The 116784-nt window shown below is 66.2% G+C and overlaps 10 protein-coding genes and 1 long non-coding RNA gene across 20 annotated transcripts; 4 read left to right on the top strand and 7 right to left on the bottom strand.

Moving 5' to 3' along the window:
- Positions 1-2839: 2839 nt before the first annotated feature.
- IRF9 (interferon regulatory factor 9) lies at positions 2840-12629 on the bottom strand. Its single transcript, XM_039497348.1, has 9 exons — positions 12538-12629; positions 11228-11411; positions 10642-10828; positions 9822-9952; positions 9271-9370; positions 8875-8943; positions 6329-6694; positions 4018-4133; positions 2840-3762 (listed from the first exon to the last, which is right to left on the bottom strand). Exons 2-9 carry the CDS (start codon positions 11408-11410, stop codon positions 3661-3663), a joined length of 1254 nt encoding a protein of 417 aa, XP_039353282.1. The 5' UTR covers position 11411; positions 12538-12629; the 3' UTR covers positions 2840-3660.
- Positions 12630-13973: 1344 nt separating this feature from the next.
- RNF31 (ring finger protein 31) lies at positions 13974-38896 on the bottom strand. The gene is made up of 22 exons (XM_039498768.1): positions 38869-38896; positions 37391-37596; positions 36818-36964; positions 31547-31702; positions 30453-30506; positions 30272-30338; positions 29873-30056; positions 27268-27591; positions 26328-26589; positions 25074-25328; positions 24410-24592; positions 24086-24310; positions 22910-23083; positions 22263-22361; positions 21910-21999; positions 21584-21698; positions 20735-20853; positions 19318-19431; positions 16165-16222; positions 15063-15159; positions 14454-14622; positions 13974-14317 (listed from the first exon to the last, which is right to left on the bottom strand). Exons 1-22 carry the CDS (start codon positions 38879-38881, stop codon positions 14264-14266), a joined length of 3165 nt encoding a protein of 1054 aa, XP_039354702.1. The 5' UTR covers positions 38882-38896; the 3' UTR covers positions 13974-14263.
- A 1150-nt stretch (positions 38897-40046) lies between these two features.
- On the top strand, positions 40047-44436 carry PSME2 (proteasome activator subunit 2). 2 transcript variants are annotated; one of them, XM_039498304.1, is made up of 11 exons: positions 40047-40154; positions 41052-41084; positions 41173-41235; positions 41454-41543; positions 41635-41677; positions 41778-41875; positions 42201-42269; positions 42352-42419; positions 42709-42763; positions 43163-43249; positions 44282-44436. In XM_039498304.1, exons 1-11 carry the CDS (start codon positions 40107-40109, stop codon positions 44360-44362), a joined length of 735 nt encoding a protein of 244 aa, XP_039354238.1. In that variant the 5' UTR covers positions 40047-40106; the 3' UTR covers positions 44363-44436. The 2 variants fall into 2 exon arrangements, with proteins under 2 accessions (XP_039354238.1, XP_039354239.1); XM_039498305.1 differs by having other exon boundaries at positions 40083-40130.
- A 1147-nt stretch (positions 44437-45583) lies between these two features.
- EMC9 (ER membrane protein complex subunit 9) lies at positions 45584-47486 on the top strand. The gene is given in 6 exon segments (XM_039498311.1): positions 45584-45686; positions 45688-45777; positions 46154-46230; positions 46306-46375; positions 46569-46663; positions 47196-47486. Coding segments are annotated over 6 exon segments (615 nt in total). The 5' UTR covers position 45584; the 3' UTR covers positions 47377-47486.
- Positions 47487-47850: 364 nt separating this feature from the next.
- PSME1 (proteasome activator subunit 1) lies at positions 47851-58395 on the bottom strand. 3 transcript variants are annotated; one of them, XM_039498298.1, is made up of 12 exons: positions 58150-58395; positions 57431-57463; positions 57248-57310; positions 56886-56987; positions 55636-55690; positions 55367-55464; positions 52565-52633; positions 52417-52484; positions 49501-49555; positions 49054-49140; positions 48522-48641; positions 47851-48166 (listed from the first exon to the last, which is right to left on the bottom strand). In XM_039498298.1, exons 1-11 carry the CDS (start codon positions 58186-58188, stop codon positions 48561-48563), a joined length of 750 nt encoding a protein of 249 aa, XP_039354232.1. In that variant the 5' UTR covers positions 58189-58395; the 3' UTR covers positions 47851-48166; positions 48522-48560. The 3 variants fall into 3 exon arrangements, with proteins under 3 accessions (XP_039354232.1, XP_039354231.1, XP_039354233.1); XM_039498297.1 differs by lacking the exon at positions 47851-48166 and having other exon boundaries at positions 48343-48641; positions 58150-58393; XM_039498299.1 differs by lacking the exon at positions 47851-48166 and having other exon boundaries at positions 48343-48641; positions 55636-55681; positions 58150-58392.
- Positions 58396-60083: 1688 nt separating this feature from the next.
- Positions 60084-62871, bottom strand: FITM1 (fat storage inducing transmembrane protein 1). The gene is given in 3 exon segments (XM_039498767.1): positions 60084-60657; positions 62391-62409; positions 62412-62871. Coding segments are annotated over 3 exon segments (1053 nt in total).
- An 830-nt stretch (positions 62872-63701) lies between these two features.
- On the bottom strand, positions 63702-76094 carry DCAF11 (DDB1 and CUL4 associated factor 11). Of its 4 annotated transcripts, none has more exons than XM_039498288.1 (15): positions 75974-76094; positions 74887-75131; positions 73371-73498; positions 72959-73080; positions 72785-72849; positions 72602-72702; positions 71885-72031; positions 71743-71797; positions 71029-71097; positions 70562-70619; positions 66351-66536; positions 66108-66261; positions 65497-65649; positions 64736-64842; positions 63702-64199 (listed from the first exon to the last, which is right to left on the bottom strand). In XM_039498288.1, the coding sequence occupies exons 2-15, from the start codon at positions 75039-75041 to the stop codon at positions 64071-64073; spliced, it is 1629 nt and encodes a 542-aa protein (XP_039354222.1). In that variant the 5' UTR covers positions 75042-75131; positions 75974-76094; the 3' UTR covers positions 63702-64070. The 4 variants fall into 4 exon arrangements, with proteins under 4 accessions (XP_039354222.1, XP_039354223.1, XP_039354225.1 ...); XM_039498289.1 differs by having other exon boundaries at positions 74887-75144; positions 75974-76053; XM_039498291.1 differs by lacking the exon at positions 75974-76094 and adding an exon at positions 75612-75724.
- Positions 64753-69355, top strand: LOC120380540. The gene is made up of 2 exons (XR_005587795.1): positions 64753-64894; positions 68037-69355. It is a non-coding gene; the product is annotated as an uncharacterized LOC120380540 (long non-coding RNA).
- On the top strand, positions 75959-100075 carry NRL (neural retina leucine zipper). Of its 3 annotated transcripts, XM_039498308.1 has the most exons (4): positions 75959-76096; positions 76468-76595; positions 97802-98196; positions 99612-100075. In XM_039498308.1, the coding sequence occupies exons 3-4, from the start codon at positions 97807-97809 to the stop codon at positions 99942-99944; spliced, it is 723 nt and encodes a 240-aa protein (XP_039354242.1). In that variant the 5' UTR covers positions 75959-76096; positions 76468-76595; positions 97802-97806; the 3' UTR covers positions 99945-100075. The 3 variants fall into 3 exon arrangements, with proteins under 3 accessions (XP_039354242.1, XP_039354240.1, XP_039354241.1); XM_039498306.1 differs by lacking the exon at positions 75959-76096 and having other exon boundaries at positions 76192-76595; XM_039498307.1 differs by lacking the exons at positions 75959-76096; positions 76468-76595 and adding an exon at positions 95405-95466.
- Positions 78688-89236, bottom strand: PCK2 (phosphoenolpyruvate carboxykinase 2, mitochondrial). 2 transcript variants are annotated; one of them, XM_039498282.1, is made up of 10 exons: positions 89182-89236; positions 84679-84924; positions 83920-84104; positions 83628-83831; positions 83061-83248; positions 81840-82002; positions 81444-81662; positions 81205-81342; positions 81025-81120; positions 78688-80580 (listed from the first exon to the last, which is right to left on the bottom strand). In XM_039498282.1, exons 1-10 carry the CDS (start codon positions 89229-89231, stop codon positions 80126-80128), a joined length of 1944 nt encoding a protein of 647 aa, XP_039354216.1. In that variant the 5' UTR covers positions 89232-89236; the 3' UTR covers positions 78688-80125. The 2 variants fall into 2 exon arrangements, with proteins under 2 accessions (XP_039354216.1, XP_039354217.1); XM_039498283.1 differs by lacking the exon at positions 89182-89236 and adding an exon at positions 87153-87292.
- A 4722-nt stretch (positions 100076-104797) lies between the features above and the next one.
- CPNE6 (copine 6) lies at positions 104798-115094 on the bottom strand. The gene is made up of 16 exons (XM_039498314.1): positions 114937-115094; positions 114402-114584; positions 112900-112974; positions 112391-112465; positions 112072-112155; positions 111797-111886; positions 111546-111644; positions 111140-111226; positions 109785-109844; positions 109551-109684; positions 109050-109104; positions 108909-108960; positions 108426-108559; positions 108111-108345; positions 105316-105480; positions 104798-105199 (listed from the first exon to the last, which is right to left on the bottom strand). Exons 1-15 carry the CDS (start codon positions 115087-115089, stop codon positions 105347-105349), a joined length of 1650 nt encoding a protein of 549 aa, XP_039354248.1. The 5' UTR covers positions 115090-115094; the 3' UTR covers positions 104798-105199; positions 105316-105346.
- Between the last annotated feature and the right edge of the window lie 1690 nt (positions 115095-116784).

Genomic DNA, 116784 nt, shown 5'->3' with positions numbered 1-116784 from the left:
CCAATGGCCACCCCGTGTCAATCACTGGTACCAACGCCCCATGTCAGGCGCCTGTCAATGCCCGTGCCAATGGCCCCACGTCCATCCCCGCTGCCAACGCCGCCCATCAATCACCGTTGCCAATGGCCACCCGTGGCAATCACTGTACCAACGCCGTGTCAATCGTGGCCCCCGTGTCCATCCCCGCTGCCAACGCCACCCCCCATCAATCACCGGTGCCAATGGCCACCCCGTGTCAATCACTGGTACCAACGCCCCCATGTCAGACGCCTGTCAATGCCCGGTGCCAATGGCCCCCCGCGTCCATCCCCGCTGCCAACGCCACCCCCGCGTCCATCCCCGCTGCCAACGCCACCCCCCATCAATCCCCGTTGCCAATGGCCACCCCGTGTCAATCACTGGTACCAACGCCCCCGTGTCAGTCGTCTGTCAATGCCCGTGCCAATGGCCCCCGTCCATCCCGCTGCCAACGCCACCCCCCCATCAATCACCGGTGCCAATGGCCACCCCGTGTCAATCACTGGTACCAACGCCCCCATGTCAGTCGCCTGTCAATGCCCGGTGCCAATGGCCCCCCCGGGTCCATCCCCGCTGCCAACGCCACCCCGTGTCCATCCCCGCTGCCAACGCCGCCCCATCAATCACCGTGCCAATGGCCACCCGGGTCAATCACTGGTACCAACGCCCCCATGTCAGTCGCCTGTCAATGCCCGGTACCAATGGCCCCCCCGCGTCCATCCCCGCTGCCAACGCCACCCCCCCATCAATCACCGGTGCCAATGGCCACCCCGTGTCAATCACTGGTACCAACGCCCCCATGTCAGACGCCTGTCAATGCCCGGTGCCAATGGCCCCCCCGTGTCCATCCCCGCTGCCAACGCCACCCCCCCATCAATCACCGGTGCCAATGGCCACCCCGTGTCAATCGCCTGTCAATGCCCGGTGCCCATGCCCCCACGCCCATCCCCGCTGCAACGCCCCATCAATCACCGTGCCAATGGCCACCCGTGTCAATCACTGGTACCAACGCCCCATCCCGCTGCCAATGCCGCCCCACGCCCATCCCCGCTGCCAACGCCACCCCGCGTCCATCCCCGCTGCCAACGCCACCCCCCCATCAATCACCGGTGCCAATGGCCACCCCGTGTCAATCACTGGTACCAACGCCCCCATGTCAGTCGCCTGTCAATGCCCGGTGCCAATGGCCCCCCCGCGCCGCATCCATCCCTGCTGCCAATGCCGCCCCCGCGTCCATCCCCGTTGCCAACGCCCCGCTGTGTCCATCCCCAGTACCAACACCCCTGAGTCCGCCCCTGCTACAGTACCATCACCCTCCCATGTCCATCCCCGCTGCCAACGCCCCCCCGTCTCCATCCCCAGTACCAATGGCTCCCGCCCGTCTCCATCCCCGCTGCCAATGGCTCCCCCCCGTCTCCATCCCCGCTGCCAATGGCTCCCCCCCGTCTGCATCCCCAGTACCAATGGCTCCCCCCCGTCTCCATCCCCGCTGCCAATGGCTCCCCCATGTCCATCCCCAGTACCAATGGCTCCCCCCCGTCTCCATCCCCGCTGCCAATGGCTCCCCCCCGTCTGCATCCCCAGTACCAATGGCTCCCCCCCGTCTCCATCCCCGCTGCCAATGGCTCCCCATGTCCATCCCCAGTACCAATGGCTCCCCGTCTCCATCCCCGCTGCCAATGGCTCTCCCGTGTCCATCCCCAGTACCAATGGCTCCCCCCCGTCTCCATCCCCGCTGCCAATGGCTCCCCCATGTCCATCCCCAGTACCAATGGCTCCCTCGTGTCAATCACTGGTACCAACGCTCCATGTCAATCCCCGGTGCCAACACCCGGTGCCAACAGACCCACCATCAATCCCTGATGCCAATGCCCCCGCCCCCCCATCAATTCCCAGTGCCAATGGCCACACACACCCGAGTGCTGATACCCGGTGACATATTCCCCGTGTGAATATCTCTGGCTGTAATCCCCCGTCATGGGACCTCTTCCTCTTCCTGGCCATAAGCCTCTGAGCCCTGACAGCTGCCCCTCATCGGGCCCTGAGATCACTTTCGGGGGGCTTTTCCGCACCCCTCGCCACTGTCTCCCTGGCCTCTACAAAGAGGATTATGTTAATGAGCATTTAAAAGTATGACGACTTATTGCATAGCTATGTAAACCACTGACACTAATAACGGTTAATTACTTACAAATTATTAACGTATAACCATGGCTATAAACCACACTGATTACTAACCCTGATAATAAAGAGGAGTGAAGGTTAGTGGCTGATACTTACACCACAGTAATCATTAATAATGGATATAAAAGAGATTGATAACTGAGACTGATGATAGAAAATATATTAACCACTAATGCCGATAGTCATTAATCAAGATTAATGACTAAATATACAAAAAATTAAAATATATTAGCCTCTAATATCACTGAGAACTAATATTGGCTAATGGCAAAATATACACACAATTAATATATATTAGCCTATAATATTTTTATATTTAATATTGAATGAATAAATCTACAGTAGATTAATATATATTAACACCTAATATTGTTGATAATTAATATTGACTCAAGACCAAATCTACACTAGATTAATCCATATTAAAAACTGATATTGCTGACAATTAATAATTGCTAATAGAAGCTAGTGACTAAACATACAATAAATCAATATGTATTAACCACTAATATTGTTGATAATAACAGGTAAGAAATATTAATGAGTAATGTTCACAAGAAATGAAGTAATACATCACAATAATGTATAATAACAAGGCACGTAATTAGTATATAAACGAGACAGAGTTTCTGGCGGCTAGGTCAAATAAAACTTTATTTAAAAACACAAGACACGGTTCATAAAGTTTCTTGCAGTTAGGGATAAAGTGCAAAGGGACCTGAGCTTAAGGTCCTAGCTGTGGCTGCAAGGGGCGGGGGGCGTTGCCGGAGGTCAGGAGGGCCTTTGGCATATAAAAAAGTTTCTACAAACTGGAGAAGAAGCTTCCTTCTACCCTGGAGAGAGGGACGTAAAACTAGAAGGTGTTGCCTCTACAACGTTCACTACAGGACGTTCCGGCACTACCAGGGCCAAGACAGGAAGTCCTACCGCTACACATTCAAATGCCAGGAGCTCCCTCCCAAACAATGTGCAAAACAGGATATCCCACCCCCTACGCACTGGTCAAGCCAGGAAGTCCCACCCTTACACAATCCAAATCCCTGGTGGTCCCTCCCAGCTCTACATGAGGCAAGCCAGGACGTCCCACCCTGACACCATGGACATACAGGAAGGCCAGCCTCCAACAGGTTCCAGTCTTCCAGGAACTGCTTCCCTGAGAATGCACCAAGTCAGGAAGTGTGTCTGACTGTGGTGTCCAACCCCAGGAAGTCCCTCCCCCAGACAGTGAGCAAAAGAGGAAGTCCCCCCTCAATGAAACAGGTGAGACGCGCGATCCTGCCCCATCATGTTCCACAAGGCAGGAAATCTCTCCCATATAACGGACAAAACAGGAAGCATGTTGGGGGGCATGACTTCTAAGTACAGAAAGCACCTGTCCCGAATGGGACAAGACAGGAAGTCCCACCCCTGGCCCCCTAAGTTGAGGCAATGGCAGGGTCTGGAGCATCTTGGGTCCCCTCAGATTGGGCTGAAGAGACAGGGCTCCAGGGAGAGGAGGCAGACGGACGCCATCTCCACCTCGGGCATGTCCAGTAGCTTCCGGGCGAAGGCTTGCTCCATCTGTAGGGGGCAGGGAGAGCGTCAGGGCATGGCTGCCCCCCACCATCCCACAATGCACCTCAGCTCCCCCTGCACCCTCCCACAATAGACCACTGCTCCCACCCATCATCCCACAATGCACCACTGCCACCTCGTACCTCACCATCCCATAATTCACCACCCCCATCCCACAATGGACTTTGCCCCCTCACTGCCACCCACAGTGCACCTCTACCCCACCATCCCAAAATGCATCACTGCCCCCTGGCTGCCCACCTGGATGATGATGAGCTTGTCCGCGGGGCCGTCCTGCTGGCCTAACTCCTCGCCCAGGCATAGGGTGACGTGGGGCTCTGGCTGGGTGCCCAGGCCCTGCCGGTACAGCTGCAGCGCTGTGGGGAGAGCGCCGGGGGGCAAGGTTAGCGCGGGCCCGGCTCTGGGTGAGTCAGAGGGGGCTCAGGGGCACCGCAGAGGAGATCTGGGGGCACCGAGGGCTAATGGGGGTCACAGCAAGGGAAGGGGGGCACTCGGGGGGGTTTGGGGAGCACAAGGGGGCGATTCAGAGGTTGCAGCAGGGGAACGTGGGGCCTGCAGTATGGGGACTAGGGTTCGCTATACGGGGACGGGGAGTTAGGGGTCCCAATGAGGGAGATTCAGGGGTCAGACCAAAGGTGGATCAGGACTGGGGGTCATAGCAGGGGGCTTGGGAGTCACTATGGGGGCATGTGGTGCCAACGTGGGCCATGGGGGTCACAGCAGGGAGGCTTGGGGGTCATTATGTGGGGATGAGGGATCAGAGTTGGCCATGGGGGTCACAGCAGGCAGGCTTGGGGGTCACTATGTGGGGATAAGGGGTCAGAGTTGGCCATGGAGGTCACAGCAGGGAGGCTTGGGGGTCATTATGGGGGGCTGTGGGGTCAGAGTGGGCCATGGGGGTCACAGCAGGGAGGCTTGAGGGTCATTATGTGGGGTCAGAGTTGGCCATGGGGGTCTTTCCCTTGTTAAGTTGTACGTGAGTCTTAGGGCTTGGCTACACTTACAAATTTGCAGCGCTGCAGCAGGGTGTGAAAACACACCCTCTCCAGCGCTGCAAAGCGCCAGTGTGGTCAAAGCCCCAGCGCTGTCCGTTATTCCCCACAGGGAGGTGGAGTACGGACAGCGCTGGCAGAGCTCTCTCCCAGCGCTGGCGCTTTGACTACACTTAGCGCTTCAAGCGCTTTGAAGTGCTAAGTGTAGCCACAGCCTTACTGTTGAGCCTATGTGAGTTTCACTGTTGTGCATGAATACAGTGTGTGCCTCAGTTTCCCTGTGTGCTGCACCAATATCTCGGTGGGGGGGAATAGGGGTGTGTGACTTTGGCTGAGACCTCTGGGGCTGGTGCCATTATGGGGGTAGCTCAGTGGTTTGAGCATTGGCCTGCTAGACCCAGGGGTGTGAGCTCAATCCTCGAGGGGGCCACTTAGGGATCTGGGGCAAAATCAGTCCTTGGTCCTGCTAGTGAAGGCAGGGGGCTGGAGTCGGGGTCCCCTCCAGCTCCAGGAGACAGGTTAATATATGGCGCTAGACCTGAGACCCACGAGGAGGGTGCAACCAGGTGACTCTTGGCCGGGAAGGGAGACGAGGAGGAGCAACGGGGGTGTCTGAGGGCAGGTCGCTGGAAGCTGGCAGTCTGCTTGGGGGGACTGAGAGAGGGGGAGTCCAGGCCCCCTAGTCCAGGACTCCCCAAGATGGACTTGGCTGAAAGTCACTGATTTCTGTGCTAACAAGCTCTGCTCTACGCCGTGTTCCTGTCGACTGATAAACCTTCTGTTTTACTGCTCCCCAGACACTGCAGGATGCTCTGTCCCTGGGGTGCAGGGTATCCCACTGCTGACACCAGTTGTCATGGAGTCCCCGGGGGATGCTCGGAAGCTGCTCCCCACCCAGCAGCCGGGACTCGGGGGAGCCTTCTCTCGGAGCAGCCTGGCTCCAGGGCAAGAAGCTTCCACGGCTTCCACCTTCCTGGGTCTGACCCCGGAGCATCCAGCCCCCCATGCGCTTCCCGCAGCGAGTCCGCCCAGGGGGGCCCTGCCCCCCGACTCCGCAGCCAGACGTGACTCTCAGCCAGCGTAAAACAAGGTTTATCGGTCAACAGGAACCCGGCGTAGAAATCAGTGACTTTCAGCCGAGTCCATCTCGGGGAGTCCTGGACCAGGGGGCCTGGACTCCCCCTCCTCCAGTCCCCCCAAGCAGACTGCCAGCTTCCAGCCACCTGCCCTCAGACACCCCCGGGGCTCCTCCTCCTCCTCTTTGTCTTGGGCTCCAAGCGGGGATATGGGGGTCAGGGGTCCGAGTGGGGCTTGGGGGGGTCTGAACAGGGATATGGAGGTCAGGGCTGAGTGGGAACATTTGGGGTCTGAGCGGGGATATGGGGGTCGGGAGTCCGAGTGGGAACATTTGGGGTCTGAGCGGGGAAAGGGGGGTTGGGGGTCTGAACGGGGGATACGGAGGGTCGGGGGTCCGAAAAGGGAAAGTCGGAGTCTGAGCAGGGATATGGAGTTTGGGGGCCGGGTGGTGGATACAGGGGGTCAGGGGCCGCCCCACTCACCTTGGCGGAAGGCTGCCCCACTGAAGACCTGCATGACTTCATCTCTCTCCAGCTTGCTGGGGGTGGCGGGCGGCGCCCCGGAGCCCCTCCAGTACACCCGGCCTCGACAGCGGCGCCGGACAAAGAGCCCCTGCGGGTAACTGGCCACCATCACCCCCTTGGCCAGCGCCCCCAGCAGCTCTTGCGTGGCCTGGCGCTTGTGGGGGTCCCGCACCCCCTCGGCGGGGGGCAGCAGCACCCGCTGCATAAAGCTGGGGGCGTGGGGCACAGACGCGGGTGTGGGGGTCACCAGGAAATCACCATGGGGCAGCTGCTGCTGCCACACCAGCTCCCCACTGTACCACAGGGACAGCAACACCGAGTAGTCTGGGGAGAGAGAGATGGGGGTTATGGGGGCTGTGGGTCAGAGGAAGGGAGTTATCGGGGGCGTGGGGCAGAGGAAGTGGGGTATGGTATGGGGTGAGTGGCACAAGGGGAATGGGAGGTGTGGGGCAGAGGAGGGAATTATGGGGTGGATGGGGCAGAGGGCATGTGGGTTTGGGGCAGAGGAAGGAGGTTATGGGAGATATGGGGCAGAGAGGCTCGGGGGGCTGTGGGGTGGTGGAAGGAGTATGGTGGTGTGGGGGAGGGAGGAGGTGGGGAGGACAAGTTGTGGGGGAGGTATGGGGTATGAGGTGGGGGACGGGGTTATGGGGTGGCAGGCTGGAGGGCTGTAGGCTATATGGGGCAGGGAGGAGGTGAGGAGGGTGGGTTGTGGGGATGTATGAGGTATGAGATGGGGACGGGGTTATGGGGTGGCAGGGTGGGGCTGTGGGGTGTGGGGCAGGGAGGAGGTGGGAGGATGGGTTGTGGGAGAGGTATGAGGTGGGGATGGGGTTATGGGGTGGCAGGGGGGATTGTGGGGAGGTATGGGGTATGAGTTGGGGACAGGGTTATGGGGTGGCAGGGTGAGGGGCTGTGGGGGTGTGTGGGGCAGGGAGGAGGTGGGGAGGACGGGTTGTGGGGATGTATGAGGTATGAGATGGGGGACGGGGTTATGGGGTGGCAGGGTGGGGCGGTGGGGTGTGTGGGGCAGGAGGAGGTGGGAGGATGGGTTGTGGGAGAGGTATGAGGTGGGGACGGGGTTATGGGGTGGCAGGGGGGATTGTGGGGGAGGTATGGGGTATGAGTTGGGGGACGGGGTTATGGAGTGGCAGGGGGGGGGGCTGTGGGGTGTGTAGGGCAGGGAGGAAGTGGGGAGGATGGGTTATGCAGGAGGTATGAGGTGGGGACGGGGTTATGGGGTGGCAGGGTGGGGGCTGTGGGGTGTGTGGGCAGGGAGAAGGTGGGGAGGATGGGTTGTGGGAGAGGTATGAGGTGGGGGACGGGGTTATGGGGTGGCAGGGTGGGGGCTGTGGGGGCAGGGAGGAGATCGGGAGGACAGATTGTGGGGAGGTAGGAGGTGGGGAGGGGGTTATGGGGTGGCAGGGTGGGGGCTGTGGGGTGTGTAGGGCAGGAGGAAGTGGGGAGGATGGGTTTTGGGAGAGGTATGAGGTGGGGAGGGGTTATGGGGTGGCAGGGTGGGGGCTGTGGGGTGTGTGGGGCAGGAGGAGGTGGGCAGGATGGGTAGTGGGGAGGTATGAGGTGGGGGATGGGGTTATGGGGTGGCAGGGTGGGGGCTGTGGGGTGTGTGAGGCAGGGAGGAGGTGGGGAGGACGGCTTGTGGGGGAGGTAGGAGGTGGGGGAGGGGGTTATGGGGTGGCAGGGGGGGGGCTGTGGGGTGTGTGGGGCAGGGAGGAGGTGGGTAGGATGGGTTGTGGGGAGGTTTGAGGTGGGGACGGGGTTATGGGATGGCACGGTGGGGAGCTGTGGGGAGTGTGGGGCGGGAGGAGGTGGGGAGGACGGGTTGTGGGGAGGTAGGGACGGGGTTATGGGGTGGCAGGGGGGCTGTGGGGTGTGTGGGGCAGGAGGAGGTGGGCAGGACGGGTTATGGGGAGGTAGGGACGGGGTTATGGGGTGGCAGGGGGCTGTGGGGTGTGTGGGTCAGGGAGGAGGTGGGCAGGACGGGTTATGGGGGAGGTAGGGGACGGGGTTATGGGGTGGCGGGGGGGGCTGTGGGGTGTGTGGGTCGGGGAGGAGGTGGGCAGGACGGGTTATGGGGGCTGTAGGGGACGGGGTTATGGGGTGGTAGGGTGGGGGCTGTGGGGTGTGGGTCGGGGAGGAGGTGGGTAGGATGGGTTATGGGGGAGGTAGGGGACGGGGTTATGGGGTGGCAGGGGGGGCTGTGGGGTGTGTGGGGCGGGGAGGAGGTGGGCAGGACGGGTTATGGGGGAGGTAGGGGACGGGGTTATGGGGTGGCAGGATGGGGGGCTGTGGGGTGTGTGGGGCAGGGAAGAGGTGGGCAGGATGGGTTATGGGGAGGTAGGGAGGGGTTATGGGGTGGCAGGATGGGGGTCTGGGGGGTGTGTGGGGCAGGGAAGAGGTGGGCAGGATGGGTTATGGGGCAGGTAGGGGACGGGGTTATGGGGTGGCAGGGTGGGGGGCGGTGGAGTGGGGGGGTGTCTCACCGTCCGTGGGGGGCAGGAGGGCCCCCGACTCCAGCGTGACGTTAATGACGATCTCGTTCAGATCTGGGGCTGTGGGAGGAACAGGGCCTGAGTCACGGACTGACGCCCCCGTCCTGACCCCCAACTCCCCACTGACCCCCCGCTCTGCCCCCAACGCCCCACTGATCCCCCATCCTGACCCCCAACTGCCCACTGACCCCCCGCTCTGCCCCCAACACCCCACTGATCCCCCCCATCCTGACCCCTAACTGCCCACCGACCCCCCGCTCTGCCCCCAACACCTCCAATTGACCTCCCCGCTCTGCCCCCAACACCCCACTGATCCCCCACCCTAACTGCAACCCTCCGCCTTGCCCCCCGGTGCCGACTGACCCCCTGCCCCCCCCCAACTCTTACATGGGACCCCAGCGTCAGGGCTGCGCTCGCTCGTCTCGATGCCAGAATCGTCCGAACTCTGGGAGGCGCTGGCTGTGGGCTCCGACCCCGACGTCACCTCCTGGGGTGGGCAGAGCATGAGATGGGGGGCCAGCCCCCTGGGGACACATCCCGCCCCCCAGCCCCCGACGTCACCTCCTGGGGGGGGGCAGAGCATGAGATGGGGGCCAGCCCCCTGGGGACACATCCCCCCCCAGCCCCTGCAGACACCTCCTGGGGGGGGCAGAGCAGGAGATGGGGGGCCAGCCCCCTGGGGACACATCCCGCCCCCCAGCCCCCGACGTCACCTCCTGGGGGGGGCAGAGCAGATGGGGGGCCAGCCCCCTGGAGACACCTCCTATCCCCCCCAGCCCCCGACGTCACCTCCTGGGGGGGCAGAGCAGGAGATGGGGGGCCAGCCCCCTGGGGACACATCCCCCCCCCAGCCCCCGACGTCACCTCCTGGGGGGGCAGAGCAGGAGATGGGGGGCCAGCCCCCTGGGGACACATCCCCCCCCAGCCCCCGCACTCACCATGCTGACCATATCCAGGGTGAGGGGGGCCTGGGCAGCCCCCCCGCTGCTCTGCAGCTCGTCCCCCTCCGAGGAGGAGTCGGGGGGCTCCTTCCTCCCCTGCCGGGGGCCCCTCCGAGCTGGCAGCTTGGCTGGGGGGGGACAAGACGGGGCCTTAAGCAGGGAAAACGGATTCCACGGTCCCTGGGGGGCTGTGACACGGGACGAGGGGGGGCCTGGATGGGGCAGGGTGGGGGGGCCGCCCGGCCGCCGGGATCCCATGGCGGGGGATGGGGTGACGGGGGGGGCTGGGGCAGCGGGTGGGGGCAGCCCGGAAGCCGGGTCCCGTGGCGGGGACGGGTGCCCGGGGCTGGGGCAGCGTGTGGGGCCGCCCGGACGCCGGGTCCCGTGGTGGGGACGGGTGCCCGGGGCTGGGGCAGCGTGTGGGGCTGCCCGGATGCCGTGTCCCGTGGCGAGGAACGGGTGCCCGGAGGGCTGGGGCAGTGTGTGGGGCCGCCCGGACGCCGGGGTCCCGTGGCGGGGGACGGGGTGCCCGGGGCTGGGGCCGCGCGTGGGGGCCGCCCGGACGCCGGGGTCCCGTGGCGGGGGACGGGGTGCCCGGGGGGGCTGGGGCAGCGTGTGGGGGCTGCCCGGACGCCGGGGTCCCGTGGCGGGGGACGGGGTGCCCGGGGGGGCTGGGGCAGTGTCTGGGGGCCGCCCGGACGCCGGGGTCCCGTGGCGGGGGACGGGGTGCCCGGGGGGGCTGGGGCAGTGTCTGGGGGCCGCCCGGACGCCGGGGTCCCGTGGCGGGGGACGGGGTGCCCGGGGGGTCCCCGCTCACCGGGCCGCTGCTCGGCGGGTGGCACCAGGCGATACACCTTGTAGGGCTCGGCGATGTCGAGCTGGGAGCGCGCGGGCACCTCCTCGAACTCGGGGCTCTTGTTGAGGGCGCAGCGCAGGCGGGTCTTCCAGCCCGCCGGGTCCAGCCGCTCGCCCGGCCGGTACTTGCCCTTGTACTCTGCCCAGGCCTGGGGAGGAGCGGGGGTTAGCGGGGCCTGGCCCCCTGGGGTGTGCCACGCCGTGCCCTTAGCATGTCCCATCCCGTGTCCTTAGCATGTTCCATACCTCTTGTGCCCTTGGCATGTCCCCATCCCACATGTGTCCTTAGCACGATCCCACCTGTGGCCTTAGCAGGCACATACTGTCTCCTCAGTGTATGGTTAGCATGTGCTGAGCATGTACTTTGCATGTTATTAGCATGTGCTTCCAGGGGCCTTGCTGTGTTTTAGCAGAACCTGAGTTGGTATTTGCTGTGTCTTTGGCATGGGTGTTGCATGTTGCTAGTGTATCTTTCGTGTGTGTGTCCTGTTGCTAGTACAGCGTCAGCGTGTGCTTGGCATGTTGCTCAGCGTGTCCGTGGCGTGTACCTTGAAGAAGGCCGCGTCCTCGTCGTGGCGGAAGTCCTGCTTGCCGGCGTGTTTCCAGGGGATGCGGAACATGGTCTTGGCGGGGGGGTCGTCCCAGACCAGCCCCGGGAACCGCCCGCTCTCCACCTGCTCCACGGTCCATTGGCGCAGCTTCCGCGTGGAGCGGGCCCGGCCCGACGCCATCCTGGGGGGCGGGACGGGGGGGAGTGAGGTACCCCCGTACCGGCCACGGGCCCCACCACCACCATCGGGGCCGGGCCGGGCCACCGCCTGGGCCCCACCACCGCCATCGGGGCCGGGCCGGGTCACCGCCTGCCCCCCCCCACCATCGGGGCCGGGCCGGGTCACCGTCTGCCCCCGCCATCGGGCCGGGCCGGGTCACCGCCAGGGCCGCTCCCCCCCCGCCATCGGGGCCGGGCCGGGCCACCGCCTGGGCCCCACCACCGCCATCGGGGCCGGGCCACCGCCTGGGCCCCACCACCGCCATCGGGGCCGGGCCGGGTCACCGCCTGCCCCCACCATCGGGGCCGGGCCGGGTCACCGCCTGCCCCCACCATCGGGGCCGGGCTGGGTCACCGCCTGGCCCCACCATCGGGGCCGGGCTGGGTCACTGCCTGCCCCGACCATCGGGGCCGGGCCGGGTCACGCCTGGGCCCCATCATCGGGGCCGGGCCGGGTCACCGCCTGGGCCCCACCATCAGGGCCCGGGTCACTGCCTGCCCCCACCCACCATCGGGGCCGGGTCACCGCCTGCCCCCAGACCAGGCTGGGCTGCCCTGTGTGGGGCAGGGCCCCATCACCCCAGGGATCAGCGCCCTGCCCCCAACGTCCCCATCAGCCCCCAACTTCAACCCCACTGGGGCCTGTCCCCTGGGCTTCCTCCCGATGCACCCACGGGCACCCCAGGCCCCCAAGACTTTTCACCCCCACTGCGACCCCTTCGCCGCCAAAGCGCCGACCGCAGAGCGTGCGCCCCACTGCGCCCCCTGCTCCCAGCTCCCCTGCTCCCAGCGCCCCCTGCTCCCAGTGCGCCCCCTGCTCCCCTCTGCGCCCAGGGCCCCCCCGCGCCCTGCTCCCAGCGCCCCCCCTTGCTCCTAGCTCCCCGGGCCCCCCCTTGCTCCTAGGGCCCCCCCTTGCTCCCAGCGCGCCCCCCCGCTCCCATGGCCCCCCCGCTCCCTGCTCCCAGGGCCCCCTGCTCCCAGGGCCCCCTTGCTCCCAGCGCGCCCCCATTTCCGTTTTCAATTCACCCCAATTTACTCTAATTATCCCCCAGTTCCCCCCGATCTCCCCCCGCCCCGGCCCGAGCTCACCTCCCGGCTGCGCAGCGCCTCTGTCCGGGGCCGCCCGGTCACACCCTCCCCCCGCCCCCCCGCCGCGATTCTCCGCCGCTCGCTCCTTTTCCCAGAAATCACGTGGGCCCGAAGCCTCGGCAGCCGCCAGGGGGCGCCCCGGACACACCGAGCCGGGCTGCGGGGCGGGAGTGAGGGGCACCGGGGCGGGGCTGCAGGTCGGGAGTGAGGGGCACCGGCAGGGCTGGGGGCAGGGGCTGCGGGTCGGGAGTGAGGGGCACCGGGGGGGGCTGCGGGTCGGGAGTGAGGGGCACCGGCAGGGCTGGGGGGGCTGCGGGTCGGGAGTGGGGGGCACCGGCAGGGCTGGGGGCAGGGGCTGCGGGTCAGGAGTGAGGGCACCGGCAGGGCTGGGGGCAGGGGCTGCGGGTCGGGACTGAGGGGCACCGGCAGGGCTGGGGGCAGGGGCTGCGGGTCGGGAGTGAGGGGCACCGGCAGGGCTGGGGGCGGGGCTGCGGGTCGGGAGTGAGGGCGCGGCAGGGCTGGGGGCGGGGCTGCGGGTCGGGAGTGAGGGGCACCGGCAGGGCTGGGGCAGGGGCTGCGGGTCGGGAGTGAGGGGCACCGGCAGGGCTGGGGCAGGGGCTGCGGGTCGGGAGTGAGGGGCACCGGCAGGGCTGGAGGGGCAGGGGCTGCGGGTCGAGAGTGAGGGGCACCGGCAGGGCTGGGGGCGGCAGGGGCTGCGGGACGGGAGTGAGGGGCACCGGCAGAGCTGCGGGGGGTAGGGGCTGCGGGTCGGGAGTGAGGGGCACCGGCAGGGCTGGGGCAGGGCTGCGGGTCGGGAGTGAGGGGCACCGGCAGGCTGGGGGCAGGGGCTGCGGGTCGGGAGTGAGGGGCACCGGCAGGGCTGGGGGCAGGGGCTGCGGGTCGGGAGTGAGGGGCACCGGCAGGGCTGGAGGGGCAGAGGCTGCGGGTCGGGAGTGAGGGCACCGGCAGGGCTGGGGCAGGGGGCAGGGGCTGCGGGTCGGGAGTGAGGGCACCGGCAGGGCTGGGGGCAGGGGCTGCGGGTCGGGAGTGAGGGGCACCGGCAGGGCGGGGGCAGGGGCTGCGGGTCGGGAGTGAGGGGCACCGGCAGGGCTGGGGGCAGGGGCTGCGGGTCGGGAGTGAGGGGCACCGGCAGGGCTGGGGCAGGGGCTGCGGGTCGGGAGTGAGGGGCACCGGCAGGGCTGGGGGGGGCAGGGGCTGCGGGTCGGGACTGAGGGGCACCGGCAGGGCTGGCGTTGCAGTGCGTGGGGGCCAGTCTAGTTTTGGGGGGCTGTTGGTGAGACGCTAGGCAGAGCTTGGGGGGCGCCGGCTGGGACTGCGGACAGGGCTGGTTCCAGGGGGCTGAGTCGGGGGGGGGGGCTGTGGGTCAGGGCACTTTTGGGGATACCTGCTGCTGCATTAAGAAGCTGAGATTCACGCTCGGATCAGCCTGTTTTATTGGGTCTCACAATGTCCTGTCCCTTGATTCGTGTTACCCCAAGGGGCTTGAACCCCACTATTCTGAGCCCCCCAGAGTCCCCTCAGTCCAGTGGCAGATGAGCCCCCCTGGTTGCTACTTTGGGGTCCCTTCTGCTGCGGATGGGGAATTGGGGTTCGGGACAGAGGGGTTCTCACACAACCCCCAAATCAGCTAAAATCAAAGCCTCCCCCCACTGCTCCCCTCCCCCCACAGCAGCAGCTCGAATCTTCCAGGCCGGCCGGGGGGGGGTCACTGCCGCTGCCGCAAGATCTTGGGGCCCAGGGGCACCTCGTCCATCAGCTTCTGTGGGGGGCAGAGAGGGGAGTGAGGGGGTGGCCCCTGAGCCCCCCAAGATTCCCAGCCACCCAGCCTGTCCCCCCGACTCCTCCCCCCAGGGTCCCCTGGGAGCCCCGAGCCCCCCGTCCCGTGGGGCTGGTACCTGCAGCAGGCGCCCGCGGTAGGTGTCCTCGGGCTCGCCGGGGGGCCGGGGGGGCAGCGCCCCCTGGTGGCGCTGGTAGACGGTCTCCAGCTCGGGCAGCGAGTAGAGCCGGGCGGGGTCCAGCGCCCGGGCGTTGATCAGGCTCACCAGATACGCCTTGTAGTGCGCCCTGGGGGCGGGGGTCAGCGTCCGCCCCAGATCCCCAGCACCCCGCCCAGCGTCCCCAGGGGTCAGCCGGCGTCTCCCAACATCCCCAACTCATGTGCCCCCAGCGCCCCCGCCCCACAGGTCCCCCAGCTCTCCGCAATGACGCCCACCCCATGTGTCCCCAACACCCTCCGCCCCATGCCTCCCCTCAGCACCCCAGATCCCCACCTACCCCTGCCCCATGTGTCCCCAACACCCTCCGCCCCATGCCTCCCCTCAGCACCCCAGATCCCCACCTACCCCTGCCCCATGTTTCCAAATCCCCAACGACCCTGCCCCATGCATCCCTAGTCCTTCTATATCTCCCAACCCCAGCCTGCCTGAGCCCCCCAATCTCCTACATAACCCCTCTCCACTCCAGCCCTCCCGCCCAACCCAATGCCCCCCACCCCCCCCACTTACTGGCAGAGGCCGGCGTAGCCGGGGGACGTCTCCTTCCCGCAGGCCTCGTCCCGCAGCCCGGCCAGCGTCTCCTTCTGCTCCATCACGCGGCAGCCACCTGGCAGGCACGGCATGATGGGTAACGCCAGCGCCCCGGCTACCCACAATCCCCTGCCCGGGGAGGGGCCAATCTCACCTGGTCACCCCAATCCCCTGCTCAGGGGCCGATCTCTGCCCTGCTACCCACAATCCCCTGCTGGGGGGGCATTGCCAGGTTACCCACAATCCCCTGCCCGGGGAGGGGCCAATCTCACCTGGTCACCCCAATCCCCTGCTCAGGGGCCGATCTCTGCCCGGTTACCCACAATCCCTTGCTGTGGGAGGATTGTCAGGTTACCCACAATCCCCTGCCCAGGGAGGGGCCAATCTCACCTGGTCACCCCTAATCCCCTACTCAGGGGCCGATCTCTGCCCCGTTACCCACAATCCCTTGCCTGGGGGGGGGGCGATTGCCTGGTGTGACGAAGTGGGAATGTTTTCTGGGAATCCTGTGTGGGTGCCTCAGTTTCCCCTGTGCAGCTGATAAGTCTCGGGGGGGGGGCAGGGTCTGTGATTGGTGCAGAGCCCCAGGGGGCGGGTGTGAGGGGCTCTGCCCGGGCTCCTGGCAGCTGAGGGCCTGGGCCCCTCCCCGGCACGGTGCCCAGTGACGGGGCTGGAGCACAAGGGCTCAGGTGGCTCCTGGCCCGGGGGGGGCTGGAGAGTGTCAGTCTGGAGCAGGCTGGGGAAATGGGGGGGCCCAGAACCGGGGTCCGGCCTCCCTGGCCCCACGGTGGAGCTGACTGGGGGCTCCGGTGTCGGTACCTACGCCGGGGTCCTGGCTGGCTGCGGCGTCGGGGGGACGGGGACGCTGGATGCTCCGGGGTCGGGCCCAGGAAGGGGGGAGCCCGGGAGCCAGGCTGCTCCGAGAGGAGAATCCCCCGAGTCCCGGCTGCTGCGTGGGGAGCAGCTCCCGAGCATCCCCCGGGGACGCCGGGACACCCCGTTACCCACAATCCCCTGCCCAGTTACCCATAATGCCCTGCCCCGGGGTGGGGGGGGGCTACCCACAATCCCCTGCTCTCACCTCCAGGCGCTGGGCGGGTCCCAGTGGGGGGTTCCGTGTTGAAGACAACTCCGTTATCCTGGGGGGGTCAAGAGTGAGACCCACGGTTGCGCCCCCTGCTCCCCCTGCTCCCCAGCTTCCCCCCACAATCACCCCGGCACCCGGACCCCCCCAGCCACCCCCGGCCCTGTCTCCCCACCGCCCCTCAGGGCCCATCCCGCCCCCCGGCCCTGTCTCCCCAACGCCCCTCCGGGCCCATCCCCTGGCCCCGGATCCCCGGCCCTGTCTCCCAACGCCTCAGAGCCCATCCCGCCCCGGCCCTGTCTCCCCAACGCCTCAGGGCCCATCCCGCCCCGGCCCTGTCTCCCAACACCCCTCAGAGCCCATCCCCTGGATCCCCAGTCACCCCGGCCCTGTCTCCCCAACACCCTCAGGCCCATCCCCAGATCCCCAGTCACCCCGGCCCTGTCTCCCAACGCCCCTCAGGGCCCATCCCCTGGCCCCGGATCCCCGGCCCTGTCTCCCAACGCCTCAGAGCCCATCCCGCCCCGGCCCTGTCTCCCAACGCCTCAGGGCCCATCCCGCCCCGGCCCTGTCTCCCCAACACCCCTCAGAGCCCATCCCCCTGGATCCCCCCAGTCACCCCTGGCCCTGTCTCCCCAACGCCCCTCAGAGCCCATCCCCGGATCCCCAGTCACCCCGGCCCTGTCTCCCCAACACCCTCAGGGCCCATCCCCGGACTCCCCAGTCACCCCGGCCCTGTCTCCCCAACACCCTCAGGGCCCATCCCCGGACTCCCCAGTCACCCCGGCCCTGTCTCCCCACCGCCCCTCAGGGCCCATCCCGCCCCCCGGCCCTGTCTCCCCAACGCCTCTCAGGGTCCATCCCCCGGACCCCAGCCACCCCGGCCCTGTCTCCCCAAAGCCTCTCAGGCCCATCCCCGGGCCCCCAGCCACCCCGGCCCTGTCTCCCCAAAGCCTCTCAGGGCCCATCCCCGGACCCCAGCCACCCCCAGCCCTGTCTCCCAAAGCCTCTCAGGGCCCATCCCCAGACCCCGCCCCAGCCCTGTCTCCCCAAAGCCTCTCAGGGCCCATCCCCGGACCCCAGCCACCCCCAGCCCTGTCTCCCCAAAGCCTCTCAGGTCCATCCCCGGACTCCCCAGCCACCCCGACCCTGTCTCCCCAAAGCCTCTCAGGGCCCATCCCCGACCTCCCAGCCACCCCGGCCCTGTCTCCCAAAGCCTCTCAGGCCCATCCCCGACCCCCAGCCACCCCGACCCTGTCTCGCCAACACCCTCAGGGCCCATCCCCAGATCCCCAGTCACCCCGGCCCTGTCTCCCCAACCCTCAGGCCCATCCCCAGATCCCCAGTCACCCCGGCCCTGTCTCCCCAACGCCTCAGGGCCCATCCCCTGGCCCCGGATCCCCGGCCCTGTCTCCCAACGCCCCTCAGAGCCCATCCCGCCCCGGCCCTGTCTCCCCAACGCCTCAGGGCCCATCCCGCCCCGGCCCTGTCTCCCAACACCCCTCAGAGCCCATCCCCTGGATCCCCAGTCACCCCCGGCCCTGTCTCCCCAACACCCCTCAGGGCCCATCCCCAGATCCCCAGTCACCCCGGCCCTGTCTCCCCAACGCCCCTCAGGGCCCATCCCCTGGCCCCGGATCCCCGGCCCTGTCTCCCAACGCCCTCAGAGCCCATCCCGCCCCGGCCCTGTCTCCCCAACGCCTCAGGGCCCATCCCGCCCCGGCCCTGTCTCCCAACACCCTCAGAGCCCATCCCCTGGATCCCCAGTCACCCCTGGCCCTGTCTCCCAACGCCTCAGAGCCCATCCCCGGATCCCCAGTCACCCCGGCCCTGTCTCCCCAACACCCCTCAGGGCCCATCCCCCGGACTCCCCAGTCACCCCGGCCCTGTCTCCCCAACACCCTCAGGGCCCATCCCCGGACTCCCAGTCACCCCGGCCCTGTCTCCCCAACGCCTCAGGCCCATCCCCAGTCACCCCGGCCCTGTCTCCCCAAAGCCTCTCAGGGTCCATCCCCGGACCCCCAGCCACCCCGGCCCTGTCTCCCCAAAGCCTCTCAGGGCCCATCCCCGGCCCCCAGCCACCCCGGCCCTGTCTCCCCAAAGCCTCTCAGGCCCATCCCCGACCCCCAGCCACCCCCAGCCCTGTCTCCCAAAGCCTCTCAGGGCCCATCCCCAGACCCCCGCCCCAGCCCTGTCTCCCCAAAGCCTCTCAGGCCCATCCCCGACCCCAGCCACCCCAGCCCTGTCTCCCAAAGCCTCTCAGGGTCCATCCCCGACTCCCCAGCCACCCCGACCCTGTCTCCCCAAAGCCTCTCAGGGCCCATCCCCGACCTCCCAGCCACCCCGGCCCTGTCTCCCCAAAGCCTCTCAGGCCCATCCCCGGACCCCAGCCACCCCGACCCTGTCTCGCCAACACCCTCAGGGCCCATCCCCAGATCCCCCAGTCACCCCGGCCCTGTCTCCCCAACGCCCCTCAGGGCCCATCCCCGGACCCCGGCCCTGTCTCCCAACGCCTCAGGGCCCATCCCCGGACCCCGGCCCTGTCTCCCAACGCCTCAGGGCCCATCCCCCCAGATCCCCCCAGGCACCCCCGGCCCTGTCTCCCCAACGCCCCTCAGGGCCCATCCCCCTGGCCCCGGATCCCCCCGGCCCTGTCTCCCCAACGCCCCTCAGAGCCCATCCCCGGATCCCCAGTCACCCCGGCCCTGTCTCCCAACGCCCCTCAGGGTCCATCCCCGCCTCCCAGCCCTGTCTCCCCAACACCCTCAGAGCCCATCCCCGGACTCCCCAGTCACCCCGGCCCTGTCTCCCCAACGCCTCAGAGCCCATCCCCAGTCACCCCGGCCCTGTCTCCCAACGCCTCAGGGCCCATCCCCAGTCACCCCGGCCCTGTCTCCCCAAAGCCTCTCAGGGCCCATCCCCGACCCCAGCCACCCCGACCCTGTCTCCCCAAAGCCTCTCAGGCCCATCCCCCCCATTCACCCCGGCCCTGTCTCCCAACGCCCTCAGGGCCCATCCCCTGGCCCCGACCCCGCCCCGGCCCTGTCTCCCAACGCCTCAGGGCCCATCCCCTGGCCCCGACCCCGCCCCGGCCCTGTCTCCCAACGCCCCTCAGGGCCCATCCCCGGCCCTGGATCCCCGCCCCCCGACCTGCAGGAGGTGCTGCAGCCGCCCCACGTCCCAGTCACGCAGGTAGAAGAGGCAGTCGCGGGGGTGGTGCCCGTGCAGGGACTGGCGAACCGGGCACGAGGGCACTGGGCATTTCTGGGGGGGAGAGGAGAGACACTGCTACACACCAGCACCACCCCCTCATCCCCCCACACCCAACAACCAACCCAACCCCACAACCCCCATCCCCAGCCAACACCCAGCAACAAACCCAACACCCTCGCAACACCCCACCCAACAATCCTACAACACAAACCCATCCCCCCACAACCCGACAGCCCCACACCCAACCCAACCCCCACATCTGACAACCCCGCACCACACCACAACCCCCATCCCCACCCAACACCCCCTAACAACCCTATCCCCATTCCCCACCCAATAACCTACAACACAAACCCCAACCCCTGCACAGCCCCCAACAGCCCCATACCCAACGTCCAAACCAATACCCACAACCGACAACCCCACACAGTCCCCACCCCACCCAACAACCCTATCCCCATTCCCCACCCAATAACCTACAACACAAACCCCAACCCCTGCACAGCCCCCAACAACCCCACCCCCAACAACCAAACCAATACCCACAACCGACAACCCCGCACACAACCCCCACCCCACCCAACAGCCAGCCACCAACCCAACACCTGTGTCTGACAACACCACACCACACCCCATCCCCACCCAACACCCCCTAACAACCCTATCCCCATTCCCCATCCAATACCTACCAATAAACCCAATACCCCACCCAACAACCTACAACACAAACTCCAACCCCTGCACAAACCCCAACAGCCCCACACCCAACAACCAAACCAATACCCACAACCGACAACCCCACACACAACCCGCACCCCACCCAACACCCAGCAACCAACCCAACACCTGTGTCTGACAACACCACACCCCATCCCCACCCAACAACCAACCCAACACCCCCACCCAACAACCCTACAACACAAACCCCACCCCCCAACCTATGACAGCCCCACACCCAACAACCGCAAACCCACACCCAACAACCCTGCACCATACCACAACCCCACCCAACACCCAGCAACAAACCCAACACCTCCACAACACCTCACCCAACCAGGGCCGCCCAGAGGATTCAGGGGGCCTGGGGTCTTCGGCGGCGGGTCCCGCTTCGGCAGTAATTCGGCGGCGGGGGGTCCTTCCGCCCTGGAGCAGAAGGACCCCTCGCCGCCGAAGACCCGGAGCGGAAGAAGGACCCTGCTCCAGGGGCCCCGAAAGACTCTTGTGGGGGCCCCTGCGGGGCCCGAGACAAATTGCCCCACTTGCCCCCCCCGGGCGGCCCTGGTCCCACCACACCACACAACCAACCCAACACCCCACCAACAATCCCACAACACAGCCCCCCCGGCCCCCTTACGTTCTTGGTGTAGAAGGCCCCATAGCAGCCGCTGCAGAAGTGGTGCCTGCACTGGGAGCACTGGAAGTGCATGCAGCCCCCTCGGGCCAGCGCGTACGGGAACTTGCACTTGGGGCAGGCTGGCGAGAGAGAGAGACGTGGGGGAGAGTCAACGGGGGGGGGGGCAGGAGCTGCCCCCCAATCCAGCAGCCCCCAGGGGGGACACTGGGAGCGGGGGCCAAGGACAGGGGGGCTTGGAGCGTGTGCGGCACGACAGGGGGGCTCACCGATTCTGTTCTCCTGCAGATACACCGCCAGCCCCTGTGCCCGGTACTGGGGGGCAGGGGGCGGGCTGGGGGAACAGGGGAACAGGGGCTCACCGAGTCCGTTCTCCTGCAGGTACACGGCCAGCCCCTGTGCCCAGTACTGGGGGGCAGGGGGCGGGTTGGGGGGCTGTGTGGCGCTACAGTGGGGCTCACCAATTCTGTTCTCCTGCAAGTACACCGCCAGCCCCTGAGCCTGGTACTGGGGGCAGGGGTGGGTTGGGGCTGCGGGGGAACGGGGAACGGGGGCTCACCTATTCCGTTCTCCTGCAGATACACCGCCAGCCCCTGTGCCCGGTACTGGGGGGCTGAGGGGGGAACAGGGGGGCTGTGGGGGGGGAACGGGGGGCTCACCGATTCCGTTCTCCTGCAGATACACCGCCAGCCCCTGCGCCCGGTACTGGGGGGCTGAGGGGGGAACAGGGGCTGTGAGGGGGAACGGGGGCTCACCGATTCCGCTCTCCTGCAGATACACCGCCAGCCCCTGTGCCCGGTACTGGGGGCTGAGGGGAACAGGGGGGCTGTGAGGGGGGAACGGGGGGCTCACCGATTCCATTCTCCTGCAGATACACCGCCAGCCCCTGTGCCTGGTACTGGGGGTCGTTGGTTCTCTTCCACTCCTGGAACTCCTGGCACGACAGGCCCTGGTGCTGCGGCTCCCACTGGGGGGTGAGACGTGGGAGTCAGCGCAGCCTCGGCCCCCCCCGCCACCCACACAGCCCCCCGGTCCGCCATGCCCAGCCCCCCCCCCCCCAGCCTGACCCTGCCAGCGCCTGTGGAACTACCCGACACTGGAGCTTCTGTCTCTTGTCGTCGCCGCCCCCGCCCAGCTCCTGCCTACAGCCCCCTCCCTGCAGCGCCCCAGCCCCTCACCGCGCGCTTGCAGTGGACACAGAAGCTCTGGTTGCACTGGGGACACTGGGCGGCCGCCTGCTCCGACTCGTAGATGAACCCGAACGAGCACTGGAGGGGGAAGGGGGGTGAGAGAGAGAGGAGACCCCCATGAGAGACCCCCCACAACCCCCGAGAAACCACCAGTCCTCCCCCCAGAGTCCCCCTAAGAGACCCCTCCCGAACCTGGCCAAGGACCCCTCCCCTGTCACACACCTCCTCTTCCCCCCGCACCAAGCCCAATCATTGGCCCCGCCCCCAGTGTTCTGGCCCCGCCCTGGCACCCAGCATTCTGGCTTGGCCCCGCCCCGGGCCCTGGGGCCCCGCCCACTCACGTGGGTGCACCACTGGAACTTGGGGTCCCGCATGAGCTCCCGCTCTGTCAGCTTCTTGCTGAACAGTTCGTAGGTCTCGGGGTCCAGGCACTCGCGGAGCTGGGGGAGGAAGGGGAGGGGTGAGCAGGGGCTTCTGGAGCTCCCCTGCCTTTTTGGGGTGCCCCACCCCCAGGCTGGGTGCAGGAGGGCTCCCAGGCATGGAATGGGGTGCTCACCCCTGGGGGTGTGTGGAGATGGGGTGCAGGGTCACCCCAATACCTGGGCATCAGGGCCACAGCTGTGGAGGTTCAGGGGGCCTGGGGGTGGGAGTGGGTTTTGGGGTCCCCTGGATTTGGGGGGTTCAGGGGGTTGGGGGCTCCGGGGAGCCGGTACCTGGATGTCCAGCGTGGAGAAGTACCCAGCAGGTCACGTTGGAGGCTTGGAGGAGTTTCAGGGAGGTCTGGGGAGGGCCCAGGGGATTGGGGGGACTCAGAGGGGGTACAGGGGCCCCTGGGAGGCTGGGGGCCCCCAGGGCCCCATACCTGGATGTCCAGCGTGGAGAAGTACCCAGCAGGTCGGGTTGGAGGCTTGGAGGGCCCAGGGGATTGGGGGGACTCAGAGGGGGTACAGGGGCCCCTGGGAGGCTGGGGGCCCCCAGGGCCCCATACCTGGATGTCCAGCGTGGAGAAGTAGCCCAGCAGCTCGGCCTCGTCGCTCAGGTCGGGCGCGTCGCAGGCCGGACACACCAGGTCCGTGATGTGTTTCTCCTTCACGGCGATGGTGAAGTGCTGGGCGAAGCACTCGGGGCAGATGGTGCATTCGCAGGACGTCAGCGACTGCATCTGAGGGGGACGCGGCTCAGACGGGGCCGGGAATTGGCCGGCTGGGGGGGGGGGGTGCATCTGGGGATCTGTCCGGGGGGGACACGGCTCAAATGGAGCCGGGAATCTGCCCGTCGGGGGAGATGCATTGGGGGAACGTGTCGGGGAGACACACATCTGGGGATCTGTCTGGGCAGGTGCGTCTGGGGATCCGTCTGGGGGGGACACGGCTCAGATGCGGCTGGGAATCGGCCAGTCAGGGCAGCCGTGTCTGGGGGGGACACGGGAAGGATGTCTGGTGGGTGGCTGTATCTTGGGGAATCATAGGGTTGGGGACCCACCAGGCTCATGAAAGGGGACGCTCCCGCCCGGCGGAGAGGAGGGGAGGGGGCTGTGGCTGGTTGGCAGAGGAAGGATGGGACAAGCCTGGCTGGGGGTCCCGCACAGGCACAGCTGGCAGGGGGAGGTTGTGCCTGGCTGGTGGTCGGGGGGGGGGGAGGAGGGAGACAGGCCAGCCAGCACAGGGGGGTGTTGTGCCCGGTGGAGGTGGGGTGGGGTGTCATTTTTGGCTAGCAGGGGCGTGCAGTGCCCGGCAGGGGGGTCGTGCCCGGCCGGGGGGTGGCAGTGCCCGGCTGACAGGGGTTGGCAGTGCCCGACCGACAGGGGTTGGCAGTGCCCAGCAGGGAGTGGCAGTGCCCGCCTGGGGGCAGTGCCCGGCGGGGCAGTGCCCGGCGGGGCAGTGCCCGGCCAGGGGGTGGCAGTGCCCGGCCGACAGGGGGTGGCAGTGCCCGGCCGACAGGGGGTAGCCATGCCCGGCCGACAGGGGGTAGCAATGCCCGGCCGGGGGGTTGTGCCCGGCCAGCAGGGGGTGGCAGTGCCCGGCCGACAGGGGTTGGCAGTGCCCGGCTGGGGGGGTAGCAATGCCCGGCGGGGGGGTTGTGCCCGGCCAGCAGGGGGTGGCAGTGCCCGGCCGGGAGGGGGGCAGTGCCCGGCGGGGGGTGGCAGTGCCCGGCGGGGGGGTACCTGGTTGCGGGGCAGCACCCAGCCGCACACGGCGCACTCCCAGTTGAGCAGGCGTTTGATGAAGTCGCGGTCGGGGGAGGCCCGCACGGCGTCCACGATGTCGGCCAAGGCCGCCCGCCTCCCCCGGTTCTCCACCGCCTCCTGCTCCCGCACCAGCGACAGCACCAGCTCCGCCCGCCCCCAGCTGGGCAGCGCCAGCGAGGCCAGCAGCCGCCGCAGCAGCGCCTGCGGGGAGAGGGAGTCAGCACCGCCCGCATCCCCCAGGGCCCCCCCTTGCTCCCACCCCCGGACGTTCCCCACATCCCCCCCGCCCCCGGCTCTGACCTGCCGGTCGGGTGCGTGGAAGTCGATCTCGGGCTCGGCCAGCTCCCACATGCGCCGGTGGAAGGGCTCCAGCTGGAGGCGCTGCAGCTCCGTCAGGGCCCCCCACAGGTCGCCCCCGTTCTGGTAGAGCGCCTGCAGCACCGGCCCCCGCTCTGCGAACCCCAGCGCCGCCAGCTCCCGCACCTGCCGGGGGGAGAGATGGGACCCCCGACACGGCCCCGGGCCCCGCCCCTCCCCTACAGACCCCGCCCCTCCCCACAAGCCACGCCCCTCCCAGGACCCATCCCTCCCAATGAGCCCCTCCTGTCCCCCATAAGCCCCTTCCAGGCCTTACCCCTCCCCACAAGCCGCACCGTTCCCAGGCCCCGACCCTCAAGCCCTCCCCTTCCCCTGCCTCAGAACCCTTTACCCCTCCTAGGCCCCACCCTTCACCTCCTCAGGTCCTGCCCCTCCCCTATGAGCCCTTCCCTGCCCCACAAGCCCTGCCTCGCCTCTCCCCTCCCATCCAAGCTCCTCCGCAAGCCACCCCACCCCAGGCCCCTCCCCTCCCATCCAAGCTCCTCCCCATGCCACCCCACCCCAGGCCCCTCCCATCCCATCCAAGCCCCTCCCCACCCCAGGCCCCTCCCTGCCCCACAAGCTCTGCCCCTGGCCCTGCCCCGACCTTGGTGCGCCGAGTGCTCAGGCAGCGGCTCACGGCCTCATCCAGGTCGCCCTGGCTCTGGGTCCAGGCGGCGCGAGCCTCCTGCTGTGTGATGGCACCCAGCTCAGCGCCGGCCCCCCGCTCCGTGGCCTGTTCCACCACCGCGTCCAGCACCGCGGGCAGCTCCGAGCGCAGCCAGGGCAGGGGCAGCTCCGTCCCCGAGTACCGCAGAGCCGCCCCCACTTCCTCTGGGGGCACGCCCACCAGCTCCGCCTCCTGGGGAGAGGGCGGGGTTAGAGAGAGCTCCGCCTCCTCCTCTGGGTGAGGGTGGGGCTAGAGAGAGCTCCGCCTCCTCCTCTGGGAGAGGGCGGGGTTAGAGAGAGCTCCGCCTCCTCCCCTGGGAGAGGGTGGGGTTAGAGAGAGCCCAGCTTCCCAGGGAGAGGGCGGGGTTAGAGAGAGCCCCACCTCCTCTTCCAGGAGAGGGCGGGGTTAGAGAGAGCTCCGCCTCCTCCTCTGGGAGAGGGTGGGGTTAGAGGGAGCTCCGCCTCCTCCTCTGGGAGAGGGTGGGGTTAGAGGGAGCTCCGCCTCCACTTCTGGGAGAGGGTGGGGTTAGAGAGAGCCCCGCTTCCTCTTCCAGGAGAGGGCGGGGCTAGAGAGAGCCCCACCTCCTAGTCTGGGAGAGGGCGGGGTTAGAGAGAGCCCCACTTCCTGGGGGAGGGTGGGGTTAGAGGGAGCTCCGCCTCCTCTTCCGGGAGAGGGCGGGGTTAGAGAGAGCCCCACCTCCTCCTCCAGGAGAGGGCGGGGTTAGAGAGAGCCCCGCTTCCCAGGGAGAGGGCGGGGTTAGAGAGAGCCCCACCTCCTCTTCCAGGAGAGGGCGGGGTTAGAGAGAGCCCCACCTCCTCTTCCGGGAGAGGGCGGGGTTAGAGAGAGCCCCACCTCCTCTTCCAGGAGAGGGCGGGGTTAGAGAGAGCCCCACCTCCTCTTCCAGGAGAGGGCGGGGTTAGAGAGAGCCCCACCTCCTCTTCCGGGAGAGGGCGGGGTTAGGGAGAGCCCCGCTTCCCAGGGAGAGGGCGGGGTTAGAGAGAGCCCCACCTCCTCTTCCAGGAGAGGGCGGGGTTAGAGAGAGCCCCACCTCCTCTTCCAGGAGAGGGCGGGGTTAGAGAGAGCCCCGCTTCCCAGGGAGAGGGCGGGGTTAGGAGTTATCCTGCTGTAGGATCTACAGATGTTTGTCGAGCATGGGGGAGGGGCCTCTGGAAAGGGGGAGGGGCCTCTCACCCGGATCATGGCCACCAGCTTCATCCCGTCCTCTCGCAGCTTCTCCTGCCGCCGACGCTCCACCTCCTCTGGTGAGAGGGGGTGGGGCTTGCCCGGACGCCGGGGTCCCTTCTCCTCCTGGGGGGGCCCCCCAAGCTGGCTGGTCCTGTTGCAAACCTCACACACGCGCCCAGGCAGCTGGTTCCAGAAGGTGCAGTGTTCACACTGCCAGCCCGGGGCCCCCTTGGCCTGTGGGGAGCGAGGGGTTAACGGAGGGCGGGGGCTGCGGGTCAGGAGTGAGGGGCACCGGGGGGAGGCCGGGCCCAGCAGGGGCTGTGGGTCAGGAGTGAGGGGCACCGGGAGGCCGGGGCTGCGGGTCAGGAGCGAGGGGCACCGGGAGGCCGGGCCAGGCAGGGGCTGCGGGTCAGGAGTGAGGGGCACCAGGGGAGGCCCAGCAGGGCTGCGGGTCAGGAGCGAGGGGCACCGGGGGGAGGCCGGGCCAGGCAGGGGCTGTGGGTCAGGAGTGAGGGGCACCGGGAGGCCGGGCCCAGCGGGGGCTGCGGGTCAGGAGCGGCGCCAGGGGAGGCTGGCACGGGGCTGCGGGTCAGGAGCGAGGGGCGCCAGGGGGGGAGGCCGGGCCCGGCGGGGGCTGCGGGTCAGGAGCGAGGGCACCTGGGAGGCCGGGGCTGCGGGTCAGGAGCGAGGGGCACCTGGGAGGCCTGGGGCTGCGGGTCAGGAGCGAGGCGCTGGGAGGCCTGGGGCTGCGGGTCAGGAGCGAGGCGCTGGGAGGCCTGGGGCTGCGGGTCAGGAGCGAGGGGCGCTGGGAGGCCGGGCGCCGGCGGGGCTGCGGGTCAGGAGCGAGGGCACTGGGAGGCCGGGGGCTGCGGGTCAGGAGCGAGGGGCGCCGGGGGGGGAGGCCAGGGGCTGCGGGTCAGGAGCGGGTCAGGAGCGAGGCGCGCGCCGCTGCGCAGGCAGCGGGGCCGTCCGGGAGGCTGGGGCTCGGGGCGCCGGGCGGCCGGCCAGCGGGCGCTCGCACACGGCACACAGCACGGTGGGGCCGGCGTTGAGGAAGGTGCACGTCTGGCAGGCCCAGGCCCCCCGGAGGGGGTCCCCTTCGGGCGGAGGGTTGGGGGGCGTGGGGCAGCCCCGGGGCCGGTCGCACCCCACGCACAGCACGGCCCGCGCCTCGTTGGGGGCATGGCAGGCGGCACAGCGCCAGGGCAGGCGTGGCTTGGGGGGCAGGGCCGGGCGGGCGGCCGGGAGCTCCGATGGCACCATGGACAGGCTGGGGGAGAGCGACGGGGGGGAGAGAGATGGGCGGGACCCCCCAAATCCCCACTGACCTCCCCACGCCCCACCCTGCACCCCAGATCCCCACAGCCCCATTCCTGCACCCCAATCCTCACAGCCCCACACCCCCACCCTGCACCCCTAATCCCCACTGATCTCCCCACACCCCCACCATGCACCCCAGATCCCCACAGACCCCCCGTTCCTGCACCCGAATCCTCACAGCCCCCCCGTTCCTGCACCCCAATCCTCACAGCCCCCCACACTCCCACCCTGCACACCAGATCCCCACTGACCTCCCCACGCCCGCACCCTGCACCCCAGATCCCCACAGCCCCCATTCCTGTACCCCAATCCTCACAGCCCCCACTGCCCCATTCTGCCCCCAAATCCCCACTGACCTCCCCACGCCCCACCCTGCACCCCAGATCCCCACAGCCCCCGTTCCTGCACCCCAATCCTCACAGCCCCCACTGCCCCCATTCTGCCCCCAAATCCCCACTTCTACCCCACCCTGCACCCCCATCCGACCCCCCATATTCCCACAGAACCCCACACCCCAATACATCCCTGCACCCCAAATTCCCTCTCAGGCCCCTACATCCCCTGTGACCCCCCCGCCCCCATGTGAGCCCCCCTCCCCCACCTCTGCTCCCCCCTGGCCCGGCCCAAACAGGGACCCATAATGCTCTGGGGCAACTGTCGCCCTCTCCTGGCAACCGAATGGAACGTCCCGGAATCCTCAGGCGTTTTAAAGGGCCAGGAGCCCTGGAAATGGGATTGGGGGGTTGGGGGTCACAACAGTCTGGGGGTCCCCAAACCTGGGGTGGGGGACCAGGCAGGGGCTTTCCAAAACCTGGGGAAGGGGCGATTGAGAGGCCAGGCAGGGGGACCCCAATACCTAGAGGTGGGGGGTCAGGCAGGGGGTCCCCAACACCTAGAGGTGGGGGGTCAGGCAGGGGGTCCCCAACACCTGGGGAAGGGGGGAATTGGGGTCAGGCAGGGGGTCCCCAATACTTGGAGGAAGGGGGGGTTGGTGCCAGGCAGGGGGTCCCCCAAACCAGGGGCCCTGTTGTCCGAATGGAGCCGTACTCCACGAGCAAGTGGGTTCCCCTCACTGACTTGCCGTGTTGGGGTGCGGGCAGCTGGGTGGTGCCCCCGAGAGCCAGGTCCCCCCTGTGCCGCACATGTCGGCCCCCCTGAATTTGGACTTTTAATTAAAAAACCCAGCCCAGAAAACTGGTGCCCGGGTTCGAGCCCGGGGGGGGGCATTGGGGGCATTTCTTCGTTTTAGTCATTAATATTAAAGCCTGGGGTTTAAATGTACATTTTTCATTTTTATTTTCAACTGAATCTTTTCTGGTATTGAATTTTGAACCAAAATCGTTCACTTGGCGTTTTATTTGCCAGTAAATTTGTGTTTTGTTTTTTATTTCACCTGCTGTTGTTTTTTTCACGGTCATTCACGTATTTGATAATCGTCTCTCTTCACAAGAGAGAAAAGAAGGAAAATCAGCGAACGTGTTGTAAATGGAAAACTTCCCTTCGATTAACTGTTGGGATCTCTTCCGCATCGGACGCACGTCGCTTTATGGCAAAGCTCTTATGAAACAGTCGTCAAAAGTTGACAGCTTTTATTTTGATTTTAATTTTAATTTTTAATTTCACTTGATTTCTTTTTGAATTGTCATTCACCTGATCCTGTGGGGGTCTGTTACTAAACAAAGGAGAAAACACATCGAAAGCGTCTGAAATGTCCTGGTTTAGGTCCAGCTTTCACTGAAATAACATTTGGGGGCATTTTCCTTAGTATCACGGCAAAGACGTGATTTTTATTTTTAGTTTCCATTTTTTTTTAATTTCTTCGGATTTCGGTTTAACTGTAATTTGTTTATTTTGCAGGCTGGGTGTTCAAGAGAAAAGAAATCGCATTTGAAATGTAAAGTTTAACGAACAGTTTATTTGAATCACCGTTTCGGCTCGGGAATCACCAGAATTACGCCAGTTCAGTAGGAAACTTTTTTTTTTTTTACATTTATTTTTATTTCAAATGTGATTTTCAGTGTTTCAATTCATTTGTAATCATACTTAATGTACTGCCTGGGGTAGACTAGGGTTCAGGAGGTACCCAAGTCAGGGGGTCCCCATTATCGGGGGCTAAGGGGGTCACAGAGGGGGCCCATTCTATGGGGGCAGAACAGGGTTGTATCCTGGGGGGCTCAGGGTGGGGGTCTCCAATACCTGGGGGCGGGGTGGCTCAGGGGGATCCCCCTTACCTCTGTGCAGGGGGCCCAGCCCCCAAGCCCGGCTCCCCCATGGACAGGCGCTGGTGCTGGGCCCGGGCCGGGTGCTTGTGGAAGAGACGGTCGCATTCGGGGCAGAGACTCTGGTTGCATTCGGGGCAGCGCAGGGACGCTGGCTCCAGCCCACACAGCAGGCAGGTGGCCGGGGGGGGCGGCCCTGGGGGGTGGGAGAGAGGGATCACCCCACAGCCTGGCCCCCCATGTCCTCTGGCCAGTGCTCCCCCACTCCCAGTCCCCACCGCCCTGCCCCACAGCCGGAACCCCCTCAGTGCCCCACAGCGCCCCCACTCCCCAACCCCACAATGCCCCTGCACTCTCCCCACAGCCAGAGCTCCCTGTGCCCCACTCCCCATGGTGCCCCATGGCACCTACCCGTCTGGGGCAAGGCTCCGGGGGGCACCGTGTCGTGGACGGACACCGAGTCCGGGATGAGGGTCACCTGGAAGAGATGAAGGGGTGACAGGCCCAGCCGAACCCCTTGATCCACCCGACCCCCAGCCCTGCCCCCACCCTGCAGCCTCCCCCAGACCCCCTCCCACTTGCCCCTCCTCACCTCCTGCCCCCCCTGCAGCATTCTCTGCAGGGTATCGGGGTTCGGGTGATTGTTCTGAAATGGAAAAGACACAATGAGACTCAGCCCCTGCCCTGCTCCCAGCCCCACAGCGCCCCCTGCTCAGCCCCCACAGCGCTCCCACCCCACTCCCTGCCCCACAGCGCCCTGCTCAGCCCCACCCCGCTCCCTGCCCCATAGCGCCCCTGCTCAGCCCCACCCCGCTCCCTGCCCCACAGGGCCCCTGCTCAGCCCCCACCCCGCTCCCTGCCCCACAGTGCCCCTGCTCAGCCCCACCCCGCTCCCTGCCCCACAGCGCCCCCTGCTCAGCCCCCACCCCGCTCCCCGCCCCACAGCGCCCCCTGCTCAGCCCCCACCCCGCTCCCTGCCCCACAGCGCCCCTGCTCAGCCCCACCCGCTCCCTGCCCCACAGCGCCCCTGCTCAGCCCCACCCGCTCCTGCCCCACAGCACTTCCTGCTCAGCCCCACCCCGCTTCCTGCCCCACAGCGCCCCTGCTCAGCCCCACCCCGCTCCTTGCACCACAGCGCCCCTGCTCAGCCCCACCCCGCTCCCTGCCCCACAGCACTTCCTGCTCAGCCCCACCCTTCCTGCCCCACAGCGCCCCTGCTCAGCCCCACCCCGCTTCCTGCCCCACAGCGCCCCTGCTCAGCCCCACCCCGCTCCCTGCCCCACAGCACTTCCTGCTCAGCCCCACCCCGCTTCCTGCCCCACAGCGCCCCTGCTCAGCCCCCACCCCACTCCCTGCCCCACAGCGCCCCTGCTCAGTCCCCACCCCGCTCCCTTCCCCATAGCGCCCCTGCTCAGCCCCACCCCGCTCCCTGCCCCACAGCGCCCCTGCTCAGCCCCACCCCGCTCCCTGCCCCACAGCGCCCCTGCTCAGCCCCACCCCGCTCCCAGCCCCACAGCGCCCCCGGCTCAGCCCCCACCCCGCTCCCTGCCCCACAGCGCCCCCTGCTCAGCCCCCACCCTGCTCCCTGCCCCACAGCGCCCCCTGCTCAGCCCCCACCCCGCTCCCTGCCCCACAGCGCCCCCTGCTCAGCCCCCACCCCGCTCCCTGCCCCCCGGTGCCCCATACCGAGAGCAGCAGGTTGAGCTCGGCCCGCAGCAGGACCACGTCCACGGTGACGGAGGCCACGCGCCGGGCGTCCGGCTCCTCAAGCCCCTCGGCGAAGCTCAGCCCGTCCGGCTGCTGCTCCGTGTAGCCGTAGAGCCGGAGCACGTCCCGCCCGCCCTGCGGGGAGCCGCGTTAGCACCGGGGCTGGGCTGTAACTAGGTGTGGGTAGCTGGGGGGCTGGGAGATTGGGGGGCAGGGGTGTCGGTAACTGGGGGGGCGGGAGATTGGGGGGCAGGGGTGTCGGTAACTGGGGGGCTGGGAGATTGGGGGGGGACGGGAGTGTCGGTACCTTTGGGCTGGGAGGGACGGGGTGTCGGTAACTGGGGGGCCGGGAGATTGGGGGGCAGGGGTGTCGGTAACTGGGGGGCTGGGAGATTGGGGGGGGACGGGAGTGTCGGTACCTTTGGGCTGGGAGGACGGGGGTGTCGGTAACTGGACCCCTGCCCCTAATGGCCCCCCAGGACCCCACCAACTCTCCAAGCCCCCCACTCCCTGTCCCCTGACCACCTCCTCCCGGGACCTCTGCCCCTAATGGCCCCTGGGACCCCACCCCTCCCAAGCCCCCGCTCCTGTCCTCTGAGCCCTCCCGGGACCCCGGCCCCTACCGGCCCCCTGAGCCCCCCCCCCTCTCCAAGCCCCCCACTCCCTGTCCCCTGACCACCTCCTCCCGGGACCCCTGCCCCTAATGGCCCACTGGGACCCCACCCCCTCTCGAAGCCCCCCGGTCCCTGTCCCCTGAGCCCCCTCCTGGGACCCCTGCCCCTAACGGCCCCTGAGACCCCACCCCTCCAAGCCCCCACTCCCTGTCCCCTGACCACCTCCTCCCGGGACCCCTGCCCCTAACGGCCCCTGAGACCTCACCCCTCTCCAAGCCCCCACTCCCTGTCCCTGAGCCTCCCGGGACCCCTGCCCCTAACGGCCCCTGAGACCTCACCCCTCTCCAAGCCCCCCACTCCCTGTCCCCTGAGCCCCCGCCCGGGACCCCTGCCCCAAACGGCCCACCGCGACCCCACCCCTCTCAAGCCCCCGCTCCCTGTCCCCTGGGCCCCCTCTTGGGACCCCTGCCTCTAACCGCCCTCTGGGACCCCCCAGCCCCTTTGGGCATGTGGCCCTGAGAACATGGGCGAAGGACTCGAGGAGCAGGGGCTGCTGCGCAGCCAGAGAGAGGCGGCGGGTTCCCTTTCAAAGCGCGGCTCCTGCCTGGTGCCCCTGCTGCCGCCACCCGCCCCGCCCGCCTGCTCCCGCCCGCCCCGCTCCTGCCCCGCCCGCCTGCTCCCCGCCCGGGGCCCCCCACTCCCGCCACCCGCCCCGCCCGCCTGCTCCCCGCCCGGGGCCCCCCGCTCCTGCCCCGCCCGCCTGCTCCCTGCCCGGGGCCCCGCTCCCGCCACCCGCCCCGCCCGCCTGCTCCCGCCCGGTGCCCCCGCTCCTGCCCCGCCGCCTGCTCCCGCCCGGGCCCCCTCCGCCACCCGCCCCGCCCGCCTGCTCCCGCCCGGGCCCCGCTCCGCCACCCGCCCGCCCGCCTGCTCCCCGCCCGGGGCCCCCCGCTCCTGCCCCGCCCGCCTGCTCCCGCCCGGGCCCCTCCCGCCACCCGCCTGCTCCCGCCCGGGCTCCCGCTCCTGCCCCGCCCGCCTGCTCGCCTGGGCCCCGCTCCTGCCCCGCCCGCCTGCTCCGCCCGGGGCCCCGCTCAGCCACCCGCCTGCTCCCGCCGGGCCCCGCTCCTGCCCCGCCCGCCTGCTCCCGCCCGGGTCCCCGCTCAGCCACCCGCCTGCTCCCGCCCGGGCCCCCTCCGCCACCCGCCCCGCCCGCCTGCTCCCGCCGGTCCCCGCTCCTGCCCGCCCGCCTGCTCCCGCCCGCTCCCGCCCGCCTGCTCCCGCCCGGGTCCCCGCTCAGCCACCCGCCTGCTCCCGCCCGTGCCCGCTCAGCCACCCGCCCGCCCGCCTGCTCCCGCCGGGCCCGCTCCGCCACCCGCCCCGCCCGCCTGCTCCCGCCCGGTGCCCCGCTCCCGCCACCCGCCTGCTCCGCCTGGCCCCGCTCAGCCACCCGCCCGCCCGCCTGCTCCCGCCCGCCCCGCCACCGCCCCCGCCTGCTCCCGCCTGGGCCCGCTCCGCCACCCGCCCGCCCGCCTGCTCCCGCCGGGCCCGCTCCTGCCCGCCCGCCTGCTCCCGCCGCCGGCCCCCGCTCAGCCACCGCCCCGCCGCCTGCTCCCCGCCGGGCCCCGCTCCGCCACCCGCCCGCCTGCTCCCGCCCGGGATCCCCACTCCAGCCACCCGCCCGCCGCCTGCTCCCGCCGGGTCCCGCTTCAGCCACCCGCCTGCTCCCGGCCCCTGCTCCAGCCACCCGCCCGCCCGCCTGCTCCGCCCGCCGCTCCCGCCTGCTCAGCCACCCGCCGCCCGCTCCGCCCGCCCGCCTGCTCCGCCCCGCCCCGCCGCCCGCTCCGCCACCCGCCCGCCCGCCTGCTCCCGCCCGGGGCCCGCTCAGCCACCCGCCCCGCCCGCCTGCTCCCCGCCAGGCCCCGCTCAGCCACCCGCCCGCCCGCCTGCTCCCCGCCCGGGCCGCTCAGCCACCCGCCCCGCCCGCCTGCTCCCCACCTGTTGGAGCCAAAGGGTCACCCTGTGACCCCTGGCCCGGGAAGGAGGAGCAGAGAGGAGGGGCTGGAGGGGGCTGAGCAGAGAGGAGGGCCGGGGGCAGAGAGGAGGGGCCGGAGGGGGCAGAGAGGAGGGGCTGGGAGATTGGGGCTGAGCAGAGAGGAGGGGCTGGAGGGGGCTGAGAGGAGGGGCCGGAGGCTGGGGCTGAGAGGAGGGGCTGAGGGGTAACTGGGGCTGAGAGAGGGGCCGGAGGGGGCTGAGAGGAGGGGCCGGAGGGGGCTGGGCAGAGAGGAGGGGCCGGAGGGGGCTGAGCAGAGAGGAGGGGCCGGAGGGGCCAGGGCAGAGAGGAGGGGCCGGAGGGGGGCTGAGCAGAGAGGAGGGGCCGGAGGCGGCTGGGCAGAGAGCAGGGGCCGGAGGGGGTTGGGCAGAGAGGAGGGGCCGGAGGGGCTGGGCAGAGAGGAGGGCCGGAGGGGGCAGAGAGGAGGGGCCGGAGGGGCTGAGCAGAGAGGAGGGGCCGGAGGGTGGGGCAGAGAGGAGGGCCGGGGGCTGGGCAGAGAGGAGGGGCCGGAGGGGGCAGAGGAGGGGCCGGAGGGGGCTGAGCAGAGAGGAGGGGCCGGGGGCGGGGCAGAGAAGAGGGGCCGGAGGGTGGGGCAGAGAGGAGGGGCCGGAGGGGCTGGGCAGAGAGGAGGGCCGGAGGGGTGGGGCAGAGAGGAGGGGCCGGAGGCGGGGCAGAGAGGAGGGGCCGGAGGGGCTGAGCAGAGAGAGGAGGGCCGGAGGGGGCTGGGCAGAGAGGAGGGGCCGGAGGGGGCTGGGCAGAGAGGAGGGGGTGGGGCAGAGAGGAGGGGCCGGAGGGGGCTGGGCAGAGAGGAGGGGCCGGGGGGGGTGGGGCAGAGAGGAGGGGCCGGAGGGGGGGGCAGAGAGGAGGGCCGGAGGGGGCAGACTGGGGCTGGCTGGGGAAAGGGGGGAAGCAGGGACAGGGCTCTGATCCCCGGGGGGGCTGTGGGGCCCCAAGATGGCCCTAACCGGGGGGATCCGGTTATCGGTGCCTGAAGCCCTGGGCTGGCCTGTGTCCTGTCGGCTAATAACCCTGCTGCGTTACTGGCTGGCTGAGAGTCCTGGGGAATCGCAGGGAGCCCGGGGGTGCAGGGCCGGACTCCCCCACACGCCGTGACAGGGGGTGTCGGTACCTGGGGGGCTGGGAGATTTGGGGCTGCTGTCCGTGCGGAAGACGGGGTTGTTGGATACTGGGGTACAGGGAGTGAGTGGGGTTCAGGACTTGGGGGATCAGAACGCGTATTTGGGGGTCTCACCTGGCTTCATCCATGCTGAAAGAGCCAAGTTTGTTGGGTGTTGCGGTTCGGGGAGGCCGGGCGATCCTGGGGGGTTCAGTGTAGCTGGGTGAACTGGGGACAGGGAGTCCACACGTTGGGGGGTTCTGGGGGTTCAGGGGCTGGGCGATCCGGGCCCTGGGGTTGGGGCTGGGGTTCAGGACACTGGGGTTAGGGGCTGGGGGTTCAGGAGCACTGGGAGGGGTGGGGAGGCCAGGAGGGGTTACAGGCATTGGGGTTTAGGGGCTGGGGTTCAGGAGCACTGGGAGGGGTGGGGAAGGCTGAGGGGGTTTGGGGCACTGGGGTTTAGGGGCTGGGGGTTCAGGAGCACTGGGAGGGGTGGGGAAGGCCGAGGGGTCAGGGCACTGGGGTTTTGGGGGCTGGGGGTTCAGGAGCACTGGGGTGTTGGGGAGGCCGGGAGGTTTGAGGCACTGGGGTTTAGGGGCTGGGGTTCAGGAGCACTGGGAGGGGTGGGGAGGCCGGGGGTGTTCGAGGCACTGGGGTTTTGGGGCTGGGGGTTTGAGGCACTGGGAGGAGGGGAAGGCCGAGGGGGTTCGGGGCACTGGGGTTTTGGGGCTGGGGTTCAGGAGCACTGGGAGGGTGGGAAGGCCGAGGGGTTCGGGGCTGGGGGTTCGGTGCACTGGGAGGGTGGGGAGGCTGGGGTTCGGGGCACTGGGGTTTTGGGGCTGGGGGTTCAGGAGCACTGGGGGTGGGGAGGCCGGGGGTTCAAGGCACTGGGAGGGTGGAGGAGGCTGGGGGTTCGGGGCACTGGGAGGGGTGGGGAGGCCGGGGGTTCGGGGCACTGGGGTTTCGGGGCCGGGGGTTCAGGAGCACTGGGAGGGGTGGGGAGGCCGGGGGTTCGAGGCACTGGGGTTTTGGGGCTGGGGATTTGAGGCACTGGGAGGGTGGAGGAGGCTGGGGGTTCGGGGCACTGGGGTTTTGGGGGCTGGGGTTCAGGAGCACTGGGAGGGTGGGGAGGCTGGGGGTTCGGGGCACTGGGAGGGGTGGGGAGGCTGGGGGTTGGGGCACTGGGGTTTTGGGGCTGGGGTCCAGGAGCACTGGGGGTGGGGAGGCTGGGGGTTCAAGGCACTGGGAGGGTTTTGGAGGCTGGGGTCCAGGAGCACTGGGAGGGTGGGGAGGCCGGGGTTGGGGCACTGGGGGTTTTGGGGCCGGGGTTCGGGGCACTGGGAGGGTGGGGAGGCTGGGGCGGTTCGGGGCACTGGGGTTTGGGGCCGGGGGTTCAGGGCACTGGGAGGGGTGGAGGAGGCCGGGGGGGGGGTTCGGGGCACGGGGGTTCGGGGCCGGGGGCCGGGGCCCACCTGGATGGCGTCGACGGTGCTGCGGAAGACGGGGTTGTTGAACTTGACCCCGCGCCAGTAGCGGGGTTTCAGGGGGTTCAGCAGGTTGCGCCCGTATTTCTCCAGGATGTTGAGGGCCGTGGAGATGGTTCGCAGGCAGGCCGGGGACTGGGGGGCAACGGGGGACATGAGGAGCAGCCCCCCCTTTCCCCCCAACTCCCCTCCTGCCAGGAGCCCCCATTCTGCCCCTCGCTCCCACCCGAGCCCCCAATCCCTCCCCACCCCTCTCTGCCCCCAGAGCTGCCTCTGCCCCATCCCAGTCCCCTCTTCCAACCCCAACCCTCCGCCCCACTGCTGCTGACCCCTTCAGTGCCCCTCCGCTCCCCAGCCCCGCCCTCCAACTCCCCACCTGCCCCCAGTGCCCACTCCCAGCCCCTTATTCCTGCCCCAGTTCCCCCGGCCATCTTCCCCCTCCAGCCCCACACCTGCCCCCAACTCCCCATCTCCCCACCTGCCCCCAACTCCCCATCTGCCCCCAATGGCTAACTCCCTCGCCCCCCAGCCCCCCAGCCCTGCCCCCCAGCCCAGCACTACCTGCCCCTGCATGTTGGCACAGAGGATGCCCTGGGCGTCAATCTCCCGGTACTTGATGTGGGGGGGCAGGGGGGCCTCGACCAGCTGCTGGACAGTCTCGGGGTGCAGATCCACCGGGCTCCGGGCCAGCGCCTGCACCAACTCCTCCCGCAGCTGCAGGAACTGGGGTTCCCCGAGGGGGGGGACCGCCTGCGCCATGACCCGGCCTGGGGGAGAGCGAAGGGTTAACCTGCTGCGCCTGAACCCCGATTCCTGCAACCAGTCCCCTCGGACCTCCGTATCCCCAGCCAGCCCCCCTGTACCCCAATATCCCCAGCCAGCCCCCATACCCGCTTCCTCAGCCAGCTCTCACCCATACCCAGATATTCCCCACCCGTACCCCGATCCCTGCAAGCAACTCCCGGACGCCGATATCCCCAGCTGGCCCCCGTACCCCGATCCCTGCAACCAACTCCTGTACCCCAATATCCCCAGCTCGCCCCTGTACCCCGATCCCTGCAACCAACCCCCTGTACCCCGATATCCCCAGCTGGCCCCTGTACCCCGATCCCTGCAACCAACCCCCCGTACCCCGATATCCCCAGCTCGCCCCTGTACCACGATCCCTGCAACCAACCCCCCCGTACCCCGATATCCCCAGCTGGCCCCCGTACCCTGATCCCTGCAACCAACCCCCTGTACCCCGATATCCCCAGCTGGCCCCCTGACCCCGTTCCCTGCAAACAACCCCCTGTACCCCGATATCCCCAACTGGCCCCCGTACCCTGATCCCTGCAACCAACTTCACATACCCTGATATCCCCAGCTGGCCCCTGTACCCCGGTCCCTGCAACCAACCCCCTGTACCCCGATATCCCCAGCTGGCCCCCGTACCCCTGTCCCTGCAACCAACTCCGGTACCCCGATATCCCCAGCTGGCCCCCGTACCCTGATCCCTGCAACCACCCCCCGTACCCCGATATCCCCAGCTGGCCCCTGTACCCCAATCCCTGCAACAACCCTCTGTACTCCGATATCCCCAGCTGGCCCCCGTACCCCAATATCCCCAGCTGGCCCCCATACCCCGATCCCTGCAAGCAACTCCCGGACCCCGATATCCCCAGCTGGCCCCCGTACCCTGATCCCTGCAACCAACTTCACATACCCTGATATCCCCAGCCAGCCTTCCACTGTACCCCAATATCCCCCAGCCAGCCCCTCCATTCTCCCCCGATCCCTGCAACCAACCCCCGTACCCGATTCCTGCAACCAGCCCCCACCCGTAAATCAATATCCCAGCCAGCCCCCCACTGTACCCTGATATCCCGGGCCAGTGCCCACCCGTATCCCAATACCCCCCTGCCAGCCCCCCACTCTCCCCTGGGATCCCGAGACAGCCTCCCATACTCCAATCCCATTGGCCAACCCCATACCCCAATCTCCCTGGCCAGACCCCGCCTCATACCCTGATCCCCCACCCCGCGCCCACAGCCCTGTACCCCAATCCCCCATTGCCCCAGGGGCGGGGGGCGGGATGCAGGGGGTCCGACTGGTGCTGGGGGGGCCGAGCGGGCCCTGGAGTTGCAGGGGGCGGGGGGTGCCGGGTGGGCCCGGGGGGGAGCCGGGGGGTGCTGGGGGCCGGCGGCTGCTGGGTGTGCCGGGGGTGGGTTGGGGGGGTGAAGAGGGGGCCGGGAAAAGGTCCGGGGGGAGCAGAAGGGCCGGCGGGGGCTGGGATGGATCGGGGTGCAGGGACAGGTGAGCGGGTCTCTAGGGCGAGCCGGGGAGCAGAGGGGTCGGCAGGGGGCGGGGATGCAGGGACAGGTGAGCGGGTCCCTAGGGCGAGCCGGGGAGCAGAGGGGTCGGTGGGGTGCAGGGGCCCTGGGATGGGCCGGGGTGCAGGGGTCCGGGGAGTGTAGGGGCCGGCGGGGGCTGGGATGGATCGGGGTGCAGGGACAGGTGAGCGGGTCCCTAGGGCGAGCCGGGAGCAGAGGGTCGGTGGGGTGCAGGGGGCCCTGGGATGGGCCGGGGGTGCAGGGGTCCGGAGGCGGGTCCGGGGGTGCAGGGGGCCCTGGGATGGGCTGGGGGGTGCAGGGGTCCGGAGGCGGGTCCGAGGGGGTGTAGGGGGGCCGGCGGGGGGGGGTCTCACCCTGCAGCGGGCGGGGCGGGGCCCGGCCGAGAACTCGCGGAAGGAGCGCGCTGGGGGCGGAAGAGAAAGAGAAACAGCTGGTGGGGGCGGCAGGGGCCCGCGGGCCGGTGGGGGCGGCAGGGGGCAGGTCTTGCAGGGCTGGGAAAGGGGGCAGTGGAGCCCAAGGCTGGCAGGGGGCCCAGGGCCGCGGGGCAGTGGGGCCCAGGGCCGGAAGGCTGGCGGGGGCAGGTCTGGGAGTGGGGGCAGTGAGGGTCTCAGGGGACCCCAAGGCCGGCGGAAGGGGGCAGTGGGGTAGCAGGGGACTCCAAGGCTGGCTGTGGGGACTCCCGGGGCTGGCAGTGGGGGACAGGGGGTGTCAAGGGGACCCCAAGGCTGGCGGGGGCCGGCAGTGGGGGGACAGGGGGTGTCAAGGGGACCCCAAGGCAGGCGGGGGCCGGCAGGGGGGTAGGAGGCAGGGCCGGCAGGGCAAGGCGCTGGCCGGCAGGGCGCTAGCCGGCCGGCCGGGCGGGGCGGGGCGGGGCGGGGCGGCCCGGGCGAAGTGAAATCGAACGGGGTCGGAGCCGGGCTCCCGCGGACAGACCGACCCGGACCATGGCCAAGGCCTGCGCTGTGAAAGTCAGCGGGGAGTCCCGCCGGCAGGTGGGGGGCGGGGCCCCTAGATCGGGGGGGGGGGCGGCGGCGAGATCGGGGGTGCAGTGGGGGGCGGCGAGGTCGGGGGGGGGGCGGCTAGATCGGGGGTGCAGTGGGGGGCGGGGAGATCGGGGGGCGGGTGAGATGGGGGCCAAGGAGAGGGCTGGAAACCGGTCCCCCCAGAACCCCCCAACTCGTGCCTCATCCCGGGGATCCCCCTTCCGCTTCCCCCGGGGAATCCCCGAGCCGGCCACGTGCTACGGGGGAGCGGGCCGGCAGGGGCGCCGTGGGAGGGGTGCTGTGGGAGGGGTTGGCAGGGGCGCTGTGGAGTGGGGAGGGCAGAGGAGGGGCCCAGTGGGCTGTGGGGCACAGGGCCAGCAGGGCTCTGTGCCGTGGGGAGGAGTCACCGGGGCACCGTGCTGTGGGGTGGGGGTTGGCAGGGGCGCTGTGGAGTGGGGAGGTGGGCAGAGGAGGGGCCCAGCGGGCTGTGGGGCCCTGGGTCAGCAGGGGCTCTGTGCCGTGGGAGGGGGAGTCACCGGGGCGCCGTGCTGTGGGGAGGGCGGTTGGCAGGGGCGCTGTGGAGTGGGGAGGTGGGCAGAGGAGGGGCCCAGCGGGCTGTGGGGCACAGGGCCAGCAGGGGCTCTGTGCCGTGGGGAGGAGTCACCGGGGCGCCGTGCTGTGGGGAGGGGTTGGCAGGGGCGCTGTGGAGTGGGGAGGTGGGCAGAGGAGGGGCCCAGCGGGCTGTGGGGCACGGGGCCAGCAGGGGCTCTGTGCCGTGGGGAGGGGGGAGTCACCGGGGGTGCCGTGCTGTGGGGAGGGGGGTTGGCAGGGGGCTTGAGGCCTGGTTTTGCAGCCGTGCCCCACCCCAGACTCAGCTGCCTTTTCTTGCTGTCTCCATGTTTTCAGGTCGAGCTCTTCAGGGAATCTCTCTTCAAGGAGGTAAATCTGCCCCCCATGATTAACTGCCCCCCACTGGGATGAATTGCCCCCCAAATACCCCCTGTGACCCCTCTCTCTTCCCCCCCAGGCTGAGCAATTCCTGTCAACATTTTTACCCCAAAAAATCTTTCACCTGGACAAGTTCCTGAAGGTAAGAACGGCCCCTCCCCGTGCACCCCCAACCCCCCATGCTGGGACCCCACAACCGCCCTCGGGGGCCCCCAGTATCCCCTGCTGGGATCCCCACACTGCCGACCCTGGGGTCTCCCCCACACTGTCAGTGCCCCCCAGGTTGGCCCTCAGACTCCTGGCCCCCCCTTTCTCTCCCCCCGGGAGAGCGCCCCCCCAATAACTTTACTGTTACTGCAGGAGGATTCATTGAACATCAAGGATCTCTCGACCCTCCGGGCCCCCCTGGATATCCCCATCCCTGACCCGCCCCCCAAGGATGAGGATGAGGTGAGTTTTGGGGTAACCCCCCTCCCCCCGTGTTATGCCACCCCCTGCTGGCGAGGCGCTGACCCGTTTCCTGCCCCCTTCCCCCCTCCAGGACTCTAGTAACATGGAGACGGATAAGGAGGAGAAGAAGGAGGGTGAGTTTTGGGGTGTTTTTTGCGGGGGGGCGGGATTTTGAGGAGGGGCTGGGTTGGGCTTTGGACTCACCCCCTGTTCTCCCGTTCCCCCCGCCCCCAGCTCCCAAATGTGGCTACCTGAAGGGCAACGAGGCCATGGTGACGCTGCTGGGCCGGGTCAAGCCGGAGGTGCGGGAGCTGAAGGAGAAATGTGTTTTGGTGAGCCCCTCCGCTGGTGCTGCGAGCTTCCCTGCAGCAGTGCCCCCAGGGCTGGGAGCTTCCCTGCAATGGGGTCCCCAATGGGTGGGGGTGGGGGACACCAGGGCTGCGAGCTTCCCCACAGCAGTGCCCCCAGGGCTGGGAGCTTCCCTGCAATGTTGTCCCCAATGGGTGGGGGACACCAGGTCTGCGAGCTTCTCCCTAGCAGTGCCCCCAGGGCTGCGAGCTTCCCTGCAATGTTGTCCCCAATGGGTGGGGGATGCCAGGGCTGCGAGCTTCTCCCTAGCAGTGCCCTGGCCCCCTCTCACTGTCTCTCTGTCTCCAGGTCATCACCTGGATCCATCACCTCATCCCCAGAATTGAGGACGGGAATGATTTTGGGGTGGCCATTCAGGTAAGGGCCCCCTCAGCCCCCCCTCAGCCAGTCTCCCCTCTACTGGCACCCCAATCTCACCCCCATCTCCCCCCTCCTCCAGGAGAAGGTGCTGGAGCGGGTGACGGCCATCAAGACCAAGGTCGAGGGCTTCCAGACAGCCATTTCCAAGTGAGTTTCACCATCCCCCATCTCTGCCCCAGGGCATTGTGGGTCACCCCCCCAACCATGTCTCTGCCCCAGAGCATGATGGGTAATTGCTTACATTGGCTTTCATGGCTCAGGGAATCCTGAGTAATGCTCCACATTGGTGCTCCAGCCCCAGGTCACTGTGGGTAATGCTCCCCCCATGGGTGTCTGTGCCCCAGGGCACTATGGGTAATGCTCCCCCCATGGGTGTCTGTGCCCCAGGGCACTATGGGTAATGGTCTGGGCCCGCTCTCCCTCTCTCCACCCCCAGATATTTCTCTGAACGAGGAGATGCTGTGGCGAAGGCTTCGAAGGAGACCCACGTGGTAAGTGATCGGGGGATGCGAGCTTCCCCACAGCAGTGCCCTGAACCAGGGCGGCTGGGGGACTCTGGGGTTGCGAGCTCCCCTACAGCAGTACCCTGAGCCCGGGGGTTGGGGGGCTCCGGGGCTGCGAGCTTCCCCACAGCAGTGCCCTGAGCCGGGGGGTTGGGGGGCTCCGGGGCTGCGAGTTTCCCCACAGCAGTGCCCTGAGCCAGGAGGTTGGGGGGCTCTGGGGTTGCGAGCTTCCCCATAGCAGTGCCCTGAGCCAGGGGGTTGGGGGGGCTCTGGGGCTGTGAGCTTCCCCATAGCAGTGCCCTGAGCTGTGGGGTTGGAAGGTTCTGGGGCTGTGAGGTTCCCCACAGCAGTGCCCCAGTCAGGCTAACCGGTGTCCCCTGCCCCTAGATGGATTACCGCACTCTGGTCCACGAGCGGGACGAGGTGATCTATGGGGAGAGCCGGACCATGCTGCTGGACATTCGGGGCTTCTATGTGAGTATGGAGGGCTGGGAACGGGGAGGGGACTCCAGGGATGGTTCTGTGGGGGTCTCAGTGAGGGCTGGGGAGGCAGGGAACGGGGAGAGGACCCCGGGGGTGGTTCTGTGGGGGTCTCAGTGAGGGCTGGGGAGGCAGGGAACGGGGAGAGGACCCCGGGGGTGGTTCTGTGGGGGTCTCAGTGAGGGCTGGGGGCAGGGAACGGGAGGGGACCCTGGGGTGGTTCTGTGGGGTCTCAGTGAGGGCTGGGGGCAGGGAACAGGAGGGGCCCCGGGGTGGGCCTGTGGGGATCTCAGTGAGGGCTGGGGGCAGGGAACGGGAGGGGACCCTGGGGTGGTTCTGTGGGGGTCTCAGTGAGGGCTGGGGGCAGGAACGGGAATGGACCCTGGGGTGGTTCTGTGGGGGTCTCAGTGAGGGCTGGGGACAGGGAACAGGAGGGCCCGGGGTGGGCCTGTGGGGATCTCAGTGAGGGCTGGGGGCAGGAACGGGAGGGGACCCGGGGTGGGCCTGTGGGGATCTCAGTGAGGGCTGGGGGCAGGGAACGGGAGGGGGCCCGGGTGGGCCTGTGGGGATCTCAGTGAGGGCTGGGGGCAGGGAACGGGAGGGGACCCGGGGTGGTTCTGTGGGAGTCTCAGTGAGGGATGGGGGCAGGAACGGGAGGGGGCCCCGGGGTGGGCCTGTGGGGATCTCAGTGAGGGCTGGGGGCAGGGAACGGGAGGGGGCCCCGGGGTGGGCCTGTGGGGATCTCAGTGAGGGCTGGGGGCAGGGAACGGGGAGGGCCCGGGGGTGGGCCTGTGGGGATCTCAGTGAGGGCTGGGGGGGAAGGGAACGGGGAGGGGGCCCGGGGTGGGCCTGTGGGGGTCTCAGTGAGGGCTGGGGGGGCAGGGAACAGGGAGGGGGCCCCGGGGGTGGGCCTGTGGGGATCTCAGTGAGGGCTGGGGGGTTCTGAGGGGAGGGGTTTGGTTAGGGGGGAATCTCTCAGTGGGGGTTTCTCTGCCCCCCTCGAGCTCCTCTCTGTCTCCCCCCCAGGCCGAGCTCTATCACATCCTCACCCAGAACCTGGAGAAGCTGACAAACCCCAAGGGCGAGGAGAAGCCGTCCATGTACTGAGGGGCCCGGGGCGCCTGCCCCCCAGCGGGGGAGGGGCCGGAGCCAGACTGCAAATAAACGCCCCCCTCCCCCCCAACCTGCCTCCTGTGTTGGTGTCTGGCCCCCGGGGCGTTGTGGGGAACGGGCCCCCCCTGGGTCCCGGCTCCCGGGCCATTGTGGGGAACGGGCCCCCCCCGGGTCCTGGCCCCCTGGGCATTGTGGGGAATGGGCCCCCTGGATCCCGGCCCCTGGGCCATTGTGGGGAACGGGCCCCCTGGATCCCGGCCCCCGGGCCATTGTGGGGAACGCCCCCCCGAGTCCCAGTCCCCAGGGCATTGTGGGAATGGGCCCCTAGGCTCCAGGCCCCCAGGGCATTGTGGGGAACGGGCCCTTTGGCACCTGGCCCCCGGGGCATTGTGGGTAAAGCAGCGTGGCCCTAGGATTAGCATCTGTGCCCCAGGGCATCATGGGTAGTGCCCTGTCATCCCCCTTGAGCCTAGACAACTGTGCCCCGGGGCATGGTGGGTAACTCCCCGTAGCCCCTCCCCCATGGGGCGGGGATATGTCTGTTCCGGGTTCGGCTGAGCCTGGGGCCGCTCTAGGCGCCGCCTCTATGGCTCTGCAGGACCGGGGGGGGGAGGGGCACTCAGCCAATCGACGAAGAGAGCAGAGGCCCCATCCTTGTGGGGAGGGCGCACTGGCCAATCAGGACGCAGAGAACAGAGCGCAGACTCGAGACGCGATTGGTCTGTAGCCAGCCAATCAGAGGGCGAGGGGCAGCCGTGGGACCCTGACAAGTAATATCCTGGGGGGGCTCAGTGCGGGGGAAGGTGGGAGCCCGGGGTCGGGAGTGAGGGGCACCGGCCGGGCTGGGCTCGCCGGGCTGGGGTGGCTGCGGGCTGGGGGGCTGGCGCCGGGGCGCTGCGGGGCTGGGTTGATGGGGGCTGGGTTGGCGGGGATGGGCTAGTGGGGCGCTGCGGTTTGGGGCTGGGTTGATGGGGCTGGGTTGGCGGGGGCGGGGGGGGCTAGCCGGGCGCTGCGGGGCGGGGGGCTGGGTTGATGGGGGCGGGGCTGGGCTAGCCGGGCGCTGCGGTTTGGGGCTGGGTTGATGGGGGCTGGGTTGGCGGGGGCGGGGCTGGGTTGATGGGGGCGGTGCCGGACGGGGAGGCGGGGGCTGGGATAGCCGGGGGCTGCGGGGCGGGAGTGAGGGGCCCCGGCTGTTAACCCCTTGCTGCCTGGCAGGATGGGCGAGGTGGAGGTCTCCGCCCGGGCCTATGCCAAGATGTGCCTCCACGCCGCCCGGCACCCCCACGCCGCCGTCAATGGGCTGCTCCTGGGGCTCCGGGGCCCCCGCGTGTCTGTTCCTCACCGACTGCGTCCCCCTCTTCCACAGCAACTTGGCTCTCAGCGTCATGCTGGAGGTGGCGCTCAACCAGGTGGGCAGCAGGGGGCGCCCTGGGGCGGGGGGTGTTGGGGGCTGGGTGGGGCGGGGCGGCAGTGGCAGGCACCAGGCAGCAGGGAGGCTCCGTGGGGGTCACCAGGCAGCAGGGGGCTCTGTGTGGGGTGGGGGCAATGGAAGGCAGCAGGGGCTCCGTGGGGGCAGTGGGGGCAATGGAAGGCAGCAGGGGCTCCGTGGGGGGCACCAGGCAGCAGGGGGGCTCTGTGTGGGGTGGGGGGGCAATGGAAGGCAGCAGGGGGCTCCGTGGGGGGCAGTGGGGGGCACCAGGCAGCAGGGAGCTCCGTGGGGGGCACCAGGCAGCAGGGAGCTCCGGATGGGGCACGCTCGCTTCTTGACCTCTCCCCTCCCCCCAGGTTGATCTGTGGGCGTCCTGCTCTAATCTGCTGGTGGCTGGGTACTACCAGGCCAATGCCGGGCTGGACGACATGAGGTAACTTTAGGGGTCCCGGGGGGGCAGGGAGGGGGTCCCCATTCCCCCCTGACATCTCTCCTGCGCCCCCTGTAGCCCCACCCCCCTGGCTCTGAAGATGGCTGGACGCCTGGCCGAGTTCTCTGAGGGTGCTGTATTGATCATGGTGAGATTTGGGGTTTCAGGGGGCTGGAGTGGGCCCCCCAGGGCAGGGTGTGTGTGTGGGGCTGTGATCAGGGAGCCCCGGGGATGCCTACAGAAGGTGGGGAGCTGTGATTGACATTTGGGGGTATTTGGGGGTGGTTGGGGGGGTCTGCCCAGCGTGCCCCCCCAACTGCCCCCCTTCTCCTTCCCCCCAGCTGGATAACCAGAAACTGACCCTGAACCCCCGCGTGCCCCCCATCATTGTGCTGGAGCAGCGGGATCGGCACTGGCTCCCCAAGGACAAGAACCTGTGAGTGGGGTTCCCCCAAAACCTGCCATGGGCCCTCCCATGCTACCCAGTCCCTGGGAATGGGACCCAGGAGTCTGGGACAGTGCCCCAACACTGCCCAGCCCTCAGGGTGACCGGCAATGGGACCCAGGCATCCGGGACGGCTCCCCCAACACTGCCTAGCCCTCAGGGTGACCGGGGATGGGACCCAGGCATCCGGGACGGCTCCCCCAACACTGCCCAGCCCTCAGGGTGACCGGGGATGGGACCCAGGCATCCGGGACAGCTCCCCCCATGCTCCCAGCCCTCAGGGTGACCGGCGATGGGACCCAGGCGTCCGGGACGGTGCCCCCCACGCTCCCAGCCCTCAGGGTGACCGGCGATGGGACCCAGGCATCCGGGACGGCTCCCCCAACACTGCCTAGCCCTCAGGGTGACCGGGGATGGGACCCAGGCATCCGGGACAGCTCCCCCCACGCTCCCAGCCCTCAGGGTGACCGGGGATGGGACCCAGGCGTCCGGGACTTACCTTGCCCCCTCCTGTCTCTTTCAGAGTCATGTGGCGCGACTGGGAATCCTCCCGCCACATTTGCAAGTCCCTGCTGGAGGCTAAAGCTCACACCCAATTGGTTGACTTCGATGCTCACCTTGATGACATCAGACAAGACTGGACCAATCAGCACCTCAACACCGAGATCGCCCGGCTGGTGTCTGTCGCCAACGGCAGCGCCTGAGGGACCCTATTGGCTGGCCTAGGGAAACCGGGGCTGTATTCTGATTGGACTGCTTGGAACAATGGCACAACCCCATTGGCTGGCCCCAGTAAAGACTCAACGGACTTTCACTGATCCTTTATATTTATTCCACCCATTCCCCTCCCCCCAGAGTGGCCCCGCCCCCAGTGAGCCCAGACTCCTCCCCCTTGGCCTCACATCAGCCCCAAAGTGCTAAATTTAGGTCCCTTTTTTCGCTACGTTTTTGCCGATTTCACCAAGTTTTGTAGTTTGGCCTTAAGTTTCCTTTGGGTCTTTTGTTCCTGTTCGGCACCTGATTGTTCTGTCGTTTTCCCAGCATCCTCCTCCCCCAAGCGGTGGGCGGTGGACAGCAATGCCCCAAACCTCCTGCCATGCCAAATGCGACCGTAGGAACCCCAAGGAAATGTCTGGTCCCCACCGGCCTCGCACCCAGCAGAATTTGGGGCCATTTGCTTTCAATTCGTTCATTTCATTTTATTGCAGCTCCTCAAGGCAAAGCTAGTTGCGAAAAGGACAAAATAAGGAATTAAAATGCCAAAAACCTAAATTTGTGGGGGCAAAATCTTCCCTGGGAGGCCGTGGTTGGATAGGCCCAGGATTTGTTTGGATGTTCGTGGTTTCCATTTCATGACGCTCGTCACACTGAATCTCTCTCGTTTGGCTTTTCTTCATTGGGCCAGGTTGAATTTTTGCCATTTCACGCAGACTTGGGGGCAGAGACTTTGTTGCCATCAGATCTCGTCCTTTCTTTTTTTTGCTGCTCAATTTCCTTTGAAAAAAAAATTTTTTTTTTAAAGTCCTTAATTTTGTTTGCATCTTTACAATGATTTCACGGTTTTGTGTGGGGCCGTTCAGTTTCCTTTTCTGGCAAACAAAGTTTCAGTTCTTTAATTTCCCAGCAACCTTGAACATTTTCCATTTCACAAATTATTGGCATTTCGTTGCTGTGTGTGTGTGTGTGTGTGTGTGTGTGTGTGTGTGTGTGTGTGTGTGTGTGTGTGTGTGTGTGTGTGTGTGTGTGTGTGTGTGTGATTAAAACCGGCCGCGAAACCCCTAAAGCTCTATGTTTCTGATCAGCAGCAGGCAGCGAGACAGGAAGTCCCGCCTTTGCCTCTCTTCCCAACCTGCCCTGCGATTGGTGGAGGCTGGAGGTGAAAGGTTGCTCAGTAGATCATGCCCTTGGTTTCGCCCCGCGGCTTCTTGATCTTCTCGAAGTTCTTGACCACGATGTCGTAGAGAATGGCCTGGGGGTGGGAGGAGAGGGGGGAGTCGGTCTAGGATTGGGGGGCTGCCAGCTTCTAGGGGTGAAGCTAAATTAGGGGTTCACCTCTGTCCCCCACAAATCCTACCCTGGGGAATCCAGGTCTTCTGGGGTCTATTTAATGTTGGCCTTCACCCCACACGCCCAAACCTGCTTCCCCCAGAGAAGCCCCCCAACTCGGCTGTCTCTCCCTTCCCAGCTGGCTGAGGCCGGGGCAGCCTGACAGTGGAATGGGGGTTCAGGGAAGAAGTGGGGGGACGGGGTCACAACACAGAAGAGAAGCTGCCCCCAGCCATAGCTTGGCCCCCCTCCCCCTTCACTGCACTCTCCCAGCGATTCCCCTCAATCCCCCTGGGCCCAACCCCCTGATTCTCCCCAGCCCCCCCCCCACTCACGTAGAGGTTGCGGATTTCCATCACCATCAGCCGGATCTCAGCGTATTGCGCCTCGTCCAATTCGTGCACCAGCTGCCGGTAATCGCCCTGCAGGGGGCAGAAGTGGGGAAATGAGGGACCCAGTATCTCCCCCACCATCCCTGGGGTCCCAGAGCCCCTGCTGCGAAACCCAGGTGTCCGGGCAGCCCCGCTCCCATGCAGCGGGGAACCCAGGCATCTGGACATTCCCCCTCCGCAGTGGGGAACCCTGGCGTCCGAGTGCTCCTCCTCCCCCCACGCAGTGGAGAATCCTGGCATCCAGGCACCCACCTTCCTGCACAGTGGAGAACCCTGGTGGCCGGGTGCCACCCCTCCCACGCAGGGGAGAACCCTGGCATCCGGGCACCCCCCCCCCGTGCAGCAGGGAACCCAGGTGTCCTGGTGGCTGCACCCATCCCAGACACTCACCACATGAGGATTTTTGGCCGCTTTAGCCACCGCGTCGCCTCTCTCGGAAAAATACCTGTCGGGGGTGGGGGGGAGAATCAGAAGTCAGAGCTGAAGCCCCAAATGGGGGGTGAGGAAGGAAGAGCTGGGGGGGGGGGGTCAGCTTGGAGGCAGGCCCCTCCCTCCCCCAAAGGTAGCCCAATCTCTCCACAGTGTGACTGTCATTAAGTTTTGGGGCAGTGAGAATTTCCTTGTTTTCCATCCTCCCAACTTAACAAAATTGCAGAAAACGTAACACGCCCCCCGCCCCAGTAAAGGATCTGCAGGTACCGAAGCTGGATTTGCATTCAAACCCTCCTGGCCGCGTTCATTTATTTGGCATTGAGCAGCATTTGGCTTGTTACGTTTCCCTCGGGGGGAGGGGGCGCTTTGGTTTTGCAAGACTGAAAATAAAATCGGAAATGCCAAATTTTGAATCTTTGGGAACACCAACGACCAGGGAGTTTCAATGTGCACAAACATTGGTCCCTGCAGAGTATTATGGCTCCTTGTACTGACCTCAAATTCGATTTATAGCACAGAACTGCTCGTGCAAAAACATGGCGCTTGCAACGACAAAATCAAACCAGCTGGGACTTTGGGTTTCAAACAGAAAGGAGCGTTCGAAAATTCAAACATCTCAAAGGTCGCAAAGCAAATTTCAAAGACAATGAAATGCCATTTTCAAAGTTTTGCAATTTGAATATGTTGCGCTCAATTGTCACATTTGCTCTCTAAATCCTTCATTAATTCTGCATCAATTCTTTTCCACATTGAAGATTCCCTGAGGGGTTTTTTTGGATTAAAAATTTGACGGGTAAGATATTTTGCATTTAAATTGTTTTTGCAACCTTTAGTCTTTTGCATTTAACACAATTCCTTGGCGTTAAATGTTCCTCTCTTTCGGCAAGCAGGGTTTTGCATTTTCTATTTGGTTTTGCAGTCTAATCCTCCGTGCAACCGGTACCATTTTGCAGTGGGAAATTTCCCCTTCGCTGCTTTTCACGACGTTTTGCCATTTGCATTTATTGCTTTATTTTGGCAAACTAAAATGTTTTGCATTTGACAAAAGTTTTTTGCATTCTGAAAACTATTTTTTTTTGCTAGTTTTCAAGCTTAAATGTTACGTGGAAACTAAGTTTTATTGCATTTAATTTCCCTGGGGGGGGGGGAGGGCGGCCGGATAATTTTGCATTTAACAATTTTTGCATTTACTCTTCATAGCTTTTTTAATTGCAAATCCAGTTGCTACTTCCACAAACACACATACCTGGGCTTAATTTTAGGCCTATTACCCATGATACTAACACCCAGTATTAAAGTTAAGCGCATGTAGTTAGGGCTCTGTGTGGGGTGGGTGTAGAATAAGTGTTTGTAGGATTGTGGCTTAAAGATTTTGCATGTGCTGTTTGCATTGAACAATTTTTTTTCCCACAGTAACCGTCCCCTTTGCATCCTTCACATTTTGCATTTAATGTTTTTTGCATCTACTGACACTGTGCATTTTAACTTCCATTTTAAATTACAAAATATGAAGACTGCAAAGGAGAGGAAAAACTGTACTGCAAAACTTCTTAAAATACCAAATACCAAGGTTGTGAAGTTGAAATAATTGTAACGCACAAGTGATTGCGAAATGCAAAATATTAAGATTGTTTTAAATAGGAGGCAATTTAAAATGCCCATTTTAAGCTTGGGGAGAAAGAAACAATGTGTGAGAGCTGGTGGAGAGACATTTTTAATGCAAACAAATGTTTATGGCTCTGAAACAAAAATTAAATGCAGGAAAATGTTCAAAGTTAAATTAGGGAATTTTAATGCATAGAAAAGGGAAAGTGCTGAGGGTGTCAAATTCCTTTTTGTTTGTTTGGCTTTTGCAAATTAAAATTCTTGAATTTAATTCTGAAAATGGCTGTAAAGGGACGGAGGAAACAATTGTTTTGGATAAAACTAAAGGCCAATTTAAGTTGGAAAAACAAATGTGAAAACATTTCAAATGGACAAATTGTACTTTGCAAACAGAATTTTAATGGCAAACCCTTTGAAGTGCAAAACTTTAAGGCTGCAGAAACAACCAAGTAAACTCAAAATCTGATTTTTAAACAGGTTTTTTTAAATGAAATCGAAGTGGAAATTTTTCAGTTCTCTGAAAAACCAAACCAACCGGCCACCAAAACTTAAAGAACTTTGTTAAATGCAAACGTTCGAATTGTTAATGAAAACGCAACAACGTGTGAAACGCAAAATGGTCTTTTTGCAACGTTAACGTGTCCCATTTCACAAAGAGTTTGCGTTCCCATGTTCTCTGTCTAGTCAATGCTCAGCGTTTTCCCATTGAAGGAAATTATTCGGGCATTAAAATGGCCTTGGTTTCTGATGACCCTAAAACTTTTGCTATGAACAACCCCCCCCCCCATTAACACTTCCTCTCTTTTGCAGCGTATTACAAACATGAACAAAACTGGTGTCGTTTTAACTGCCTCCTTTTGGGGCAAGCTGAAAAATTTGCATTTCAACAAAATGCGGCATTTGAATTCCTGCTTGTTGGAAAAACGCCACGTTTGCTTTGAACAAGGATTTGGGGCATTTTTTAAATACATTTCTCGGCGTTGGACGAAGCGTTTGGCGATTTAATTTCCTTGGGGATTAAAAAGTGGCGCTGAATGAAGTTTGTTGCCATTTCGATTCTTTGCTTTTTGGAAAAAAAAATCCAATTTTTCCTTGTAACAGTTTTTGGCATTTAGCTCCCTTGGATTTTTCATGTTCTTTTCCCCCCTGCGTTTAACAGCGCGTTTGGCCCTTGAATTTTCTGGGGTCTTGTGGGTGGTTGGTTGATTCTTTGTTTTTCTTCTAACCAAGCTGATGGGACGGGGGGGGGGTCCCCAAATTGGGACTCACTTGGAGATCTGGGTCTGAAATCCTTCCAGCTTCGTCCGCAAGGCCGTCATCAGCTCAAACACCTTCTCCTGGGGAGGGGCAGAGGGGGGTTCATGAGCCGGGTGGGGGGGGACAGGGGGGGGCAGGTTGGAGAAGGGGGGACGCTCACCTGGACTGCGACCCCAAAATTGTTGCCGTCTTCGATACGGGGCACCTGGAGCTGAACCCAGACAGAGACCTGGGGAGGAGAGAGCCCATGAGTGTGTGTCCTGCTGCCCCCTTGGAGGGGATGGGACTGCTGGGTGTGTTACCCAGGGGTGTGGTGCATCCTCTTCTGTTGTGTGCACAGGGCGTGAGCGACGTGCCTGATGCATGGTGCACAGTGGCCAGGCTTGGGCCGTGGTGTGCGCGCGGGGGATGAGCGTCGTGCAGGGTGCGTGGTGCAGGGTGGCCAGGCCGGGGCCGTGTTGTGCGCGCGGGGGACGAGCGTCATGCAGGGTGCGTGTCGCACGGTGGCCAGGCCGGGGCCGTGTTGTGCACGTGGGGGGCGAGCGTCGTGCAGGGTGCGTGTCGCACGGTGGCCAGGCCGGGGTCATGGTGTGCGCACGGGGGACGAGCGTCGTGCAGGGTGCGTGTCGCACGGTGGCCAGGCCGGGGCCGTGTTGTGCGCGCGGGGGGCGAGCTTCGTGCAGGGTGCGTCGTGCAGGGTGCGTGTCGCACGGTGGCCAGGCCGGGGCCGTGTTGTGCGCACGGGGGACGAGCGTCATGCAGGGTGCGTGTCGCACGGTGGCCAAGCCGCAGCCGTGGTGTGCGCACGGGGGACGAGCGTCGTGCAGGGTGCGTGGTGCAGGGTGCGTGTCGCACGGTGGCCAAGCCGCAGCCGTGGTGTGCGCACGAAGGGCGAGCGTCGTGCAGGGTGCGTGTCGCACGGTGGCCAGGCCGCGGCCGTGGTGTGTGTGCGGGGGACGAGCGTCGTGCAGGGTGCGTGGTGCAGGGTGCGTGTCGCACGGTGGCCTGGCCGTGGTGTGTGCGCGGGGGACGATCGTCGTGCAGGGTGCATGGTGCAGGGTGCGTGTCGCACGGGGGCCAGGCCGGGGCCGTGTTGTGCGCGTAGGGGGCGAGCGTCGTGCAGGGTGCGTGTCGCACGGGGGCCAGGCCGGGGCCGTGGTGTGCGCCGCGAGCGGCGTCGTGCAGGGTGCGTGTCGCCGCGGGGCCAGGCGGGGCCGTGGTGTGCGCCACGGGGCGGCGTCGTGCAGGGTGCGTGTCGCCGCGGGGCAGGGCGGGGCGTGGTGTGCGCCGCGGCGAGCGTCGTGCAGGGTGCATGGTGCAGGGTGCGTGTCGCCGGGGCCAGGCGGGGCCGTGGTGTGCGCCGGGGCGGCGTCGTGCAGGGGCGCGTGTCGCGACGGGGCCAGGCGGGGCGTGTGCGTGGTGTGCGCGGCGGCGTCGTGCAGGGGGCGTGTCGCACGGGGGCCAGGGCGGGGCCGTGGTGTGCGCGACGGGGGCGAAGCGTCGTGCAGGGCGCGTGTCGCCGGGGGCCAGGCGGGGCGTGGTGTGCGCCGGGGCGAAGCGTCGTGCAGGGTGCGTGTGTCGCCGGGGCCAGGCTGGGGCCGTGGTGTGCGCACGGGGGGTGAGCGTTGTGCAGGGTGCGTGTCGCACGGGGGCCAGGCCGGGGCCGTGGTGTGCGCACGGGGGGCGAGCGTCGTGCAGGGTGCGTGTCGCACGGGGGCCAGGCCGGGGCCGTGGTGTGCGCACGGGGCGGCGTCATGCAGGGTGCGTGTCGCACGGTGGCCAGGCCGGGGCCGTGGTGTGCGCACAGGGGGCGAGCGTCGTGCAGGGTGCGTGTCGCACGGGGGCCAGGCCGGGGCCGTGGTGTGCGCACGGGGGGCGAGCGTCGTGCAGGGTGCGTGTCGCACGGTGGCCAGGCCGCGGCCGTGGTGTGTGCGCGGGGGACGAGCATCGTGCAGGGTGCGTGGTGCAGGGTGCGTGTCGCACGGGGGCCAGGCCGGGGCCGTGGTGTGCGCACGGGGGGCGAGCGTCGTGCAGGGTGCGTGTCGCACGGGGGCCAGGCCGGGGCCGTGGTGTGCGCACGGGGGACGAGCGTCGTGCAGGGTGCGTGGTGCAGGGTGCGTGTCGCACGGGGGCCAGGCCGGGGCCGTGGTGTGCGCACGGGGGGCGAGCGTCGTGCAGGGTGCGTGGTGCAGGGTGCGTGTCGCACGGGGGCCAGGCCGGGGCCGTGGTGTGCGCACGGGGGACGAGCGTCGTGCAGGGTGCGTGGTACAGGGTGCGTGTCGCACGGGGGCCAGGCTGGGGACGTGGTGTGCGCACGGGGGGCGAGCGTCGTGCAGGGTGCGTGGTGCAGGGTGCGTGTCGCACGGGGGCCAGGCCGGGGCCGTGGTGTGCGCACGGGGGACGAGCAGGGTGCGTGGTGCAGGGTGCGTGTCGCACGGGGGCCAGGCCGGGGCCGTGTTGTGCGCACGGGGGGCGAGCGTCGTGCAGGGTGCGTGGTCCAGGGTGCGTGTCGCACGGGGGCCAGGCCGGGGCCGTGTTGTGCGCCGCGGGGCGGCGTCGTGCAGGGTGCGTGGTACAGGGTGCGTGTCGCATGGGGCCAGGCGGGGCGTGGTGCGCCGACGGGGCGAGCGTCGTGCAGGGTGCGTGGTACAGGGTGCGTGTCGCACGGGGGCCAGGCCGGGGCCGTGGTGTGCGCACGGGGGGCGAGCGTCGTGCAGGGTGCGTGGTGCAGGGTGCGTGTCGCACGGGGGCCAGGCCGGGGCCGTGGTGTGCGCACGGGGGGCGAGCGTCATGCAGGGTGCGTGGTGCAGGGTGCGTGTCGCACGGTGGCCAGGCCGCGGCCGTGGTGTGTGCGCGGGGGACGAGCATCGTGCAGGGTGCGTGTCGCACGGGGGCCGTCGTGCAGGGCGCGTGTCGCACGGGGGCCAGGCCGGGGCCGGTTGTGGCTCCGTCTCACACTCACCAGCCCCAGCTCCTCCTTGGCGCCCTGAATCTCGGCTTTCACCCGGCTCACCAGCCCCACAACCGTCTCGTTGCTGCTCACGGGCCCACAGGGGGGCGCTGGGGAGGGACAGACAAACGGGGGGTCAGACCCCCAGAAGCAGCGGGGGGCACAGGCCCAACCCCCGTCAGTGGAGGGCCCCCAGATCTGGGTCCCTGACCCCCAGAAGCAGCGGGGGGCACGGCCCCACCCATCAATGGAGCCCCCCCATATCCGGGTCCCCCACTCACCTTTATCCTCCTCCTCCGACTTCTTCTCCTCTTTCTTCTCTTCCTTCTCTTCCTTCTGCCCCGGGGGAGGACAGGGAGAAAATGGGGGTGTAGGGCCGAACTCCCCCCCCCCCTGCATCCTTCCAGTGCCCCCCGGCCGCGGAAGAACCGAATGTGAAAATGGGGGTGTAGGGCCGAACTCCCACCCCCGCATCCTTCCAGTGCCCCCCGGCCGCGGAAGAACCGAATGTGAAAATGGGGGTGTAGGGCCAAACTCCCCCCCCCGCACCCTTCCAATGCCCCCCCGGCCGCGGAAGAACCGAATGTGAAAATGGGGGTGTTGGGCCGAACTCCCAGCCCCCCCCCGCACCCTTCCAGTGCCCCCCCGGCCGCGGAAGAACCGAATGTGAAAATGGGGTGTTGGGCGAACTCCCAGCCCCCGCATCCTTCCAATGCCCCGGCCGCGGAAGAACCGAATGTGAAAATGGGGTGTTGGGCGAACTCCCCGCATCCTTCCAATGCCCCCGGCGGAAGAACCGATTGTTAAATTGGGGGTGTTGGGCCGAACTCCCCCCCCCGCACCCTTCCAATGCCCCCCCGGCCGCGGAAGAACCGAATGTGAAAATGGGGGTGTTGGGCCGAACTCCCCCCCCCGCATCCTTCCAATGCCCCCCCGGCCGCGGAAGAACCGAATGTGAAAATGGGGGTGTTGGGCCAAACTCCCAGCCCCCCCCCGCGTCCGTCCAATGCCCCCCGGCCGCGGACGAACCGAAGGTGAAAATGGGGTGTTGGGCGAACTCCCCGCCTGCATCCTTCCAATGCCCCCGGCCGCGGAAGAACCGAATGTGAAAATGGGGTGTTGGGCGAACTCCCAGCCCCCGCATCCTTCCAATGCCCCCCCGGCCGCGGAAGAACCGAATGTGAAAATGGGGGTGTTGGGCCGAACTCCCAGCCCCCCCCCGCACCCTTCCAATGCCCCCCGGCCGCGGAAGAACCGAATGTGAAAATGGGGGTGTTGGGCCGAACTCCCACCCCCGCATCCTTCCAATGCCCCCCCGGCCGCGGAAGAACCGAATGTGAAAATGGGGGTGAAGGAGGTAACGACCCCCCCGAATTCTCCCCCAGCCGGTGACCCCCCAAAGAAGAGTGAGAAAATGGGGGGCAGGGAGGGAGAAAGCCCCAGATCTGCCCCGTGGGTTGGTGGGGCCCTCACGACCCAGCTCCCCCCCATTCTCATGCCTGGGGGGCGTGTTGGGCTCCCCCCAGCTCACCTTGCGGCGCTCGGCTTTCGCCTTCTCCTTGGTGGGGTCGGGGACGGGGATGTCGAGTGGGGCCCGCAGGGACTCCAGGTCCCCCACGTTCAGCGCCGGGTCCTGGGGGTACGGGGAGGCGTGAGCAGCTGGGCCCCCCAGAGCACCCCTGCCCCAACCCCTCTCCTGCCCCCGCCCCGCCCGTCCCCAGAGCCACCAAGCCGGTTCCCAGCCCCCAATCCCCTTCCAGCCCCCACATTCCCCAAACCCTCCTGCCTCTGCCCCCCAAAACCCTCCAACGTCCCTCCTGCCCCTCCTCCTGACGATCCCCTTAAATCCCCATCCTGTGTCCCAGGCAAAGCCACCTCCCACCCCCCCAATACCTTGAGGAAAGCGTCCAGCTGAGTGATCTTGCTGGGGAACCGGGTCCCAACCAGCGCTTCAGCCTGTGGGGAGGGGGAAGAGGGTCAGTATGGGGGGGGCACTGCTGGGGGGAAGCTCACAGCCCTGGTCCCCTCCTCCCACGGGCTGGGGGCACTGCTGGGGAGAAGCTCGCAGCGTCTCACCTGGGCGCAGAGCTGGGTCCGGAAGGAATCCACCTGCGGGAGAAAGAAATTTCGGGGGGGTCAAATGTCCCAGCAGGACGCTCCCTCCGCGTCCCCCTCGCCCAGGCTCTCTGCCAGCCCCCGCCCCGGGCACCCCGCCAGCCCCTGACACCTGATCCCCGGCCACCTGCCCGGCCCTGCCCCGTCTGCGCTGGTGCTGGGGCGGGACGGGGCCCCTCCCCCCGCCCCCGCCCGGGAACCGCCTGCCCCATGGACACCTCCCCCCGGGGGTCCCCGCGCGGCCCCCTCGGGGGGGGATGGGCAGGGCACAGGCTTGGGGAGGGCCAGAGACCCCCTCATCTACCCCCAGCTGCACCCCGAATTCCCCAGGCAGCCCCCCCAATCCAGCCCCCCTCCCTGCTCCCCCAAACCCCCATCCCAGCACCCCCTCCCTTCCCCCGAGCCCCCCATCCCAGCCCCCTCCGTGCTCCCCAAACCCCATCCCAGCCCCCTCCGTGCTCCCCAAACCCCATCCCAGCACCCCTCCCTTCCCCCGAGCCCCTCTCAGCCCAGCACCCCCCTTCCGGCCCCCCGAACCCTCCAGTCCTCCCCTCCCTGCACCCCTCGGCCCCACTCCCTCTCCGCGTCCGCCAACCCCCCCCCCCCCACCAGGCCCCACATAAATCTGCTTCCTCCCCCGCTCCGCCCCGCATTTCCCCAGCCAGGTCCCCCCCGCTCACCTGGGCCTCGGCCTTGGGGCTGATCCGCAGCGCAGCCATGGGGGGGGGTCGCTGGGGGGTGCGTGACGGAACTGGGGGGCCCGAGGCGCGTGGCGGGGGGGGGATGATGGTGCGAGTTGAAAAGTGAAAACGAAAGTGACGGAGCTGCGGGGGAAGTCCCGGCCGAGGGGGCGGGTGCGAGCTGCGAGCTTCCCGCAGCAGTGCCCCAACGGTGGTGGAGTGGTTCGGGTTGCGAACTTCCGCCCGCAGTGCCTCCAGCGGGAATGTGGCCGAGCTGCGAGCTTCCCACAACAGTGTCCCGTGTGGGAGGGTGTGTGGGTCCGGGCTGTGAGCTTCTCCCAGCAGTGCCCCCAGGGGGCAGGGTGTGTGGTTCTGGGCTGGGAGCTTCTCCCAGCAGTGCCCCCAGGGGCCAGGGTGTGTGGGTCCGGGCTGTGAGCTTCTCCCAGCAGTGCCCCCAAGGGGGCAGGGTGGGTGGGTCCGGGCTGTGAGCTTCTCCCAGCAGTGTCCCCAAGGGGGCAGGATGTGTTGGTCCGGGCTGTGAGCTTCTCCCAGCAGCGCCCCCAGGGGGCAGGGTGTGTGGGTCTGGGCTGTGAGCTTCTCCCAGCAGTGCCCCCAAGGGGGCAGGGTGGGTGGGTCCGGGCTGTGAGCTTCTCCCAGCAGTGCCCCCAGGGGGCAGGGTGTGTGGGTCTGGGCTGTGAGCTTCTCCCAGCAGTGCCCCCAAGGGGGCAGGGTGTGTGGGTCCGGGCTGAGAGCTTCTCCCAGCAGTGCCCCCAAGGGAGCAGGGTGTGTGGGTCCGGGCTGTGAGCTTCTCCCAGCAGTGCCCCAAGGGGGCAGGGTGTGTGGGTCCGGGCTGTGAGCTTCTCCCAGCAGTGCCCCCAAGGGGGCAGGGTGTGTGGGTCTGGGCTGTGAGCTTCTCCCAGCAGTGCCCCCAAGGGGGCAGGGTGTGTGGGTCTGGGCTGTGAGCTTCTCCCAGCAGTGCCCCCAAGGGGGCAGGGTGTGTGGGTCTGGGCTGTGAGCTTCTCCCAGCAGTGCCCCAAGGGGGCAGGGTGTGTGGGTCGGGGCTGTGAGCTTCTCCCAGCAGTGCCCCCAAAGGGCAGGGTGTGTGGGTCTGGGCTGTGAGCTTCTCCCAGCAGTGCCGCCAGTAGGGGAAGGGGGTCCAGGCCGCGAGAGCTTTCCCCCAGAGGGCAGGTTATGCGGGTCCCAGCTGCAAGCTCCCCCCCCAGGGGGTGGGGGTGTCTGGGCTGCAACCCCCCCCCCCCGCAATACCCCCAGCTGTGGGGTGGGGTTGAGCTGGGGGGAGGGAGGACTCCAATGCTGCGAGCTTCCCTCCAGCAGTGCCCCCACCCTCAGCTAATCCCCCGGATGCCAGGGTCCCCTGCCCCCATCATTCCCGTGCGGAGCGTCCCCTGCCCCCCACCCCAGCAACCCCAATAAACCACAGCACCACGACAGGCTTTTCCCCACTGAGGGCAGGCGGCCATGTTTTATTTGTGCCCCGGACGCCTGGGTCCCCCCGTTGTCATTCGCTCCATGCTAGGAATCCCCCCCCCGATACCTGGGGCCCCATCCCTGAATTAACCCCCCCTTGTCTTCCTGCCCCAAAAGGAAGGGGGCGGGGGGGCCTCCATTGCTCCTTGGACACTTGGGTTCCCCTCCCACCCCAACCCCCCTTTCCCTCAGGAGAGGGCAGCAGCCCCTTGCGAGGGTGGGGGGAGGGATCCCCTCCGCTGGCCTCCTGGGGCTGCTCCCGCCCCCCCCGGGCCAGGACGCCGGGGTTCCTGCAGCAGGGCAGCTCCCCCTCCCGCCACGCACCCCCAGCCGCGCGTGGGGCCGGGGTCCCTGAGGCGCGCGGCTCACCCGGGGGGAGCCCAGCCCGGAGAGGGACCGGCTCCCCCGGCTGCGGCAGGAACCCAGGCGTCCGGCCGGCGGCGCGCTCAGGCGCGCGGCTCGCCCTTGGGGAAGAGGCCGGCGGCCGGGCGGCCCGGGGACCAGCGGGCCCGGTACCAGCCGCGGTAGGTGAGGTGCCAGGCCAGGGTGGCCGCGGCCGCGCCCAGCAGCTGCGCCCCGAAGGCCGGGCCGTGCACGGCGGCGCCCAGCAGCAGCCGGCACAGCAGCCACACCAGCAGCGCGCTCAGCAGCACGACGACGCGCAGCGCGGCGCCGGCCGGGTGCGCGCGGGCCAGGTATCGGCGGAACGGGGCGAGCTCCTCGGCCAGCACCAGGCTGCAGGAGGTGAGCAGGAAGCTGGGCCGCGCGCCGCGCCCGCGGGCCCGCCCGCCAGGCCGCCCGGCCGCGGGGCCGCGGGGGCAGCGCCGCGGGCAGCAGCCCGGCGGCTCGTCCAGCAGCCCGAGGGCGGCGGCGGCGCCCAGCTGCAGCGCGGAGCCCACGGCGAGCCGGGCCAGGGGGCGCAGCGGGGCCAGCGCCCGGCCCGTGGCCCCGTAGCTCAGCAGCAGCGCGAAGCCGCCCGCCAGCGCGCAGGTCCAGCCCCAGGCCGAGGCCGCGAAGGTGCTGTGGGAGAGGGGCACGTTAGGGGCGCGGCGGGCCGCCCCCGCCAGCCAAGGGCCCCCTGCCTGGCCCCCGGCCCCTGCCTGGCCCCCTCCCAGCCCCCGCCAGCCAAGGGCCTCCTGCCTGGCCCCCAGCCCCTGCCTGGTCCCCCTCCCAGCCCCCACCAGCCAAGGGCCTCCCTGCCTGGCCCCCTCCCAGCCCCCGCCCCTGCCTGGTCCCCCTCCCAGCCCCCGCCAGCCAAGGGCCTCCCTGCCTGGCCCCCGGCCCCTGCCTGGTCCCCTCCCAGCCCCCGCCAGCCAAGGGCCTCCCTGCCTGGCCCCCTTCCCAGCCCCGCCAGCCAAGGGCCTCCCTGCCTGGCCCCCAGCCCCTGCCTGGTCCCCCTCCCAGCCCCCCGCCAGCCAAGGGCCTCCTGCCTGGCCCCCAACCCCTGCCTGGTCCCCCTCCCAGCCCCCGCCAGCCAAGGGCCTCCCTGCCTGGCCCCCTCCAGCCCCTGCCTGGTCCCCCTCCCAGCCCCCGCCAGCCAAGGGCCTCCCTGCCTGGCCCCCTCCGGCCCCTGCCTGGTCCCCCTCCCAGCCCCCCGCCAGCCAAGGGCCTCCTGCCTGGCCCCTCCGGCCCCTGCCTGGTCCCCTCCCAGCCCCCGCCAGCCAAGGGCCTCCTGCCTGGCCCCCCGGCCCCTGCCTGGTCCCCCTCCCAGCCCCCGCCAGCCAAGGGCCTCCTGCCTGGCCCCCAGCCCCTGCCTGGTCCCCTCCCAGCCCCCGCCAGCCAAGAGCCTCCTGCCTGCCCCCCAGCCCCTGCCTGGTCCCCTCCCAGCCCCCGCCAGCCAAGGGCCTCCCTGCCTGGCCCCCGGCCCCTGCCTGGTCCCCTCCCAGCCCCCGCCAGCCAAGAGCCTCCTGCCTGGCCCCGGCCCCTGCCTGGTCCCCTCCCAGCCCCCGCCAGCCAAGGGCCTCCTGCCTGGCCCCCGGCCCCTGCCTGGTCCCCCTTCCCAGCCCCCGCCAGCCAAGGGCCGCCTGCCTGCCCCCAGCCCCACGTCCTGGGCCCCGGCCCCTTCCCAGCCCCGCCAGCCAAGGGCCGCCCTGCCTGCCCCCAGCCCCTGCCTGGTCCCCCTTCCCAGCCCCACACGTCCTGGTTCCCCCTCCCAGCCCCCGCCAGCCAAGGGCCTCCTGCCTGGCCCCCAGCCCCTGCCTGGTCCCCTTCCCAGCCCCCGCCAGCCAAGGGCCTCCCTGCCTGGTCCCCCTTCCCAGCCCCACACGTCCTGGGCCCCCAGCCCCTTCCCAGCCCCCCGCAGCCAAGGGCCTCCCTGCCTGCCCCCTCCAGCCCCACATGTCCTGGGCCTCCTGCCTGGCCTTCCGGCCCCTTCCCAGCCCCACCAGCCAAGGGCCTCCCTGCCTGCCCCCAGCCCCATGCCAGCCTCACACGTCCTGGGCCTCCCTGTCCCGTTCCCGGCCCCACGCCCGCCCCTGCCTGGTCCCCAGCCCCACACGTCCTGGGCCCCGGCCCTTCCTAGCCCCACCAGCCAAGGGCCTCCTGCTTGCCCCCAGCCCCACGTCCTGGGCCTCCCTGTCCCCTTCCCCGCCCCCCACCAGCCAAGGGCCTCCTGCCTGCCCCCGGCCCCATGCCAGCCCCACAGGTCCTGGTCCCCTAGCCCCACATGTCCTGGGCCCTATTGCCCAGTCCCCAAGGGGCCCCTCCCAGCCCCACCCCTGGGCCTCCCTGTCCTGCCCGGCCGCCCCGCTCACCGGCTGAGGAAGTTGTGGGGTTGGCCAGCAGGCCGTGGGGGTCGGCCAGGGGGTGCAGCAGAGGCCCCAGCACCACGGCGCCCGCCAGCCAGGCGTGATACGCCCGCCGCAGGCAGGGGGCGCCCAGGAGCCAGGCGCAGCCCTCGCTGCTCAGGACCAGCAGGGCCCGGGCCAGGGCCAGCGCCCAGCCGGCCACGGTGGCCAGCAGGGCGAGGGGCAGGCGGCCCCCGCTCCCGGCCCTGGCCTCCCCGGCCGTGACGCGCGGCGACCGCGGAGCCCGGGCGCCCCACGCACGCAGCCGGAGCAATGGCCAGAGCTTTATTGACAGACAGCAGGTGGCACAGACAGAATCCCCCCCCGCCCCGGTGCCCCCAAACTGCCCTAGTGCGGGGCCCCGCTCCCAGAATAGGGGGGCTGCACCCCACGTTCCAGCCAGGCCCCCCTGCCCCTTCACCCCCCGTCCCTGCAGGGGACCCCACATCCCCCCACTGGCCAAGGGAGAACAAGTCATGGAGATGGGGTGGGGGCCTCCAGCCAGGCTCCCCCACATTTAGGGGGGCAGCAAGATTCCTGCTGGAGGTCCCCCAATGCTGAGCCCAGCTGTCCCTCTGGGGGGTGCAGGCCCCATCTGGCATGTGGGGGGGGAAAGGCCCCGCGCCACCCTGAGCAGCCAGTCCCTGCCCTGGGGCTGGGTCAGAGCCAGCACCCCCTAGAGGGGTCAGGCCCCCCGCCCCCTTCCCTGCCCCTACCCCGAGCCAGCCAGTCCCTGCCCTGGGGCTGGGTCAGAGCCAGCGCCCCCTAGAGGGGACAGGCCCCCCACCCCCTTCCCTGCCCCCCACCCCAAGCCAGCCAGTCCCTGCCCTGGGGCTGGGTCAGAGCAGCGCCCCCTAGAGGGGTCAGGCCCCCCCACCCCCTTCCCTGCCCCTACCCCGAGCCAGCCAGTCCCTGCCCTGGGGCCGGATCAGGCCCCACACCCCCTAGAGGGGTCAGGCCCTGTGCCCCAGTCCCTGCCCCTGTCTCCCCCGAGCCAGCCAGTCCCTGCCCTGGGGCTGGGTCAGAGCCAGCGCCCCCTAGAGGGGTCAGGCCCTGCCCCTACCCCCCACCCTGAGCAGCCAGTCCCTGCGCTGGGGCCGGATCAGGCCCCACACCCCCTAGAGGGGTCAGGCCCCGCGCCCCAGTCCCTGCCCTGGGGCTGGGTCAGAGCCAGCACCCCCTAGAGGGGACAGGCCCCCCACCCCCTTCCCGGCCCCCCACCCCAAGCCAGCCAGTTCCTGCCCTGGGGCTGGATCAGGCCCCACACCCCCTAGAGGGGTCAGGCCCTGCGCCCCATTCCCTGCCCCTACCCCAAGCAAGCCAGGCCCTGCCCTGGGGCTGGGTCAGAGCCAGCGCCCCCTAGAGGGGTCAGGCCCCCTGCCCCCTTCCCCGCCCAGTAAATTACAGGTCAGTCCATAATACACATCCAGTGTCCCGGGGGGATTCCCGCAGCCCTGCACCCCAGTGACTGGGGGGGGACACTGACTCCTCCCCCCACACTGCCCCTGGGGTACTGAGCCAGAGAAAAGCCTCCCCCCAGGGCAGAGGACTTTTGGGGTGTCCATGACACACAGCAGGGCCCAGAGCCCCCCCAATGCAGTCCCCACACGTCCAAGCACTGAGAAACGGGGCACCCCGGCTGGGGGGCTACTGATCCGAGGAGCCGGGGGAGCTTGCGGGGGGCTCCCCAGCCGAAGGGAGGTTTGCGGGGTCCCTGAGATCATCTTCATAGTATTCAGCCTGGCGGTATTCCCACAGGCGCAGACAGCCGTCCCACTGCCGGGGGGGAGAGAGAGAGGGGTGAAAGCGCCCCCAGGAGCCTGCCGGGGGCCCCCCCTCGGGCAGAGCGCCCCCCTGCTAGGATCCCCCCTCCACCCTGCCGGGGTCCCCCCCTTGGGCAGAGCATCCACCGCTGGGTCCCTGCCTCGGTCAGAGCAGTCCCCCTCCCCTCTAGGTCCCCCTCTATTGGGCACAGTGCCCCCCCGCTGGGATCCCTCTCCACCCTGCTGGGGTCCCCCTCTCGGGCACAGTGCCCCCCCCCGCTGGGATTCCCCTTCCTCCCTGCTGGGATCCCTCCCTTGGGCAGAGCGTTCCCCCCCCCCACTGGGATCCCCCTCCTCCCTGCCGGGATCCCCCTTGGGCAGAGCGTTCCCCCACTGGGATCCCCCTCCTCCCTGCCGGGATCCCCCCCGTGGGCAGAGCATCCGCCATTGGGTTCCCCCTTCCGGGGTCCCCCCTTTGGGCAGAGCATCTCCCCCCCCAGGGGACACGCTCCCCCATGGTGTCAGCCCCTGTTGCCCCCCCCCACTCACCGAACTGCTGACGATCTTCTCCTCGTAGGGGTGCCAGCTGACATCACGCACACAGGCCTTGTGATTGGTCAGTTTCTTGATGATCTGCCCACTCAGGAGGTCATACACTGGGGCAAAGCAGCAAGAATGAGATTTCCCCCTCTCCAGCCCACTACAATGGTACATGCCATTTGTCGCCCCCCCCCCCCCCCATATACAATGAGCCCTCCTGACCTTGCTCTAGGTTGGCTGCCCCCACCCTCTATTTCGCATAGAATGGTACAGTATCTTCCACTGGATCCCTTCCCCCTACAGCATATAGTGGTACTGCCCAAGTCTCCCCTGCCATGAATGTAGTAGTACTGCCCAACTCTCAAACACCCCCTGCCCCATGTGAAGGCATGGTCCTTTCCAGTCATCCTCCTCCACTATGAACTCAGTGGTACAGTCCAAAGCCTAGGGACCTCTCCCCTGCCCCGCCCCGCATGGCACTTCCCCCTATGCTTTGCCCCGCCCCTCAAGCATGGCACTTCCCCCAATGCTTTGCCCCGCCCCGCATGGCACTTCCCCTATGCTTTGCCCCACCCCGCATGGCACTTCCCCCTATGCTTTGCCCCGCTCCCACCCACACAGTGGCTCCCCCATGTGTATGTACACTGGTGGCCCTGGCCCATGTCATAGCCCCACCCCCACCCTCCTACGGGCAGGACTTCCTGTTTGGCCCTTGTCTGGTGGGTGGGACTTCCTGTTTCGCTCTCCCTCTCTGAGCCTGCCTCACTCACCCACCACCTTGCCGGTGGAGCAGCCGCTGTAGATGTACTGCTGGCCGGTGCTGTGTGGGGGCGAGAAGCGGCAGCGGATCAGCGTGTGCAGCACTCCATGGCCCCGGTACGTCATCAGGGAGCTGTCGCCTGGCAGCTTGGTCTTGCGCCAGGCTGGAGATTGACAGGGTTAGAGCCAGCCCACACTCACACCAGATCCATCCCCAGGGCGGGACTTCCTGCTTCGCTCCCCCTCCCCAAGGGGGCAGGCTCAGGGCCACCATGCCACTTCCTGCATCCCCCTTGACCTCTACTCTCTGCCTCCCCTTCCCCACCATTGCACTCCACTTCCACCTCCTTGCCACCCACTTCCTGCCCCACCCCCCAGTAGCTGAACAGTGCCTTTCCTGTCCCCCCCTTCCCCAGACCCCCACTTCCTGTCCCCGTCCCCTCCCTACCCCCACTTCCTGCCCCACCCCCCAGTAGCTGAACAGTGCCTTTCCTGTCCCCCCTTTCCCCCGACCCCCACCTGGTGCCCCCACTTCCTGTCCCCGTCCCCTCCCTACCCCCACTTCCTGCCCCCTGCCCTGCTTCCCACCCCATTTCTCACTCCTACATGCCCTCGTGCTGACCTTTCTTGGGCACCTGCTGCCAGCGGTAGTCCCAGTTCTGCTGGGTGACGGCCTGGCGTGATGCCTCCAGCCCCTCGCGCCCTGAGAGCCGCCGGATGTCCCACAGCTTGATGGTCTGGTCCTTCGAGTTGGAAATCAAATAGCGGGCGTCTCCCTGGGGTGGATTGAGGCAGATGTGGGTCAGCACCCTGCACCCAGCCCTCTCTGCCACAGGGTGGGATTCAGCCCCCAGGGGGCGCTCACCTTGCTGTCGATGAAGGTGATGCCGTCCTGGTGGCCGGCCAGCACGCCCACTGGCTTGGGGTCATCCTCCCGCATGGTGCGCCGGTCCCACACCTTGCAGATGGCGTCGTCGCCCCCAGAGAAGAGGATGTGGGAGCTGCCGTCGGCGAAAGCTACGGCGTTCACGTCGTCCTCATGGGACTCGATCTGGGGTGGGGGTGAGGGGTTACACGGCATTGTGGGTAAGCGCCCTCCACGAATATTCCCTGCTCTCTTTGCATTGTGTGCTCCCATAATCCTCTCTGTCCTATCCAGGGCAGTCCAGCTGCTTTGCATTGTGGGTAAGCCACCTCCCTCTCTCTGCTCTCATGCCAGGGACCCAGTGGGGCCCAGCCGCTTTGCATAAACAAACTAGGGAAATCCATCCTAGATGGAACTACTAGAAGGTGGGGGCAGAACTCGTTCCCAGAGAGCACTGATCAGTGGTTCACAGTTCTGCTAGAAGGGCCTAACGAGTGGGGCCCCGCAGGGATCGGTTCTGTTCAATATCTTCATCAATGGTTTAGATAATGGCACAGCGAGAACACTCATAAAGTCTGTGGACGATCCCAAGCTGGGAGGGGTTGCAAGTGCTCTGGAGGATAGAATTAAAATTCAAAATGATCTGGGCAAACTGGAGAAATGGTCTGAAGTAAATAGGATGAAATTCAATAAGGACAAATGCAAAGTGCTCCACTCAGGAAGGAACAATCAGTTGCACACATACAACATGGGAAATAACCGACTAGGAAGGGGCACTGCGGAGAGGGGGCTGGGGGTTCTAGGGATCAAAAGCTAAATAGGAGTCAGTGTGACGCTGTTGCAAAAAAAGCGAACATCCTTCTGGGCTGTATTAGCAGGAGTGTTGTGAGCAAGACACGAGAAGTCATTCCTCCGCTCTACTCCGCACTGATTAGGCCTCATTGTGTCCAGTTCTGGGCACCACATTTCAGGAAAGATGTGGACAAACTGGAGAGAGTCCAGAGAAGAGCAACAAAAATGATTAAAGGGCTAGAAAACATGAGCTGTGAGGGAAGGCTGGAAAATTGGGTTTGTTTAATCTGGAGAAGAGGAGACTGAGAGGACATGAAACCGTTTTCAAGTACATAAAAGGGTGTTACAAGGAGGAGGGAGAAAGATTGTTCTTAACCTCTGAGGACAGGACAAGAAGCGATGGGCTTCAAACTGCAGCGAGGGAGGTTGAGGTTGGACATTAGGAAAAACTTCCTGTCAGGGTGGTTACGCACAGGAATAAATTGCCCAGGGAGGTTGTGGAATCTCCATCATCGGGGATTTTCAAGAGAAGGTTCGACAAACACCTGTCAGAGATGGTCTAGATAATCCTTGGTCCTGCCATGAGTGCAGGGGACTGGACTAGATGACCTCTCAAGGTCCCGTCCAGTTCGATGATTCTAGGATTGTGGGTAAGTGCACTCCCATAATCCTCTCTGTCCTCCCAAAGGCTCCCAGGGCAGCCCAGCAGCTTTGCAGAGAGGATTCTGGGAGGGGGCTTACCTGTGGGTCCTCTCAAGGGCAGTCCAGCAGCTTTGCATTGTGGGTAAGCCCCCTCCCAGAATTCTCTCTACTCTTGCTCAAAAGGGCCTAGCTGCTTGGCCCTGTGGCATTAGCTCTTTGAAGATCATTTCCCTGCTCTGCTTCTCTCCTAAGGGCTGGCACTCAGCTAACGAGGCGAAAGGGGACAGGTCGGCAGGGCTGGGGACGCTGCTCCCGGTCTGGGGGTGAGCACTTCTGCGGTCACCCCGCAGTACCGAAGCGCGTGGAAACAGGGAAGAGATGGGAGCTCAGGGATGCCTCTGTTGCTGGAGTTAACATTGGAAGATCAAACTGAAAGGGCCGCGGGCTGAAAGATTTCACAGCCGCTCAGGGAACGACGAGCCAAACACCTGCGGGAGCTGCGTCACCCCTGCCCTCGATGGCGCTTTTTAATCAAACAGCACAACCGGCCACTCCCGAAGAAAGGGCAGCGGGGGTGGGGCCACTTGGCTTGAAAGTGGGATTTCTGGCGAGCCCAAACTCCCGGAAGCTGGGCCCCAGCTGGTTTACTGCGGCCTCGGCCGCCAACGGGAGGCGTAGCTTAGCAGGAAACAAAAAGATGCAGCTGAACTTTAGCCGGAATTATGGAGAGCAGATTCGAGTCTGAGGTGAAACTCACAAGCCTGGTTTGCCGACCACGACGTGGCGAACCGACACCATGGGACTCCCCCTCTTCTGTATCTCAGCTGGGGTTGGGTTTCCCCGGGGAACTCCAAAGAGGTGGAACGAATTGCTAGGATCAGCCAGCGCCTGGCACGGCCTCTGAACAGGGGACAGAGCATTTGGCAGGAATCTTACAGGGGAGCCAGGTTTTCAGGCTAAATGTCCTGCTCTTGAAAGGATCGTCCAGTCAACAGAGTGAAAGCGGGTGACGAAGTTTTTACTGCTTTGTAACTTCAGTGCCACCGTAGAAGGTGCTGGGAAGAAGGCAAACTAGCCCAATCTGAGCTTGGCTTGAGGAGAGGAATTCAGTCTCCACTCATATGCAGATCGAAGATCAACTGCATTACGGGACGGCAGCAGCCACTGAACTCTGAACCCTTCCAGCCACGGCTGGAGAAGGAGCAGGATGGTTTGGGAGCTGCCAAGTCGAACGCTGTGACCTTCGCACCGGCCGCTGGAAGGCATCAGTGCCAAAATGAGAACATGGGGTCTGAAAGCTGTAGTGGACAAGAGGTGAAATCGCCAGAAAGAGCCGCTGACGTTCGCAGCTAGAGAGAAAAGACGCCCAGCGGTGACGATATCTGAGCACCTACTTAGTGTCTAAACCAACTACCGGACGGGTGAACGCGTCCCCGGCATCTCCTTATGTCTGGCACACGCCACAGATTTTTTTCTGTGCTTTCTTTGAAGCTAAAAAATGCAGAATCTGTGACGCCAAAACTTTTTGCTAATTTGAGCAGGTTTCACCAGATTGTTTGGGTTGGGAGGGGGAAAAAAAAAAAAAAAAAAGTAAGTGCGGGAACCTCTCCCCCAAATCGAAACGTTGTGTGTCTCTGTTTTCCAACTTTCTGCTCTGTCTCCTTTCATTTGATTAAAAACCAAATGTTTTTAAATGGTGAGCAGTAAAACGACCCCTCTTGGTTGTGTCAAAACGTTTCACTCCACCCGGAACTAATTCTTTTCCGAGTTGATCCGTCAAAAGGTTTGGATTTTAGGCCAATCCGAAGCAAAAATGTAGTTTGGAATGGCCAGGGAAGCACAAAAATCCATTATTTGCACTGCTCCACCCTCTCCATCCAGGGGTTATTTCACCTCTGAATTTGCACTGGTGCGACCGTGGCTGGAAAGCTACGCCCAGGGTTCAGGGAGGAGCTATGAGAACGATTCAAGGTTTGGGAATCCTGCCTTCGAGGGATAAGCCAACCCAATTAAGCTCCTGGAGTCTGACTCGATCTCAGTCTATACAAGTTCCTACGTGGGGAACAAATCTTTGCTAAGAGGCGCTGCACTCTAGCAGGCCAAGACCCAGGGGCTGGCTGCTGAAGCTAGACAAGTTCAGACCAGAAATAAGGTGTAAATGTTTAACCATGAGAGTAACTAACCATTGGAACCACTTATCAAGGGGCATGGTGGACTCTCCATCACCAGGGATTTTAAAATCAAGAGCGCTGCTCTAGGAATCACTGAGGAGGGGGGGTCTATGCCCCGCAGTATCTAGGTCAGACGAGATGAGCACGCCGGCCCCTTCTGCCCGTGGGATCCAGGGGTTTTTAGTTTCACACAAAGCCCCGGCACAGCGGAGACGGCGCTTACGAGCCAGCGGGACTCCCGGGAGCGAGGGCCCATCGTCCCACATCAGTCCCGGTTCCGAGGGGAGAACGTAGCACTCGCCAAGGCTTGGCAGTCGACCGCAGAGGTCAAAGGGGACAGGTGTGGGGCGCCGGGGTAGGAGCAGAGCTCGGGGGGCTCAGCGGCAGGCGCGTACCAAGCTGCGGCTGCTCAGGTTGGGATACACGGTTTAATAAAACTCCAGTTTTTAGAAGTGTTCTGAGGCTGGGAGCGTCTGTGCAAAGAATCCGCTCTGCTGTCACCAAGGGGCTCCCAGTGCACCAACCCGCACAGCATTGTGGGTAAGCACCCTCCCAGAACCCTCCCTGCCCCCAGTGTGTCCGCCTGCCCCCCAGCAGGGGAGGTACCTTGAGGGTCCGTTTATTCTGCTCCCGGTCGAATACGTAGACGCACCCGTCGTTAGCCCTGGGGAGGGGAAACTGAGGCATCAGGCAGCGAGGCTGGAGGTGGGGCAAGCTCTGAGGGGTACAGAGGGTGACCCTGACCCCTGGTGGAGAGGTATGGGCCTGAGGGGTGCCTAGCTGGTCTAACCTGGCTCAGTGGGGCTCACCTCGCTATGCATTGTGGGTAAGAGCCACAGCGCATGGCTGGGTGGTCAACTGCTGTCCCAGAATCCTCTCCGCTCTCGCCCACGGGCCTTTTAGAAAGGAGTGGGAGGGACTCCCAGAAGTCCATTGAGTGCAGTGGCCATCCCACCATGCATTATGGGTAACGGCTGTCCCAGAATCCTCTCTGCTCTCGCCACATGACCGGATTGGAAATGCAGGAGCCCACCTGGGCTGCTCTTGGCTTTGGGGGTGCCCTTGTGACTTACCCGCCAAGCACCTCCCGCCCGTCGGAGGAGACCGTGAGGGAGAAGACAGCGAACCGGCGCTCGTCTGGCCTGTGATGAGGAAAGAGACACTGAAATCCTGCGGCTGGGGGGGAAGGGGGTGGTCCTCAGAGTCCATGAATCTATGGGTCCCCCTGCTCGTCCCCTTCCTTCATGCCTCTGGGGAGAACGGGATGGGCATGCATTGCCCCCCGATGTGCTCATCTGAAGCTGATACCCAGCCTCCACTCTCATGCTTCAGGGCTGCAGCCTGCAGGGGTCAGGAAGCAATCATGATGGACGTCTGGCCAGTTGCATTTTGGGTATTCCCTCCCCTCCATCTTCCCCTGAGGCACCAGGGATCAGCCACAGTAGGAGGTGGGACTCTAGAGGGAGTGGGCCAGGGACCCGAGGGGGCTCAGGGAATCTTTTCCCTCCACGCCTGGCTGGTGGCTCTTTCTCCCATGCTGTGGGTCTAACTGATCCTCCGATCTGGGGGTCAGGGAGGGGTCTCCCCTCAGGGCAGACTGGCAGGGACCTAGGGTCAGGGGGGTGGAGGTGGGGAGAAGTTTCTCCCTCTGCAAGGTGGGGCATACGTCACCGGCCAGGCAATCGCCCCCACCCAGACCACAATGACCAGTAGCCCCTTTAATCCCCCCGTATCATGATAGCCGACCCCTCAGCCCCTCCTATCATGCCCCCCCCCCGCCCCATTACCTCAGATCCAGTGCCGTGTGGACGTTTCCGTCGCCATAGATGTTACAGATGTGAACTGGGGGAGGGAGGGAGACAGAGACTGGTCAGTGTTTCCTGCCTGGGGGCAGGACTAAGGCAGACTCCGCCCCCAGTCCCTACTCACTGTAGTCGGACCAGCTGGAGTAGAGGAAGTGGCCTCCGTCGGGGGTGAAGGTGACGTCCAGGACGCTCCAGCCCACGTCCCGTGCCCGGATGCTCTTGAACTTCCGGAAGCCTCCGTAGCGGCAGTCGTACAGGCGGATCGTCTGGTCTGGGAGGGGGGCAGGGAGAGAAGGGAGGGTTTAGGAGGGAGGATGCTAGGATGGCCCGTACCCACAATGCAAAGTGGGGCGGGGGCAGTGCTGAGTGTCTACCACACATCGCAGGACAGAATGGGAAGACTACTCACAATGCAAAGGGATAAGCGCCCTCCCAGAATCCTCTCTGCTTGCCCCCAGGGTGGCCCAGCCACTGTGCGAAATGCCCTCCCAGAATCCTCTCTGCTTGCCCAGGAGCTCCCTACACAGCTCAGCTGCTTTGCATTGTGGGTAAGGGCCCTCCCAGATTGCTCCCCTGAAGGACCCTCAGATGGGACCGGAGAGGATTCTGGTAGAGTGGTTACCCACAATGCACAAGGGCATGACCCTGACCCACAATGCCAAGTGGGCGGGTGGCACTACAAGCCGGTACTACCCCCTTCGGAAAGGCAGAAGGAGAGAGAATTCTGGGATGTTGCTTACCCACAAGGCCAAGCAGCCAGGCGGCAGTGGGACCCCTGTGGCAAGAGCAGAGGGGATTGTGGGTAAGATTGTTGGCCCCAAGTGCCCCCCCACCCCCATACCTTGACAGGCAGACATGAAGAGCTGTCCATCCCTGGAGTAGACGCCACAGAAGGCCTTCTGGTAGTAGGAGTCGGTGAACGCCAGCTGGTTGGGCAGAAAGCTGGGGGGGTGCAGAGAGCACCGGGTCAGTGGGGAGTCCCTTGCCAGTGCCCCCCACCCCACCCCACCGCGCCGATACTCACTGGGACATCACACGGGAGCGCTCGCCCGGGGAAAAGCTGCTGTTGTGGCACAAGCCCCACTCTCTCTGCAGAGGGAGCAGAGTGGGTGTGAGAACCCCAGAGTCCCTGTGCTCTAACCCACCAGACCCCACTCCCCTTCGGCCCCAGGGCTCCCCTGCAGGAGGGGCCACGTACCTGGCGGAGGAGGTGGGGGATGCTGCGGTCAGCTCGCCTGGAGCCCAGCATCCCGTTCGCCAGCTGGATCTGGGTTTTGATCTCGTTACTTTCCACGTCCCGTGTGTCAGGTGCTGAATCCACTGCGGGGGGTGGGGGGGCAGAGAGATGTACCAGGTATAAATAGCAGCAGAGAATAGAACCCAGGAGTCCTGGCTCCCAGCTGCTCCCTTGCTCTAACCACTAGCCTACATTCCCATCCCAGAACCAGGGATAGAACCCAGTCCCCCCTGCTCTAACCACTAGCTCCTGCTCCCCTCTCAGGGCTGAGGACAGAACCCAGAAGCCCTGGGTCCCAGTCCTCCCGCTCTAACCACTAGCCCCCAATCCCCTCCCAGAGCTGGGGGCAGAACCCCAGCGTCCTGGTCTGTACCTGGGGGGTTGTAACGGTCTCCCATCCGCCCCTCCCAGGCGCTGTCGTTGTCATCGTCTGAATCAGACAGCGTCTGGACCACCTGGACACTGGCTGCGCCTCCGCCCTGCAGCAGCCGAATCTGACCTCTGCGGGGTGCAAAACCAGAGCTCATTCATCAGCCCAACCTCCCCTTCAGCCCCCTCCCCAAACCCTAGCCCGGGAGGCTTCTGGCATCACGGAGGGATAGAACCCAGGAGTCCGGGGTGCACCATCTAGAAACTTGCATCAGTGTCCTGGTGTGAAGGATTTGTCGATTCTCAGGCTAGAAGGGAGCCGCGTGATCATCTGGGGCAAATCCTCTCGGCTCCTGCGGGATATTCCCCCAGCTTTAGGGGCACAGAGTCTCCCTGGGAGCTCGGGGGCACCTGATGAGCCACTGTTGAATTCCAGTCCCGAAGAGGTTAGATCGGAGGTTTCCCCTTTTCCCGCCTGCCCCCCACGTGCTGATGGTTCCGACTGGATTTTCTGCTTGTGTCTCACGGGATCCCGCAGGGATGAAGTCTGTCAGGGCCAGTCAGGAAGCGACTGAGGTCGCTTTCTTCCACTGATTCAATCCAACAGCAGAGTCGTCGTTGCATTTACACTGCACCCTGTCTTGTGATTCCACTTGGGAGGGGAAGGGAGAAGCCCCATAGCCCACTCCCTATGCCAGCTGAGGCCAGATCGGAGCCGGCACCACCCTGGGGCAGACGTAGGGTTGCCAACCCTCCCAGATTGGCCGGGAGTCTCCCGGGATCAGCCTCCATCTCCCAGAGGCTACTGAACCCCATCCAGGAAATTTTAGGCCACTAAAAGTCGAGTACGGCAGCGGGGCTAAGGTAGGTTCCCTGCCTGCCCCGGCTCCGTGCGGCTCCTGGAAGCAGCTGGCACCTCCAGCTCCTAGGTGCAGGGGAAGCCAGGGAGTCTCTGCGCACTGCCTCCACCCTGAGTGCCGGCTCCACAGCCAATGGGAGCTGCGGGAGCTGTGCCTGCAGGCAGAGGCAGCGTGCAGAGCCACCTGTCTGGCTCCAAGCCCGGGAGCTGGGCATGCCCACACTTCCAGGAGCCCCCCCAAAGTAAGCGCTGCCCAGAGCCTGCACCCCAAGCCCCTGCCCCAGCCCTGAGCCCCCCCCTGCACCCAAACTCCCTCCCAGAGCCAGCTCCCTGCATCCCGGCCTGCACCCCACTCCTCTACCCTTCCCAGGCTGAGCCCGGAGCCCACTCCCACATGCCGAACCCCTTGGCCCCACCCCCAGCCCACACTCAAGGCCCTGCCCCAGCCCTGAGCCCCCCCCTGCACCCAAACCCCCTCCTGCACCCCAACCCGGTGAAACTTAATGAGGGTGGGGGAGAGCGGGGGATGAAGTGAGCGGGAGGCGTGGCCTCAGGGAAGGGGCGGGGCAAGGGGTTTTTGCAGTTTGACAGCTGGCAACTCTAGGCAGCCGGGAGGACTCCCTGTGCTGCACATAGGGGAGTAGGCAGTGAAGTAAATTACCTGCGCAGTAGATATGCCAGTACCTGGGCCAGATCCACATCTTCATCCTCTTCCTCCTCCTCCTCACTCCGCAGGAGCCTGGAGCCCCTCTGGGGCCTGCCGTCCTGGGGGTCCTGGCCCCCAGAGCTGGCACTGCTGCTGCTACGGGAACCCATACTTATGGCATTGTCTGGAACTAGGCTCAGGGGTCCGCTGTGTTGGCTCCTCTCCCACTCCCCCGCAGCCAATCAGGAACAAGAAGCTCCCTGAAAGGAAAACCTTTAGCCACTAATCAGAGGCCTTCAGACTTAGGAGGCAGTACTGCCTCCTCTCAATACACCTCAGCAACCTACCAATCACAGCCCTTTATACTCAGGAAACAGTACCATCCTCCTTAATATACCACAACCACCCACCAATCAGAACCTTTCATACTCAGGGGGCAGTATTGTCCTCCTCAATATACCACAGCCACCCACCAATCACAGCCCTTCAGACTCAGGGGGCCATTGTGCTACATACTGCAGCTGCCCACCAATGAAGGCGCCATCCCCTGCCCACCAATCAGATCTGTACATTCAGCGCCCCCTCCCTTCCCCACCAATCAGAGGAGCCTGTGCTCAGGGGACACACTTGCTCCCCTCAATATAGCACAGGAACCCACCAATGACATGTTAGCAGCCATCCACCAATGAGAGCGCCTTATACTCAGGGGGCACTCTTGCTCCCCTCAGTGTGTCACCCACCAATCTCAGGGGCCTGCTGACTGTGCAACCAACCACAGCCTCGATTCTTGCCCCCTCTCATATGCCAGCCTCTAATCCACTGATCAGCTCCTGCACCAACCAGGGGGCCTCTTACAGTCAAGAGAGCCTCCCACCAATCAGAGCGCCCTATATTCCCCCAGGCCCACCAATCAGAACGTCCCATACTCGGGGGACACTCTTGCTACCCCCGTCCACAACCCAGCTCCCTCCCCCCTCACCAACCAGAACCCACCTGACTCCCCCAACAACCTCCTCCCCGTCCCCGGCGGGCCGGCCGTGGCCAATCAGAAGCCACTCCAAACTCTCCCCCTCCCTTCCCGGAACCGCGAGACCTTCCTCACCCTCCAACGCTCGCAGCGCGAAGCCTTGTTTACATCTTTAGAGCAGTAGCCGCTTCTAACGGAAGAAGAGAGGGGGAGGGGCAAGCGCGGCGCGCTCTGATTGGCTCCTCCTCTCAACATCACGTAGGTTAGAGGGCGTTGTAGAAAATTCGGACACGTTGATTGGCCCTCTACCTTCGCGACAGTTCGCTGATTGGGTTGAGAGTGACAGCATTAGAAGAGGCGGGTCTAGGCTGAAGCCCGGGCTCTCTGATTGGACAGTTGCAATATGACTGGCACTCGAAGCGGGGAGGCGGGACAGTGGGTATTTGGTTAGCATGGAGTGATTGGTAGCCTAAAAATAGCCCTCGGTCTCTGATTGGATAATAGTGACCGAGGGCCTAATAATTGCTCCTTTAAAGAAGTCGTCGACTCTCCTGATTGGACACTAAAAAGATTGACAGGCTACGTGGTAGGCAGGCTCCTGAGGGTCACTGATTCTCTGATTTGACAAGGGCCTGGTCGAGACCACAGAGTGGGAGGCGAGCAGTGAGCGCGAGCCAGCTCCCTGATTGGACAACGGATCGGTGATTGACGGGACAGAAAGGCGGGCCTGAGAGGCTCCTGGCTCCCCGCATAGACGGTGTTTTACGATTGACGGCCACTAGGGGGCTCCACAGCTCCTGATTGGCTGGGGGAAGATACTGTGTGAAGCATAAAACGGGGAGCCCCGCCCCCGCCCCGCGTCACTCGTTACCCGCCCCCTGACGCCCCGGCCCCGCCCCCGTCGCGTCACTTGTTACCCGCACAGGGGAGGCGAGGGGCGGGGCCCTAGGAGCACGTGCCCTGTCAGTGGGGGGAGCCCTCCCCCCCCCCGCCCGGCCCCCCCCGAGTCCCCCCGAGCCCCGTGGGAACCCGCTGAGTGTTTTCTGGGACTCCTGTGTGGGTGCCTCAGTTTCCCCTGTGCAGCTGATAAGTCTCGGGGGGGGCAGGGGCTGTGATTGGTGCAGAGCCCCAGGGGGCGGGTGGGAGGGGCTCTGCCCGGGCTCCTGGCAGCTGAGGGCCTGGGCCCCTCCCCGGCACGGTGCCCAGGGACGGGGCTGGAGCACAAGGGCTCAGGCGGCTCCTGGCCCGGGGGGGGCTGGAGAGTGTCAGTCTGGAGCAGGCTGGGGAAATGGGGGGGCAGAACCGGGGTCCGGCCTCCCTGGCCCCACGGTGGAGCTGACTGGGGGGTCCGGTGTCGGTACCTACGCCGGGGTCCTGGCTGGCTGCGGCGTCGGGGGGTCGGGGACGCTGCCAGGAAGGGGGGAGCCCGGGAGCCAGGCTGCTCCGAGAGGAGAATCCCCCGAGTCCCGGCTGCTGCGTGGGGAGCAGCTCCCGAGCATCCCCCGGGGACGCCGGGACACCCCCACACCCCACCCCTCTGCCCTCACCCCCACACCCCACCCCTCTGCCCTAGCCCTGAGCCCTGATCCCCTCCTACACCCCACAGCCCTCATCCCCGGCCCCACCCCGCAGCCCTCACCCCCTCATCCCACCCCTCTGCCCTAGTCCTGGGCCCCTCCTACACCCCACATCCCTCATCCCCGGCCCCACCCCGCAGCCCTCACCCCTCATCCCACCCCTCTGCCCTCCTACACCCCACATCCCTCATCCCGGCCCCACCCCGCCGCCCTCACCCCCCCACCCCCCCCCTCTGCCCGAGCCCTGAGCCCTGATCCCCTCCTACCCCCCACAGCCCTCATCCCCGGCCCCACCCACAGCCCTCACCCCTCACCCCACCCCTCTGCCCTCACACCACACCCCACAGCCCTCATCCCCAGCCCCACCCGCAGCCCTCACCCCTCATCCCACCCTCTGCCCTCACAGCCCTCTGCCCCTCCTACACCCCACAGCCCTCATCCCCAGCCCCACCCCGCAGCCCTCACCCCTCACCCCACCCCTCAGCCCTCACCCCCACACCCCACCCCTCTGCCCCTCCTAGACCCCACAGCCCTCATCCCCAGCCCCACCCCGCAGCCCTCACCCCAGCCCCACCCCACAGCCCCACCCCTCTGCCCTAGCCCTGAGCCCCTCCGACACCCCTCCTCCCCAGCCAGAGCCCTCACCCCGCATGCCAGTCCTGAGCCCTCCTGCACCCTGAACCCCATCCCCAGCCAGAGCCCTCACCCCGCATGCCAGTCCTGAGCCCTCCTGCACCCTGAACCCCATCCCCAGCCAGAGCCCTCACCCCGCATGCCAGTCCTGAGCCCCCTCCTGCACCCTGAACCCCATCCCCAGCCAGAGCCCTCACGTTTTTACAGCATTTTAAAATACATACATCGGTTTACAAGACAGGAGTCTGGGGGCAGGATTTGGACCCGTTCTGGGCACCACCAAAAATTATAGAGACCTACCCCCCCCTGTACCCAGCTCCTAACACCCTCCTCCTTGGCCCCACCCTGTGTCACTTTATAGCAGGCCCCTAACACCCCTCACCCCACCCCCATCCCCATCCCCTGACACTTTATACCCGGCCCCTAACACCCCATCCAGTGACACTTTATACCTGACCCCCGTCCCCCCACCCCGCCCATAACTGCAGCCTTTGCTCCCCTGCATTGCCGCCCCCCCCCCCCATTCACCAGTCTCTGCATTTATCCTGGCCCCAGGCAGGCTGAACCAAAAGGGCCCGAAGTCCCTGCGAGGCCCCCGCGGGCCCGTCCCTCTCGCCCCCACTCCAGTAACCAGCCATGGGCCTTCAAATCCTTTTATTGGTTGACACTCGTGTCTCATTAGCAGTGATTAGTAACAAAACCCCATTGTGCAGTACCCAGAGCCCCAGCACTGAACCCCGTGTCACTGCGGCCCTGCCTGCGCCCGGGAAAGAGCCCTTCTGCGGCTCGTCCGCCCCGGCTCAGCCCCCCTTCCCTGTCTCCCAGCCGGGCCAGGGTCGGGGGGGGCACCAGGAGCCGTCCCACCCTGCCGTTAAGGCAAAATCTTCCTGAGTGTCTGTGAGAGGGGCAGGCCTGGGGCCCAGTGCTGGAAAGGAAGTTGGGGGGGGGGGGCGTTGCTGAGCTCACCTCAGCTTGATGGCGAGAGGCCCCCGGCAGGGAGGGCCAGTGCGGCTGGAAGAACCGACCGAGGACTCGGGGGGAAGACGGGGGCTTGGGGGGTTCCAGTTTGAGGTGGGACTCAGGGCTTAAAGAGAAAGGGACAGGGTGTCCTGGTGTGGTTAGATGAGGGGTCGCAGGGCGGGACTGGTGGCAGAGTTGAGAATTTGGCCAGTGCCCCACCTGGGGAGGGGCGCTGAGCACTGGGGGGAGGATGGGTGGTGATGGAGAGGTCTGGCATATCCTGAGTTGATTTGGGGTTAATACTGCTTAGGAACTGGGCTTGGGCTGAGTTACGGGTGGCAAAGGGTCAGTGCGGTTGAGAGATCCAGCCATGGACGGTGGTTCCTTTTTAGTGTTGCAACAGGGGCACAGCTCATGGTTAAAATCCGCCTTACCCTCAGAGCTAAGCCTGGAGGACGCTAGGTTTGCATTCGTGTGCTGATGCTGGGTTTGAGGAGGACAGGGTTGGCGGTAGATGCCGTGGCCCCGGTTTGTGTGAAGAGCTGGACCCGATGGTGACACCCAGCTTGGACGTTCCAACCTCACAAGTGATTATATGAAAATGTGGCTGGAAGGAAGGTCAACCTCTCAAGGGGACAAGATGGCTGACTCATGGGCATGGAAACAAGATGGCAGAACCATGGTCAAGAGGAGAAATATGGGCAGCCCACATCCAGGAACCAAGATGGTGGACATCGTCAAGGAAACAAAAACAGCCAATCCGTGTCAAGGAAAGAAGAAGGCCATCCCATGTCAGTTGAAGATGATGGCAGAACCACAGTCAAGGAAAGATAATGGCCAGCCTATGCTAATTGAAGATGGCCCACCCACATTGAGGGAAGAAAATGGTGGAATCGTGATTAAGAGAACAAAATGGCTGACTCCTCAAGCAAACAAGATGGCAGAACCACGGTCAAGAATAGAAGATGGCCAACCCCCATCAAGGGAAGACGACAGCTGACTCGCAGCAAGGCACTGAGATGGCAGCGGCGTTGGGCATTGGGCAAGGCGGGGGAATGCTATGTAAACAAACTCCATGAGGGCCGTGTCTTTGGTGGGCCGCCTCCCTGCCCCCCCCTCACATCTTCTTCACCCGGCTCTCCAGCCCCTCGAGTTCCCTCATCACCTCCCGGGGCAGGTCGTCGTTGACCTGCTCGGTCAGGTACTTGCGCACCTCCCGCGCCTCCTGCTCCCAGAAGGCCTTGGGCAGGGAGAAGAGCTCTTGGAAGTCCACCTTGGCCAAGCCCTGGAGGTTAAGGGCCCCTTCCTGAGGCACATAGCCGATGGGCGTCTCCCGCGCACTTTCCTCCCCTTCCACCCGCCGGAAGATCCAGTCCAGCACCCGCGAGTTCTCCCCGAAGCCCGGCCACAGGAAGTTGCCGGCCGTGTCCTTGCGGAACCAGTTGACGTGGAAGATCTTGGGCAGATGGACCCCGCGCCGCTCCTCCATGCCCAGCCAGTGCTCCAGGTAGCGCCCAAAATTGTACCCAAAGAAAGGGCGCATGGCGAAGGGGTCGTGCATGATCACCTTGCCTGGAGGGGGGGCGGAGAAGTGGGGAGGGTAGGTCAGCCAGGGAGTTATGGGTAACCGGGGATGGCGGGAATCTGCCACAAAGGACTGCAGATCATCAGGAAGGGTGGGAGGGCAGCGCAAAGGACTGTGGGTAAATCAGGGGAGGCCATTGCAAAGGACTGTGGGTAAATCAGGAATTGTGGGAATCTGCCACATTGGATTGTGAGTATTCAGCAAGAGTAGGACTCTGGCGCAATGAATTGTGGGGGATTTGGCACTGCAGGACTCCAACGCCAAGGACTGTGGGTAGTCTGCCATCGCGGCACAGTGGTGCAGCGGATTGTGGGTAATGGGGAGACACGGGGGTGGCGCAGTGGGCAATCCCCCTCGGAGCCCCAGAGCTCCTGTTTCCCAGGGCGGGGGTGGTAAAGGAGCGCGGGACCCAGGCTTCCGGGGGCCTTTACCTTTGTGTTCGGCAGCCGCGGTGGACTCGGACCTCATGGCGCTGCCCACGAAGACGCCGTGCCGCCAGTTGAAGGCTTCGTAGACCAGCGGCACCCCTGGGGAGAGGGGGAGAGCGGCGTGAGCCCGCTGAGGGACCCAGGAGTCCAGGGGGAGGCGGGAAAGGAGGGCGGGGGGGTTACCTTGGGGTCTCCTCCCGCCGAAGATGATGGCATCAATGGGGACGCCCTCGGGGGACTCCCACGCCGGGTCCATGATGGGGCACTGGCGGGCCGGGGCGCAGAACCGGGAGTTGGGATGGGCACACGGCTCCTTGGCACCTGGCGCAGAGAGAGAGGTTAGGGGGCGCCGTGGGGAGGGGCTGGCGGGGGGCGCCGCCCCGCGGGCAGTGGCGGGGAGGGGGAAGTGGCCGCGGCCCTACCCGGTGCCCAGGGCTGCCCCAGCCAGCTGGTGACGGAGGTGCCGGGGGGCAGGACCTGGTCGATGCCCTCCCAGTAGACGCCCCCCTCGCTGGTCTGGCCCACGTTGGTGAAGAGCGTGTTGCGCTGGATCGTGTGCATGGCGTTGGGGTTGGTCTTCATGGAGGTGCCCGGCGCCACCCCAAAGAACCCGTTCTCGGGGTTGATCGCCCGCAGCCGGCCTGGGGGAGGGGAGGGGGGTTAGCTGGGGGGATCCTCCCTGGGGGTCCCAGACACCCCCTCCCCAGCCCTTCACCTTGGGGTTCCCCCCACATCCCCTCTGCCCCGTCCCAGATCTGCTGCCCCCATCCTCGGTGTGTCCCCCCCAACACCTCACTTTTGCCCCCCCCCGATCTCACCCTCGCTGTCGAACTTCATCCAGGCGATGTCGTCCCCGACGCACTCCACCCGCCAGCCCGCCAGCGTGGGGTTCATCATGGCCAGGTTGGTTTTCCCGCAGGCGCTGGGGAACGCGGCTGCCACATACCTCTTCCGCCCCTCGGGGTTGGTGATGCCCAGGATCTGGGGGGGGCGGAGGGAGTGGGAACATTAGGGGCTCGGGGGGCTCCCCACACCCCACCGCGGAGAGCACAGGGGCAGCAGAGAGCAGGAAACTACCCAATTGGGCTACCCAATTGCCCACAGTCCTTTGCAACAAAGCCCAGCTGCTCCAAATTTACCCACAATCCTTTGCAACACACTCTCCAATTACCCACAGTCCTCGGCATAATAGCCCTACTGCGGCCAGTTACCCACAATCCTTGGTGCCTGAATCATCCTGGCCCACCATCTTTTAAAACAGGCTCTTGCTCCCGAAATTACCCATCATCCTTTGCACCAGACTCCCATTCTCTCCGGTGACCCACAATCCTCTGTGTTCATGTGCTGGGCACTCAGATTACCCACCGTGCTTTGCAACAGAGGCTGACTCCTGTCAGCCTCCCACAAGCCTTTGCACCCACCTCCTGCGTAAGCTAGTTACCCATAATTCCCCTCTGACCCCCTGCCCGGGGCCAGTGCCCCCAGGGGTTGAACTCGGGGGCCCCTTGCCCGTCCCATTGGCGTCAGACACAGCCCCATTTGCCTGGGATGTCAACAGGGCCCGGGCATTGATTAACTAATATTTGCTCGTTAAATATCTGGGGAGTGAGGGTGTAAACACAGAGTGGCCTTTGGTCCCGGCCTGCCAGGCTCAGACCCCGGGAGTCCTGGCTCACAGCCGCTCCCCCACACAGCCAGGGAGAGAACCCAGGAGTCCTGGCTCCCTCCCCCCCTACTCTAACCACAAGACCCCACTCCCTTCCCAGAGCCAGGGAGAGAACCCAGGAGTCCTGGCTCCCAGCCCCCTCTCCTCCCCCCCCGCTCTAACCACAAGACCCCACTCCCCTCCCAGAGCCAGGGACAGAACCCAGGAGTCCTGGCTCCCAGCTCCCTCCCCCCACTCTAACCATTAGACCACACTCCCCTCCCAGAGCCAGGGACAGAACCCAGCAGTTCTGTCTCCCAGCCCCTCCAGCTCTACCCATTCAACTCCACCTGAGCTGGGGCTGGAACCCAGGCGTCCGGGCCCCGGCCCTCACCAGCATGTGTTCGGCCAGCCACCCCTCGTCCTTGGCGATGCGGGAAGCAATGCGCAGAGCGAAGCATTTCTTCCCCAGCAGCGAGTTCCCGCCATAGCCGCTGCCAAAGGAGACGATCTCCCGCCTGTCAGGGACGTGGGCGATCAGCGTCTTCTCGGGGTTGCAGGGCCAGTGGTTCACGAGCTCCTCTGGGGGGTGAGGAGTGGAGACGGGGGTTAGGGGTGAAGGTGGCTGGGGTATCGTCCCGCTGCTCGCACCAGCAATGAGGCGGGATTGGTACGGGAGGGTTTCCCCACCGCACCCACCAAGGCTGGAGGCCAAGCTGTGTGTCACTCTGGGGGTGTTATCCCACCGCCCCCACCAATGTTAGGGGCTGCACATCTCTCTGGGGCATCACCCCCACATGGGACGGACTGGGCTGTGTGTGCCATGGGGAGTTATCCCACCGCCCCCACCAATGTTAGGGGCTGCACATCTCTCTGGGGCATCACCCCCCCATGGGACGGACTGGACTGTGTGTGCCCAGAGCAGTTATCCCACCTCACCCACCAATAGCCCAGGACTCACCTTCCAGGGGCAGGGGGCGCCCCACGGAGTGGAGGCACTTGACAAACTCCCCCTCGCCCAGGGCCCGGAGGACGGGGTCCCCCATCCGGGTCATGATCCGCATGCTGGCCACCACGTAGGGGGAGTCCGTCAGCTGCACCCCGATCTTCGAGAGTGGGGAGCCGATGGGGCCCATGCTGTAGGGGATGATGTACATGGTGCGGCCTGGAGAGCGAGACAGAGCGATGGGCATAGGGGGATGGGGGCCCGTTTCCTGCCCCCCCGGCACCCCTAGAGGGGAGGGGCCCGTCACCTTTCATGCAGCCGGGGAACCGGCCATCCACGGCCTCCTGGAAGGATTTGGGGCTCATCCAGTTGCCCAGCTGCCCCTTGGCGCCCCCGGCGGGGATGGGCACCGTGTCCCGCTGGTTCTCCGTCACGATCACCGTCTTGCTCTCCACCCGCGCCACGTCCTTGGGGTCCGTCCGGGCCAGCCAGCTGGGCGGGGAAAGAGCCAGGGAGTCATCCCACCCTCAGCGCCCCCTCCTCCAGGGACCCAGGCGTCCGGGACGGTGGGGAGATCGAGATGGGGAACGGGACCCAGGCGTCCGGGACGCTGCTGCAGTCCCTGTGGGGGGAGGGATCAGGACGGGGAACGGGACCCAGGCGTCCAGGACAGGGCCGAAGCCCCTGGGCGGGAGGGATCAGGACGGGGAACGGGACCCAGGCGTCCAGGACAGGGCCGAAGCCCTTGGGCGGGAGGGATCAGGACGGGGAGGATTTTACGATAGCCAAGAGCCTATTGCAAAGGGCTGTGGGTAACTGGGGAGAGCAGGACAGGGGATCGTGGGTAATTTGGCCCCACCAGTGCAAAGGACTGTGGGTAAATTGGAACAGCAGGAACCTGCCGCAGAGGATTGTGGGCAGTTTGCAAGAGCAGGAGCGGAGGATTGTGGGTAGTTTGTAGGAGCAGGACAGTGATGCAAACGATTGTGGGTACTTTGGCTTGAACGGTGGGGAGGGGAATGGACCGATACGGGGCAGGGGACCCAGGCGTCCGGGAGGCACCTACCAGTTCTCATATTTGTCCAGCTGTTTGATGACACCCTCATCCTCCAGCAGCCCCAGGATGGCCCCATTCTCAGCCTCGGAGCCGTCGCAAACGTGAACGTTTTCGGGCTGGCACAGCCGCACCCCGTGCTCCACGAACGCCCGCAGCCGGCCCGGCAGCCGGCCCAGGTCCCCCCTCGGCACCCGCAGGGCATGGGCCAACCGGACCGGTGCCCCCCACCAGCACCGCAGGGAGCGGGCACCCTGCCTGCAACGGGGAGAGAGGGGGAGGACAGGCTGGGGCCAGATCTTCCACAAGAGCGTGGGAGCTCGCACAAGAGCATGTGGGCTTGCAATGAAGTGTGCACACGTGCTCACACTCCCACGTGGCAGAGCCCACACGAGAGTGTGTGCGCTTGCACACAGGTTCCCGAGCGGGCGCTGCGGAGCTAGAAACATGCACACGGCTGCCCAGGCACGCACTGGGATGGAAACACTTCTGCCAGCATGGCTTAGCGTGCACAAGACTGCAGGAGCTTGCACACGCATTTGTGAGTGTGCACAAAGGCTTGTGTACTTGCATAAACTCACAAGAATGTACGTGTTTGCACAAGCGTATCAGAGCATGTAGAGGACTGCATGAGCCTGTGTGCTCGCATGAGCATGCACGAGAATGCACACGTTTTCACAAGAGTGCGTGTGTTTACATGTGCTTTCATAAGCACTCCTGGCAGTGCCTGACGTGAAATAATTGTGCAAATGCGTCACAAAGAGGCTTTGGGAGCACTCCAAGCCAGATGCCGATTTGCACAACACTCGTGGTGCCAGGACACGCGTGTCCAAGGTGCAGAAGCCCGCATGCATTTGCACAAGGATCTGCGAGTGTGCAAGGAGAGCAGCCGTGTTTGTGACCCCACACGCTTGTGACACGTATGTCAGAGTGTGCACGGGCAGCCCCCACCCCACCAGGCGGGAAGAGAGCTCTGCTAGACTGGACCGAACCTGCCCCCTGCCCCCGGGGGCAGGGCGTGTTCCCCGCAGCTGCCTGGAGCGGGGGTGGGGACAGCTGGCAGGGCAAAGAGCAAGAGGCAAGACACGTTGCCTGGACTTTCACCCGGTGGCCGCTGGGGATTCTGGGTAGGCAGATGGGGGGGCAGGGGGCAGCCCCCCGGAGGGGGATCGGCCAGGACGTGCTGTCCCCAGCGCTGACCCTGGGGACACTTGCCCGCTCAGGGGTGGATCCCAGCCAGAGAAAAGCGGCTGCCTCTGGGGAGGGGCACAGCCACACATAACGCAGCAGCAGCAGCACCCTCCCCAGGGCCGGGAGAGCTGGGGCTGCAGGGCGGGAGTGAGGGGCACCGGCAGGGCTGGGGGGGGCTGCGGGTCAGGAGTGAGGGGCACCGGCAGGGCTGGGGGGGGCTGCAGGTCGGGAGTGAGGGGCACCGGCAGGGCTGGGGGGGCTGCGGGTCAGGAGTGAGGGGCACCGGCAGGGCTGGGGGGGGCTGCGGGTCGGGAGTGAGGGGCACCCGTCAGTCTCCCACCCAAGCTCCTGCGCGGCCCTGATCCGGGAAAACAAAGCCCCATGGACCCGCTTTGGGCCAGTCCCGGTCCGGGGGCGGGGCAGGGGGCGGAGCCGGGGGAGGGGCAGGTGACGTGGAGGCAACACAAGGAAGTGAGGGCCTGAGCCCTGAGAAACAACACACGATCCCCAGCCGGTGCCCCTCCCTCCCGACCTGCAGCCCCTGTCCCCCCCCCGCCCTGGGCGCCCATAGAGCGGGCACTGACGGGACAGGAAAAGGGAATGACTGAAGACGGGGCAGAGGAATGGGGGCTCAGGGGCACATGGGGTGCAGGACGGGGCTCAGGGGCACAGGGGGTGCAGGAGGACGGGGGTTCAGGGGCACAGAGGGGGTGCAGGAGGACGGGGGCTCAGGGGCACATGGGGGTGCAGGACGGGGGCTCGGGGCACAGGGGGTGCAGGAGGACGGGGGCTCAGGGGCACATGGGGTGCAGGACGGGGGCTCAGGGGCACATGGGGGTGCAGGAGGACGGGGTTCAGGGGCACAGGGGTGCAGGACGGGGGCCTGGGGCACGGGGGTGCAGGAGGACGGGGGCTCAGGGGCACATGGGGGTGCAGGAGGACGGGGTTCAGGGCACGGGGGTGCAGGACGGGGGTCTGGGGCACAGAGGGGTGCAGGAGGACGGGGGCTCAGGGGCACGGGGGTGCAGGAGGACGGGGTTCAGGGGCACAGGGGGTGCAGGAGGACGGGGTTCAGGGGCACATGGGGGTGCAGGACGGGGGCTCAGGGGCACAGGGGTGCAGGACGGGGTCGGGGGCACATGGGGTGCAGGAGGACGGGGTTCGGGGCACGGGGGTGCAGGACGGGGGCTCGGGGGTGCAGAACGGGGGTTCGGGGCACAGAGGGGGTGCAGGAGGACGGGGGGTCGGAGGCACATGGGGGTGCAGTGGGGACAGACCGATAGGGGCGCACTCACCCCAGGAGTCGGGTGTACGGCGCGGGCATCCTGCCTACTGTGCAGAAGGGACCCAAGCGTCCGGGTGCCGCTCGCAGGGGGGCGGTGGCCCCGTTTTAAGGGGGGAGCCGCGGAGCGGGGGGCGGAGCGGGGCCGGGGGGGCTCCCCCCGCGATCGGTCTCTCCCGCCGCTTACCCCGGCTCTGATTGGCCGCTGGGGGCCAGGCCCCCCCCCGTATGATGTAAGACCGGGGAGGTATTGCCTGGAAAGACAGACAGGGGGGCGGGACCAGAGTCCCAGGCCCCGCCCCACTGTGTCTGTCCCATTGTGCCCCGCCAGCTGGTTTGTTATTGTAGGGTCTCCTGCGATGTTGTGGGAGTGGGTTTATTATTGTAAGGTTTCCTGCGGGGCTCGGGGAGCTGGTTTGTCATTGTAGGATCTTCTGGGCGATTGGGGGGGCGGGTTGGTTATTGCGGGGTCCGCTGGGAGGTGAGGGGGCGGGTTGGTTATTGCAGGGTCCGCTGGGAGGTGAGGGGCCGGGTTGGTTATTGCAGGGTCCGCTGGGAGGTGAGGGGGCGGGTTGGTTATTGCGGGGTCCGCTGGGAGGTGAGGGGGCGGGTTGGTTATTGTGGGGTCCGCTGGGAGGTGAGGGGGGGCGGGTTGGTTATTGCGGGGTCCGCTGGGAGGGGAGGGGGCGGGTTGGTTATTGCGGGGTCCGCTGGGAGGTGAGGGGGCGGGTTATTGCGGGGTCCGCTGGGAGGTGAGGGGGCGGGTTGGTTATTGCAGGGTCCGCTGGGAGGTGAGGGGGCGGGTTGGTTATTGCGGGGTCCGCTGGGAGGAGAGGGGGCGGGTTGGTTATTGCAGGGTCCGCTGGGAGGTGAGGGGGCGGGTTGGTTATTGCAGGGTCCGCTGGGAGGTGAGGGGGCGGGTTGGTTATTGCGGGGTCCGCTGGGAGGTGAGGGGGCGGGTTGGTTATTGCAGGGTCCGCTGGGAGGTGAGGGGGCGGGTTGGTTATTGCAGGGTCCGCTGGGAGGTGAGGGGGCGGGTTGGTTATTGCGGGGTCCGCTGGGAGGTGAGGGGGCGGGTTGGTTATTGCGGGTCCGCTGGGAGGTGAGGGGCGGGTAGGTTATTGCAGGGTCCGCTGGGAGGTGAGGGGGCGGGTTGGTTATTGCGGGGTCCGCTGGGAGGTGAGGGGGGGCGGGTTGGTTATTGCGGGTACGTGGAGTCTCCGCTGAGCCCCGGTAAATGTTCTGGCTGCAGTTACAGGTTCTGGCCAGCAGGTGGCAGCATCAGCGCAGAGACCTGAGTGTCCCACGGTCCCTCCCTCTCCCCTTAGCTCCTCCCCGCCCCTTAGCCCAGCCCCTCCCCTGTGCCCCCCATTGCCCCTCCCCTGTGCCCCCAGCCCCTCCCCTGTGCCCCCACTGCCCCTCCCCTGTGCCCCCAGCCCCTCCCCTTGTGCTGCCCCTCCCTGCACTTCCCCCACCCTGGGCGCCCAGAACCCCCTGTATGACCCCTCCCCCCCCCCTCCTCCTCCGCCTTCAGCTTTTTCAGCAACTTCCTCATTTTCCAGGGTGCTGCCTCCAGAGCCCCCCCGAGCCCCCCCCAGAGAGCAGCGTGACCGGGGGGGGGGTCACACACCAATCACCCAACGTGACTGTGCAACAGCCCCCACCCCGGCTCTGCCCCCACCCGCTTTTATACAGGGCAGAGACTGGCTGGCTGGGGGGGGGGGCAGGGAACGGGGCGCGGGGCCTGTCCCCTCTAGGGGGCGCCGGCTCCCACCCGGCCCCAGGGCGGGGAACGGGGCGCGGGGCCCTTCCCCTCTAGGGGGCGCCGGCTCCCACCCGGCCCCAGGGCGGGGAACGGGGCGCGGGGCCCTTCCCCTCTAGGGGGCGCCGGCTCCCACCCGGCCCCAGGGCGGGGAACGGGGCCCGGGGCCCTTCCCCTCTAGGGGGCGCCGGCTCCCACCCGGCCCCAGGGCGGGGAACGGGGCGCGGGGCCCTTCCCCTCTAGGGGGCGCCGTGGGGCCAGTGGGGGATGGGATACTCACCCTGGTGCTGGCTCTTCTGGGCCCTGCCCGGCCGCCCCCGGGGGGCACATGATGAGCCGGGAACCCGGGGGCGGGGGCGGGGGGGACAGTTATTGCAACAGGGCAAAGGGCCGGCTGGGAACCCGGGCGATCTGTGAGTCAGCTACTGACACAACATCCCTGAAACCCCAGCCAGCCAGTCCCTGCCCTGGGGCCGGGGGGAGCCGGCGCCCCCTAGAGGGGACAGGCCCTGCCCCATTCCCTGCCCCCCGAGCCAGCCAGTCCCTGCCCTGGGGCCGGGTGGGAGCTGGCGCCCCCTAGAGGGGACAGGCCCCTGCCCCATTCCCTGCCCCCGAGCCAGTCAGTCCCTGCCCTGGGGCCGGGGGGAGCCGGCGCCCCCTAGAGGGGACAGGCCCCTGCCCCATTCCCTGCCCCCGAGCCAGTCAGTCCCTGCCCTGGGGCCGGGGGGAGCCGGCGCCCCCTAGAGGGGACAGGCCCCTGCCCCATTCCCTGCCCCCGAGCCAGCCAGTCCCTGCCCTGGGGCCGGGTGGGAGCCGGCGCCCCCTAGAGGGGACAGGCCCCTGCCCCATTCCCTGCCCCCCTGAGCCGGCCGGCCCCGCCCCTGGGCCCGGGGGGCGCGGGCGCCCCCGAGGGGGGCCAGGCCCCGGCCCCATTCCCCGCCCCTCTGAACCAGCCAGTCCCTGCCCTGGGGCCGGGTGGGAGCTGGCGCCCCCTAGAGGGGACAGGCCCCTGCCCCATTCCCTGCCCCCCGAGCCAGCCAGTCCCCGCCCTGGGGCCGGGTGGGAGCCGGCGCCCCCTAGAGGGGACAGGCCCCTGCCCCATTCCCTGCCCCCCGAGCCAGCCAGTCCCTGCCCTGGGGCCGGGTGGGAGCTGGCGCCCCCCAGAGGGGACAGGCCCCTGCCCCATTCCCCGCCCCTCTGAACCAGCCAGTCCCTGCCCTGGGGACGGATGGGAGCCGGCGCCCCCTAGAGGGGACAGGCCGCTGCCCCATTCCCCACTTGCCAAGCCAGCCAGTCCCCGGCCCTGGGGCCGGATGGGAGCCAGCGCCCCCTAGAGGAGACAGGCCCCTGCCCCATTCCCTGACCCCGAGACCAGCCAGTCCCCGCCCTGGGGCCGGATGGGAGTTGGCGCCCCCCAGAGGGGACAGGCCCCTGCCCCATTCCCCGCCCCTCTGAACCAGCCAGTCCCTGCCCTGGGGCCGGGTGGGAGCTGGCGCCCCCCAGAGGGGACAGGCCCCTGACCCATTCCCTGCCCCCCTGAGCCAGCCAGTCCCTGCCCTGGGGCCGGGTGGGAGCCGGCGCCCCCTAGAGGGGACAGGCCCCTGCTCCATTCCCCGCCCCTCTGAACCAGCCAGTCCCTGCCCTGGGGCCGGGTGGGAGCTGGCGCCCCCCAGAGGGGACAGGCCCCTGCCCCATTCCCCGCCCCCCTGAGCCAGCCAGTCCCTGCCCTGGGGCCGGGTGGGAGCTGGCGCCCCCTAGAGGGGACAGGCCCTGATCCCCTTTCCTTGCCCCCCTGAGCCAGCCAGTCCTTGCCCTGGGGCCGGATGGGAGCTGGCGCCCCCTAGAGGGGACAGGCCCCTGCCCCATTCCCTGCCCCCCTGAGCCAGCCAGTCCCTGCCCTGGGGCCGGGTGGGAGCTGGCGCCCCCTAGAGGGGACAGGCCCCTGCCCCATTCCCTGCCCCCCTGAGCCAGCCAGTCCCTGCCCTAGGCTGGGTGGGAGCCGGCGCCCCCTAGAGGGGACAGGCCCCTGCCCCATTCCCCACCCCCGTGAGCCATCCAGTCCCTGCCCTGGGGCCGGGTGGGAGCCGGCGCCCCCTAGAGGGGCCAGGCCCCTGCCCCATTCCCCGCCCCCCTGAGCCAGCCAGTCCCTGCCCTGGGGCTGGGTGGGAGCTGGTGCCCCCTAGAGGGGACAGGCCCCTGCCCCATTCCCTGCCCCCCGAGCCAGCCAGTCCCCGCCCTGGGGCCGGGGGGGGCTGTGTCCCGCTCTCTCTCCCTGGCCTGGAGTCGGGGCCGGGGCTGGCAGCTCAGACAGGCCCCCTGGTTTCTCTTCCAGCCAGTCACCCCATCTGCTCCCCCAGCTCTCCCCTCTGATCCTATTTACCGCCCCAAATCTCCCAAGGATAAACAGCCGGGGGTGGGGGGGTGGAGCTAGGAAGGGACCCTGGTGTCCGAGCCTTTGCCCCCAAATCCAGCAGGGAAAAGTAGCCTGGGGAGAGAAATCCAGGGCAGTGGGAAGGGCTCCAGGGAGAGCCAGGGGCGGACACACCATGGTCACAGGATACTCACACCAGGGACACGGGAGAGTCATGGACATGCCAAGGACATGCCAGGGACACGGAGAGTCAGAGACATGCCAAGGACGCACCAGGGACATGGGAGAGTCACGGACATGCCAAGCACACGCCAATGACATGTTAGATCCAGGGACATGCCAAGGACACGGGAGACTCGTGGACACACCAGAAGCACGGGAGAGGCAGGGACGCCCAACGGACATGCATTAGGCTCACCAGGGACACAGGCGGCAGGGGACAGCCCCCGTGACACACGAGGGCCACGGAAAGGACACGCTAGCAATATGGGCCCATCCCCCCTGCCGCGGTGCCACACATGGCCCAGGCCCAACGAGACGTGTGCGGGGCCCATGTGACATGCGTGGCCCCCCGGCCCCCTCAGCCAGATCCTGGAGGCGGGGAGAGCCGATCAGAGAAAATATAGAACTGAGCTCGTTATGAGCCGATTAATTATAATCCCCCCAGCCCCGCCCAGGAGCAGAGACAGATATTAATGCTAATAACAACCCACAGGAAAGAGAACCCAGGAGTCCGGCTCCCAGCCCCCCGACTCTAACCACTAGACCCCACTCCCCTCCCAGAGCTGGGGAATGGAACCCAGGAGTCCTGGCTCCCAGAGCTCAAAGACACCTCCTGTCTCAGCCCCCACCAAGAGACACACGGTCCCCCCCCAGTTCCCCCTCCCTCCCCGCGGCCAGCAGACACCAGGGGATTAGGTGCTGGGAGACATTTAATGAGATCAGTGTCTCAATTGGGGCGATTCCTCCCCTCAGATCAGCCAGGGGGCGAGGGGTTAAACTTTTAACCCCCTAACCCACCGCCAGCTCGGGGGCTAGTGGTTAGAGTGGGGGGGAGGGCCTGGGAGCCAGGACTCCTGGGTTCTCTCCCCGGCTCTGGGACGGGAGTGGGGTCTAGTGGTTAGAGCCGGGGGGGCAGGGAGCCAGGACTCCTGGGTTCTCTCCCCAGCTCTGGGAAGCAGGGGCTGGGAGCCAGGACTCCTGGGTTCTCTCCCCAGCTCTGGGACGGGAGTGGTGTCTAGTGGTTAGAGCCGGGGGGGCTGGGAGCCAGGACTCCTGGGTTCTCTCCCCAGCTCTGGGAGGGGAGTGGTGTCTAGTGCTTAGAGCCGGGGGGGCTGGGAGCCAGGACTCCTGGGTTCTCCCCCCAGCTCTGGGAGGGGAGGACGGTTTCTAGTTCCCAAACCCTCTGCCCTTTGGTTTTGGTTCAAAGTGCCCAGGGCTCCAGGGACTTTGGGCACTGGCTGGCAGCGGGGTGGGAGCTGGGCTGGGCTCTGAGACAGGGAAAGACACTGGGGCGGGGGTCATCTCCCTTCCCAGCACCCCCCACTTTCCCACTAACCACTAGGACCCGCTCCCCTCCCAGTGCTGGGACAGACCCCAGGAGTTCTGGCTCCCAGCCCCCCTGCTCTAAGCACTAGACCCCACTCCCCTCCCAGTGCTGGGACAGACCCCAGGAGTCCTGGCTCCCAGGCCCTCCCCCCCTCTAACCCCTCACCCCCTGGCTGATCTGAGGGGAGGAATCGCCCCGATTGAGACACTGATCTCATTAAATGTCTCCCCAGCACCTAATCCCCTGGTGTCTGCTGGGGGCCGGGGAAAGCGGCTTGAGGGGATCAGAGGCCATTAAAGGTGTCTCTGGCTCCAGGATTAGCCATGGGGCGTATGTGGGTCAGGCAGGGCTGGAGGGGCCCCCACAGGGCCAGCTGGGGGCCTGGCCAATTAAACAGAGACTAAGACTCTGAAGGGGAATAAGCTGGGGGGCTGCGGGTCGGGAGTGAGGGGCACCGGTGGGACTGGGGGGGCAGGGGCTGCGGGTCGGGAGTGAGGGGCACCGGTGGGGCTGGGGGGGAGCAGGGGCTGCGGGTCGGGAGTGAGGGGCACCGGCAGGGCTGGGGGCCGGGCTGGGCTGGCAGGGACTGCGGGTCGGGAGTGAGGGGCATCGGCAGGGCTGGGGGCAGGACTGGGCTGGCAGGGGCTGCAGGTCAGGAGTGAGGGGCACCGGCAGGAATGGGGGGGGGAGCCCAGGGCTGGGCTGGCAGGGGCTGCAGGTCGGGAGTGAGGGGCACAGGCAGGGCTGGGGGCAGGGGCTGCAGGTCGGGAGTGAGGGGCACCGGCAGGGCCGGACTGGCAGGGGCTGCAGGTCGGGAGTGAGGGGAACCGGCAGGGCTGGGGGGGGGGCAGGGGCTGCAGGTCGGGAGTGAGGGGCACCGGCAGGGCCGGGCTGGCAGGGGCTGCAGGTCGGGAGTGAGGGGCACCGGCAGGGCTGGGCTGGCAGGGGCTGCAGGTCGGGAGTGAGGGGCACCGGCAGGGCTGGGCTGGCAGGGGCTGCAGGTCGGGAGTGAGGGGCACCGGCAGGGCTGGGCTGGCAGGGGCTGCGGGTCGGGAGTGAGGGGCACCGGCAGGGCTGGGGGGCAGGGGCTGCTGGTCGGGAGTGAGGGGCACCGGCAGGGCTGGGCTGGCAGGGGCTGCGGGTCGGGAGTGAGGGGCACCGGCAGGGCTGGCAGGGGCTGCGGGTCGGGAGTGAGGGGCACCGGCAGGGCTGGGGGGCAGGGGCTGCGGGTCGGGAGTGAGGGGCACCGGCAGGGCGGGCGGGAGGGGGGCTCTAATACCCTGGAGGCCGGGACAATGGCTCCAGCCAGCGGCTCTAATGCTCCCTGACGGGGGATTCTCTGGGCCATTCAGGCCCAATTCACCGTCAGGCCCCACGTCCCCCACCTGATCCTGGCCTGTTGTTAGGCAGAACCACCCCACACACCCGGCCCAGCCCCCTGCCCCCGACCTGACCCCGATCCCAGCGCCCTGCCGGTGCCCCTCACTCCCGACCCGCAGCCCCTGCCAGCCCAACCCTGCCCCCCCATCCTGCCGGTGCCCCTCACTCCCGACCCGCAGCCCCTGCTAGCCCAGCCCTGCCCCACATCCTGCCGGGGTGGGTGGGAGGTGAATGCGGGCTGGGGAGGGGGAGTTGTGGGGTGGGGATGTGGGGCTGGGTGTCGGGGGGGCAGAAAGGGGACGAGGTGTGGGGAGGGGCGTGGTGGGGTGGGGGAGGGGCGCGGTGGGGATGTGGGGCTGGGTGTCGGGGGGGCAGAAAGGGGACGATGTGTGGGGAGGCGCGGTGGGGTGGGGAGGGGCGCGGTGGGGATGTTGGGCTGGGTGTCGGGGGCAGAAAGGGGCGATGTGTGGGAGGGGCGTGGTGGGGTGGGGTGGGGAAGGGTTGGGGGGGGCTCAGCACCTGTGGGGATGGTAAAGGGTGGGCGGGGAGGGGAGTGGGGCGGGATGTGAGGCTGGGTGTCGGGGGCAGAAAGGGGCGATGTGTGGGGAGGCGCGGTGGGGATGTGGGGCTGGGTGTCGGGGGCAGAAAGGGGCGATGTGTGGGGAGGGAGGGGCGCGGCGGGGATGTGGGGCTGGGTGTCGGGGGCAGAAAGGGGGCGATGTGTGGGGAGGCGCGGTGGGGTGGGGAGGCGCGGTGGGGATGTGGGGCTGGGTGTCGGGGGCAGAAAGGGGCGATGTGTGGGGAGGGGCGCGGTGGGGTGGGGGTGGGGGAAGGGTTGGGGGCGGGGGGTCAGCACCTGTGGGGGGATGGTAAAGGGTGGGCGGGGGAGGGGCGCATCTGGGGGCTGTGGGGCTGGGGCGGTGAGAGGCCCCGTGGACCCCCCATGACGTCATTGGATTCGTGGCTAATCAGACCAGACCCCCCCCCGGCCCCGGCTGGGGGTCAGGAGCCATGAGGGGGAGGGGCGCTGTGGGGGGAACCCCGGACCCCTCCCGCTCCCTCAGAACGTCCTCATTCCCTCCCCCGCCCCGTATGCTAATGAGGCGGCTCCCCATTGGCCAGCGGCTAATGAGATGCGAGTGAGCTCAGCGCCCGGGGTTCTTTAAATGGGACCCCGGCGTCCGGGACTCCGCTGCGGCTCAGGGCAGGTCCCGGGCGCTGGGTTCCCCAGGGCGGCCCCTGGCGGCGGAGCGCGGCGCTGACAGGTGAGGGGGGGGGCGAGTCTGGGTGTCCGGGCTCAGGGGCCCCGAGCCGGGGGGTGGAGACAGGGATGGGGGGACAGAGGGGAGGGACAGGTGGGGATGGGGCAGAGGGGATGGAGGGTGGAGGGAGAGATGGGGGTGTGGGGATGGAGGGGTGGGGTGGAGGAGGTGTGGGGATGGGGAGGGATGGAGGGTGGGGTGGGAGGAGGGATGGGGGTGTGGGGATGGAGGGGTGGGGTGTGGAGGAGGTGTGGGGGATGGGGAGGGATGGAGGTGGGAGGAGGGATGGAGGTGGGGAAGGGGGACAGAGGGGAGGGATGGATGGGGCATCGGGGGATGGAGGAGGTGTGGGGATGGAGGGTGGGAGGAGGGAGGGATGGGGTGTGGGGCAGATGGAGGAGGTGAGGGGATGGGGAGGGATGAGGGGATGGGGATAGAGAGGAGGGAGGTGAGGTGGGGGAAGGGGGACAGAGGGTGGGAAGGATGGATGGATGGGGCATGGGGGTATGGAGGAGGTGTGGGGATGGAGGGTGGGAGGAGGGATGGGGGTGTGGGGATGGAGGGGTGGGGTGTGGAGGAGGCATGAGGGGATGGGGATAGAGAGTGGGAGGGAGGGATGGAGGTGGGGAAGGGGGACAGAGGGGAGGATGGATGGATGGGGCATCGGGGATGGAGGAGGTGTGGGGATGGAGGAGGTGTGGGGATGGAGGGTGGGAGGAGGGATGGAGGTGTGGGGGAAGGGGGACAGAGGGGAGGGAGGGATGGATGGGGCATCGGAGGGATGGAGGAGGTGTGGGGATGGAGGGTGGGAGGAGGAGGGATGGAGGAGGTGTGGGAGGGAGGGATGGAGGTGGAGGAAGGGGACAGAGGGGAGGGATGGATGGATGGGGCATCGGGGATGGAGGAGGTGTGGGGATGGAGGGTGGGAGGGAGGGAGGGATGGGGTGTGGGGCAGATGGAGGAGGTGGGGGGATGGAGGGGGGTGCGGGGGTGGGGGGACAAGGAGCCGTACAGACAGCTGGGGAGAAGGGGGGTGCGTGTGAAGGGGCAGAGGACGGGGACGGGAGAAATCGGGGGAGGGGGATGGTACCTGGGCTGGTCCGTATGCAGCTGCTGTGCTCTGAGGGGGCCGGGGGGGGGCCGTGCTGCTTTTCTCTTGCTCAGCTCCCTCTGTGGTCTGTATAGTCTGGTCCTTACATAGAACTGGTCCATATACAGAGATGGCCCATGTAGACCCATTGGTCTGTGAGACAGAGGCAGCTCATATAGATCAAGGGACCCCATAATGCAAAGCCTGTGTGAAACCAGCCGAATTGGACCATACATCAATCCAGTCCATATACAGTTCTGGTCCATATACAGCCATTGGTCTATAGGAACATAAGAAAGGCCGTATTGGGTCAGACCAAAGGTCCATCCAGCCCAGTATCTGTCTACCGACAGCGGCCAATGCCAGGTGCCCCAGAGGGAGTGAACCTAACAGGCAATGATCAAGTGATCTCTCTCCTGCCATCCATCTCCACCCTCTGACGAACAGAGGCTAGGGACACCATTCCTTACCCATCCTGGCTAATAGCCTTTTATGGACTTAGCCACCATGAATTTATCCAGTTCCCTTTTAAACGCTGTTATAGTCCCAGCCTTCACAACCTCCTCAGGCAAGGAGTTCCACAAGTTGACTGTGCGCTGCGGGAAGAAGAACTTCCTTTTATTTGTTTTAAACCTGCTGCCTCTTAATTTCATTTGGTGACCCCTAGTTCTTGTATTATGGGAATAAGTAAATAACTTTTCCTTATCCACTTTCTCAACATACAGGAGACAGGTCTGTATAGAGCAAGGACCCAATATTGGAGACATCCCTTTGCCCTGATACCTGGGTGGTTCCTTGGCTGTCTATATAGCTGGTCCATATACAGAATTGGTCCATATAGCCAGTCCATAGACGTAGCTGGTGCCTATATAGAAAGCTGGTCTTTATACCAGTCCATATGCACAGCTGGTCCATATACTTGGTTTATAAAACCAGAAAGCTAGTCTGTAGAACTGGTCCATAGACAAAACTGGTCTGCAAAGAAAGCCAGTCCATAGACACAACTGGTCGATATAGCTGTTCTGTTTAGAAAGTTGGTCTGTATAGCTGGCCCATGGACAAAGCGGGTCCATATAACTGGTCCAGGTAGAAAGGCAGTCCTTAGACACAGCCGGTCCATATACCTGGTCCTTAGACACAGCCGGTCCATATACCTGGTCCCTAGACACTTCCAGTCCATATAAAGTGGAGTGGGTCTGCTGCCCAATCAGCCCCAGTCCCCTCACCTGTCTCGCTTCTCTCCTCCAGGTCCCATGCCCCACGGCGCTGCCCCACTCAGGATGTCGGTGCCCCTGGCCGAGCTCCCCACCAGCCCCCTGGCCCTGGAATATCTCAACGACTTTGACCTGCTGAAGTTTGAGGTCAAACGTGAGCCGGCCGGCCTGATGGGCGGGGCCTCCCTGGACCCCTCCCCCTGCAGCTCAGTGCCGCCCTCCCCCACGCTGAGCGAAGCGGGGCTGGGGGACGGAGGGGACCCCAAGGCGGGGCTGGAGGAGCTCTACTGGCTGGCTGCGCTGCACCAGCAGATGGCAGGGGGTGGGGAGGGGGTGGGGCTCAGCCCAGAGGAGGTGGTGGAGGCCCTGCTGGGGGGGGCGGCCGTGGGGGGCTTCTGCCCCGGGGGGCCGCTCCAGCAGCAACAGCAGGTGAGTTGTGGGGCAGAGATAAAAGGGGAGGGGGAGGGAAAAGGGTCAGGGGGAAAAGGTAGACAGGGAGTGGGGGTGAGAGGGGTCAGGCTGAGGAAGGGCTGGCAGGGGAAGAGGGAGAGACACACACACACACTTAGGGGGCTGCGGGTCGGGAGTGAGGGGCACCGGCAGGGCTAGGCTAGCAGGGGCTGCGGGTCAGGAGTGAGGGGCACCGGCAGGCCGGGGGGACGGGGGCTGCGGGTCGGGAGGGAGGGGCACCGGCAGGGCTGGGCTAGCAGGGGCTGCGGGTCGGGAGTGAGGGGCACCGGCAGGCCGGGGTTACAGGGGCTGCGGGTCGGGAGTGTGGGGCACCGGCTGGGCCGGGGAGGGATCTGGGGGCTGCGGGTCGGGAGTGAGGGGCACCGGCAGGGCCGGGGGACGGGGCTGCGGGTCGGGAGTGAGGGGCACCGGCAGGCCGGGGACGGGGCTGCGGGTCGGGAGTGAGGGGCACCGGCAGGCCGGGGTTACAGGGGCTGCGGGTCGGGAGTGAGGGGCACCGGCAGGCCGGGGGGACGGGGGCTGCGGGTCAGGAGTGAGGGCACGGCAGGCCGGGGGGACGGGGGCTGCCGGTCGGGAGTGAGGGGCACCGGCAGGCCGGGGGGCTGGGGGCTGCGGGTCGGGAGTGAGGGGCACTGGCAGGATGGGGGGGCAGGGCTGGGCTAGCAGGGGCTGCGGGTCGGGAGTGAGGGGCACCGGCAGGGCCGGGGAGAGGGGCTGCGGGTCGGGAGTGAGGGGCACCGGCAGGGCCAGGGGGACGGGGGCTGCGGGTCGGGAGTGAGGGGCACCGGCAGGGCCAGGGGGACGGGGGCTGCGGGTCGGGAGTGAGGGGCACCGGCAGGCCGGGGGGACGGGGGCTGCGGGTCGGGCGTGAGGGGCACCGGGGGGACGGGGGCTGCCGGTCGGGAGTGAGGGGCACCAGCAGGGCCGGGGGGGATCTGGGGGCTGCGGGTCGGGAGTGAGGGGCACCGGAAGGGCCGGGGACGGGGCTGCGGGTCGGGAGTGAGGGGCACCGCAGGGCCAGGGGACGGGGCTGCGGGTCAGGAGTGAGGGGCACCGCAGGCCGGGGACGGGGCTGCGGGTCGGGAGTGAGGGGCACCGGCAGGCCGGGGGGCCGGGGGCTGCGGGTCGGGAGTGAGGGGCACGGGCAGCCTGGGGGGCCAGGGGTGGGCTCGCAGGGGATGCGGGTCGGGAGTGAGGGGCAGCGGCAGGCCGGGGGGACGGGGGCTGCGGGTCGGGAGTGAGGGTCACCGGCAGGCCGGGGGGACGGGGGCTGCCGGTCGGGAGTGAGGGGCACCGGCAGGCCGGGGGGACAGGGGCAATGGGGGGCTCCCGCTGTCCCTGGGGAGCTGATCCGCGCTCATTCCTGCCCCCAGCTCCCGCCCCTCCGGGACCATTTCTCGGACGAGCAGCTGGTGGGGATGTCGGTGCGGGAGCTGAACCGCCGCCTGCGGGGCTTCGGCAAGGACGAGGTGCTGCGGCTGAAGCAGAAGCGCCGCACGCTGAAGAACCGCGGCTACGCCCAGTCCTGCCGCTCCAAGCGGGTGCAGCAGCGCCACCTGCTGGAGGCCGAGAAGTCCCAGCTGGCCCATGAGCTGGACGCCCTGCGGGGGGAGCTGGCCCGGCTCGCCCACGAGCGCGACCTCTACAAGGCCCGATGCGAGAAGCTGCTGCCCCAGCCCCCCTCGCCCTCCCAGTTCTTCCTCTGAGCTGCCCCCGGGCACTGGGGGGGCAGCAGGGGGCGCTCCTCTGTGAAGGACTCAGGGGGCGTCCCTCCGCCCCTGGCCTGCAGGGGGCGCTGCTCCAGGAAGGACTCAGGAGTGTCCCTCCGCCCCTGGCCTGCAGGGGGAGCTGCTCCAGGAAGGACTCAGGGGTGTCCTTCCACCTCTGGCCTGCAGGGGGAGCTGCTCCAGGAAGGACTCAGGAGTGTCCTTCCGCCCCTGGCCTGCAGGGGGCGCTGCTCCAGAAGGACTCAGGGGGTGTCCCTCCGCCCCTGGCCTGCAGGGGGCGCTGCTCCAGAAGGACTCAGGGGGTGTCCCTCCGCCCCTGGCCTGCAGGGGGAGCTGCTCCAGGAAGGACTCAGGGGGTGTCCTTCCGCCCCTGGTCTGCAGGGGGCGCTGCTCCAGAAGGACTCAGGGGGTGTCCTTCCGCCCCTGGCCTGCAGGGGGCGCTGCTCCAGAAGGACTCAGGGGGTGTCCTTCCGCCCCTGGCCTGCAGGGGGAGCTGCTCCCGGAAGGACTCAGGGGGTGTCCTTCCGCCCCTGGCCTGCAGGGGGCGCTGCTCCCGGAAGGACTCAGGGGGTGTCCTTCCGCCCCTGGTCTGCAGGGGGCGCTGCTCCAGAAGGACTCAGGGGGTGTCCTTCCGCCTCTGGCCTGCAGGGGGAGCTGCTCCCGGAAGGACTCAGGGGGTGTCCTTCCGCCCCTGGCCTGCAGGGGGCGCTGCTCCCGGACGGACTCAGGGGGTGTCCCTCCGCCTCTGGCCTGCAGGGGGAGCTGCTCCCGGACGGACTCAGGGGGTGTCCCTCCGCCCCTGGCCTGCAGGGGGAGCCCACTGGCTCCATGACGCCTCAGGCTCTCTGCAGTCGCAGCGGTGTTACCCCCTTTTGCCACCAGGGGGAGTGCGACGGGGACCTGCGGGGGGAGCAGGGGGAGTTTGGGGGTGACTCTGTGGTTTCCCTTCGGGGGAGGGAATTTTTTTAGGGCCGGATCAATGTTCGGGTGGATTGTGATGTGGGGTAGGTGTGGGGGACCCTCCCTGTGGCAATGGGGGTGGGGGGGCTGGACTCCCCTGTTGCATGCTGGTCATGCCCACTGATGCTGCACCCCAAAAATCAGCACCAGCAGCCAAGCACCCCCAGCTCCCCCCAAGTGACCCCCTGCACCCACGGCTGGCCACTCCCTGTACCTCAATATCACCCCCTGCACCCGAGCGGGGGGTGCACCAGACAGCCCCTGCCCCCCACTATCAACACCTCTGCCCCCAGACTGCAGTGCAGCAGCGAAGTACCTCCTGGCCCCTCAGATTGACTCTCGCGCCCCCCTGCTCCCCAATACTGGGGGTGACCTCAGCCCTGCCCTGCACCCCCTTCCTGTGCCCTGCACCCCAGGCTTGCAGTGCGTCAGCCAAAGACCCCCCAGCCTCTGCCTACTGAACCCCCAGAGATCACCCCCAGAGGGGGTGCACCCGCCAATCAGCCCCTCAGGTATCTCAGGACCCCCAAATGCCCACAGCGGCAGCCCCCGTGACCCCCCCGTGACCCATCCACACTAGGCAGGGCCTGTTCTCACAGGAGTCTAGGGGTGGGGTGTGAGTGGGGGGGTCCCTGCCCCCCGCTGGAGGCGCTTGGCCCTGCCCTGGGTGGTGTGGGGGGAGCTCGTTTTTCTGCCCGCCCCATGGGTGCTGCTACCCCCTTACCATCCCCCTCCAGGGGGCGGGCTCTCTGCGTAGTCCCGCCCACGGGGCGGAGCTTGGGGGCACAAGGGGCGGGGCCAGCTTTCCAATGTCTTTTGTAGAATAAACATCACCCAAAGCCCAGCCGGACCGGCGTCTGCAGTTCTTGTGCGGTGGGTGGAGCCTAGCAAGGGGTGTGGCCTAGGGAAGCCCCACCCCTGGGACTATCAGCCCCGCCCCCAATCCCCCTACCGGCTCCAGGACTGGGGTGGGGAGCCCGGACTCCTGGGTTCTCTGCCCGGTTCAGGGAGGGGAACAGAGGCTGGTGGCGGGTGGGGAGACGCTTTCACAGTTGGTCCCCCCCTCGCAAGGCCCCCCCCCCACTAGCTGCCACGCGGCTCATTAGCCAGGGTCTCCAATAGATGCTAATGAGCCCCCCGGCCTCTTGGTTCCAGGGGCCGAGAAGGGGGATCCAGAGCCCAGGTGCCCCCTCCCTGGCACCGCCGCTCCCAGTGCTAGGAGGGCAGTGGGGGCTGGTGGTTGGGGAGGGGGTGCAGGGAGCCAGGACTCCTGGGTTCTGTCCCCGGCTCTGGGAGGGGAGTGGGGGCTGGTGGTTGGGGAGGGGGTGCTGGGCGCCAGGACTCCTGGGTTCTGTCCCCGGCTGGGGGAGGGGTGTGGGGGCGGGTGGTTGGGGAGGGGGGTGCAGGGAGCCAGGACTCCTGGGTTCTGTCCCCGGCTCTGGGAGGGGAGTGGGGGCTGGTGGTTGGGGAGGGGGTGCAGGGAGCCAGGACTCCTGGGTTCTGTCCCCGGCTCTGGGAGGGGAGTGGGGTCTCGGGGTTAGCGCTGGGGGGCGGGGAGCCCGGACTCCGGGGTTCTCTCCCGGGCTCAGGGAGGGGAGTGGGGGCTGGTGGTTAGAGCGGGCGGGGGGGGGGGGGAGCCCGGACTCCTGGGTTCTGTTCTCTCTCTGGCTCCAGCCCTCACAGAGCAGCGCATCTCCCCCCTGCTCTGAGCTCCCGCTGCGCGGTGAGGGGCTGCTCTTGTTCTCTGCCAGCTGGGAGGGGGTGGGGGGCTGGACTCAGCCTCCCCAGAACGAAATTCCTCCCCCCCCCCCGGAGACAAGAAAACCAGCAGCTGCTGGGAAGTCACAACAGCCTGTAATTACCGCATGGATCGGGGTTAACCCTTGAAGGGCTGCAGCCCCCTGCCTGGCCGGTGCCCCTCACTCCCGACCCGCGGCCCCCCACCAAGCCAGCCCTGCCGGTGCCCCTCACTCCCGACCCGTAGCCCCTGCTAGCCCAGCCCTGCCCCCGGCCCGGCCCTGCCGGTGCCCCTCACTCCCGACCCGCAGCCTCTGCCAGCCCAGCCGTGGGCTCCCCACCCCCCAGCTCTGCTGAAGGCTGGTGCAGTCATTGTGGTGCCAAGGGGGCCGTAGCTCATGGCTGGCTCTGTGCCCGGGTTGCTGTGGAAGCCAGAGCTGGTTCCTGGCTCCGGTTGCCCGTGCGGCCGCCGAGCGGAAACCGTCCCCCCGGCCGGCGGGTCCCGGTGGCCCCGGCCTGCGAGAAGACGAGGCAGCAAGAGCTGGATCCTCACCCCACCCGGGAGCCGCTCGCCGGCCCACGGCCCTTCCCTGCGTGAACGCCTGGCTGGCCCCCACCTCCCCCGGTCAATGGCCCCCACGGTTCCGTCCCCTCCCCGGTCACAATCTGCCCCTTGGGCCCACGGTGACTTGCCTGCGGCAGCCCCTGGCTCGTGCTGAGATGGGAACGACCCGGCTTTGCTGACCACGCTGGGACCAAGACCCGGGGATCAAATTCCCCCTTCGCCTACTCTTTGTTCAGCCGTAGCTGTCGGGCCCAGCGGCTCCCGGGCGGCTGATTGCTCCCCCCCCCAAATCTTTGTCCACAGAGCTGCCCCCCCCGGGGGCTTGGGGTGCAGGGTTTAGCTCCCAGTGGCCCCAGGAGAGCGCTCCCCGGGGGCCCCCCGCTCAGGGGGTGCCGAGGGAGCCCCACAGGGCTGGGGGAAGGGCCGCGGGGGCGTTCGTTGGGGGCTGAGGGACGGTCGGTGGATGGACGGCGCGGTTCAGGCCTTGGGAGTGTCTGGCCAATGCCCACACAGCGACCACCGTCCGTCCCCCTGTCCTCCTCCCTTCCTCCCTCCCTTCCTCCATCCATCCATCCATCCCACATCCCTTCCTCCATCCATCCATTCCCCACCCCTTCCTCCATCCATCCACCCATCCCACATCCCTTCCTCCATCCATCCATTCCCCACCCCTTCCTCCATCCATCCATCCATCCGTCCCCCACCCCTTCCTCCATCCATCCATCCCTCCATCCCCCAACCCTTCCTCCCTCCATCCATCCATCCGTCCCCCACCCCTTCCTCCATCCATCCATCCATCCATCCCCCACCCCTTCCTCCATCCAGCCAGCCCACATCCCTTCCTCCATCCATCCATTCCCCACCCCTTCCTCCATCCATCCATCCATCCATCCATCCCCCACCCCTTCCTCCATCCATCCATCCATCCATCCATCCACTCCTTCCACCTCCCTCCCTCCTCCATCCATCCATCCCCACCCTTCCTCCATCCATCCATCCATCCATCCCCACCCTTCCTCCATCCATCCATCCATCCATCCCCACCTTCCTCCATCCATCCATCCCTCCTTCCTCCATCCATCCATCCATCCCCACCCTTCCTCCAGCCATCCAGCCATCTGTCCCCACCTTCCTCCACCCATCCATCCAGCCATCCCACATCCCTTCCTCCATCCAGCCATCCGTCCTCCACCCCTTCCTCCAGCCATCCAGCCATCCGTCCCCCACCCCTTCCACCATCCAGCCAGCCCGCCACCCCACCACCCTTCCTCCATCCAGCCATCCCACATCCCTTCCTCCATCCATCCGTCCCCCACCCCTTCCTCCATCCATCCATCCATCCATCTATCCATCCCTCCATCTATCCCCTTCCCCACCCCTCCCTCCCTCCCTCCCTATGCCCTCTATACGCCCAGCCCCCCATGTAACTAAGCTGCCCCCCAGCCCCACTCCCCCCAGCACAGCGCCTCCCACCCCACAGTGCTGTGGTCTCCAGTCCAGTCCCTGCCCCCTCCCAGCCCCACTGAGCACGGTCCCCCAGCAATGAATGCCCCAGGCAGAGAATGGGGTGTCCATGGGGGTGGCTTTATTGAGGGGTCTGGGAGACATTGCTCTGGGGGCAGGATGGGGGTCACCACTGGGGGAGGGAGGGGCAGTGTGGGATGTGGGAGGACCAGGGTGTGGGGGGATTGGGGTGGGCGGGGGGTCAGGATTATGGGCAATTGGGGTGGGACAGGGGGATCTGGGTGCAGGATTGGAGGAGTCACCCCATGTATGAAGCCAGAGGCCTGAGAACAACGGGGCCCCTGGGGGTGGTGGCGGTGGGGGGTCAGGTCCAGCCTTCGCCCTCAGTCAGGGGAGGGCAGCATGGGGCTGGGAGCCCCTCACCCTGCGTCGGTCCTCAGAGCCCCGGGCGGGGGGGTAGGTCCAGGAGAAGGGGCCGGAGGTCGGCAGAGATAAAGGACAGAGGCACCTGGGGGAGAGATGGGGCAGGACGGAGGGAAGGAGAAAGGCAGGAAGGAGGAGAGAGAGGTTATTGGAAAAGAGCCGCGGCCCCCTGCCCCGCCCCTGGGGAGAGGGGGCGCTTACCTGAGGGGCCATGGCTCAGGCTCTGGGGCTCTCACTGGGGCTGGGAGGTTCGGGGGCCGGGCCCTGGGCCGATGCCGCGGCTGCCGTAAAACTCCACCACCTGGTTGGGGACCTCAGCCAGCACACACCTGGCCAGCGGAGGAGGGCGGAGAGCGCGCGGAGGCGGACGGAGGAGGGCGGAAGGAGGGAGCGCGCGAGGAGGGCGGAAGGAGGGAGCGCGGCGGAGGCCGACGGAGGAGGGCGGAAGGAGGGAGCGCGGCGGAGGCCGACGGAGGAGGGCGGAAGGAGGGAGCGCGGCGGAGCCGGACGGAGGAGGGCGGAAGGAGGGAGCGCGGCGGAGGCAGATGGAGGAGGGCGGAAGGAGGGAGCGCGGCGGAGGCCGACGGAGGAGGGCGGAAGGAGGGAGCGCGGCGGAGGCCGACGGAGGAGGGCGGAAGGAGGGAGCGCGGCGGAGGCAGATGGAGGAGGGCGGAAGGAGGGAGAGCGGCGGAGGCGGACGGAGGAGGGCGGAAGGAGGGAGCGCGGCGGAGGCAGATGGAGGAGGGCGGAAGGAGGGAGCGCGGCGGAGGCGGACGGAGGAGGGCGGAAGGAGGGAGCGCGGCGGAGGCGGACGGAGGAGGGCGGAAGGAGGGAGCGCGGCGGAGGCCGACGGAGGAGGGCGGAAGGAGGGAGCGCAGTGGAGGCGGACGAAGGAGGGCGGAAGGAGGGAGAGCGGCGAGGCAGGAGGGAGCGCGGCGGAGGCGGAGGGAGGAGGGCGGAAGGAGGAGCGCGCGGAGGCCGACGGAGGAGGGCGGAAGGAGGGAGCGCGCGGAGCCGGACGGAGGAGGGCGGAAGGAGGAGCGCGGCGGAGGCCGACGGAGGAGGGCGGAAGGAGGGAGCGCGGCGGAGGCCGATGGAGGAGGGCGGACGGAGGGAGAGCGGCGGAGGCGGACGGAGGAGGGCGGATGGAGGGAGCGCGGCGGCGGCGGACGGAGGAGGGCGGAAGGAGGGAGCGCGCAGCGCGGCGGAGGCGGACGGAGGAGGGCGGAAGGAGGGAGCGCGGCGGAGGCGGACGGAGGAGGGCGGAAGGAGGGAGCGCGGCGGAGGCGGACGGAGGAGGGCGGAAGGAGGGAGCGCGGCGGAGGCGGACGGAGGAGGGCGGAAGGAGGGAGCGCGGCGGAGGCGGACGGAGGAGGGCGAAGGAGGGAGCGCGGAGGCGGACGGAGGAGGGCGGAAGGAGGAGCGCGCGGAGGCGGACGGAGGAGGGCGGAAGGAGGGAGCGCGCGGCGGAGGCGGACGGAGGAGGGCGGAAGGAGGGAGCGACGGAGGAGGGCGGAAGGAGGGAGCGCGGCGGAGGCGGACGGAGGAGGGCGGACGGAGGGAGCGCGGCGGAGGCCGACGGAGGAGGGCGGAAGGAGGGAGCGCGGCGGAGGCAGACGGAGGAGGGCGGACAGAGGGAGCGCGGCGGAGGCCGACGGAGGAGGGCGGACGGAGGGAGCGCGGAGGAGGCGGAAGGAGGAGGGCGGAGAGGGAGCGCGCGGAGGCGGACGGAGGAGGGCGGACGGAGGGCGCGCGGCGGAGGCGGAAGGAGGGAGCGCGGCGGAGGCGGACGGAGGAGGGCGGAAGGAGGGAGCGCGGCGGAGGCCGACGGAGGAGGGCGGATGGAGGGAGCGCGGCGGAGGCGGACGGAGGAGGGCGGAAGGAGGGAGCGCGGCGGAGGCAGATGGAGGAGGGCGGAAGGAGGGAGCGCGGCGGAGGCCGACGGAGGAGGGCGGAAGGAGGGAGCGCGGCGGAGGCCGACGGAGGAGGGCGGATGGAGGGAGCGCGGTGGAGGCGGACGGAGGGAGCGCGGCGGAGGCAGATGGAGGAGGGCGGAAGGAGAGGAGGGCGGATGGAGGGGAGGAGGGCGGAAGGGAGGGAGCGCGCGGAGGCCGACGGAGGCGGGCGGAAGGACGGAGCGCGGCGGCGCCGGCCTGAGGAGGGCGGAAGGAGGGAGCGCGGCGGAGGCCGACGGAGGAGGGCGGAAGGAGGGAGCGCGGCGGAGGCAGATGGAGGAGGGCGGAAGGAGGGAGAGCGGCGGAGGCAGATGGAGGAGGGCGGAAGGAGGGAGTGCGGCGGAGGCCGACGGAGGAGGGCGGACGGAGGGAGCGCGGCGGAGGCAGATGGAGGAGGGCGGAAGGAGGAGGGTGGACGGAGGGAGAGCGGCGGAGGCAGACGGAGGAGGGCGGATGGAGGGAGCGCGGCGGAGGCGGACGGAGGAGGGCGGAAGGAGGGAGCGCGGTGGAGGCGGACGGAGGAGGGCGGAAGGAGGGAGAGCGGCGGAGGCAGATGGAGGAGGGCGGAAGGAGGGAGCGCGGCGGAGGCCGACGGAGGAGGGCGGAAGGAGGGAGCGCGGCGGAGGCAGATGGAGGAGGGCGGATGGAAGGAGCGCGGCGGAGGCCGACGGAGGAGGGCGGACGGAGGGAGCGCGGCGGAGGCGGAAGGAGGGAGCGCGGCGGAGGCCGACGGAGGAGGGCGGACGGAGGGAGCGCGGCGGAGGCGGAAGGAGGGAGCGCGGCGGAGGCCGACGGAGGAGGGCGGACGGAGGGAGCGCGGCGGAGGCCGACGGAGGGAGCGCGGCGGAGGCAGATGGAGGAGGGCGGAAGGAGGGAGCGCGGCGGAGGCAGATGGAGGAGGGTGGAAGGAGGGAGCGCGGCGGAGGCAGATGGAGGAGGGTGGAAGGAGGGAGCGCGGCGGAGGCAGATGGAGGAGGGCGGAAGGAGGGAGCGCGGCGGAGGCAGATGGAGGAGGACACACCCCGCTCCCCCGCCCACTCACCTTCTTGAATTCGCGGAAGGGCACGAACTGGACGATGTCGCGGACGGCCCGCTCCCCCCCGGACTCCTGGGTCCCGTCCTCCTCGTCCAGCGCCCGCATGTCGGAGAAGTCGGTGTTCCCCACCCCCACAATGATGATGGAGACGGGCAGGCGCGAGGCTCGGGCGATGGCTTCCCGCGTGGCCGGCATATCGCTCAGCACCCCGTCCGTCAGCACCAGCAGCACCCGGTACCGCTGGGGGGAACGGGGACGTCAGTGCTCGGGGACCCCAAACCCCCTCTGCGGCCGCCTCCCCCTCTGCCCTTCCCCCTCACCATGGGAGGCCCGCTGTCCTCTTCCTCGCTGGCGGGCGCCAGCACCCGGTTGATGATGGGGGCCAGGTTGGTGGGGCCGTAGAGCTGGATCTGGGGCAGGCACCGCTTGTAGGCCTCAATCACCCCCGAGATCCCTGCAGGGGGAGAGATGCTCAGGACTCCTGGGTTGTCTTCCTGGATCAGGGAGGGGAGTGGGGTCTAGGGGTTGGAGCAGGGGAGGGCTGGGAGCCAGGACTCCTGGGCTCTGTCCCCGACTCTGGGAGGGGAGTGGGGGCTGGTGGTTAGAGCAGAGGGAAGCTGGGAGCCAGGACTCCTGGGTTCTGTCCCTGGCTCGGGGAGGGGAGTGGGGTCTGGTGGTTAGAGCAGAGGGGGGCTGGGAGCCAGGACTCCAGGGTTCTCCTGGGCTCATCTCAGTGAGGGGTCTGTTGAGCATTGCCTAGGTTAACGAATGACACTCGCTAACGAAGAGAGAGATTCTCCTACATTCACACTCCGGGTTGTCTGGGTCGAAGTTGATGGCGAAATCATGGGAGACCTGGGAAAGAAGGAGACGCGGACTCAGAGAAAGGGCAAACACAGCCCCCCAACAACCTACTCCCCCACCCCCAGCTTCCCAAAATGTACCTCGTAGTTTGGGGGGATCCGTGCCCCAAATCCAAAGGCCGGAAACTTTTTGTCACTGGAAGAGAGAGAGATGGCGGAGGTCAAGCCAATGAACCCTGAACAGCAAATGGGACCCAGGAGTCCGGGATGGCAGTGCAGGGCTCTCAGCCCCAGGACACTGGTACCTCCCCGCCCCGGGGGCATAACTTGAGATAGCAAGACCCCATTGTAAAGGACTGTGGGTGACTTGCGACCACGGGGCTCCAGGGCAAAGGACTGTGGGTAATTTGCTGCTGCAAAGGATGGTGGGTTGCTTGGGAGAGCAGGAATCTGATGCAAAGGATGGTGGGTTGCTTGGGAGAGCAGGACTCTTGTGGTAGAGGCGGGATAGGGTGGTCTGTAAGAGCGGGATTCTGGGGCAATGCATGGTGGGTGATTTGCGGTTGGGGGCAGGCGGGGAGAGCCCGGGCTGGGATGGATCGGGATGGCAGCGCAGGGTCTCTGCCCTAGGGGGGCTGTTACCTGTCGTAGTCCTGGCAGATCTCGCCCACGGCTGACAGCGCTTTGAGGTATTCGTTGGGTTCCTTGGGGTTGATGAAATGCAGGGAGTGCTCGCTGCGCGGGTCGCCGTTGGAAGCCGTGAAGTCAATCGCCACCTGCAGGGGACGGGGGCAGCGCCCCCCCGGGGTTAGATGGGGGGGTGCACGCCCCAATCCGAGCCTTTCCCTGCCCTGCCACCGGGCCCAGCCACCTCACCGTGAAGTAGATCTGCAGACCGCCCATGATGTAATCCAGAAACATGTGAACCTTCTCCACCTGCCCAGAGAGGGTGAAATAATATTAGCGGCAATCAGTGAGGATTCGCAAGGAGGCATTAACAACGAGCGATAACGAGCCGTTTATCGCAGAGCCGTGGCAATGACCTGACCGAGTCCAGCCCTGCCGGTGCTGAGGCAGGACCACGTAACCTGAGCCCAGGCCTGATGGGTCTTTGTCCAACCGGGTCTTCCAAACCTCCAACGCTGGGGCCTCCCCAACCTCCCTCGGATGCTCAACCCCCACCCCCGAGAGTTCGGGAGTTTCTCCTAATGTCCAGCCTGGCTCTCCCTCGCTGCGGGACACGCCCCGGGACATCTGGTCCCACCATCCACGGATCCCCGTCCTCCTCACCACGGCCCTTCGCCCATTGGAAGCCTGTCGGCGGGTTCCCACCTCACCCTTCCGTAGCCAGACACGCCCAGTTGCTTTTAACCTTCCTTCTTAGGTCAGGTTTTTCTAAACCTTTGATCACTGTTTGCTGCTCTGCTCTGGACTCTCTCCAATTTGTCTACATCTCCCCTGAAATGTGACGCCCAGAATTGGACACAACGTCCTGCTGAGGCCCCATCAGCGCCAAGCAGAATGAGGTAATTATCTCCCCTGTCTGACGCGCCGCCTCCTGTTAATACGCCTTTCTCATAGCTGCGGCACGCGCTTGGCTCATCGTCACTCTGTGAGCCGCCCGAACCGCCAGCACCTCCCCCACTTTGCCTTCTGCGTTCTCCTTCCCAGGGGAAGTACTTTGCACTTGCCTTCCTTGAATTTCATCCTGTTGGGTTCAGACCAATTCTCCACTTAGTCAAGCTCATTTCTGATTGCTAAGCCTGCCCTCCAAAGCGCTGGCATCCGCACATTTCCTAAGCCTCCTCACCACTCCATTAGCCAAGTCGTTAACGACGATATTGACTAGGACCGGACCCAGGCCTGACCCCTGCGGGACCCCGCGAGATACATCCAGCAAGCCACCGATAACCACTCGCTGTCGCCTGGTGCTCAGTGATAATAATGCAAATGAATTGAAGTAGAAAGGTAAAAACTCACCAGCTGTTAATCATACAGACAAATCATTAGTGCAGAACAATAATTAGTTAAAATGATGAGGAGGGCCACCGTTATCATAAAACAGCGTCAATTATTTATTGATGAAGGTGTGGAAGTACTTGGTAGCTTGACAAGGTTGCATGGCGAGTCTGCGGTAAAGCAATGAATTGGACCCAGGAGTCCTGTGCCCCAGGCACTGCCCGCAGAACCACCCTTTAGCCCTGCCCCCTTTCACACCCCCCCCCACTCACCTTGCACTGGGTCAGAACCACCGTGCCGGAGTTGGTGTAGTGTTTCTTCTTCTCCTGGTACTTCGGGTTGATGCACTCAAACTCCATCTGCCCAGCGATAGGGAAAGTGTGTTGGTGGGGTGTCAGCTCCAGTGCTGGGGAGAGAACCCAGGAGTCCCAGACCCAATCCCCCATAACCCACTCAACTCCACTCCCTTACCAGAGCTGGGGATGGAACCCAGGAGTCCTGGCTCCCAGACTCCCCTGCTCTAACCACTAGACCCCACTCCCCTCCCAGAGCTGGGAGAGATCCCAAGAGTCCTGGCTCCCAGGCCCCTCCCCCCGCTCTAACCCACCAGACCCCACGCCCCTCTCAGAATCAAGTAGAGAACCCAGGAGTCCTGGCTTCCAACCCCGCCCTCCGTACCTCTTTCCCTGAGGAAACCTCCTGCATTTCACGGAAGGTTGTCGTGAATTCACCAATGTAATCGTGTTTCCCACTGGAGTTATAGTCGTAAACAACACACTGGGAGAAAAGAGAGAGGGAGTGATAATGTGAGAGACCCCCAGAGCCAGGATAGAACCCAGGAGTCCTGGCTCCCAGGCCCCCTGCTCTAACCACTGGACCCTGCTCCCCTCCCAGAGCTGGAGAGAGAACCCAGGTGTCCAGGCACTCACCCGTATGGTCTTGTCTGGGTCGCAGCTGCAGAGCGAGTGGAGGGAGATGCGGAAGGGTTCCCAGCTGGGGCTGAGGTTGTTATTTATCACCTGTGGGGGAGCAGTGGGGTGAATATGGGTCACTACCGGCCGCCCACTCCACCCTGCTGCCCCATTCCCCACCTGGCACCATCCCTGCCCCCTCCCGTCACCCCCTCTCCCACCCTACCCCCCCCCACTGCTTCCAGACAACCTCCCTGCCAGCCCCCAACCTTCCCCTCGCCCCAGCCCCTCACCTCCGTCCTCATCACCAGCTGCTCCATGTTGTTACTGTTCACCTTGTAGATTTCCAGGAAAGGGTCAGACTTGCTGAAGAGATCCTACAGCGAGGGAGAGAGAGAATCCGCCCCAGGACGCCTGGATTCCAGGCTGGCTCTGGGAGGGGAGTGGGGGCTGGTGGGTTGGAGCAGGGGGGGCTGGGAGCCAGGACTCCTGGGTTCTCTCCCCAGCTCTGGGAGGGCAGTGGGTCCTGGTGGGTTGGAGCAGGGGGGAGGGGGGCTGGGAGCCAGGACTCCTGGGTTCTCTGGGCAGGGGAAGGGAAACTCGCTCTCTTACCTTGTTGTCCAACTTCTCAGCCCGGAACTCAAGCTGCACAAAGTCGTTGGTACTAGTGACCTTTTCTGCTTCGATCTGGTGGGGGAGACATGGATGGACTCACCGAGAGACACAAGACACCCATGGGCAGAGCCTGGAGAACCTTGTTATGCCGATACACAAGCCCCTGCTGGACTAGTCCCACCTCTCACTAACCACACACTGACTGTCCTACCTACCCACCAAACCCCACTCCCCTCCCAGAGCCTGGGAGAGAACCCAGGAGTCCTGGCTTCCCCCACCCGCTCTAGCCCACCAAACCCCACTCCCCACCCAGAGCCTGGGAAAGAACCCAGGAGTCCTGGCTCCCCCGCACCCGCTCTAGCCCACCAAACCCCACTCCCCTCCCAGAGCCTGGGAGAGAACCCAGGAGTCCTGGCTCCTAGCCCCCTTCCCCCCCTCCCCACTAGTTCGCTTCTCTCCAGCTCTCTTTGGGGGGGGGTCTCATCCCCGCCTAGTAGCCCTCCTACCGTGATGGTGGATTTTCCTGCAGGCTTCCCAGTCTTGAGTAGCAGCGGTTTGGTGACCTGGGTCTGGGAGACGATCTGCCATGGGGGAGAGAGGTCAGGCGGCGCTCGGGGGTAGAGAGCGAGAAGAGTGGAGAGCAGGATCGAGGGGCTGCGGCACCGGTTGGCTGGGGTTAGGGTGAAGTTGGGGGGGGTTAGGGTTAGGTGAGAGGTTAACGTGGGGGCACCATACGGGGGGGGCTGGGGCTAAGGTTCGATGTGTGGCAGCGATCACCATGTGTCCCAGGGTTCGGGGTTAGTGTTGGGTTATGGTGAGCAGGGGCATAAGCCACCTCAACTAGCGGTTATGATTAGCAGGGTCTCTCACATCCCCGCCTGTCCCAGGGTGAAGGTTATCAAGGGGTATAGCCCATGTCCCCACCTGTCCCAGGGCTAGGGTTAGGGATAGGTTAGCTGGGGGTTTAACCTCATGTCCCCAGGGTTAGGTGTAGGGTTAGGGTTATCTGGGGGTTTACCCCACATCCCCAGGATTAGGTGTAGGGTTAAGGTTATCTGGGGTTATACCCCATGTCCCCAGGGTTAGGTGTAGGGTTAAGGTTATCCGGGGTTATACCCCACGTCCCCAGGGTTAGGTGTAGGGTTAAGGTTATCTGGAGTTATACCCCACGTCCCCAGGGTTAGGTGTAGGATTAGGGTTATCTGGGGGTTTACCCCATGTCCCCAGGGTTAGGTTTAGGGTTATCTGGGAGTTTACCCCACGTCCCCAGGGTTAGGTGTAGGGTTAAGGTTATCTGGGGATGTGGGTAGGTTTAGGGTTAGAGTTATCTGGGGGTTTACCCCATGTCCTCAGGGTTAGGTTTAATGTTAGGGTTAGCTGGGGGTATACCCCATGTCCCCAGGGTTAGGTTTAGGGTTAGGGTTATTGGGGGTATACCCCATGTCCCCAGGGTTAGGTTTAGGGTTAGGGTTATCTGGGGGTTTACCCCACATCCCCAGGGTTAGGTTTAGGGTTATTGGGGGTTTACTCTGTGTCCTCAGGGTTAGGTTTAGGGTTATCTGGGGGTTTACTCAGGGTTAGGTTTAGGGTTAGGGTTATTGGGGGTCTATCCCATGTCCCCAGGGTTAGGTTTAATGTTAGGGTTATTGGGGGTATACCCCACATCCCCAGGGTTAGGTTTGGGGTTAGGGTTATTGGGGGTATACCCCACATCCCCAGGGTTAGGTTTGGGGTTAGGGTTATTGGGGGTATATCCCATGTCCCCAGGGTTAGGTTTAATGTTAGGGTTATTGGGAGTATACCCCACATCCCCAGGGTTAGGTTTAGGGTTAGGGTTATTGGGGGTATACCCCACATCCCCAGGGTTAGGTTTAGGGTTAGGGTTATTGGGGGTATATCCCATGTCCCCAGGGTTAGGTTTAATGTTAGAGTTATTGGGGGTTTACTCTGTGTCCCCAGGGTTAGGTTTAGGATTTGGGTTATCTGGGGGTTTACCCCATATCCCCACCTGGCCCAGTGAGCACTCAGCCTCCCCCAGGAAAGCGTCATCCTGGAACCCCGCAGCCTCAGCGCCGTTGGCGTCATAGACTTCGAAGCACAGCGTCTGCATCTCCTCGAAGAAGTAGTCCAGTGGGAAGACGTGGGAGAAGACGGGGTTCAGGCTGCAGCACATGATCTCGGAGCGCCCCACCTGGGGGTGGGGACAGGGTTCAGGAGGAGATTGAGCAGGAAGACGGGGCTCTGAGGAAAGGGAGCACCCGTTTGGGGGATGATGGGACGGGGGCTTACGCGGGCCACATCCCTACCTGGGGGAGAGAGTTTGGGGGGCCAAGAGGTGGAAGCCCAGAGCAGCGAGAAGTGGGGGAGAGGGACACAGCTCAGAAACTGAGGGGCACCGTGGGGGTCCCCCAATTTCCCCTGAGTGAGAATGGGGGACTGTGGGGGCAGCCCAAGGGGGAAGTGTGGGGGGAGGGCTCCTGGGGCAGGGGATGATTGGGAGACTTGTGCAGGGTATCCCCATTCACCCCTTGTGACCCCCATACCTCAGTCCGCTGCCCCTCACTGAGCTGTTTCAGCACCACGCAGGGGTCCGGGTTGGTCAGGGTGTCCCGGTCCAGGAGGTTCCAGCATGAGACCCGGAGCTCGACCCGCGAGGCCCCCAGGGCCACTGGCTGGGACTTGTCCACCTCTGACATGGTGGGTCTGGAAGGGAGAGATGGGTGGGAGATGCTCATAGGGCTAGACAGATTGTGCAGCTTGTGAGGGGGAGGGAAGGATAGACAGTGGCTGTGGATAAGTGTTTGGATGGATGGACGGGGTTAGAGGTGGGTGGGTGGGTGGAGGGGGGGTTTGGGTGGGTGGATGGATGAAGCTGTGGGTGGCTGGGTGAGGAGGTGAATGGAGGGGAGGGGTTGGGTGGATAGCAAGACAGCAAAAGCATCCCCCTGGAGGAGAGAGATTTAAATCACAGCGCTGGGTGTGATTGAGAGTGAGGGGGCAGGGATGGGGTGAGTGGGGTGGGGAGCCCAAGGCTGGGCTGGCAGGGGCTGCGGGTCGGGAGTGAGGGGCACCGGCAGGGCTGGGCTGGGCTGGCAGGGGCAGCGGGTTGGGAGTGAGGGGCACCGGCAGGAGGGGGGGCAGGGCTGGGCCAGCAGGGGCTGCGGGTCGGGAGTGAGGGGCACCGGCAGGGCTGGGGGCGGGTGGGGGAGGGAAGCCCAGGTGATGCCCAGTTCCCGAGACGTTTCTGCCCCATCAGCACCAGTTGGATGATTTATGGCCCCGGTGCCTTGGCTCAGGGCTGGGACATGACTCAGGTTGGCTCAGACAATCCATGTGCCATGGGGGGGGTGGGGGGGCGGAGTGCAGGGCTGGGCCAGCAGGGGCTGCGGGTCGGGAGTGAGGGGCACCGGCAGGAGGGGTGGGGCAGGGCTGGGCCAGCAGGGGCTGCGGGTCGGGAGTGAGGGGCACTAGCTGTGTGTGTACAGAGAGTGAGTGAGTGAGTGTGTGTGTGTGTATGGAGTGTTGGGTTGTGTGTGTGTGTGTAGGGTGTTGGTGTGTGTAGAGTGTTGGGTTTTGTGTGTGTGTGTGTGTAGGGTGTTGGTGTCTGTGTGTGTGTGTAGAGTGTTGGGTTGTGTGTGTGTGTGTGTGTGTAGAGTGTTGGGTTGTGGGTGGGTGTGTATCTGAGCGATATTGGTGTTGCGTTGCTTCCTCTCTCTTGTGTGTCAGGCGTGTGCATTATGCAGCACTCCACAGACCCTTCCTCCACCATTATTCAGTGTTGTGTTGCTGCCCCACCCGTGTGTATGTGTGTGTAAACTCCCCCCCTCCCATTGTGCATCACCCCAACACAACAAACTTCTCAATTCACCCACCAGTGACTTGGGGTTCAGATCCGCCAGCCTCACTTTTCCTGCCCCCACAAAACCCAGAGCCCCTCCCCAAATCCTCCCCCAGGGCACACAAGTTGTGTTAAAATAACACAACGGGGCAGAAAATCTGGGGCTGGGATCACCGTGGAAATGGAGAAGCATAATTCTCACTTTGATTATTTTTAACCTTTCCCTGGGTTGGGGGGTGAATCTGGGGACAATGGGGTCCCAGTGTGTAGGGAGGAGGGTTGGGGGAGAGGGTTTGGCAGATGTAACACAACCGGGGCTAACCACAAACAAGACAACAAACAAGGCATGCTTAGAGCACATAGAGAAACAACCGGGGCACACAACACCAACACAACACACGCAGACACAACACTGACACACAACCGGGACACACGATGTTGAGACACAACACATCAGTACATCACTGACACGCAACTGGGACACACAACCTCAAGATACAAAACTGACATGCAACCAGGACACACACCATTGAGACACAACATGCAGACACAA

This window comes from Mauremys reevesii, linkage group 13 (assembly GCF_016161935.1).
Source record: "Mauremys reevesii isolate NIE-2019 linkage group 13, ASM1616193v1, whole genome shotgun sequence".
Lineage (NCBI taxonomy): Eukaryota > Metazoa > Chordata > Testudines > Geoemydidae > Mauremys > Mauremys reevesii.
Note: the sequence above shows the minus strand (reverse complement) of the source record. Positions and strands in the feature narration are given on the sequence as shown.

What these genes read in the sequence shown, in the direction of transcription:
- IRF9 (XM_039497348.1), bottom strand. Translation starts at nt 11,410, where the DNA reads ATGGCGTCGGGCCGGGCCCGCTCCACGCGGAAGCTGCGCCAATGGACC. An exon ending in ACCCGCCGAGCAGCGGCCCG is followed by an intron (nt 9,953 to 10,641) that starts GTGAGCGGGGAC and finishes GTCCCCCCCCAG; the next exon opens with CCAAGCTGCCAGCTCGGAGG. An exon ending in TGGGGCAGCCTTCCGCCAAG is followed by an intron (nt 4,134 to 6,328) that starts GTGAGTGGGGCG and finishes CTCTCCCCACAG; the next exon opens with CGCTGCAGCTGTACCGGCAG.
- CPNE6 (XM_039498314.1), bottom strand. Translation starts at nt 115,089, where the DNA reads ATGTCAGAGGTGGACAAGTCCCAGCCAGTGGCCCTGGGGGCCTCGCGG. An exon ending in CAGGAAAATCCACCATCACG is followed by an intron (nt 112,466 to 112,899) that starts GTAGGAGGGCTA and finishes CTCCCCCACCAG; the next exon opens with ATCGAAGCAGAAAAGGTCAC. An exon ending in AGCTGGTGATGAGGACGGAG is followed by an intron (nt 111,887 to 112,071) that starts GTGAGGGGCTGG and finishes GCTCCCCCACAG; the next exon opens with GTGATAAATAACAACCTCAG.
- RNF31 (XM_039498768.1), bottom strand. An exon ending in AGCTGGTGGCCATGATCCGG is followed by an intron (nt 25,329 to 26,327) that starts GTGAGAGGCCCC and finishes CCCTCTCCCCAG; the next exon opens with GAGGCGGAGCTGGTGGGCGT. An exon ending in TGAGCACTCGGCGCACCAAG is followed by an intron (nt 24,593 to 25,073) that starts GTCGGGGCAGGG and finishes TCCCCCCGGCAG; the next exon opens with GTGCGGGAGCTGGCGGCGCT.
- NRL (XM_039498308.1), top strand. Translation starts at nt 97,807, where the DNA reads ATGCCCCACGGCGCTGCCCCACTCAGGATGTCGGTGCCCCTGGCCGAG. An exon ending in CGCTCCAGCAGCAACAGCAG is followed by an intron (nt 98,197 to 99,611) that starts GTGAGTTGTGGG and finishes TCCTGCCCCCAG; the next exon opens with CTCCCGCCCCTCCGGGACCA.
- PSME1 (XM_039498298.1), bottom strand. Translation starts at nt 58,188, where the DNA reads ATGGCTGCGCTGCGGATCAGCCCCAAGGCCGAGGCCCAG. An exon ending in AGCTGGACGCTTTCCTCAAG is followed by an intron (nt 56,988 to 57,247) that starts GTATTGGGGGGG and finishes CCGTACCCCCAG; the next exon opens with GACCCGGCGCTGAACGTGGG. An exon ending in CGGCCAAAAATCCTCATGTG is followed by an intron (nt 49,141 to 49,500) that starts GTGAGTGTCTGG and finishes TGCCCCCTGCAG; the next exon opens with GGCGATTACCGGCAGCTGGT.
- DCAF11 (XM_039498288.1), bottom strand. Translation starts at nt 75,041, where the DNA reads ATGGGTTCCCGTAGCAGCAGCAGTGCCAGCTCTGGGGGCCAGGACCCC. An exon ending in AGACCGTTACAACCCCCCAG is followed by an intron (nt 73,081 to 73,370) that starts GTACAGACCAGG and finishes CACCCCCCGCAG; the next exon opens with TGGATTCAGCACCTGACACA. An exon ending in CACACGGCACTGGATCTGAG is followed by an intron (nt 71,098 to 71,742) that starts GTAATGGGGCGG and finishes TCCTCATCACAG; the next exon opens with GCCAGACGAGCGCCGGTTCG.
- PSME2 (XM_039498304.1), top strand. Translation starts at nt 40,107, where the DNA reads ATGGCCAAGGCCTGCGCTGTGAAAGTCAGCGGGGAGTCCCGCCGGCAG. An exon ending in TAAGGAGGAGAAGAAGGAGG is followed by an intron (nt 41,678 to 41,777) that starts GTGAGTTTTGGG and finishes CCCCGCCCCCAG; the next exon opens with CTCCCAAATGTGGCTACCTG. An exon ending in TGGACATTCGGGGCTTCTAT is followed by an intron (nt 43,250 to 44,281) that starts GTGAGTATGGAG and finishes TCTCCCCCCCAG; the next exon opens with GCCGAGCTCTATCACATCCT.
- PCK2 (XM_039498282.1), bottom strand. Translation starts at nt 89,231, where the DNA reads ATGTGCCCCCCGGGGGCGGCCGGGCAGGGCCCAGAAGAGCCAGCACCA. An exon ending in GGCTGGCCGAACACATGCTG is followed by an intron (nt 82,003 to 83,060) that starts GTGAGGGCCGGG and finishes CGCCCCCCCCAG; the next exon opens with ATCCTGGGCATCACCAACCC. An exon ending in GATGAAGTTCGACAGCGAGG is followed by an intron (nt 81,663 to 81,839) that starts GTGAGATCGGGG and finishes CCCCTCCCCCAG; the next exon opens with GCCGGCTGCGGGCGATCAAC.